Source organism: Mytilus trossulus, chromosome 2 (genome assembly GCF_036588685.1).
Source record: "Mytilus trossulus isolate FHL-02 chromosome 2, PNRI_Mtr1.1.1.hap1, whole genome shotgun sequence".
Lineage (NCBI taxonomy): Eukaryota > Metazoa > Mollusca > Bivalvia > Mytilida > Mytilidae > Mytilus > Mytilus trossulus.
The window spans coordinates 61,096,051-61,221,902 of record NC_086374.1 but is presented as its reverse complement, the minus strand read 5'-3'; the positions used below and the strand labels follow the sequence as shown (position 1 = coordinate 61,221,902).

Here is a 125,852-nt window from a genome sequence, read left to right as displayed (position 1 = left end):
GGGTTGTCTCATTGGCAATAATACCACATCCCCTCTGATACTTTATGTTTTGGGTACTGATTCTAGGTTGTGTTCATTGACAAATGTTATCTTTCTTGAATGTAAAATTTAGGGTCGTTTATCATAGAGTATGTATGCAAAACACGATTTAGTACAAATGTTTTTTGGAAGGTGGATTCACCACTTGAGATCAACATTTACACACAAATGTGATAGATAAAGGAAAAATGAAGGTTAAAAAAGTATTTTTTTCGAAATCAATAAAAAAAAAACTACAATCCCTTATTAGTATTTCATATCGTAGGTTTAAAATGTGTTCTTTTTCGTCATCTTTTCTATTTGTTATTGATGAGTTTTTAATCGAACTTCTTCATGCGCGTGTATGTACGCCAACATTTTCAGTCCATCCCAACACTATAGACAGTTTATTGAAAATTTAGAATATTACGCATCCATTAGTTTCTTTTGACTCAAAAATTTTACTGTTGGTAATGGACATACCCTCATGTGAAGTTCGATAAGTTGAAATGACTGAAACGATGAACCTTGATTAAGGCCAACATACTCTTAAATATAATTCTCGGATTAATATCTTGAAATTACACTATGGTTAGATATTTATGTAAAACAGGTTAGAAATGGTGATCATAATAGATATAAGAAGATATGATATGCGTGCCAAAATGAGACAACTCTCCAGACAAGTCACTTTTTTTAAAAGTAGGTCAGAGTACGGCCTTCAACACGAAGCCTTGACTCTCACCGAACAACAAGCTATAAAGGGCCCCAGCAATGACTAGTGTGCAACTATTTGAACAGGTAAACCAATGATCTTATAATCTATATAAAAAACGAGAAAGTTCAAACGAGAACTACTTAACAAACAAACGACAACAGCTGAACAACATGATCTTACCAAGGAGGTTATATTAGATATATATAACCTCCCTGATCTTACTTAGGACAGTTGCAAATAAATTTAGCATAGGTAAAAAAGGCCGAACTGTTAACTGTAATTTACTATTTTTTCTGATGAAAATGATTACTATACTTTTAAGGGTTGGAATGGTTAGGTTACAATCACGTGTATAATTTTACATACTGTATTGGAATTTCATAATATTTGATAGCTATAATAATCAGTAATTCTTGTGTTATTCGCCCTTGTATAATTTTAAGTTATGAAAAATATGGCTCCTGTTTATACCATCAATTAAAATTGTATATACAGTCATACAAAAGTTATTTCCTAATTATAAAACGGACATCAAATACATAGTATAAATAAAACCTACGTAGAACAACCCTCCCTTTCAACTTCCAATGGTTTAACACGACCATGCTATATATGAATACCCATAGTCATAACAATAATCGTATCATGTTTTATTTTATTTTGCAGTTCACAGTAAGGAACCATCCACATTTTGGTGTAAAAGTTGCGAAGAACGTTATAAAACATGGCCGCAAACTACGTCTACAATCCTATAATAATTATAGGAAAAGATTTAATTTACAACCGTTTCAATCATTTGAACAATTGACAGGTTTGTTTTTAAATATTATAGATGTTCTGGAAAAAGAAAACTTTTCATGTGTTTTTCATTTTCGTAAAATATATTTTCAAAAACTAAATGGTAAATATGTATAAAATTAAAAATGAGTGCAGTGGTGCGTTACTTTAAAATATGTAAGCAACAGTCGTAATCTAAAATGAATTCATATATTTGCTTCCAATAGATGTTAGGGTATCCAGGATTCTGAACAAAAACAACAACACAAAATGGAAAAATTAAATTGTTATCGTTGCAGTCAAATGTAATAAAAACCTTTTAGGTAATAAGGGGTAATCGACATTGGATCCACCGCTGAACACTACTGTCAAACAAAAGATATCGGCACTAGTATAGTATTGATTTACTTATTGTTCAGTCAAGACACCAACTATTTTTGGCAAAAGTAAATAATTAATTTAAAAGATCTTTGAATACATATTTGAAACTTAAAATATTTTTTTTATGAAAGAAGTACAGTCACTTGAAAACATTGTATGTTTTAGGCAATAAAAAGTTAGCCAAAGAGTTAGAGACCTTATATGGAGATATCGATGGAGTAGAGTTCTATGTCGGACTACTCAGTGAGAAACTTCGACCCAAAGCATTGTTTAGTGAGACCATGATGGAACTTGGGTCTCCTTTCTCTTTGAAGGGTCTTATGTCTAACCCATTGAGCAGTCCAAAGTATTGGAAATCTTCAACATTCGGTGGTGTTGTTGGGTTTGATTTAGTAAAGTCTGCAACTTTAAAGAAACTCTTTTGTCAAAATATAAAAGGCGATTGTCCGGAAGTGACGTTTAGAGTTCCAGGATTTGTAGAAAGCCAAGGAGAAACTGAGGATGAAAGATTTAGAAATTGTCCAGAACATGGAGAACTATGAGACCTTCTATTTTAAGTCAAATAAATGTATGGAATTTAATAATTTTTGTTTATTGGAAAATAACAATTACAACACGACTAAGGCAATAAAAAATAATGTTTATTACTGACCAGTAAACCGTTTGACTTCATTACGTCATATGGGGGGGGGGGGGATTTTTTTAAATGTACTTCTGATCCCCAATTTGATGAGAAAAAATATGGCCAGCAGAAAACATTTTTTTTTTTATTCTGAATCTAAATTTTCCCCATACCTTAAAGGTGTAAAATATGGAAAATATAATTTAATTGATGGCGTTAAAAAACTAAAAAACAAATCGAACTCGGACAAAAAAAACATACCCCCTCCTTTTGAAGTTAAATGATTCCTTTCAAAATATATCCTCTGACACATTTAAAATGTGATTATCATGTAAATGCCGACTTAAAACATAGACTCTCAACATAAATTGACTGATGAAATTGATATTACAAAAAGTCATGACAAAAATCAACAGTGTTCAAGTCATGTACACCAGAAGCAGTCGATTATTTGTGTATCATTTTCAAGTTTCGGGCGATACATAAAAAATAAAAAAAAAGTCTTATTTAGTCTAGAAGGAACAATAAGGTAAAGGGGGACACATAACTTACAAAAACGACATCTGCACATGAAGGTTAAATAACTACACTGAACAACGATCAGCAAAAGCCTAGTGTTTTGTTTATGTCTAAGAGTTTGAATTATGTATTGATTTCAATTTTCATTTTCAAACTAGAATTATATTAATGAAGATACAAGGGTAAGATTTTTTTTTTTTTTTTTTTTTCTTTTTTAACCTTGTAATCCTATAGTTAAAGGCGCATAATACAACAAATTAAAAACAAATCCATTAAAAAGATCTAGTTGTAACCATTGTTTTGTAAGATGATCCAATGTACACGTATTAACCTGTACATTCCTGTCAGTTTGTAGGTTAATTGCGACCAAATGATTGTCAAATCTGGTATATATTGATAATAGCTTGAAACTACATACATAACATATATAAGAAGATCAGTGACATGAGTGCCAATGAGACAACTCTCCATCCAACTAGTAAAAATTTGTATAAGTAAACCATTATAGGTCAAAGTATAAGTATAAGCATACAAACACAAAAAAAGTCATCTTGCGTTCAGTTGTACGATGAAGAGATGCGATAAGATTGATAATGAGACAGCTTATCAACAATAGATATAGGAAGATGTGGTATGAGTGCCAATGAGACAACTCTCTATCCAAGCAACAATTTATAAAAGCAAAACATTATAGATCAAGGTACGGCCTTCAAAACGGAGCCTTGGCTCACACCGAACAGCAAGCTATAAAGGGTCCCAAAAATAAAAGTGTAAAACCATTCAAACAGTAAAACCAACGGTCTAATCTATATAAAAACGAGAAACACGTATACGTATACATATGAACTACATAAACAGACGACAACTACTGTAAATCAGATTCCTGAATTAGAAAGGGTGCAAACCTTCTCCCTTTTCTGAATCAATAGTATAACATCACAACATAGAAAGACGTGTACTATAAAAAATCAATTGGAAGGCTTACCTCAATAAAAAAAACCCACAAATTATGATCTATATCAATGTAGAAATGATGTGGATTTAAGCAATGAGCAAACCCCATATGTCGTATAATCACCTATAAAAAGCCTTATCGCGAACAAAAGTGAAACAATTCAACATAAATGTGGTTTGATTGCCAATGAAATAACTCTTCACAAGAGACAAAATGACCCAGAAATAAACAACTAAAGGTCACCGTGCGGACTTCAACAATGAACAAAGCCCATACCACTATAGTCAGCTATAAAAGGGCCCAAAATCTATGAACGCTCAACCCTCCACTAAAACTGGTTGTGGTGTTCAATAAAAGTAATGTTTTTTTGTTTTTCATCTTTATTTTTGGCTTTGAAAAATTGTACCTGATAAACACACGGTACTACTTTTAACTTTTTTTAATATTGTACTTGTATTAAAAAATCGTAGAAATGGTATTCATTGAACCACTATCGTTGTTTGATATCATAACCATTTGGATCACGCTTCTATTGTGCTCTTTCCAATACAATGCTGAACTGAATTGAATTGAATGAACTAAAAATACTTGAATTAAAAAAATCCACGCTTTAAGACCTTAATGTTGAAATCCGATTATGATTTTAATTATATTATTTCAAATCTGACGTTTCTGTTTAATCTTTGGATTGATTGTTCATTTTAAGTATGTTGATGTAACAAAGTCACAGTTTAAATACGGTTTTGAAATGACTTGCAGCTATTTCAAATTTTAAAAATACGGTTCAAAAAGTATACTGTTGGAAACGGGACACGTGTTCCCGTTGACAGCTATTATTAGAGAATTACACCGTTTCCTACAAAAATAAGAACTATGTTCAGTCGTAAACCGTAACCAAAAAATATTTTTAATAACCGTTTTTGTTAATTGTATTTTCTTCTGATGAGTAATAGTTAAGCTTTTTTCAACACATATTTTATAGTTTGTTCTTTTGTTGTACAGATACACTAGTGTCCCAGGTTATGAGGCAGGTTTGACGCCAACAAATTAGTTTAATTTCACAACTTTCTACATGTGTCTGTACCAAGTCAGGAACTTCTATTTCAGTGGTTGTCGTGTGTTGCTGTGTGTCATATTTGTTTTTCGTTCATTACTTTTTACATAAATTAGGCCGTCAATTTTCTTGTTACAACTGCTTTACGTTTGTGATTTCGGAGCCTTTTGTAGCTGACTATGCGGTATTGGTGTTGTCCCTTGTTGACGGCCATGCGGTGACCTATAGTTGTTAATTTCTGTGTATTTTGGTCTCTTGTAGATAGTAACTGTTGTCTCATAGGCAATTATACCATATCTTCGCATTTTTACAAATAAGACCAGTCAGAGATCGGCAGACATAAATCTATCAAGTACAATCATTTCACTATACTTCATTAATTTGTCAGTTTAATATTTTTGTCTTATATAGATATATATATTTCTCTAATTCTATGGAAATTTATCCCTTAGCGAACCCATTGTATAAAAAAATTAATCAACGTGTGGTTGCTGGTGATCTCAAAAGATCATTGGATGATTTTAAAGGTCATGACCTTTTTAGCTAACTGGATGAATCAAAATTTGATAACAGGTGTTAATGAAATTGACAACTTCGTGCAATGTGAAAGGCACTCGAAGGGATTTGTCGGTTAGCAAAAAAAGAAAATGTCTTTTTAATCATTAGAGAAACAGATTCTTACATAGTTACTCGTGGACTATCGGATTTATCCAATCTCGATAGTTAAATTATAAATTTTAAAGTCCTCGCCGAGGCGGCTCGGACTTTAAAATTGATAATTTAACTATCTCGATTGGATAAATCCGATAATCCACTGGTGTCAATGTAGAATCTATATATATTTATATTAACATTTTGCATGTATATGTAATGCAACTGCAACGAAAGACAAAAGGGCTTGTCGTAGATATTGAGATAAGATTCTAAGAAATCTTAGAGGGTATTTTGCTACAATATATCTTATTCATAGAGGCTCAATTGGACGGATACGAATTTGGTAAGACCTTTGCTTATATCTTATTTTCAACAAAAGAAAATCAAAAGTTTCCAGAACTGCTTTTCAGTAAAATGTGTAAAAATACAAGTAACATTAATTCAAAACATGTTGTTTTGTTTTTATTTGTATTTATATCATAATCTGTTTATTTTCTTTTGATGTTTTGAATTAGTTAACTATCCCAAGATGATTAGTTTATTTAACAATGCTTTAATCGAACAAAGTAGCGTTTGAATTGATTAACTATACAGTACAAGTTGTATTTTGAAAGATCTCAAAGTATTAGCAGTAAAAAGATCCATTTCAATACCTGGTGAGTACTTGGCATTGTTTTTGTTCTTAAATTCGGGTAGTTTTAGCAAACAATTTACAATTTACAATTTAGAGAGACGTGGTGCATCGGACTACTAACACAAAAATTCATGGTTCGAACGCCATTCAGGGGAGAAATTTTCAGGGACTGAATTTTTGTCTCTCCCTTGACACCATTTGCGAATATGGTCTTGAGGAAACGTTGAGAGTCCATGGGAAAGGGATGATAAATTGTTGACCCGTGTAAGAGAGAGCCATATCTCTTGCACGTTAAAGACACCCTTGTAGATTTCGAAAAAGAACAGGCTAATGCCGCTACAAGGCAACACTCGCACCCGCAAAGCGGAAAAGGACTACATGTAATTTCAGTTGCAATAACTTGTTTCCAAATCCACTATAAATAGATATGGTTAAACTATTAAACTAAATAATTTACGGACCAACTTTAATTTCGTACGTAGACAGCAAAAGCAATCTACAACGAAATTATATTCTAGACCCATCGAAACAACATCTGATAAACCAATTTAATAATACTTTTAGATATTTTGATGACATTTTGGCTCACAATAATGACGACTTCAGTATGTATACTAAAGAAATTTATCCTGTTGAACTTACTTTAAAGCTAATACTAACAATGATCACTGCCCTTTACTCGATCTTGATATCTATATCACTAACGGAAAGCTTATACTAAAATTTATGATAAAAGAGATGATTTTTCATTTCCTATCGTTAATTATCCATTTTTAGATGGTGACGTTCCCTTGTCACCATCTTACGGTGTTTATATATCTCAACTTGTACGATTCGCTCGTGTATGTAACAATTCTTTAGATTTTAATGAGAGAAATTTATGTATTACTGAAAAATTATTACACCAGGATTTTCGATATCACAAACTAGTCTAAACATTTACTAAATTTCATCATCGGTATAAGGACATCATTCGTAAATACAGCTCAACATGCAGACTTCTTATACGTTTAGGTATTTCACATCCAATTTTTTATATTTTTTATGGAAATATTCTTTATAAAGCACAAAAATGTCAGTATTCACCGCAGAAACTAACAAAACCTTTAAATAGACTTATCAAGAAGGGATAAAGTTACAATACTGTTGTCTGGTCATTAAAGATTGCATATTTTGGCGTTAATATTGATTCACTTATAATTAACACTACTAAACACATTTATTCAAAAACCAGTTGTTGGCATGGCACGGTTTATGTTCTTCTCATATATGTTATGATGGTATGATACTAAACCCCTAACAGGAAGGATTGTGCCCGATATTCATATGATGAAATCATAATCTTTCAATCAGTTTAATTGAAGTCTGGAGCTGACATGTCAGTTAACTGCTAGTAGTCTGTTGTTATTTATGTATAATTGTCATTTTGTTTATTTTCTTTGGTTACATCTTCTGACATCAGACTCGGACTTCTCTTGAATTGAATTTTAAATGTACGTATTCTTATGCGTTTACTTTTCTACATTGGCTAGAGGTATAGGGGGAGGGTTGAGATGTCATAAACATGTTTAACCCGTCGCATTTTTGCGCCTATCCCAAGTCAGGAGCCTCTGGTCTTTGTTAGTCTTGTATTATTTTTATTTTAGTTTCTTGTGTATAATTTGGAAATTAGTATGGCGTTCATTATCACTGAACTAGTATATATTTGTTTAGGGGCCAGCTGAAGGATGCCTCCGGTGCGGAAATTTCTCGTTACAATGAAGACTTGTTGGTGGCCTTCTGCTGTTGTTTTTTTCTATGGTCGGGTTGCCAGTTGTCTCTTTGATACATTCCCCATTTCCATTCTCAATTCTTTTCTTTTAAGATTCATTTATTGAAAGTAAACTATCACATTTGATAAACGAAACAAGTGTATACGCATTTATTGAAATACATCTTTATTTTTGTTTATTTATGCATATTTTATTTCCGGATTTGCATGTTTCGGGGTTTCCAAAATGTAGAGAAATAACAAAAAGTATATTTTGTTTTTACAGGACAACGGTACATCAGTTCATCTTGAAAAATGAAGGAAATTTTTGGACTCATTGTTTTGTTTTTATTAGTGGATATCATTGCAGGTAAAACCTATATCTTTTAGTACATGAACGCACTATTTTATGTAAAGAACAGAACAATTGAACTATGTTTGATAACTATAACCCGTAAACATATTTGTTTTGCTTATCGTTTTAACTGAATTTGCCTTAAAAGCAAATTATTGATAATGATTGTCAGACAATACCAGCACCAATGGTATGATACAAAAGAGATGGAACATATCAAAAATTCAAAGACAAGCTGAAAACGCAATGGCCAAAAACGAAAAACACAACAAAAGACAAACAACCGTATACGATTCGCTAATAGAAGATCAAACACTAAGTAAAAAGAATCCCACAAAACTCCGAGGATGATTTTATGTGCTTCGGAAAGGTAAGCACACCCTGCTTCGCTGTTGACATAATGTGTGTATAACGCGTGTTTTGTCACCCTCGGGGCAAACATTGAAAAATGAACAAGAATGTGTTCCCAGGCAGTACACGAATGCCTCACTCGCACTATCATTTTCTATATTCAGTGGACCGTGAAGTTTGAAGTCGATTGGGCTTCAACTTCACACCAAAAACTACCTTGATCAAACATTTAACCTGAAATAAGACAGACGGACAGACGGACGGACGGACGGTCCAGAAAACATAATGCCCCTCTTCTATCGTAGGTTGGGCATAAAAATGTCGTCGGTGAGCGCAATGACCAAACAGACCCTTTTCATTACCTTATTAAGTTTACCTGAATACATGCTGCAGTACAAGATGTTCATGAGGAGTTATATGACCAAAATGGGCCCTAATTTCATCAAAGGTCAACGTTGCCTGATAGAGTTGTATCCTCAGTTTCCTCAATCCTCAATCCTCAATCTTATGGCCTTATGGCACAACTCTTCTCATTGGTGCATATTACAACCTATGTGTATCTTCCTCCGTGTATTTTCCTCCATGTACTTTAATTTTGTTATTGCTGTTACGATTGAGGTTGCGGATGTTCGGGTAAGTCGAAACGTCCTGTTTTTGAGATAAAGGCCGAAATGATTTCTAACTTCCGTTTATACTCTTCTGTGTTTTCGTGGTCTAGTCTTCCTAGCAGGGTGCATGTGTTGATCTTGCGTATTCCAATTTCCTTTGTAATTTGGTGGTACATTTCTTCTCTATAACTCTCGTAGTTGGGGCACTCTGTGAGGTAGTGCTGTTGTGTTTCCTTAATTCCACAGCTGCATAAGTCGGTGGTGTCTTGCCCTGTGCGTTGTTTATAATAATTAAGGGTTGTGTAGCCAGTTCTAAGTTGTATAAGGATGCTGAAGATTTCTTTGGAAGGAAAGTCAAAGATTGGGATGTTTTTGACGTTTGGTGTTATATCAAAGAGGTCTCTTCCTGTGTCGCTTAATTCCCATCGTCTTTGCCACTTCAGCATGACACTCTTGTGTGCACCTTGTTTTATGTCTTGAAGGGTAATAATATTGTTTTTTGGCAAGAGTTGTGTTGCTTCTTCTGCTGCTTGCTTTGCCAATAAGTCCGCTTCATCGTTCCCTTGAATATTTCAAAATTCACCAACGGACATTTAAGAAAATACAATACAAAGCCAACGGGGTCAATATTCTTTATTAGTAAAATTGTTAATTTGTAAATTGTATCTTTGTTATTTCAATATATAATTTAAGAATTTTAAAAGATATAAGTTAAAAATTGACAATTTACGAATACAGAACTTTGATCCCATTGGCTTTCCATAATAAACAAAACCATTTCAGTATATAATACTTCATTATTATTTCAGGAAATTTATGTTGTTCTTATCCATGTCAAAACAATGGAGTTTGTCTTACAAAAGGATTCAAAGATTATGAATGTGATTGTACAGGGACAGACTTTTATGGGAAAAATTGTGAAACGCGTAAGTTTGAATTGATCAAATACACAATTTCTGTAGAAGAAAAAAACCCTAAAGTAATGACTTACACGAAGAAGAAAAAAATCGCAAAGAATAAGATGTATTTCCGTTACCGGGCCAAGCAAAATTGGTTAAAGTCTACTTTTGCACGAAGGACATTCATTTTTGAAAATGGCTACCACGTGTGCAATAAGATATTCCATCGTTTAAAAGTATTTTTTCTTTATTAGACACAATTTGTTTGCCTGATCTTTGTGATATAATTCAAACTCACGGCATTTTTTTTATGAAATCGTCGTGTGTGCTTAAAGTTTAATCTTTGAAAAACCGAAACCGATCAGGAATATTCGGCCAATATCGAGTTGCTTATATTAAATGTACTAAACCACTTGCAAAATATCGACACAGAGGCAGCAATCAATGTAAGTTATTTAGTTTACGCAGAAAGTATTTTACAAAAAATGCAAGTTCTCACAAATAGTTAAAGCACTCTTCTGGGTGCGGGAGTTTCTCGCTACATTGAAGACCCATTTGTTGACTTTGGCTGTTGTCTGCCATTTCCATTTTCAATGATATCAATCTATTTCAGCTACTCTGTTAAAAAGGATAAAGTTATGGCTGAAACCAAAACCATCTACAATTCATAACCTGATGATAGATCATCAATGGTGCTGGGACATCGTCAATAATCTGCCATTTTTGAGGAATTTTTTGATGAAGACATTTGTATTGAGTAAGTAACGCTTTAAATTATTACTTACAGTTTTAGACTTATTTTTGACTCTTCACATTGAATAATCCGCGAAGCGGATTATGTTAAATGTGAAGAGTCAAAAAATAATTTTATGGTTCAATAAATTCAAAATAAATTATTGCCATTCATTATAAATAAATTTCTATCAAAAATAAGGCTCAAAGATATATATGATTAGACAATATACGTATAGTGTCTTGAAATATGAAATTTATTTGTATGAGGCTTAGAAACGGGAAAATGCGAGGTTCTACCGAGCATTTTCCCGTTTCGTGCCGAATACAAATAAATTTCATATTTCAAGACACTATACGTATATTGTCTTTATACTGAAATCGAAAAAAAAAATGAAAAATGAAAAAAACATGTAACAAAAATTGTTAAGAAAAGTGTTTGGAATTTCCCTCTTGGGGTACCATTTTGGGGTATTTCCCTATGAGCGTAGTCCAGGTGGTAAGACATTGGCGTATTAAGGAATTAGAAAGGGAAAATGAACTTAATTAATAGCATTTGATAAACATGATATATAAATAACCAATTTGAAGACATAAAAGTTTAAATTCAAAAAAGTTTGACCATTGTTACTTTACGTTGTCATGGTCGTGACGTGATGTTGTTGATGAAATACAATAAGGAGGCGGGGCTTATAGGTCAATTGGGGTCATTGACGTATAAAGCTAACGTTTATACGTATAGCTTTATATGTACAGTAAAATAGCTGATTGCAGTATAAATATGAATAACAACGTACACAGATGTTTGCGTATGAATACACAACGTTAGAGTGGGCGTGTCTTCATAAAAATTGATAACATTGAAAATAAAGCTAATTATTTTAACCAATCAGAAGACAGTAAATACACCAAATTTATTTATAGGGTCATAACCTTTCTCAGCTCCCTGAATTGAACAAAATTTCTAACAGGTGTTAATGAAATTGACATCTTCGTGGAAAGTGGAAGGCACACTTAATTAATTGATAATTTAATTATCTCGATTGGATAAATCCGATAATCCATTTGTATCAATGTAATAATCTATATTTATACTGCAACTAGTTGTTTCGATCTCCTAAATATAGCCTAACACAGATATATTTTGTGCAATGTCAATTTCATCATGGATCACTTTTCTTACAATCAAAAGTTCATTTATAAGGATTCTCTGGAATGATAATAAGTTTAAAATTGAATTTACAATGGTAAAAACAGCTATCAATGAATTAATTTAAGTTGCAATATAAAAACAATATTAGGTCAATGTCAGAAAAATATGTTTTTGTTTGTATTCGGCACAAGACTAGGGAAGAGCTCGGTTGAACCTCGCATTGGCGGGTGCTAACGGGAAGGGTGTCGGGGTGGGGTGGGGGTGTCTGGCCGGCCGCCCCCTTTAGTAGGAAAATTTGATTGATTATATAGGGAATCACTGATGCGGGACCCATTACAAATGATCCGCCACTGCCTCGTCCTTCTGCAGTCTCTCAGCCTCATACAAAAAAAAAATTATGACATTGACCTAATATTGTATATTTATTCTAACAGCCGGTGTGTTAAACAAAAAATAATGTCCCCCAACAATGTTCGAAGTATTTTTGAAATATTGACCTATTAACAATAAAAACAGGGAGAAAATACTAAAAGCGAAAAGATTCATGGCAAAAAAGAAAGAGACTAAAAACAAATATCAGCATTTCAAACATTACACAGATATTTTATACAAAATTGATAAATACAAAAAAAAAACGGGTTTGAACTCGAAAGGAATAAGCAGTTACTGGATAACTAGTGAAACCCCTTTGTGTTGCAATGGCAAGTACATATATGGTTGTGACTTACATTCGTTGATGAATTAAGAACGAGATTAAAGTTTGACATGTCATACCCGTGCTGGGTCATTTGTGACCATATTAAGTTCGCTGTTGTTTAAACCTAGTAGATGATCAAATAATTGTTTAATTATTTTGCACTTTGAATAACTTGCTATCAAATAAATTGAAAAACCGTTTTTTTTTACAAAAGATGTTATGTTTATTATCTGTGGAAAGCCTTTCTTAAAATAAGTACATTAAGTTTAGATTTTTAGTGGTCTCTTCCATGAATAGTGTTTAAGGAGAATATTGTAATAAAACAAGTGTGGACACAGATCAGTGTGGATAGTATGTTTGGATGTTTGACAGTGATTTATATGACAAAAGGAGTTCTATGTTTTCCCATAGGGTTCGATATTATTAACTGTGTTGCACAATGACAACCAACCTGAGCATTAGGAGTGTTGTTTATTTGATATTTAGTTCTTTTTTTAAATAGCAAAAATAGCAAATTTCAGCATGTTTATATATTTTTTCAGTTCGATCCAATCTAATCGACATTCCACCTCCATACGACAACGATCATTCTTATATAACACTAGGTGCACATTTCAATCACTCATTCTACACAAGAGTCCTTCCGCCGGTTCCCGAAGAATGTCCAACTCCAATGGGTGTAGCAGGAAAGAAAGAGTTACCAGATGTTAATGCTTTAGTTAAAAAGTTGTTTGTGCGGGAAAAGTTTAAACCAGATCCAATCGGAACCAGTGTTTTGTTCAGCTTTATGGCTCAACACTTTTCACATATGTTCCTGAAAACAGATTTTAAGCGCGGACCACAATATCAGTGGGGAGGACATGGAGTAAGTAGTATTATACATTATATATGTAAAAACGCACCTCCTTTATAAATTACAAATTTGGGTGATCTTTGAAAATTTTTAATCATGAAACCACGTTTCGGTTTTTTAATTTGTATTACGTTTAAGATCGGTTTTATTTTTTGTTTTTATGCCCCATTTAAAAAATGTTGGGCATTATGTTTTCTGGTCTGTGCCTCCTTCCGTCCGTCCATCCCGATTCAGGTTAAAGTTTTTGTTCAAGGTAGTGTTTGATGAAGTTAAGTTATATCAACTTGAAACTTATTACACCTGTTCCTTATAATATGATCATTCTGATTTTAACGCCAAATTAGAGTTTCGACCCCAATTTCACGGTCCACTGAACATAGAAAATGATAGTGCGATTGGGGCATCATGCCATGCATTATGAATACATTCCTGTTTTTTGTACATCCGAATAGATTGAAAAGACTTATTATACAACGAATGATATCAAATATCCGAAATAACTGTTACATATAATGACTCCGGGAATTCGGTGGCCAAATGTTCTAATTAGTTACTACTGTAATCTTTAGCCAGTCAACACTGGGGTTGTGAGTTCGAACCCGGCTCGTATGGGTGCACTCGACTACAATCTTAACTTACTAGGATTTCTCCGGGCACTCCGGCTTTCTCAACCAATAAAAACTGACTACCACGTACGCAATAGCCTAAAAGCGGTGCTTAAAAGGGGCGTTAAAACACCAAAAATCAAATATATCGCCACTTCTAAAAGTAGACAAACACAAAATACTTATTAATGTATATTTTTAAATCATAAGCATATCATATACGGACAATTTTCCTTTTATCGTTAATGATTTTCTTTATCATCATTCTATGCTATTGTGTACACTGACAAGGATGTATACATACTATACAAATCCACGATACTAATAATGACGACTGAGTGACTAGGTGAATTCGGTTTGCATTTTTAAAACATGTGTTTTATTGATATCCTTAACAGATAGACATGACAAATATATATGGAAAGGATAAACACGATGAAAATCTTCTGAGATCCTTTAAAGATGGAAAATTAAAACTACAGGTTAGTATTGATCCAGACATCACTTAGATCCCCTTTTTCTTTAAAAAAAAAAACCACAAATGTTAAACAATTTCAAAACTAAGACGCTAATAAAAACAAACACACAAACAAAACAAGCATTAAAGGGTTTTCGTGCATGCATGCATACAAGTGTTTCGGAATCGACAATCGTACAAACAGCACAGGACACATAGTGGTTTTCCTCCGCTTTTAAATGGCAGTACTGAAAATCTATGTTTTGAAATATCATGTTTTAAAGATACTTTATTATACAGCATCAACAATTTTGTTTCATGAATTGGAGTATTTGAATACGTTTCATTCAATATATTATGGTTGTCCACTATTTATTTCAATTCCCATTTTTGCTTGTCTTGATTAAATCTGACCAGAAGTTGACATACAATTCAGAAGTTGTTGTTTGTTTATGTGTTACATATTTTGTTTTCGTTCTATTCTGTACATAAATAAGGCCGTTAGTTTTTCTTGTTTGATTGTTTTACATTTGTCATTTTGGGGTCTTTTATAGCTGACTACGCGGAATGGGGCTTTGCTCATTGTTGAATTCCGTAAGGTGAACGTTACTTTATATATATATATATATATATATATATATATATTTAGCCTTAGTGACGACAGAAGTTGACATATATATTTAGCCTAAGTGGAAGCTAATTACACAAGGAGATCGTGTCTTCTTTAACTGTGTGAAGTAACTGTCTATACATTAAAATGCTTTTTTCTCTCAGTAGGGTGCATTCCATATCTGCAATTATAATATAAAACAAAATTATATATACAGCGAAATGTGTAATTATTTCTTGTTTTATAAAGTAAACTTTTGTAGACAATTAATAGTGAAGATTGGCCGGTTCTAACTAAAGATACTGATGTCGAAATGCATTACTTGAGACTTGTTCCCGCGGAAAAGAAATTCGCACTTGGTCATTCTTTCTTTGGTAATTTTCCCGGACTGTTCATGCTCTCTACGATCTGGATGAGAGAACACAACCGAGTCTGTGACGTCATGAAGAAAGTACACCCAGAATGGGACGATGAACGCATCTTTCAAACAGGGAAACTAATACTATTAGGCAAGTTATGTTTTGTTTTCGTTAAGGAATGACTGTAATATTTTTAATAGATACTAATTACACCATGAGGGATATCTTGGTCAATCCTGGACTTGTAATAAAACATGGAATGCCAACATTTGTTGACTCTCTATCCAAGCAAAGCGCTGGTGCGGTAAGTAATATATGATTTGAAAATGAATGATTAAACTTTTTTTTCGCGAGTGAAACTTCAAGGTAGAACTTCCGTAAATTTGTCAATCAAAAATGATTGACGCTTTTCCGTAAATTGGCCTACCAAGGACGCGCTTCTGTAAATTGGCCTACCAGGACGCGCTTCTTTAGATTAGCCAACCAATGACGCGCTTCCTTAAATTTATCAACCAATGACACATGGCTCTAATATGAATAATTTCAATGCTAAAATACTCAAGTCATATGTTTTATAATTTCTTTAAAAAAAACAAATTGATGTAGTAATACCCCCGCAAATAAGGAAGCTGCGCAACAACACAAAACATTAAAAAAAAAGATACAATTGTCAAGTAATTGTTAAATAAAGCTATTATTATTATTATTATTATTATTAAATTATGGTCTTTTATAATATAAAGGTGTCATGTTCAAATTCTTATAAGGATTCTGTTCCATTTTGTTGATTCAATGCTAAACATATGGTAATTTTATAGAAACTTCCACAGCACTTTTCCTTGTACCCTCATATTTGGCAATTTCATCACTGGATGCGCTTAACTTTAGTGACTCAGCACGAGATATTTTGGAATTTACAGGTTGCTTAGAACTTTTTGTAAAAAATAAACACTATCACATCATAGAAAAGCAAGTGAGTAATCTATGTTTCAAATTTTATAACAAGAATGATGTCGTCAGAATGCTAACAGATATTAATAGCCGATTGGCATTGCGATAGAAAACAAGTTGTACACTGCTTCTTGCGAATTTCGTTTTTTACTAGACAGTAGTATATGCATTTAAATTTTTCTAACTGCTATGAGTTTTACGGCTACCATTGTGAATTGATACATCTAGCTAGGCATCTTTCGTTACTGTACTTCTCGTTTAACCGTATTTGACACATTACGGGTTTTGATGAAAGTTCCTACTTCTCAAAGCTTTGATTAGTTCTCTATTCGCGTGCATTGTTGCTTGCTCGGTCCTTGACCTGTCTAGTTGTTTCAAACCTCTCTTTCATAAAGTGTCCTTTATATACTCATTTTAACATGATGATATCGTGTATCTATTGTTGAATAAGAAATTTCTAGTATGATTATCAGAAGCAATCTTGAAAGAAAACCGTTTATAACGATTCTGCTTAATGTTGAGCGCAGTATTTTCCATACATGTCCAAGACCAAACAAGATGTCGATACCGTCGATATCGACAATGTCGACACGATATCGATCGACAAACGAATATACCGTGACAAAACTCACTGTCGATATCGACAATTTCGGTACGATATCGACTCGATATCGACGAATGAAGATAGCATGAAAATACATACTGTCGATATCGACACAATAACAACACTATATCGAAAATTTCTGAATTAAAAATGTATGAATAAACAAGACGTCGATATCGACAACAGCGACACGATATTGATTCGATATCGACATAGAATTTTTTTTAAATTTTAAACCTCTCCCCGATGATATATGGATATACATTAAAGGAGAAAAAAATCATAATCTTAAAAGAAGTATTGACAACCCAGGACTACTTTAGAAGAAGGGACAACAGAGGACAAAAGACAAACCCGGTAACAAATAAGACATACAAAGACAAACAACAACATTTGACATTGAAACTAAAAACAAATGAAAAACGCAGACCCCGCAATACTTGGGCGACTATACCATACATTCTTATTGCGCCGGTTAACATCTATGTATGGATGAATGTAAAGTTAAGATATATTACATGATCTCTTAAATGCATTGCCAACAAGGACAAAAATCGTATGTAAGGTGGATTTAAAAAGAAAATTTACGGATGAACTTCAACCGGAGGAAAAAAAATATAAACACACTCAGTCCCCCTTTCGAATGATACAATCATTAATCAAATTACCCCCATGCGTTGTCAAATGAAGATCTTCATAGTGTTAAATATCTTATACGATGTAATTTTATTACTTAATAATCATCATAGAAATTTACATAAAACAACATCATAGACAAATGTCAATTGTGTCAAATTGTCAATTCATTTTAAAATATTTCAAATTTATTTTGCTCGTTTAGCGTTTTTTACGATTTTATCGTCATTATCACACATTGTTATATTCACAATAATCGACAACCAAGACAGATTTCAGGCCGTTGATCAAGCTATATGATGTTTGTCGATATCAATTCGATATCGTCGATATCGACAACCAAGACAGAGGTTTAAGGCCGTTGTTCCAGTTATGGAATGTTTGTCGATATCGATTCGAGGCAGAGGTTTTAGGCCGTTTGTTCAAGATATGGGATGTTTGCCAATATCGATTCGATATCGTCGATATCGACAACAAAGACAGAAGTTTCAGACTGTTGTTCAAGTTATGGGATGTTTGGCGATCGACAACAAAGACAGAGATTTAGGGATGTGGAATGCTTGTCGATATCGATTCGATATCAACATTCAAGACAGAGGATTCAGGACATGTGTACATAACAACATACATACGAAAAGTCGTGTATCGATATCGAATCAACATCGTGTCTTGGACATACCTCGTATTTTCATGTTGCATTTTTTCATTTGTTGTTTTACATCAAGTCTATTTCAGATTTACAAGTAAGGTTTCATCTGTTCACACTGTTTTGCAGTTTACAGTAAACAATCATGGAGCAATAACACTTCCCGTTGTACAGAAACTGATTCAAAATGGCCGCACATTACGTCTGCAGTCTTACAATAATTACAGGAAACGTTTTAACCTACAGCCATACAAATCGTTTAAAGCATTAACTGGTAGGTATATTTCGTCTTAAAAAAAAAATCACCTATGAAAAAGCAAGTTCAGAAGTTTCAAAATATCGTATTAGATCAAAATTTCCAGGTTTTAAAAAAACTACTAAATCAAAATTCCCTGCTAGGTTTCCATTAGATCAAAAATGCCAAATTGAATGTTTTAATTTTTAAATATTTTCCATTGGAGATTAGTGATTATATAGGGAAAACACAGCATGGACTTGAAAAGGTAAATATTTTCAAATATAATTGTCAAAATTAGCTTTTTTGCCGAGCTTATCCTACCGTGAATTTCTAAAAGCCATTCGCTCTGGTTCAAAACCTAACCTTGGATGCCCCACTTGCAGTCACCGAAACTGAAATAAAGATGCATTGGCATTGGACGTTTTGTCAAAGTTAAAACTTAAGGATGCGTGGTGGATACATGTTATTTTACCAGCAAATTTGCATGTATCATATATGTTATGTGGAATAAAACAGTTATTAAAGTAAATATCCATATAACTGTAAGTGGAACAATTAAAAAAAGAGAAGCTATTTGGCACAACTTTTTAGAATGATCCGTGTTAAACCTCTACAACTTCATATATAATTTGGCCCTCCAACTTTTTGAATCGAGGAGGAGGATGTCATCGATTGCCACTGATGATTCTTATGTTAAATAAAATTGAAAATGGAAATGGGGAATGTGCCAAAGAGACAACAACACGACCATAGAGCAGACAACAGCAGAAGATCACCAACAGGTCTTCAATGCAACGAGAAATTCCCGCACCCGGAGGCGTCCTTCAGCTGGCCCCTAAACAAATATATACTAGTTCAGTGATAATGAACGCCATACTAAACTCCAAATTGTACACAAGAAACTAAAAGTTAAAATAATACAAGACTAACAAAGGCCAGAGGCTCCTGACATGGCGCAGGCGCAAAAAAAGCGACGGGGTTAAACATGTTCTCTTCTCGCGTTTACAATAAAAAAAACTTGTATCTTTGATGAGATTCTACATCTATATTTGTAGGTAATAAGAAGTTAGCAAAGGTCTTAGAAGACCTATATGGAGAGATTGATACTGTCGAGTTTTATGTCGGTCTGATTGCTGAGAAACGACGACCGCGGGGAATGTTTAGTGAGGGTTTATTAGAAATTGGCGCTCCAATGTCAATCAAAGGAGTAATGTCCAACCCGATATGTAGTCCGAAATATTGGAAACCGTCCACATTTGGAGGGGATATTGGATTTGAAATAGTAAACACAGCAACATTAAAAAAACTTTTTTGTCTAAATATGAAAGGCGATTGCCCAGAAGTTTCTTTTAAAGTTCCTGGTTTTGTAGAGCAGAAACGGACGGATGATGATTGCACAGAACACGAGGAACTATAAAGCTGTGGTTTTTTTCTTTCTTTTTTCATATTTTAAAATTGATATATCTATCAAATTCATTATTCCCTTTCGAGTTTTAAAATGTCATTAAGCATTTTGTAGTTTGTGTTGCGTGGGATAATAATAAAAATCATTGTAACCTGAGTTGTTCATTAGGCCTAGTTGACGCAGTCAAAAGGAACAGTAAAATATTGTTGCTATTTCTTATTTTGTCGGTTGCTTGCAAGTCTTTAATAACGGTCAATTGACAGGTTCCGTTTGAATGAACATCTCAACACATGCAACATACATTTAAGACATAAAACAGAGCAATGATTATGTAACAAGTATGTGTTTGGACAAAACATGATACCATTCATTTGAAAAATTAAAGGCCAAATAAAAAAAATAAAAAAATATGCCGGCAGACATGAACCAACGACAACCATTGTCCCTTTTGATAGCTAAGGGAGAAAAGGAGAGGGCAATGCCAAAATAGCCTCTATAGACACAGACTAACAGTTTCTAAATACCTATCGATTAAAGTTATTATTTGTTTTCGAGATAATTGGCAAAATAATAATTCCCGTTTACTTTGTTGACCTTTTTTTTGCTCTTTAAAGATTTCTCGTATCTACTTTTAAATTAATTTGACAAAAATTAGAAGAAAAGTGCAAAATTCCACATGCAGAGGTTCTACTTAATAAATTTAACTCCTTTATAAAAAAAATCGTTGACAATTTAGACTATACATATTTAAAAAAAGATGTGGTATGATTGTCAATGATACAAATCTCCACAAGAGACCAAATGACATAGACATTAATAACTGTAGGTTACCGTACGGCCTTCAACAATGAACAAATCCCATACCGCATAGTCAGCTATAAAAGGCACCGAAATAATAAACTCAAACAATTCAATCGAGAAAACTAACGGTCTAATTTATGTAGAAACAATGAACGAAAACAAAATGTACATGCGCATGACATGCTTATTTGACGATCTTATTGTGATGCTTACTTTGTCTAAAACAGTTCCTATCTATTTTCGTTTCCACAAACAATACAAAAATATGTAAAAATCTTCTCACTTCAAAAAGAGCTTCTCTGCAGGGTCAATTGAAAAATGATGTCATGATGGCTTATTTGTACACCTCGTTTGGTACGGTTTCTCTCTATTAGTTTCTGCAAAAATGTGTAAAAATTAGCTTTTACGTGCAATAGGTCCTATAAGCTGTCAATTTTTCAAATTCTGTAATGATTAATTATTGTTCTAGTATTTTTTCATTATAAATTTTCTATCTTTGTATAATTGTTTCCAAGATAAGAACCAAAAAATGAGTCTATTACATGAAATTTCAGCAGCAATTACTCCAAACTGGGTTGTCCAATTTTACTGAAAATCTAATGGAAGTTGGAATTTGACCTGTTGATCCTTTTAACTCAGTCGGTTTTGCCTAATAACTGCCTTAATTTTTTTAAATCAGCAAAAGTAAAAACTTTACTCCTAAATTAACTGTTTTGCTACAGATTCAATGATTTATGGATACAACTTTTAATTTGACTTTCATCGTAAGGAACATTCTGATTCAGATTGCTGACATTTCCACAAGGAGAAATTGGGCCATGTGAGCTATTGTCGTCACTTGGTGTCCATTGTTGTTGTTTGTTAGTTTTGTCCGTTGATGTACAACTGGAAAAAAATATATATGTTATTGGATATACTTTTGCCAAAAATATTTTTTTTTTATTGATCACATCTAATATTTTGCATGTTTTAAACTTCTCTGTAACTGTTGTACTTGGATGGTTCATACCTGTCAACCTATGAAAATGAAAATTCATGAACTGCATTGAAGAAAAAATCTCGGGTCGTAACGCGTACGAACTTTTGTACAGCTCAATTTAAGTATTAAGGGGACATTAGGCTTTAATTTTATATTTTCATTGCATAAGCCATTGCCATTTTGATGTGTTTAATGTATTGTATCATTCATGACTAGCAACACCCCCTCTCCATGTTATATTCGGAGTATTAAATCTATCCTCAAGCTATAGTACATGATTTAGAACAAATATGGAAACATGATTATAAAACCTATTTACCTGATGGAAGAGAGCCAGTACAAAGAGGAATAACTCAATTTGTTTATCTTAACAATGGAAATGGGGAAAGAGACACAACCCGACAAAAGAGCAGAAAAAACTCAAAGGTATGTTCAAACTAAAATATGTGTTCAAAACTAAATCCTGATTTGTCATTATCCAGATAAAAAAATCTAAATTCGTGTTTCTCAGATTTGGAAACTTTTGAAATAAATTTCGTTTGTTTATGTGTTAATACATTTTTTTTTCGTTCATTTTTTTTACATAAATAAGACCGTTAGTTTTCTCGTTTGAATTGTTTTACATGGTCTTATCGGGGCCTTTTATAGCTGACTATGCGGTATGGGCTTTGCTCATTGTTGAAGGCCGTACGGTGACCTATAGTTTGTAACATTTTTGTCTTTTGTGGATAGTTATTTCATTGACAATCATACAACATCTTCTTTCTTATATTTATAAGAATTCTTATCTTTGTGAGCTATATAGAGGATACTCTTAAACAAAATGCAGCTCGTTTTCTATCAAGTTAATTGTACAGTGTTGACACCTGTAGCCTTTCACATCTGTAAAAAAATCAAGTTTCCTGAAATTGAATTTAGTTTCGTTCGTGTCTCCCCGTTTCTATTCTCAAACTACATGTGGTTACACACTCTAAATTGTGTTAAAGTTCTTCTGCTGTCTTCCAGGCGCGAGCGCACTAAAATTCCTCTTTCGTAAAAGAGACAGGACCGTGCAAATAAATAATTCAGTGTTTGTCGTTTGTTGCATTGCTGTATATCATATTTCATTTTCGTTTATTGTTTTGTACATAAAGCATGCTGTTACTTTTCTACGCGGCTTGAAATGTTTGGCATTTGTCATTTCCAGACCTATTAAAGCTTGCTTTTATGTATGTATTTTGCTCACTGTTGAAGGCCTTCCGATTATCAATAGTTGCTAACTTTCCTTTTATATGTCATTTGATCTCTTGTAGAGGTCACATTGTCAGTTATATCACATTTTTTTAAGCCTTATGTGCAATAGGTCAACATTTATCGAAGACCAGTAGCTATCATTTTTTATGCAGGTTGGCCCAGAGAAGCGATTCAGAAAAGTTTTTATAGAGTTGTTTACATTCCATATACCCAAGGTTGTATTTATATTTTACTTATCTACTTTAATTGGGTACATGCCATTATGCTTTATTATACTGATTGCATTATCAACTATAAAAATCTGTTTGATGGCGTCGTTGTTTGGTTTTAAATGCGTATTTGAACTTTTAATTCAGTTGTAGTGTATGTTTACACTTATTTTATACTGATGCCATCATGGATGCATGTTATGACCTCGTTAATAGATTACATTTGTTGTGGTTGCTTACCCAATTTTGCAATATCACGGAACATAAAACAATTGTCATACAAGTGGGCGTTATAACTAGCTAGATAACCAGATTTAACCAATAATTTGCATGTGCCAAGTCAGGAATATTGTCAGTTGTTTTCCTGTGTTTTTTTTTTGTTAGTTTTAATGTTTACGAACACAAAAAAGATCTTCGTTTTATAGATATGACTGCTGTACATAAAAAAAATGGAAGTTAAATGGGATAATCTTAACTTTTCATACGACTTAAAAACTTTAGCAGGACGCACGTGTTATAGGGCAATTTGTCGCTGTTGTACTGCATATCAAATAAGGGCCCTTGATTGGAATAATAAAAATAATAATCAGATCCAATGGCATTGCATCATAATAACACTATTTATATTCACAAACAAGACTGCCGCTCATTTGTTGTTACAAAAAGTTCGCGAAAACGATCAGCCCATGATTTTTTGCAACAACAAATGAGCGACAACAGATCTCTCACGATCCTAAATTTCAAATGTTTATAAATATTTTTATTTTTGCCATCTTTTTGTTTAAACTATACTGTATAGTGAACGATTTTTAAGAGAAAAGTAATTTAGGCTTTCAAAATATAAAAACAAAATCACGATTGTTCATGATAAATAAATATAGGAAGATGTGGTGTGAGTGCCAATGAGACAACGCTACATCCAAATAACAATTTAAAAAAAAGTATTTACCATTATAGGTCAATGTACGGCCTTCAACACGGAGCCTTGGCTCAGACCGAACAGAAAGCTATAAAGGGCCCCAAAATTACTAGTGTAAACCCATTCAAACTGGAAAACCAACGTTCTAATTAATAAAACAAGAGGCTCTCAAGAGCCTGAATCGAACTCCTTAATTTTTTTGGTTAAATCTCTCATCAATGATTATTTTGGCTTTTCAATTTATTTAAATGTTCTTTGAATCGTCCTATTTTCTTCAAAGGAAAAAAAATCATTTTCTCCTATGTTCTATTTTAGCCATAGGAGCTATGTTTCTTGACATACAAGGAAATAAAATAAAAAAATTATACTTACTCTGAAACTCATAAATTTAGCCTAAGTTTGGTTGAAATTGATACAGCAGTTTCAAAGGAGAAGATTTTTTAAAGTAAGTCAACATGATAAACAAATTGTGAAAAAAAGTCTTTAAAGGGCAATAACTCCTTAAGGGGTCAATTGACAATTTTGGTCAGACTTATTTGTAGATCTTACTTTGCTTAACATTTTTGCTATTAACAGTTTATCTGTATCTATAATAATATTCAAGATAATAACCAAAAACTGCAAAATTTCTTTAAAATCATTAATTCAGGGGCATTATACCTGAAAAAACAGTTACCAAATTCGGCTGAAAATTTCAGGACAGGTAGACCTTGACCTAATAAATACTTTAACTTCTTGTCTTATCTGCTCTAAATGCTGGAGTTTTTGAGATATAAGCCAAAAATTGCATTTTACCCTGTGTTCTATTTTTAGCCATGACGGCCATGGTTTTTTTTTTTAACGAAATAGAAAATAAAACGCAAACTTTATTTTATACACCCTACTGATCAAGCAGTTGAAGTTTGGTTGAATTTGGTTGAGTAGTTTTAGAGGAGAAGATTTTTTAAAGTTAGCAAATATGATGAACAAATTGTGAAAATTTGTCATTAAAGGACAATAACCCCTTAAGGGGTCAATTGACAATTTTGGTCATTTAACTTATTTGCAGATCTTACTTTGCTGATCATTTTTGCTGTTTACAGTTTATCTTTATCTATAGTAATATTCAAGATAATGACCAAAAACTGCAAAATTTCCTTAAAATCATCAATTAAGTGGCAGCAACCCAACAATGGGTTGTCTGATTCATCTGAAAATTTCAGGGCTGATAGATCTTGACCTAATGAACAGTTTTACCCCAGTCAGATTTGCTCTAAATGCTTTCGTTTTTGAGATATAAGCCAAAAACTGCATTTGACCCCTATGTTCTATTTTTAGCAATGGCGACCATGTTTGTTGATAGATCAAAACTTCGGATACAATTTATAAACTAGATACCCTAAGGAACATTCAGTTAAAGTTTGGAAGTATTTGGCCTAGTAGTTTCAGAGGAGAAGATTCTTGAAAAAGTTTACGACGACAGACGACGACAGACGACGGACGACGACGGACGCCAAGTGATGGCATAAGCTCACATGGCCCTTTGGGCCAGGTGAGCTAAAAAACGAAAAACGAGAAACACGTATATATTTCATAAACAAACGACAATTACTGTACATCAGATTCCTGACTTAGGACAGGTGCAAACAGTTGCAGCGGGATTAAAGTCATGAAACGTTTTAATGGATCCAAACCTTCTCCCTTTTTCTGAAACAATAGCATAACATCACAACATAGAAAAAGAAAGACCATGTTGTATATCGAATGTGACAGAAGGCACAATAAAAAAAACTATTGTATAAATGTTAATTTCTTGAAATTCTTTGACCGGGCGCATTGCATTTGCGTGGTAATTTTTACAAAATCCAATCTTTCATTTGCGCCATAATGTTATATTTCATTTGCGTAAAAAAAAAAAAAAAAAAAAAACTACCTTTGTTGTTTCTATCTCTCATAAATCTAAATCGGTAATCCTAAGAGATACATTTTTATACGTGAGATCTATACTATTGTATATTTGTCAAATATACGTAGTGTAACGTAATCAGAGATCAATATTTTAATTAGATTGGTATCCATAAGGTGATACGTAAATAAAATATTGAATTGAATGGTTTCATAGAATCTATTACATGTATTTTGTCACCATGTGTGTATTACTATACAAGTTCAGACATCCAGTAGAAGTAAACAATTAGTGCATAGAATGGTTACTATAAATTTAAACTAGCCTCCAGGGATAAACAACAACATTCTAACTAAAATTTAAAATACTACATTGTATATTCTAATCTGATTAGACTACCGTATTATTGTTTTAATTGGATTTTTAAATGAGCGGTAACACCGAAAGAATATATGTTTGTCTTGCGGTATAATAAGTTTAATATGTTTATTTATGTTTAAATGAAATACAAACGGATCAAACGGTCATTTCGGACACATCTTAAGGTCTTAAAGGTAAGCTCGCATCCAATCTTATGTTATTGCATGTTTTACACCGACGACCAGTGAACATCTTGGTCTGTGAACAGTCTAACCGAAACTCTCATTGAGACAACCAAGGCAAGTGTCAATTGGTACAAATTATGTCATATTGACTGGGTATGATGTTTACGGTTGCATGTTATTCTGTTGAATTTCCCTAGAATCCCTTGTCTCAGATGTTTTTTTCTGGAACAATTGGCCGTGTATTTCCTACTTTATGAAATTATATGCCACAGTCCACATGTGCTTGGGACCTATGTCTTGTTTTCTTCGAAGAATAGAGGGACATAATTTATTTAAACGATAGTTATTGTATTTTGTTTGGAAAAGTGCAAGAACACATGAAGTGAAGAATATTTACAAAATAAATTGTCACCAAAAAAGGAAAAAAGTCAAAAAAGGGGGAGGGGAGACGGGAAGCGTTTCTCTGCATTATCATTATTCCAAATAACTCAGTAGATGATTCAGTCTGGATGATTAGAGTTATTATAAGAACCGGCCTCATCATGAGCAAAGGACAATGCTAATGCATGTAGTCTCAGCTAACGAGACAATTAATCAGAAAGACTGGAATCATGATCGGTTTTATTTTTGGGCCATTCGTCAAATGATGTCAAATAAACTCTTGCCTCGAAGATCATAAACAGCTGTGGTAACGCAAAATACATTATAATTAGGGACGTATGCAAGATATTTATTATATATGTCTCATATAATCTATTGCCGGTTATTTACAGTTTTGCATTGCACCTCCACTATATGTTTTTGTAAGATGTATTTCTATTTGTATCCATCTGATAAGCCTTATTTTTATAGTTCGTTCTTATTATCGGTTGTTATGTTGACTTTGTACCGTTCCACCCCATGTCCGGGAGAAGGTTGGATCCCGCTAACATGTTTAACCCCGATCATTCTGTATGTATGTGCCTGTCCCAAGTCAGGAGCTTATAATTCCGTAGTTTTCGTTTGTTTCTGTGTTACAAATTTGTTTTCTTTTCATTTTTTGTTTGTACATGTAAATTAGGCTAAAAATTCTCGAGTCAAATTTTGGCCGCTAGTTTTCTCGTTTGAATTGTTTTACATTGGTCATTCCGGGGACCGTTTTGCTCATTGTTGAAGGATGTATGGTGACCTATAGTTATTAATTCTGTGTAACATCTTATTTTTTATTTTTGCAATTGTTGTTTTTTGTCTCTTTGAAATGGGATGTTGTCGTGAGGCAGAATATTTGTTTTTGACTGTTACATTAATATTAAAAAGGTTATAGAAAGATAAATATGAAACTAAGTCAGGGTACATTAATTATGATCAACGAGAGACAATACAATGCCTTTTTAATTGGTTGAATACATTCAATGAAATGTCTATTTAAAGAGGTATATATATGCACTTCCTTGATTTAATACAATAGAGACAACACAATATAGATCAATATTGTTATTTTAATTATATCAAGGATGTGTATTAACTTGAACATGGCTTGATCAAACTGCGGATTACAAACATTATATTTTTTTTTATAAAAGAAATGCACCATTACTTTGAACTTTTATTTGAAATGTGCTAAATTCAACAGGCACTTAGGAAAATGAACCACCTTTTCCTCAAACTTTTATTAAAGTTTAAGTTTAAAACATTTTCCCCCATAGTTAAACATTTTGCAATATTTTAACTTATGCTCATTATTGAAGACCGATAGCTGTTAATTTCTGTGCCATTAATTCGTCTCTTTTGGAGAGTTGTCTCATTGGCAATCATACTACCTATTTTTTTTTTTAAATTGATTCACTATAAATTTAAATGTTTTTATGCTCTTTTCACACACATTTTTTATAAGCGGGTCGATTTCTAAAGAGCATGGGTCTTTCAGTTTTGGAATTAATTAATAGCAGAATCACGTAAACAGAATGATGTCTTGCAGTATTCTTAAAATGTACTTTAAATAAATGTAAAATCTAATGTGACCGAAATTTTGAATATAATTGCTGAGATCCTGTTCAAGTACAAAGCATGGCATTGTGGGTGTTGATGTGAGTAATGAAATGTTACTATCCCAACATCACAGATATTGAACTTTGACAGGAAGTGTTTGGGATGTATATATATCACAATATATTTCCAGGTAAATTGTTTCTTTGAGTGATGTTCTGTTTTCAAGGTGAGACAAGTTATTCATTCATAAATTTAACAGTAGCAATACATTAAGGGTTATTATAGTGTATTCTTTTGACAATTATCTGAGAAGAAAGAGAATAAGCTGTTTTAAAAACAGGTAATAACATATTTGTTTTATCCTCTATACATGTTATACAAACTTTTAAAAACCATTGAATTGCATGTTGAACATAACAAGTAGAGCGCATAAGAATATTAAACTATCAATGCTAACATCAGATGACTGTATTGCAACAGTGACAGTTTTTAACAAATGATATAATATTGTTTTAATAAATCCGTGAGGTCTTTTACTCAGCATATATGCATACATTGCAATTAATAGAAAATTAAATAGACATTTTGAAAAGTACATGTAGTAGCTTAAGAGATTCAAGAGTAAATATTTTGTTTACCTGTTTAAATTATATTGTTTATGCAGACTGAGAGGCAGAGTGAGAGAAAATCAAAATTCTCTAAAAATTGAAGTAATATAATATTTATGTGTAGTATATCATATCAGGGGTGGTGGATCCAGCCATTTCTAAAAGGTTTCCAACCCAGGATAAATGGGGGGTTCCAACTTTATGCCCTGATTAAATGTAAATGATTGTTAAAATAAAGGGGGGTTCAACCTCCCCCTTTTCCTTGGATCTGCCAATGAACATATTTTTAGGATTTCAAGTTCTTCATGCAAATCAAAAGCCTTGAAAGGTACTAATTTAAAGGTCATGGCCATGAACGAAAACTTTTTAAAATAAATAGAAGAAAAAGTTTACCGTTGACTATTGACTGATTTGATAAATTCATACAACAAAGATTGTAATTTCAAAATTAAGAAAAACATAATATTATTTATTTATGTATTTAAATAGATAAGTGTTCACAAGTGTTCATATTGTTTAGTGATTTGTTTCTTAAGCATGTTTTTCAAGTAAGAACCTCTGTATTTTGTCATTGTACATATTATCTAACCAGATTATGGAAACAATGATAATTTCGTAACAAACCAGGAAATTTATAAAGTTTATGTAACGGTATCTTTATTCCTGGTTTCAACAATTGTGAAATGGGTCAAGGAGACCTGTAAACTAGACTGCTTGTGACTAACTATTAGCTTAAGTACAAGTAAACTTCCGAAATAAAAAAAAAATGAAATTCAAGTGAGACTGCTCAATCTATTATATGTAATTTCAAGTACATGTATTATACTTCCTATTTTTTGTTTTTTTGAATATTTTCAAATATGAGCAATCATTATTTTTTTTTGCCTCATGCATTCACCAAGTGCAAAAATCATGATAATGGATGATAAAAATAAAAGATATATTGACATTGTTGTTTGCTCATGTCTGGGATGTCTTACATTATTTTTCTTTTTTCAATTATGATATGTAAGGGGCCTTTATACAAAGCAGACTAAACAGTATGGCTTTTTCTCATTTTTGAAGGCCATTCAGTAACCTTTAATTGCTTATTACCATATTATTTTAAATCAGGTGGATATTATCTTATTAGCAATCATGTCCTCATTTTTTTAAATGATTGTTTTCAACTAATTTTCAGAAATTCTTTTTCAAAATTTCAGAATGACTGTTTAAAAATCCAAGCAGATCAATTATTTTTCAAAGAGTTATGCCCCTTGGAAACATTTATTATATATGGAACATTGCATTGTTAGTGCTCTCATGTGTACAATTCTTGCCAGATATCCATGACACTTTTATCATAGGTTTATATCAGCAATGTCTTAGATGAGTATGAAAATCAGTGCCACATCATTTTTTTTTAAAAGAGTAATGCCCTTTGAAAACATCAATTTTATGGAAAATTGCAACATAAGCACTCTAATGTTGAACAATTCTTGCCAGTTTTTTTGAAATTTATTTTTTTAGGTTTACATCATTACTTTGATTGATGAGTTTGAAAATCAGTGTTGATAATTTATTTTCAAAAGAGTTATGTCCCTTGGAAATATTCATTAAATGGAAAATTACCTGTTTAGCGCTCTCTTGTGTTATAACTTAATCATTCTTTAAAACGAAAATCTCATTGCATTTTATCTGCGGCTATCATTTCTGCAAGATTCCCTTGGATAGATAACATTTTGCAACTCTGTTCTTTTATTGAAAATAGTTTATTGGATTGGGCAACTGGCTAAGCATGTAAGTATGTAAGCCAAGCAAGTAGTTCATGATTTAGTTGCTGTGTATTGATTTAAGAGCAATTATGCTGAAGGTCATTCATTAAAAATTGAAGAAGAATATTAGTTAAGGCCTTTTTATAGTACTATAAAATTCTTGATTGTTTGTCAGTGATTGGGTTAAGTGAGAAATGATTGAATTGGTCTAAATAGATAAATTTGTTACGTGATAACATCCTTCACATAGAAGTAAAAAAAGATGTGGAAGTTTTGTCAATGAGAAAGCAACCCAACACAAACATCAAAAAGACATATCCAGAAGTAAAAATTTAGTCTTCAACAATAGACTGGTGTCTTAACATTGAGTCTAGCTCTAAATCATCCTGAGCTGGTAAAAGTTTTGAATAAATAAAATATAAAGAGTCAAAGATCATCTTCGCTAGCCAAGGGTTACGATCCACTCCCGCTCTGAAGAGAGCGGGAGTGGATCGTAACCCTTGGCTAGCGAAGATGTATGTCAGTATGAGAATCTCAAATGCCTCATTTACTGTATGAATATGTCTATTCATATTTTTTTTTAGAATGATCTTTTTATGTATAAATGTAATTATTATACAGGATAGATTTACACCCCTCACTGTCCCTAATACTGAGTCCTAATATATAGAGTAAAACAAAACAACATTGGTATTCAATTATTCAGTATTCCTGAGTATAAACTTGTTTGCATCATATGGATATCCTATAAGATCAGGAATATCAGATAAGAAGAAAAATCTGATAGTCATAATCAATATAAAAATACCAAAATATCGATTTTGAAAGTACAAAGCAAAAAGTAAATTTTGTTTCATTCATCACAGTGGGTATGAATGATCAAATATAGTGTAACGAATGTATTAATATTTGGGAGAAAAAATTCAGTCATAAAAACATGATGAAAAAAGGGGGGGCATGATGGAGAAAAACTGATACAATATACTTACAAGTTATTACTAAGAAAAAATGTATATATAGACGTACAGAGAAAATAAAACCAACTTTTTTATTTTGAATTATAATATTTTTTTTCAATTTTTTTTAACTACATTTTTGGGAATTCCTGTTTCTAAGGTTGGACACACTTTCTTAGTGTAAACTAGCATTATATCAAGTTTCAATAAGGTCAGGTATATCAGATAAGTTGAAAAAAATCTATTTAAAAAATAATATCAAAATAACAATGAATTAAAAGTACAATGCACATATCTGAGGCATATATAGATTAAATAGGTGATTTTGTTTCATTTTTGATTATTGGTCAAGTACAATCAAATATTGTGGGTTAACGGATGTAAGTGACACTGATATATAAAGAATTTGAAATATTTTTGGTAATTACTAGTATGAAGTGTTATTGAGCGTGGCATTACAACTCTGAACTATTAAAGTGGTAATACAAAAAGCATTTAAAATAATGATTACCTTATTGTCATTTATAAAATTAATAGGTTTGTTTCAAATTTACCTAGAAATGTATTGTTAAAAAAGAGTTCCTGTATTCAGTCACGTCTGCTGGAAGTTATCTGAAAATTGTTTGTATTGTTTCCTGATTGGTATGAGTAAATATTTGTAGGGGGAAAAAAACAGTTCTCAGAAATAAAATACTTGTCGGGAATAAAAAGTTTGAAAATCTTTCAGTTTTTTTTTTACACCACTGTTGTTGCCCATAGATACGTACAACATAAGTACAAGCACTTACAAAAAACCCCAGTATATTGACTTATTGTAAGGTTAAATATGGAAGTGATATAGCTATTTCCTTCTCCACTTGTAAAAACATTTTTACACAAGTGGATAACTTCTTGTGTGCCCCAAACCAAGTTAAACTTGTTATTTATTTTTCATAAATAAGACAACTGAATTGTTTAGTTGATAAAATAAGAATTTTATAGATTCAATACCATTTCTATATTTGGTTGCAAACTACTACTTCCAGGAATAAGTTTTATTAGAATGCTTATTAGTTTTTTTGTGAACTGACGGTGTCCTGAATCATATAGCAAATTACTTTCAAGGTAGGTGGGTTAGAAAAATCTACATAGAAGATCGCACTATACTCTGCAGATGTTCACCATTTAAAAGAAATACTGCAATTCTTTTATTTTCTGAATGTTTAATATTATCTATCACATGCATTTTAGTTAGCTTGTTACATTTTGTTCATTGCAGTTTACTTACTTTTACTCCACTTCTCCTCATGATGCTAAGATCTTGTACATGTCTTTTCAAAGCTGTATGAGCTTGTAATTTATTTAAATGACCAATTTTTAAGAAGTTTAATAGCCATTAGTCTTTGAATATATCATTAAAATTATACTTTTTTTGTCTTTTTTTTTCTTACTTTTTTTTTTTTTTTTTATCTTTTATGCCTCCTTGATAGGAGGCTGTCATTCATTTCATTCTTTCACAATTATTTTTTATTAACTCTTCAAAAGAATTTAAATTTTATAGACCAGTGAAAGAAAACTGATAGCAGTAACTCTTTTTTTACTATCAATGAAGATAACAAACATATTGGTATAAATAGAAATTGAAAATTGTTTTTATCTGTAAAGACAGCCTCCCTGAACAACTTGAAAATTACAGAAAAAAATAATCGTGAAAATTTGTCACTTTTTTCACAATTTAAATGTAAACATACATGGTACAAATTACCAATAAGACTTTATACTATCCTTAAAGACCAAAGGACAGAGATGTGAACTTGATCTTGGGGGGGAAAGAAGATGAGGTACAATTTACCAATAAGACTTTATACTATCCTTAAAGATCAAAGGACAGAGATGTGAACTTGACCTTGGGGGAAGAGACATAAAAAAATCAACTAAAAATTTATGTTCTTTGATAATGACCGGAACAACAAACACTTAACATCAGGTTGTCAATTGGTTGTTTTACGTAAGTGATGACATAAGTAATAACAGTAATCGGAAAAAATAAAAAAAATAAAAAAATACTAAGGAAGGATAGATTTTCAACTTTTGTGGTCACAACTAGCCACAAAAAAATATATATGGTGAAAATGATCCATTGGTGTCCAATATAAAAGTAAAGACATGTGGTATAACAAACCAGATTTTAGTGGTACATTTAAGAAGCATTTTACTTACTTTCTAAGATAATTTTACTGTTGTTTTATCAGATTTTATTTATTTTGCAGTACATATTCATATAAGTAATTTAAAGAATCTATATTAGAGAGAAAAGAAGTTTAGAAATAGTAAGGTAAGTCTAGAAGGAAGTTTGAAAAATAGAAACAAATTAATTTTTATGCACTAACATGTTTGCATGAAAATATTTTGTAAATTTGACTAATAAGCATAATTGATCAGGTTTTGATTCAGAAATATTAAAGAAAAGAAATGCAATTAATAAAAAATCTTCACTATCAAGAAAAGTAAAGTCGGTTAATATAAATGGATATATTTGAAGTACTTATATCAGTAAGTTAATCAAGGACAAAAATACTTTTATTGTTTCAAAAAAGCCTGCAAGCACATTTTTAAATGAGATGGAATATGTCATATTACACACCTAAGTTTGTACTATATGTATGAATATAGAAAGTAAGTAAATTTGCATTTCTGCTATTTTAAAGCACATAGAATTTAGCAGGAAGGTGAGTTCACTGGCAAGACACAAATATACTTTTTTATGTAAATGTTGACAATTATTGGAACATTATGAAAAAGTTTGTCTTACTAATGCAGATTTCAAATCTTTTTTTAGTATTATGTACAAACATTCAATTCGACTTCTTATTTTATAAATAACATACTAAACTGTTATTAAACTCCAAAAAAAAATACAATTTATAAATGTCTGCAAATAATAAGGCAAAGTACATAAAGTTCTGCTGGACTTCAGGATAGACATTCTAGAAGTAATGTATAATTAAAGTCTTATGTGAAGATCTCATACTAGAGTTCTCTATCCTACATATATAACATGTATAGTAATAACATTGCATTGTTGTCAGTTATGTTTTGTATTTTAATCCTTCATCTATTCTAGAATAATCTGAAAATTACTTTAGTCACGTTGTACCAAAGATTTGTACTATGGAAATCCTTGGTTGTACTCAGAAGATGGACCTCTTGTTGATATCGTTTTAATTTGTGTATTTTTACGGGAGGTAATTTAATACATTCCACAAATTACGTCTATTATATTTACCTTTACAGACACCTGAATTTCACCTGTATTTACCTATAGGAAGGAATATGGAGCGAACCTTGGGATTTTTTATCCTGTTTTTAGTATCTGTTTCATATGCAGGTATGTAATTATAGATTTTAAAACTTCTCAAGATCAATCACATGTTTTAATTTTCTTTTCTACTTTCATTTTATATAATCATGCACAAGTGTTTTTTTTAGTTAGAGGTCACTCTTTCCAACAAAAAGTACTGAACCTATCTCTTAACAGTATCATGTCATCTGGAAAATGTATGACACAAATTCAGATACATTTTTCTTTTGGTAGATTTTTTTGTTGGTATTGTATATAAAATAAAATAGACATCAGCTAAGAAAATGGTTTAAATCAAATCTACTATAAATATGGCATGCTATAAGCAGGTAAAGTTAACCATTTTTATGATTTAATCATATAGATCAACATATTTTTACAATGGTATAATTATAGATTGCATAAATATGCCAAATAGAGGAAACAATTTATTACATATCAATAGATGATCTATAATATTTTGATTACAGTATATTTTTCAAACTTACAATGCTGTGGTTTATGAATGATTGTTTGTTGGAATACAATATAGATTTTTTCTGGACATTTAGTGTGATTTTTTGTGGTCTTGATTTCAAATAGATGTTAAGTACTAATCATTGGTCCAGAAATTATCCAGGGACATCATTGGCCAATTGGTCTAACTAGTTTTACCACTATATCACTAGCCCGCCAACACTGAGATTGTGAGTTGGTACCCCTTATGTGGCAGCTTAATTGTCTTAGACTAGGATTGTGAGTTTTCTGTTGACAGTCAGTGGTTTGCTCTGGGCACTCTGGTTTTCCCAACCAAGAAAATGACTGTCGCAAAAAAGCACAACCTTTCTGAAAGGGTGTAAAATTGATCAATCAATCAATCCATCCAGAAATCTTTTTTGTCTCCAATCAAAGGCCACTGGTATACAATAAAGAACCTTATATGTAGGCTAGGCATAAAGTGATGTATATTTCTATTTATTTTAAGCTTTCTCTGAATTTGACGTCCTTTTTAGGACTTACTTGGGTCCATAAACCTAGTAAGTCCTAAAAGGGCTGTTGGACTTCAGAGCAATCTTGGACTAAGGTCTAAAGGCTGTCAGGACTATTTTAAGGCACCAAAAGTGATATCTTTCAAATGGAAAAGCATTTGAGTTCTTATTACAAATGCATACATGAGTTCCTCAAAGTACAATTTCAATTGCAAAACATTTGTTTTTCAATTTAAAAAAAGCCCTAAGGTGTATATTTTCTCAAGTTTTCAGAAAACTGAACATGATGATACAAGCAATATGTGTGCAGTTTGCAAGTTTTGTCATTTTAATGTAAATTTAAAGCACTATTGTAATTTTTTAGAAAGATGATTGATAGTTTAAAAAACAAGCTTTTTATACATAAATTTGTGAGGATCAAATTTACTTTATCATGTAAAATGCAAGCTTTTCAATTTAACTTTTTAGGTAACCTTTTGTTGGTATATCGGATTTCTTTTTTATAATTTAAAAAGATAAATATATGTCACTTATGTTATATGTACATAATTATTTATGATAATAAAATTTTCAAGATCTATCTCTTTAATGGTAATCAGTTTTTAACTATTCATTGAATGAAATGTGAATAGGTCAAATGGACTAAACTGTTCTTTATTGACATTACACACTCTTTCTTAAAGTGTATCTATATCAGAACTATGTGAATTGGTTTAATTCATTCTTATTAAAGATAAATCTTAGATTGTTGAGGGTTTTGTATTTCAAATATTTTTGTATTTAATGTTAATCGGTAGCAGTAGCGAAAGCGTAGGATCAAAGAAAATTGTTCCAATAGACAGTTTTGTTAACTATTTTAAAATATGCAAATCCCACACCTTCTATTATACATATGTAAAAGTAAGCTGTATGAAAAGAATGTGATGAAGGAATCTCTAGTGGTACTTTAAGCTGTGTATTGTTAGTGTAAATGACAAACAGTTGCATGAACGTCATCTATCAGAGACATTCTACACAGCAGACGGTTGCACTCAGAACTATTATTTATTATTACCCCATGCTATTGAAAGAATTGATATATGAGGATATTTTCTTAGTTAAGTGCTAGGTGCAGCACAGTAGGATATATATAGGTACATTTTCAGAGTTTTTTGGTCCTGAGAATTGCATATATATATAATGCCATTATTTTAAATCTTTATAATGTTTTACACTAGTACTACATCCTTCAATAGATAAATCAACACTGAGGTTGTGAGTTCGAACCCTGCTTGTGTGGGTGGGCTCCGCTCCAATCTTCATAGACTAGGATTGTCAGTTTTCCTATCAAAGGTTAGTGGTTTTCTCTGGGCACTCCAACTGCCTCCACCAAAAAAACCCGGCTGCCACGAAATAGCATGAGGATACGGAGCTTAAAGGTGGCATTGAAATACAAACAATCAAACAATCAATCAATAGATGAAGTTGATTCTATTAATGTCATACCCATTTTTCCATCTAATGAGGGCCTCCATGATGGAAGATCTTTTACTTTTGAACTTTTGTTACGCTCCCATGGAGAAGTATAGATATTTGATTAAGCATCTATATATATTTAGATTAGATTAAGATGTCCACTAAATATGCACTATTAAGATAGTAAGAGCAAAGACTGGTCAGCCAATCTAGCCTTGGAATAATTGTTGGTCTGTTAAATTTAACGCTGCGTTCATTTTCATTACTTATTGAAATAGTCTGGTACTGGATATTGCATTTAATTTGCCTTTTGACAATAAACAGCCAATCTATTCTTATGTAAATTTTGAATTTTGGGGCCATTTATAACTAACTTTATAATATGGGCTTTGCTCATTGTTAAAGGCCATACAGTGACCTATAGCTGTTAATTTCTGTGTCATTTGTTCTCCTGAGGAGAGTTGTTTCATAATTAGCAATCCTACGTACCACATCCCCTTTTTTACATCCATGCATTAAGAAGGCTGGCAATATCACTTAAGATATTTACATCAATTTTGTGCTATAGGTAATGAGTTGTTTGTAAATAATGATTTTAAAAAAACAAAAAAAAACTTGTAATATTCAATCTGATTAAAATTTGCAATTGTCTGTAGTAAAATTAAGATTTTTTTCAATATAGCTTGGACAATGACCTTCACAAATGATTCCAGGTTAACCCTCAAGATGTATACAAATATGTTTTCAATGTTAATTTCACACACTATCATTCTTCTGATTTGTAAAGATAAAAAAGACAATTGCCTGCCTGTCTGGGAATTTTCTTGATTTTTTTTGTAACTTAAAAAAACCTATAAGGAACAATTACATTGTTAACAGTTATCCCAGGGGGTATTTTGTTGAAGTTTAAACAAATTCTAGAAATTATGTCATATCTTAAGGAAAAAGCATGTTTAATTTAAAGATCTTTATTTAGTTTACTGGTGTTTTCTTGTGTAAAAGCTTTTATACCAAAATAATTTGATTAAAGCTATTTTATTGATATATTGAACATAAATAATTGAAGAAAATTTACTAAATTTATTGATGAATGATGCAATAGTGAGATAACTTTAATGTATCACCTTGTTAATATGTAAATTTTGAAGACTTGCATTATTTGACAATTTTATACAGTGATAATTTAGTTAATGGGAAAATTAAATGTAAATTTTGAATACTTGTATTTTTTGACAATTTATGCAGTGACAATTTAAAGTGAAAATTAAATGTATGTCATGCATGTTTGAATTGAATTCTTTTAAAGCCACAGAAACCTTTTTTTTTGTGAATTATATAATGCAATTCATCAACTTAATTCAAATTTCGGACCAAAATATTTTATATCAGGGGCCTTGAGAAATCATTCACGACTGAAAAATATGATAATTTCAAGAACACCAGACTTCTTTCTTTTTCTACCTCAGAAATAGATTACCTTAGCTGTATTTGGCAAACATTTTAGTCATTTTGGGTCGTCAATATTCTTTAACTTCATACTTTATTTTGCTTTTATTATCATTTTATGCCTCTATTAGGAACATGATTTATTTTTGGCTCCGTGCAACAGTTCGTCTCTCCATTTATTTGTCCGTCTGTTTGTTTTCGTCATTCAGTTGGTCCATTCCTCTGTCAGTCCCACTTCAAGTGGTAGTTTTTGATGAAGTTCAATCAACTTGAAACTTAATACACATGTTCCCTAGTATATAATCTTTTTAATTTAAATGCCAAATTATTGTTTTGACCATAATTTCACAATAAACTTAACACAGAAAATGATAGTGTGGGTGGAGCATCTGTGTGATATGGACACATTCTTGATTTCATTTGTGCGTCACTGATGATATTTTAGTAGATGAAGTTCACGTCAGGCATACAAATTTTTATCCTAGTATCTAATTAATGATCAGTTTTTTGAGAGGATGATGAAGCTCAATTTGGAGTGAAAGTAATTAAATGAAATAGTATACAGTAGTAAAAGTCATGTAGTGGAAAAATACTGAGGGGTGATCTGAGCAATGAAGTCCTCCATAGCCAGGATAACAACAGTGTTGTTCATAGTATAGACCTAATGTACTGACATGGTACTAACATGCATCCACCTGTCATAGATTATTTCATAAAACAAAACTTGTTATGTTGGTCAATCAATAAAAGGTCCTAGTTAGCCTAAGAAGTTTTTTTTTTTAAGAGTGTGATTTTTTTACATAACAAAAGAAAAAAACCAAAATCAAAACTTGAAACTAGTTTGAATACAACATCTTTACTCAATTATTTTAAAATGCAGATATGATTTTTTATTTAATTTTACTAATTTCTATAAGACTTAAGTTTCAGCTTGTATCAATGATTTTGGTTAAGTTTTCTGATCTCCTGTACAGCAAGTTTGTAACAAGACTATAGCTGCATTTATACATTAATAAGATGCTGCATCAGCTGTTTTTATTCACCTGTAATATTTCATGCCCATTCCCTGAGTTTAAAGATAATTTTAACAAAAAGTGAGATCCTTTAGAGTGGATAACTGTTTGACAAGTTTAAGAATACCTTATTAAGATTAATTGGTGAAAATGTTTCTTTTCATATTTAATAAAACAAGACAGATTTATCCAAGTGTACATAGTATATTGGTTACATCCATTACTAATGAGTGAGCACTTAAATTGTTCTACTTGGAAACACTTCATTGAACTTCATTAGACATTTAGTTAAATATTTTGATTATCTGATGAAGTATCTAAGATTTTAAAACGCTGTGGCAGGGACCATTTTATTTTTAGTCCCTAACTGCTTTATGACATGTCTGGCTTTGTGCAATTTTTGTCTTAATTATATAGGGTGGGAGTGAAATAAGATGAATATATAATGATATAGGTTTGGAGTTATTGAAATAAATACCTTTTAATAAACACTCCAGCTATAAGGGGTTCTGAAATAAGTTAAAGTATTAACAAAATCATGAATTATGACAGTTTGCAAATAGAAATTGAATCCCACTTCACTGATCCATCTGATCTTACATAGGGGAGACAACTCTTTTCAATACTTAATCATGAATTATGACAGTTTGAAAATAGAAACTGAAACCCACTTCACTGATCAGATGGATCTTACATATGGGAGATAACTCTTTACTTAATCATGAATTATGACAGTTTGCAAATTGAAACTGAAACCCACTTCACTGATCAGATGGATCTTACATATGAGAGATAACTCTTTACTTAATCATGAATTATGACAGTTTGCAAATTGAAACTGAAACCCACTTCACTGATCAGATGGATCTTACATATGGGAGATAACTCTTTACTTAATCATGAACTATGACAGTTTGCAAATAGAATTTGAATCCCACTTCACTGATCAGATGGATCTTATATATGTGAGATAACTTCACTTAATCATGAACTATGACAGTTTGCAAACAGAAATTGAATCCCACTTCACTGATCAGGTGGATCTTATATATGGGAGATAACTGTTCACTTAATCATGAACTATGACAGTTTGCAAACAGAAATTGAATCCCACTTCACTGATCAGGTGGATCTTATATATGGGAGATAACTGTTCACTTAATCATGAACTATGACAGTTTGCAAATAGAATTTGAATCCCACTTCACTGATCAGATGGATCTTATATATGTGAGATAACTCTTCACTTAATCATGAATTATGACAGTTTGCAAACAGAAATTGAATCCCACTTCACTGATCAGATGGATCTTATATATGGGAGATAACTCTTCACTTAATCATGAACTCTGAGCATGATTTATGACAGTTTTTAAATAGAAATTGAATTCCCCTTAACAGATCAGATGGAAACAATGGTGAAAAATGCACAAATCTTATAATTCCGAAGGTACAAATGTCAAACAATGCAAATGGTTTAATATTGACACCAGTAATTTATTGTCCGTGGCCTACTTTTTGGTTACTAAAGATATTGTAACTTTGAGGAAGTTGTTGAGTATAATCTTTGTAAGGAAAATATATCTGTTTGACAAGTGCCATCTGACCGTAACTTTATTTTTTGGCTTCCTGTTTAAATCAGTTTCTTTCATTCACAATGAGCAACAGGTTATCTATATGTTTTGTTAAATGTATTTGTAAAGTGTAAATGTCTGTCTGACTGGGTACATCTTATTTTGACCTTATTTTTATGGCTCAATGATGATTGTCATGTTTTTACTCTAAGATTAATTTTTTCAAATTATTACAGCCTGTATATATAAAAAAGAAGATGTGGTATGATTGCCAATGAGACAACTATCCACAAAAGACCAAAATGAAACAAACATTATGTCTGTCTGACAAGGTTCACCTTGCCTTTATCTTACATTCATGTTTCAATCATCAAAAGAGACACATGAATAATGTTCTGATATAAAAAATTACAACATACTACATATGTTCAGTCATAATTAAATAAGCAAGATTTTTTCTGCTTGAAATTTTAGTTAGAAGGTAACAATAAAACTGTCCAAACCCTTGCAAGAAAATAACTTGGTTCAACCCTCATATTAGAATTATTTGAGTATAAGACCTCTTGACACAATTATTTTTCTATAGAAATGTCTAGTTAGGTTCATTACTTATGTTTCCAGGTTGCAGTTTTGTAATTGAATGCCAGGTCCATAGGCTTACACCTAACAGCAGATCTTTTAAACAATTTTAGAATAAAATGTTATATAAAAAAATGATTAAACCTTGAAGTTAAAACTTCTTCTTTCCACATTCTGTTAGCTGTAGGCTGCACAACATCCAGTAGACATGATCTTCTTTCACTTTCCTTGTTTGATGGCAATATTTGTTTTACATCCAGATAAATGTTTCAATTCAGCATGTATTTCTCTATTCTTATAAAAGTGACATACCATATTTTTTTCTTTCAGATAATTTATGTTGTTCTTACCCCTGTCAAAATGGAGGAGTTTGTCTTACAAAAGGATTCAAAGATTATGAATGTGACTGTACAAGCACAGACTTCTATGGAAGAAATTGTGAAACTCGTAAGTATTGATTGACTTAATAAGAGGCCAGCTTAGGACCAACTATGGGTGCGGGAATATATCACTCATTGAAGACCCATTGGTGACCATACATCAGCTGTAGTCTGCTATTTGGTTGGGTTGTTGTCTTTTTGACATATTCTCCCTTTCTATTCTTAATTTTATTAATAGCCTATTTCTATGTATTGATTCAGTAAACTCTTGACACATCCTATATTTTGGGTGTGCTTTAAAGAAGAAAAAAGGGGGGATACACAGCCCTATTCTCTATGAATCTGTGTATTTCACTTTTAACTTCCAGGAGAGGACATTTTTTTTAAATATTCAAATAAGTCAACATGTTCTTGTGAAATAAGGAGATGTGCTATGATTTTCAATGAGCCACTTTGTACTAATAGAGAAAATAATGTGAAACTGTTAGCAATTATAGATTAACTGATTGCAGTACATAAACTATTAACTACTTTGGAAAATGTTTAAAATGCATTACTTGATATCGAATAGGGCTTGAGATTTACTTGCCAAATCTCATTTTTCCTGGCATTTTGCTTACCATAACATGGTAAATTATTTTTTAATGGTTATCTCAAAAACAATTTCTATTTCTATTATTATAATTCAAGGAATTTAGATAAATTTGTTAAATTAAAAGCTGGATTTTTCTTCCTCCTCTGCAAATATGTGTAAATAGGAATTTAACTGATTCATAATTCTCCATAGGATTGACTTGTTCATTATTTATCAGTGCTTTGTCAACATCTAATTCTAGTGGTAAACAAATCTGATAGAATTTAAAGACACCTTTATCAGAGATGGACAAAGTCAATATTTATGATTAGAGCAGTTAGACTGTTTCAGTTCTAATAGTACTTGACTTAAACAGCTATGGGCAGTTCAGTAAATAATTCATATTTATATACTTAAGTTATAAGTATTCCCCCTTTGTTAGCCTAGTACTTCATTATAAAATGACCATTTAAAGTAGCCATAAATATAAATGTACATAGGATTGGGAATATAGGGCGCATGGTACATCAAATGAATCTGGATCAACCTTTATTAATGGTATTTTATAAAACATAAACAGTTTTTTAGAATCAAATTAAAATGGCCCAATCAGCACAATAGATTAGACCTCTGGTTTTGCTATTTGAATGGTTTTACACACGTCATTGTCAGTGGCGGATCCAGAACTTTTCCTAAGGGGGGCCGTCTGACTGACCTAAGGGGGGCCCGCTCCAGTCATGCGTCAGTGATTCCCTATATAATCAACCAAATTTTTTAAACTTAAGGGGGGGCCCGGGCCCTCCAGGCCCCCCTGGATCCGCCTATGATTGTTGGGGCCCTTTTAGCTTGCTGTTTGGTGTGAGCCAAGGCTCCTTATTGAAGGCTGTACTTTGACCTATAATTGTTAACTTATTATAAATTCTGGGTTGGACGGAGAGCAATTGTCTAATTGAAACTCTTACCATGTCTTCTTATTTCTATATAATACAAAAAATAAAGATACATGAGCAAAATTACCCAATTTGCTCTATTTTCAACTGATGAGATAAACAAATTTGTTTCAAAAAACAAACTTATTTATAAAATTCACTGAAAGAGAATAAGTCAGTTAAACAAACATCTTACTATGCTGTATGGACTTTGCTCATTGTTGAAAGCTGTTCAGTGACCTAATGTTGTTTATTTCTGTCTAATTTGGTCTCTTGTGGAGAGTTGTCTTATTAGCAATCATACCACATCTTCTTATTTTTATATCTAGTAGTACATGTACTAAAATTACAACAGAATCCATAGACATGTCAACCCATGGGAGACTTCCAGTCTAAAGTAAAAATAGCCTGAAATCTGATAAAGTTAAACCTGCAAATATATGTTTAACATTTGAAAAACTTTAGGTAAAATCCAAAGGAGTAGGTCCGGTAAGGACTCATTTTGGCCTCAAATTTCAGTTTCATCTGACGAAAGATTTTGACCACTTTTTAAACACTTAAGTGTCTATTTCACTTGATTCAATTAATTTATATGAAAGATTTTAACTGATTTAGTCATTAAAAACGATCCGATTCAAGCTCAAATATGAAAAATCTCTCAAATATGCCAAAAAACGACACTTTTCAGATGGTTTTTGTCAATAACGAAAGTGGCCGCATCCGTGTTCATCCACAACCTTTATATATGTTATGTATTATCATGAAATACAACTTGCATTTCAATATTAAGGATGAACACGAATGCGACCACTTTCGTTTTACACGGAAACAGTCTAAAATTTAACTAAAATGATAGAATTTTGAAGATTTCCGTAATTAAGCATGACTTAATAGTACTACAACTGATATATGTGCATTGTATTGTCAAAAACTGCCCATATTTATGTAGCAGAACCATTTTACTGTCCAATTAATAACTAAAAGTTTACATTTTAACAATTTTGTAAAACTGTTATTTTTTGGGGCCAAAAAGGGGTCTTACCGGACCTACTCCTTTAACTCAAGTGGTTAAAATGTGAATGGATTTGATTGTTGAAAAATATAGGGCTACCTTTGTTTTATAATTAAGGCTTGAAAACAGCTAATCCTGTTGCACCCTGCAAGAACAATATAGTGGAAAAGTTGTTTCCTCATCCATTCAGTTTTATGAATCAAATTCCCCCCATTTTTGCTTCCTTATTTGTAAGTGTCAAGTGTCTGCTGCACAATAATTGAATTTTGATTGTGATTATTTTTATCAAATTTTAAATACAAAAATATATTGTTAAAAACTATAATTGAACAATAGAGTGCTGATAATTAGTACTTGACATTAAACAAACGCAAAACGGAAACTCTTATAAAAATAATAGGAAGTCCCATGTTGTTATTTTATCTATGAAAGTTGCATTGTTTGCAAATTTTTTTTACAATGATTTATTATAATCTTGTTTTACATGTAAGATTTTACAATACAACTTAAGCAATGTCTAACATGTTTTACAGAAGATATTAAGATAAATAGTTTTCTTGGTGAAATGTTTCTGAAATACTGCACATTTAAAAAGGTGATTTAAATACATAAATCAAAAGAAGCAATCCCTCATTTATGAATCCACATAAAATGTTGTAAAACATGTAATTTGTTAAAATATTGTATGTTTTATTTTAACATATATGGCCTTTTGAAACAGTGTGAAAGGAGTATACAGACACATCCTTTTGTCTAAACGTTATGTATTATGGTTATATTTATCATAATTGCCACACATTTTTGTCTACTGTACACATTTTTAGCTCATCTGGCCAGAAGGTATGGTATGGGTTTTTCTCATTGTAGACAGGCCTTAGGGCTGCCTACAATAGCTTTCATCAACTTCATTTGAACCTAGCTGGATAGGTGTTTCACTGACAATCATACCACACATCTCCTTAAATTGTATTGATAGTACTTAGCACTGATATAAATCAATGTTTTTGTCTTGCCTGAGATGAAAGTTGTAGAATATGATACATGGAAAAAAAGTAAAATCACAAAAATACTGAACTCTGGAGAAAATTCAAAATGGAATGTCCCAAATCAAATGGCAAAATCAAAAGCTCAAACACATTTTAGTAAATGGACTTACTGAAATTACTTATAAATCTTTACAATTCAGCAGGTAGAAGACCTAGACGCTTCATATTTAGTAAACAGATGCTTTACATCTGTTCCATGTCTACTGTCCTTGACCTAATTTTCATAGTTGAGTGACTACTGCATAGTATTGGTTTTGCTCATTTTTGAAGGTCATGTAGTAACCCATTGTTGTTACCATGGTAAAGATCCTTGTCTTTAAGCATCTTGTGGATGGTTGACTCATTGACAATCATATATATCACATCTCCTTACTCTATACATTAGTAGCAGTTCAGTGTAAATTCTGTTATACAAGATTTCTGTTGGTGGCCTTATGGCATAGTTTTAAGAACAGTTATCTATTCTCTTTTATTGTTTATTCAGTAGCAAACATTTACAATAAACTTATGTTAAAATCATATTGAATATGTATACTTCCTGTAATCCATTCAGATTTCAACTCACTTGAAATTAGTGACACGTAAACAAGGTTATCTACTATGATCTTTTAAGAATACTTGAATTTAGTGAATGAGATATCTTAATGAAGATACATTCTGACTAATATGGACTTAATTTAAGGAGACAATTGAAAAAAAGATAAACCAGATAGGTGTTGGATAAAAATAAATAAAAATATTTAATTGATAGACTTGTTTAGTGCTGCATCATCAATTCATCTTATAATTATTTGTCAGCCTTAATTGGACATCAAAAGTTCCTGTAAAAGTTTGATGTCATAATAGATAATATCTGAGGCCACAATGGAAAAGTGATTGTTGTATGGCGTCAAAAGTTCAAGCAGAGCAGATTCTCAGGTTGAGTGGAACAGATTTCCAAATAGGATAGGGTGTATTTACATTTGAGAATAACTTATTACATTAGTTATCTTTGTTCATCTTGAAAGTTTCTAAAAAGAAAAAAAAATATATTAAAATAAATTCAAAATAGGAAAAAAATGAAGAAATCCTTAGTATTGACATTACAATTGTTAAATACTCAGTTCACTACCAAAACATGACAAATTTTTGGAATAATTGTTCTGCTTTGCCTTCTTTAGAAGAGGGTCAACATGTTTCTGGTCTGTGTGTCTGTCTATCCTTCTGCATGTTGTTCCTGTTTTTTATTCATCAGTTATTTTATCCAATATCAGGTTTAAAAAAAATGGATAAAGTAGTATTATAACCATGAATGACTGTGGTCACATCAAATTGTACACATGGTAATTAAATGTGGTATGCCAAATTATATTTTTGACCCCTGGGTTACACAGTTCACTGAACATAGATAATGATATTCTCAGGTAACATAGTTTTCTATGAATTTATGGTAACCTCAACGGTCATCAACATGGAACTTAGTACAATGTAGTATAAATGTTGAACCTTTTAAATGTTATGACAAATTCAGATTTTGTCCCTGATTTAATAATTCACAAAAAAATAAACAAAGTATAGTTTGAGCAAGTAATGTAGCCATATGAACAAATAGTCTTGCTTAATTAAGTAGTCAGTTATAATAACAAATTACTGATGAAATACAAATGTATTTATAAAGCAGATTAAATATTCAAGACTCACCCTGTTTGGCCAAATAATTAATCTTTGTCTACCTACATCTGTAATTAGCATGAAATAAACGTTTATTGTTTAAGATTCATGTTGGTCAATTTATTATTTTTATTGTGTAGTGTTTTAATATGGAATGGCTATATAACCATTCATGAGTTATGCCCCTTTGTAAACATAAAATTGTAAAAATTTTGTTTCTGTTCTCTAACATTTGTTTGCCTCAACCAGACTTTTTGAAACTTTAATACACAATGCTGAAAATCACAAAATGGGCTTACCAGAATCCTGCATCTGTATATGGTAGTTGACTCATGCACATTTACAAGCATTTGTGGCCCATAGACACATTTATTTTGTTATTATCAATCTTACTGATTATATGTATTTAAAGCACAGGTATTTGGGGCATGGACCCCCCTTTTTTGGACCTCACTACAAAAGAAAATTGTTTGATGTTTTTTTTATTTATTTACAATTTTCTACAATGTATAAACATATATCAAGTCTCAACAATCCATTGCTAGTCGATTACAATAACTTTTTTACTATCCATACGAGCCCCAAGTGAAAAGACTTCTTTTTTCACTTGGGGCTCTTATGGATAGTATGTGATTTAAAGCATATAGATATCTGATATACATCTCAAAATGTTCAAAGAAAACATATGTGATAAGCACTGATAACTAAATAACAATTTAGTCATTTTTTATCACCAAGACTTAGATAAAGTTATATAACAGTCAATTGCAGCATCATTTATGATTTTGTGATTACCATAACCCTTAAATGAGACTACACAGAGTATAATTATGATTACCATGTACTTGTATATCCCATTAGGGGATTCTGGAATCACAGTCTCTCTTTTCTTCCTCTTATTTTTACATTTTTTTATTTCAGCAACTTTCTCAAAAAGAATTAAGTTATGGTTGAAGCCTTCACCGCTAACATTACATAACCTTATGATAGGGAATAATTGGTTGTGGAACATGGTCAATAATATACCTTTCCTGAGAGGCTTTATTATGAAGAAAGTTTATACCAGTAAGTTTATTATAAGGTTTAATATATTAATTGCATGGTTAGATAGAACTTGGGTTACTTTAAGGGTAAGATTAAATTTCATTACTACTACTTACAGTGAATTCATTATTTTTTGTGGGGTACAAATTTTCATTGATTTTGTTGATACAGATAAACCACAAATTTAAATGTTCATCAAATTTCAAATTTTTTATAAGGTTGTATGCAGACATTGGCAAAACCATAATTTCAATTATCCACGAAAATGCAAGTCTTTCTCGATCCATGAAAATTGAAACCCCCAAAATTATATGAATCCGCAGTATTTGTCAGACAAAAGGTACATTTCTTTAAGATATTTTTTTAAATTGTCAAGTACTATTCAGAAACAAGCAACTGTAGTTATTCTAGATGTGTTCAAAATTCATTTAATTTTGGCTTTTCAATATGCACCATGAAAAAATATTCCAAAATGTTTTGAAACATATCTGCATTTCAAAATATTTTGTAATTTAGATTAATTTTCTTTTCTTTAATTGATTTTGTCCAGTCTACCTGATTTAATTGACCATTTTAAGCCTTATTTGGTCCATCTATGTCCAAAAATCTTGAAGGTGCTCGTTGATTGTACCATCAAGACCTAAAATCCAAGGTCAATATGGACAATAAGAACATATGACCTACCTACAGAACTTTAAATAAAAAAAATGTACATTTTACATGTATAATTTTTCTTTGAAATTGGGGTCTGGTATTTTAAAAAAAAAATTAAATCTATTAGATTATCAATATTTCTCAGAAAGGCGATTTTATATTTTGTATTTTAAAGCGTTGTATCATGTTATTGTATTTTGTATGAATGGCCTGGCATTTGAATGGCAGCTTTAAAATATACAACACATGTTTTTAAAAAAAATATCTTTAAAGATAATAAAATGCTTACAGGTATGTGTGTACCTCAATATATTTATTATCTTTTGTAATCGAACAAATTTTGCATAAGATGAGAAATACAAATGTATAATGCTGAATTTACATTACAAGTATGCTTTAATTACATTGTGCATTATTTAGTTTTGAAATAAATTGTTAACATATACTAATAATTATTAAAAAATTCACTTCCACATGTCTTATTATTCCAATCCTAGATGAATAAATCTAAAATCGATACACAAATTTGCCAAATGTATGAATAAATGTCGGACAGATTTGTGACAACATACCGGTTATGAATTATACTTTTAACAGCTACAGTAGTACAACTGGTTGTGCCTTTTCGGCAAAAATGTGATTCGGCGGCGCACAGTAGTCCTATGCCAAAAATTGCTAAGATCATTCATTTAATATCTAAATTATTTATACTAGTGATGAAGTTAAAATATTTTGATTGCTACCAGAACTTTGTATTATAAATGTTGATAATGGTTAGAACTATCTTCAGTTGAGTTACTTGAATTGCTTTAACTGGATTGTAAACAAAGCCACAACACATCTTTATTGCTGCATTCTCTAAAATGTTAACTAAAATACAACACATCTTCATTTCTTGTAAGCAATGACATAACAATCAGACATGAATTTTATGGTAAGAATTTTGTAAAAATAGTCACAGTATATTTAGCTTTTCAAAGTTTCTCTGTATTTCACAAAAGTTGTCAAATCTTTCACAAAAAGACAGTTGACATAATGATTAAAAGCAAAACATGGTGATTATTTATACTTATAAACAAAAATATATTTGTAAAATATGAAGAAAATAAAATGAAATTTCATTAAATATTGATCATTGTTATACATTTTGTAATTATTTTTTTAGTGAGATCTGACATGATTGACAGTCCCCCCACCTATGAAAATGAACATCCATACATCACCCTTGATGCCAATTACAATGTTTCCTTTTACACAAGAACCTTGCCACCTGTCCCTGTGGAGTGCCCGACCCCCATGGGTGTGGCAGGAAAGAAAGTACTTCCAGATGTTGATGTTCTAGTCAATAAATTATTCATACGAGAGAAATTCAAGCCAGAACCAATAGGAACTAGTGCTTTGTTTAGCTTCTTTGCTCAACATTTTACACATCAGTTTTTTAAAACGGACATCAAGCGTGGACCACAGTACCAGTGGGGAGGTCATGGGGTAATTATAGTTAATATTTATTATAAGGCTGGTACAGAATCGAATATTACAAAGACAAAACTACATATTAAATAAATCATTTTTTTCCAAAATGAGATAAAAAAAGAAAATATTTTACACTGAAAGATACTGTTGATAAGTGTGTTAAAATGTGATCTTTATAATGTTGTCATGTTGTTGCTGTTATTGGACAGAGTTTAGTTCTAAATATTCAAAAATCGGGCCATGTTCTTTAAGTTTTGAAATTTTACTGTTTCAAGTGAAAATATATTGTAACATATTTGTTGCAGTGAATGAATCTATAATATTTAACTACTCTTTAATGAAAATTTACAATTGGTATCAAATATTCAAAGCTTAGCAAAAGATTAAACTTAATTAAAAGATTTGAAATTTTTTAAGATGTAACACACATTTCAAATTTGCTCTTTCGTTTAGCTCTTCATTGTCTATGAAAATTTATGTCCCTCCTAAGGGAAACTAGTGGTACGAATAGATCTCTAATAAAAGGTTCAAATATTGAATTTGTAAATAGACTATTAGAACTATTTATGTTTAATGACATAGGAATGACGGCAGGTTTTCGGTCAAATAATGTTGAAAATTTAGTGCTGTTGGCATATTTTCATCTATTAATTTCCAATAAGCATTAAAAAGTAATTAAAAAATATATTAGGAAATAAATTCATTTTTAGTTTCTTTAGTAACAGAAAAGCCCTCCAGAGGAAAAAAACATCTCATTTTAAATTACTATTATAAGGATATTATTTATGTGTTAAAATGTACTGTAAGAAGAGGTTGGTACCTTGTTGTTCTTTAAGGTTTACAAGAAACATATGTTCAGATTCAATATAACATTGTATTTAATAGGTTGATATGACACATGTATATGGAAAAAACAAGCATGATGAAAATCTACTTAGATCTTTTAAAGATGGCAAATTAAAAGCTCAAGTAAGTTATATATATATCATTGTTAACACGTAATAGAATGATTTTTATAATAAATGCAGTTCTGTTTTGTTTTTGGAATTTATCATGTGTTAGTTAATAAGTTTACTCATTCTATAGTTCAGTTGAAATGACAATGTCAGTGGATTAAAAAAATATTACAGTTATCTCCCATTGATTGGTTGAATTATAATGAAAAGGAAAACTTGTATAAAATAATAAATCTGAAATGAGATAAGATTCAAAAAAAATTATCAGCCTTATTCAACTTTTGTTTGTGGTTATATAAGTATCGAAATTTTAGAAATTAACACTTTACTTAAGCCAAAATAACTTTAAAAACCCCACAAAATGAAATAATAAATGATAACAATACTTCAGAATCCTGAATTCACAAAAATAAAAAATAAAAACATATTTTGTTTAGTGGTTTTCAGTTATATTCTGTCTCATTTACATGCATTCTATTTATTAGATAAAACGGGTGAATATTATAACTTAAAAAAAATATATACAAAACATATTTAAAGTTTAAATAAAAATCTTATGTTTAGACTGTAAATGGTGAAGAATGGCCACCATTAAGCAAAGATGCCCAGGTAGAAATGCAGTACATTATGCCCGTATCAGAGGATAGCAAGTATGCCCTTGGTCACTCATTTTTTGGAAACCTCCCTGGACTATTTATGTATGCCTCCATTTGGATGAGGGAACATAATCGTGTTTGTGATGTTATGAAAAAGGAACATCCAGAATGGGATGATGAAAGACTCTATCAAACAGGAAAATTAATATTATTAGGTTAGTTTATAACTATAGAACCACTTATTCCGGCTTGGTCATGTTAAACATATATATATATATAGAAGTACATATTTCAAACAAGATAATTCATGCTATGTATAGCTGTTACTTTCAAAATATGAAAAATATTTTGGTATGAAATGAAAGCTTGGATGCTGTCGAACTCTTGTTAAATGTGTGTTTTGTATTATAAAAAAAATTCAATGAAATTAGAAAAAGAAAGGCACATTTTGCTTTCTAGTCAAAGACTTACTAACAATCACTACTCAACAAGAGTGAAATTGGAAAAAGCATTACCAAGTGTATTAAGTGGGTCTCATTGGGGTCTAAGTGTGATGCGGGATTGCTGATTTTTTGTAAGCGTGACACGTGAAAGTCAAATAATTGTGTCATGAAAACGGGAAATTAGGTCTAGCGGGACACGGGAAATGACAAAAATATGAGAATTGCTTACGTACATAGTGTAAGTGGGATACAGGAATCTGACAAAACAGTAAGTGGGATCAGGGATCAGAACCTCCCAATGAGACCCCCTATTAAAACATCAAAATTTGTCACAAAAAAAAAAGCATGCCAATTTAGAAAAAAAATGACTGAAAAAGGTAAAAAAAGTAAACCACAAAATAAAACTATATGGTTAGTGCTTACAATTCTTGTTACTGAAGTTATTTAATGCTGAAACTGTTGCTGATACAAATTTTACAATATTTGTTTTCAGGGGAGACAATCAAGATTGTGATTGAAGATTATGTACAGCATTTGAGTAACTACAACTTTAAACTTCTGTTTGATCCTTCATTGTTATTTGGTGAACCATTTCAGTACCAGAACCGTATCGCTTTGGAATTTAATCACTTATATCATTGGCATCCATTAATGCCTGATGATTTTACTATTGGAGGAGTAAATTATACTATGAAGGATTTTTTGGTGAATCCAAAGCTTGTTATAAAACATGGAATGGCCACTTTTGTAGATTCGTTATCAAAACAGAATGCTGGGGCAGTAAGTAAATTCAGATTTTTTTTATTTCTTATATTGTGGATTCATTGATTTTTATGGGTTCAAATTTTTTTTGTTTGAGAGAAAAATGCATGTTCGGGGATATTTAATTTCATGCTTTAGGCAAAGTCTGCATAATTCCATAACAAAATTTGGAATTCGTTGAATATATAAATTTGTGGTTCCCCTGTACCCACAGATCCATGAAAAATTGGTATCCCACAAGTAATAGTGAATCCACAGTAAAGTGTCAGCATTCAGTGTTGCTGTTTGCAGATAAGATATTTGGAGCTTAACATGTTCAAATACAACTTCTTGTAGTTATGGCTCAATCCATGTGTTTTCACTATTACAGCTCTGGATTTTTTTGTGTTATTTAAATTTGCTGTTACAAAGTATTAGAAATTATTATAAATTAAGGAATGTATCTCCCTCATGCAAAGCTCTGATTCCTTTCACGAATTGGACTTATACTTTTTGGACCTTTTGGATTATAGCTCTTCATCTTTTATATAAGCTTTGGATTTCAAATATTTTGGCCACAAACATCACTGAAGAGACATATTTTGTCGAAATGCCCATCTGGTGCAACAAAATTGGTACCGTTGATTTTATTAGATGAATTTGCAATAAAAAACTGTTTTTTCTGTAGACTCAAGCTACTTTAGTTTAGAATCTATTTTTCTTGTGATAGTTATTCTGAAAGATAGGTGAAAGAAACTGAAAGAAATATTCAAACTCAAGGAGGAAATAAACTGACAAATTTATGGCCAAAAAAAAAATAAAATGATGAAAGATAAAAACAATGCACAAAACTAATATATATACATAAAATTTATTAGCCACTGGACATTGAGCAAGCAACAACTGATCATTATTGTGATTTTCACATCCTGACCATGTAGTGTCGTTTGACACCTTGAATAGTAATAGGTTCTGCTAGAGATTAGTTTTCTTTGGCAAGCTTGAGAAAATGTGTTTAAAAATATAAAAGAAAGAAACATGGCCACCAATTGCTAGTCTAATATAACTTTGTGTGACAATATGATGAAAAATAATTTTAATTTGTTTTATTTTCAAACTTATATTCTTTATGATTTTTCTGAAACTTCTGAAAAAACTAAATTGTGTACTAAGTGGAGGTATATGTAATTTCCAGATCAGATTTATACTGCAACACTCCAGAGAGACAAACAGACTAATTATCACTGATACAAAATATTGGTTTTAATTTATGCATTTAAAAAATATTTCTTCGAGATGTTGCTTTTAATATTGCTCATCTTCTTTTCATTTCAGTTCACAGTCAGGAATCATGGGAAATACACAGTTAATGTTGTGAAGGAATTAATCAAACATGGCCGTACATTACGTCTGCAGCCATTAAATAATTATAGAAAACGTTTTAATTTAAAACCTTTTAAATCATTTGAAGAATTAACAGGTCAGTTGATAAATTTACTATTTCTTGTGCCAATAATTACTATAAACCCTTAACTTTCAAACACTTGAAAACATTTTTTTTTCTCCCAAATATATAAGTTAAATGTTAACGAACAAGGCTATGGTCAACATAGTGACTATACAGCTTTCATTAGTATCAGCACCATATATATCATGTATAGGTTAAGGAATATTTATGCCATGTCAATCATAAAGATCATATAACAAGTCATTATGCAGTTTGAGCTCATAAAGTTATTAAGCTATAAATGTTTGTCTTGATTTAAAATTTGATCTTTTCTTGAACATCTGTAATCATTGGCATGAATACCTACTAAACTTAAATTCACATGAGAATTTCAATAATGCAAAAAAAAGTAACCACATAATCATTGCACACTAACTGCAAACTTGCATAAATCTTATTTTGCAGTTCAGTTCAGTTCAGTTTCTTGTATATTCCTCAATTAAATGTGGAGCACTACCCAAAGGGTATAGTTTGAGCAACTATTTACACCTTAAAACATAGGGAAACAATTAATTATATTATATACAGATGACTGAATTTGGTTATAATGATCACTAAATAATAGATATCATAATTAATTCATAGGATTGTCATCATAAAGTTTTAAAAAAATATATAATAATTTATATGTGCTAGGGTGTAGGAAAATGTTAAAAAACAACAACTGCATATACATGTATTTACAAGAATTAAAATGGTCAAAAGTTTAAAATTACTTATAATCATAGCTGAGAGTGCTATACATATATCAGGAATATATATATATATATAAATACTTGACATATTTCTTAAACATTTTTCTTCAGATGATAAATGTATGATATCTTATTTTAGGTAATAAATGGTTAGCAAAAGAATTAGAAAACTTTTATGGAGATATCGAGGCTGTAGAGTTTTATGTTGGTTTAATAACTGAAAAACGCCGTCCAAAAGCTGTGTTTGGTGAAGCAATAGTTGAAATGGGTGGACCATATTCAGTTAAGGGACTAATGGCTAACCCCATCTGTAGTCCTAAATATTGGAAACCTTCCACTTTTGGAGGGAGTGTAGGATTTGAAATAGTTAATACAGCAACTATAGAGAAACTTTTTTGTCAAAATATAAAAGAAGACTGTCCTGTGGTATCATTTAAAGTTCCTGGTTTTGTAGAGGAACCAGAAAAACCAGAGGACCAACACAGAGAATTATAATGCTCAATTCTTTGTTAATTTATAATTGTTTCGACTGGAAGTAGATGAATGAGTTAATGTGTTTTGTTTTGAGATTTATTACTGAATTCCAAATAACATAAACAATAACATATCAGAATTTTGTTGCTCAGATGTTTGTGTATATTATGAAATCATTCATTTTATTATCTAGGGATCTTTCTTTTTTCTAAAAATTATAAAAGTTGCTAGTCTTTTACTTCAGGTTCATGTTACATACTTGGCCTTGACTTTCAAAACAAATGTATACCTGTATATATATATCTGTATTTTAAAGAAATTTCTAAATTTACTAACAAACTATAACCATTTATGAATATCTATACCTATACAATTTATGCAAATTAATAGAATATTACAATTACTTTTGTATTTAGAAAAATAAAAAGCAAACCACAAACTCTATTTGTAACAAGGGCCTCTGTGGTTGAGTGGTCTAAGTAGTTACTACTGTAATCACTAGCCAGTCAACACTGAGGTTGTGAGTTCAAACCCAGTTGGTACGGGTGCACAGGACTCCAATCTTAATTGACTAGGATTGTCAGTTTTCTTATCAAAGGTGGGTGGGTTTCTTGGAGTTCTCCGGCTCCCTCCGCCAATAAAAACTGGCCTCCATGAAATAACCTAAATGTGGTGCTTAAAAATCAAATCTATTTGAAACAAGGCCTCTTTCTATTTGCACTTATATGATTTGAATCATTTATTTTGCCAAGGGTTGGTTATTTTTAGGTTTAAAATTTAAGACTGTCAAAAACATCAATTCATAAATATTGGAGAAAATAAAAAATAAAAAATAAGCGAGAAATATATATATTTTTTAAAATATATACAGCTCATTTGAGATTTTTGTATACTTTTTCTTAAGGGTCAGGGTAGATAACTTTGACCCTTTTTATTTTTCAATCCATGATGATCCTTTTGGTATTTTGAGGGAAAACATAAAAAGTTTCAAATTGCATAATAATTTGTTGAATAAGGTCATGATCCCTGTTTAGGGAAAATGATGTCTGCCATTCTGTCATTTTGAAATCCATCAGTTTTCCACACTTTTTTTTAGTACCAGTAGAAAATCAGCTTAATTTCGCCCCATATGTGTTGTGTTTTTTTGTGTTTGTATTTGTTTGTGTTATTAGTGTATTTTTTTATGCATCAGTGTAAAATTTTAAGCCAAGAATAGACCTAACCTGCCTCTTGAACTTGATTACCTACTTTTCACTGCATTGAGGGCCTGTTTGATTTGGCAGCAGACTGGGGCATTTTTGTCATCATGGCAAATATGTTTTTTCTATGAACATTAATTTTGTTTACTATCAAAAAAAATTCCTCATATATTTTATTTGAATACATTTTATAACAAACCACATGTTCATAATATAAATCTTATTCAAACACATTTGATTTTTAACCCAATTACTGTTAATTCATAAATTATTGTGTGCATTTATTATTGGGATTTAATAAAAAATTAAATTTTGAAGATTAATAATGATTGTGATTTAATGCAAATCTATGTACAGCTAATTGTGTGTTGGATATAGAAATGCAAGTTCTTGTTTTCTCCATACTCAACAAGTCACATCATTTTCATTAGTAAAAGCCTTGCAATAATTTTTGATTTGATAGTATTAGATGTAAACTTATAGTTTTTTCTACATTGATTCCTCAGTATACTTAAGGTGGTACCTAACACTACAGGGAGATAACTCTGTAAAATCAGCTAAACGTTTTAATTACATTGTGTTGTTAAGGAAACATTAAGCTTCTCAATGATCAAAATAAGTGTTTGTCAAACTGTGATACATGTTTAACCAGTGTAATTTTTCTGATAAAACTGTTGGTTAAAATTTTTTGAAATTTTTATATTTTTGTCAAAGGGTCAAAGTAAATACTTTGTCAAAATATTAAGAAAATTAAACGAGTCAAATTAATTTTAGTAAAAGTGTTGGGTACCACCTTAAATGTTATTTAATGTACTATCTTGCCTGCCTCAAAATACCCTGCATTAAAATCATTTTTTGTAGCATCACACTGTCTTTGCTCACTGATAAAGAAGGGCATTTTATAATTTATCTAATATTGTCATATGTACATTGAAGGCAAATAAATGATCGTATATTGATATGAAGTGTCTGTTTATAAATGATTAAAAAAAAAAGTAGAAAAAAAATAAAACTTTAATGATAAAATTCTGTTTCTCTTTTAAAAAAGAATTGCGAGGTTCAAAATCTCAAAGCTTCCAAAACTTTGGGGTAAATAATAATTGTGAAAAATAGTATTTGATCAATTTTCAATCAGCTTGACTCAAATGTGTATTAACATGTATGAACATGTACTGAGTATGTTGTTTAATGTAAACTTTTTATTTTCACTGTGTTCAGGCAGAATTGTATTTTGATGGATACATGTTTTTAATTTATTTATCAGAATATGAGCATCTGTTTTAGGTTGTTTTTCACCTTATAAATACATTCCTCAAAACATTATTATGATGTTCATATTTTCATTTCTGTATGTTCAGGGTAATTGAAGACGATAATAAATGAAATTTTACATGTAATAATTTTTTTTTTAATTTAGAAAAGATTTTTACTGGTATATTCATATAAATGCATTGAAATTGTGACTTAAAATGGCCCAATTAACTAACTGACAACTATTTTGACTTTGAGCATAAATCTGTAGGCACTTTTCATTTTTGTTTGAATACTTTTACTAACAAGCTGGCTTGATTTTTTACTAGGGTATTAGATCTGATATTTGAATTTCTTGACAATATTGTTTGATAATTGCTAAAGCTGGCATCTGTAGATAACAGGTATATAGCCTAAAAAAAACATAAAGCTCATCGTTTGCTTGTAATAAATCATTTAATTGTTGATGAAATTTTGAATCACTGCGAGTCAAACCAAGTCAAAGCATCTCTGCAAAACTTGTTTTTGTTTATAATGGCTCCCCCCCCCCCCCCCCCCCCCCCCGAAATGTATCCTTATACAACTTCTTGGCAGATGACATTATTTTTACTGCTGAAAGTTATATAAATAGCTTGTTAATCTGTGGTATGAATATTTCTTTTATAATAAGTACACTGTACCAGAAAGATCTACTATTTCTTGAAAATCATTTTTTAATTCAATATTAGATATCAACACAGACATTTTGAAGATTAAATGTGTATCAAAAAGATCTGTTTGTTGAAAACCATTTTTTGTTTTAAGATTCATTATCAAAATAGAAGTTTCATGAAAAATTGATTGTATGGGAGTGAAAAGTAAAAAATAACCCAAGTTGTGTGTTTCCTAGATTCTGAATTCCTGTGAATCTCCTCTTTAAAGGAACTTAGGGAGCTACCATTTGATTTTTATAGGGGGGCTAGGATGAACAATTTTGTCCTGCATTTTTTTTTAGCTGTAATCACTGTCCTGCCTTTTTTATTTTTCACTCTGTTCTGTCCTGCCTATTTTTTTTTTAGTTTATCCTGACTTTTTTTTTACCTAAATTGTTGTCCTGACTTAGTGTCTCATCCTGACTTTTTTTTTACTCAAAACTCCTGTCCTGCCTATTTTTTCAAATTTCATCCCCCCCCCATAAAAATCAAATGGTAGCTCCCTTAATGTGTATTGACCTACATACGCCCTTCATAGACAGGTTCTATAGTATGTATATCCAGCATAATGGTATAAAACATGTGACCTCAATTTCTGCTGATCTTATGATTTGTGATTTAATGATAAATGTAGTTTATGAACAAGTATAAATTTGTCTTTTTATGAATATAATGGTGTGTTATTAATATATGCATTTATAGTTATATTTTTTGAATTTTTACAACATGAATTGTTCAATATGTATTTGATTATACCTACGCACAAAATTAAAACTTTAAGACATGTATACATATTGTTTAGTTTTTTATTAATCTTGATGCATTTTATAATGACAAGTTACAGATCAAGTTCTGAGTTTTGTGCAGAGTTACGGTCCTTTGATTTAGACAATTCACTAAAATTTTCTACATTTTTTTTTTTCATCCTTGAAGATATTGATTTGCTAATTGGTGTATGGTTTCATCATGACATGTTACAGTTCAAGATAGAATTTGTTCCAGTCTGATGATTTTGTGTAGAGTTATGGTCCTTGGACCAAGGACGTATAAAGAACATATATATCCTTGCTTGGACTTAAAAAATTCACTCAAATAATCAGTTTTCAACTCCTTTTTTCGTCATGCTTAAAGAATTTGACTTGATATTTGTTGTATAGTTCACACCATGAAAAGTTATAGATCAAGTTAGTTTTTTGTTCCAATATATATAATTTTTAACTGGTAGGGGACTATGTATTGCCATGCAATTCACAGAATGCTTTTTTATAATGGTATATGGTAAAATAAAAGAAGAACGTGTCCATTGGGCACAGATGCATCACTTCTAAAAATAAGGCAAATTCAGCAATATTTCCATTTTAAAGGATCATAACTCAAGAATGTTGAGACCGACACTATCCAAACTCAAACTTGATCTGTTAGGTGGTTATATTTATTGATTTTGAAGTTTCATATCACTTGGTTGAGGCTAAGTGAATGTTTAAAAGGAATCTGTGAATTCTGCAAATTCTCCATTTAGAAAGATTCATAACTTGAGAAAGGTGAAAGTAATGTCACTCAGATTCGAACTTGATTGTAATAATCATAGTGTAGAAGTTTCATAACATTTGACTGAGACAAACTAAGAGAAGAGTATGGCAAATTTAGCAAGTTTTAGAGTAAGCATACTTTAAAATTGAGAATGGAAATGGGGAATGTGTCAAAGAGACTGGAAAAATCCTATGGTGAAACACAGTTATAGCCTGACCAACCTCCTTTTTCGTCATGTAGTGAAAAGGTTTAAACCTTGAGATGAAGTGTATTTCTTTTCAACTATAAATATTTTGGATCATCTTATGTTGTAAGAAGCATATTTCCATTGATGTGATCATTGAATTGCCTCATTTTGTATGCTCTGGTGTTTATGTTGTGTTTTTGGTTATGTCATCACAAATTAAATGACATGTCAATAATGCTTTGATTCTTGGTACAAAAAAGAAATGTTTTATGAATTTTCATATAAAATGGAAATCAAGAGTAGCCTCCCTTACACCACTGACTGAACTTTTATTACTCAATATTAACTAAGAAAGAAATGGGTTGTCTCCCTTTCAAAACAGTTTGAGTGTTGATTCTTTTAATTTGTGAGCTTATTTTTTTTATTAGATAGAAGTGAAACTAAAACTTAAGGTTACCAAGTAAAGTTTTGCCATATTACATATTATAACTGTCATATAAACTAGTTTTGTGTCAATACTTTGACTGACATTAAAAAAAGAGTTAATAAGAAATGCTACTGAATGGCTGAGGATAAAATATTCATATTAATTATTGTACTTTAATAGAATAAGACATGATATTTTCAAAACTTGAAAGGCCTTTATTGCCAAGTGGTTTAAGTAGTTCATTTACAATAATCACTGAAGTCCTGATTTTGAATTGTTGAACCCCTTTTGGGGCAATGTGCGTAAGACTTTGATCTAACTTTACTAGGACTGGCAGTTTTCCTACAGAAGGTCAGCAGTTCTCTCCAAATACTTCAATCTCATTCACCAAAAAAAAGCTATCTACCAAGAAATAGTCAACAATGCAAGAAAGCAGCAGTAAATATCAACAATCAAAACACATATCTAACAATATATTACTTTGAAATTGCGCTTAACACATAATAATTTCTTGACTTCCTACATGTTACTTTCCTGATGTACAATGTATGTCTTAAGATGGAGATAAAATGCATTATTCCGCTAGATTGACATTTAATTACATAACTTTCATTACAATGTTGTATATCACATCACCATGAAATGAATCATTCAAGGCATAAAGAGATATTTATATTGCACTTTTTTGTTCAAAACACAACAAATAAAATTAAACTGCAAGAAAGTTTTATGTTCAAGTCCTGATCTGGAATTTTCCAGCTTTGGTAATATATTTCACTCCTTTGAATGGTTTGTATTTCTGAAAAATAAAAAAAAATGTTAACATCAAAAGCTGGTTAAATCCTTTGAACTTTTGTAGTGAATATATTTTCTAGAAGCCACTGGGTCTTAAGCAAGCAATCAATAAATCAATCAGTATTTTGTGATATTTATGGTAAGCAGGTATACTTAATGCAAAACTTTTGTGTCATGTAGAACAATCTGGGCAAGTTTGATGGAATTCAGGACTGTAAAGTAATTTTATTTCAATCTAACACCAAGATGTTTTTGCAAAGTAGAGTCTCAACAGTCCTTGTGGTTTCAAAGGTTTTTTTTTGTATGTCTTCATGTCTTTGGGTTGCTGTTCAAATGATACATAACCAGACATCCCTTTTTCTTAATATTACTTAAGAGGTTATATGAGAAGGAGAGTGAACACTCTGCTTGAAACAAAATTAGCATCCCCAGGATAGCAGTTCGATCAGAGAAAAATGATAAAAATATAAAGAAACCGACATGTTTATCACCCACTTGACATGGCCCTCTGATGTACCAGGCTGTTACCGCGAGCAGTTCGGACTATTAGATAAACCGCACATGTCACATGATTGTTATCAGTGACTAGGTCATAAAAGTTCAGGTGTATTTTTTTGTAACAATGCAGTGTCTAGGTGTTTATGATATAGAAAAAGATCGAAGTGCAATTTCAAAATCAATCGTCTTTCTACTGTGAAAAAAGATGAAGAAATGACAAAGTTATGAGGGTTTAAAGGAAAGATAGTGTGCGATTTTAATTCAACACTTCATTGCTTTAAACAAAGATTTTTGCTTCACCTTTCAATTTCTGTTGAGGAGAATTGGCAGGTAATAATCATAGAAAATATACGAATATGCAAAGTACTTGAGTTACAGTGACCTGTAACAACCAGAAGGAATATTTGCAATTGAAATATAGAGAAATTTATCGGGAACAACATAAAAGTGCTTTCTCTTGATATTAAAGATGTATACGTATGAAACGAGAGAGTGGTGAAAAAAAATGTTTATCCAATTCTTGAACCAATGCATATATATATATATCATGAACTGAGTCCACTGTGCATGATTTTCTCATTTTTACTGTTACAGAGTCGATCTCAACTAATTAACACCTGTTTACAGACAAGTCGGTAACATTTTATGTGTAATTATTGTCTTTTATCCACTCTCCTTCTCATGTAACCTCCTTGATATTACAAAACAACTATTAATGACATGTATGTGAAGGAAAACTCATCTTCTGACAAAATGAGCTAAAATAAATTCAGAGTAAATATCTAAGGTTAGACTGAAAGTGTACATACCTCACCATACATATCTAATCTGTTGACCTTGACCCCAGAAATAGCCATCTGACTTATTGTAAAATGTAACTGAAATAAAAACACATTAACATAGTAAAGACTTGTTTTTGAAATATTTTAAGTAATTCTACATTACAAAACTTTGGACATCCTCCTATACATTTTATGCAATCATATATACCTATATTGAAAAGTCAGTTCATAAAGATCCAAATACTGTAAAAGCAGAAATTTTGGTGGAGGATTTAATTTCGTTTATTTTGTGGAATGAAAATATCCACGAAATTAAAAAACCAACGAAAATTTAACCTACATATAATATCACTTCCATATAATGAAAACCATGAAACAAAATTCCCATGAAATCTTGTATAAAGACAAAACCACGAAATTTTTACCCTATGAAAATTACTGTTTCTACATGTACAGTACATGCAAATATGAGTCAAGTAGGGATTTTGCTTACTGAAGCATGGCATCCAAAAGTTAAGGCTATCTTTTTAACATGACATATTCCTTATCATAAGCAAACTTTTTCTGGTCATAAAAGTGGCATCTGAAGTAATTATTCCAAAAAAAAACCCTTCTGATTCATTCCCTTTTTGAAATGGAGGGTAATTAGTTGTCAGACAGATGACATTTTACTTGTTCACCTGATAGATCTGATAGATAAACTATTTTGCGCCAGACATCAACCAATCTTTATGAAATTGTTTCTCTTATTTTATTAATTTGCATCTGAATAGTTTAGCTAAAAGGATTTTTAAAATGATACGACAATAAAATTAAAAAGGTTTTCGAGTTAACATCAACAGATAACATTGTTAACAGAAGTACAAGTGTGAGGATGCACACAGGTGTGAAATTGAATTATATCTATCTGAAATCTTTTAAATTGATAAAAGTATCATTTATACCTATATCTTATATTTACTCAAATAATTAAAGTGGGATTGAACTACTAATAAATTAGGAAATAAGGTTTGTACATTACAAATCTCTATAAAATCGGAATTTCTTTCATCAGTTTTTGTTAAGGGGACCACTGCCCTTTACTATTTTAATGACAATATATATGTTATAAGTTCAGATCTATATTCATTTGACACACTTACATTTAATGTAGGATTACTCTCTGGAATGGTCGATCCTGTCTGTAAACTTATCTAAAATGCAAAACAAATTAACACATGTAAAGCAAATTACTATTAGCACTGAAGAATATTTTTTTGTTGACATTTGATGCAAAGTCTTTCTTTTCAAACTGGGTGACATTTTAACTATTTAAAAGCTTGAAAAGCCCGTTCAAAATGAGTAACTTTAATAATTCAAATTTTCATTGTGGTATTTATACCCTTTTTTATGTTTTTTTTTTTTTTTTTTTATATAGAATGCGGTCTACTACAGGTTCATTTAACCAAAAAATTGAAGTACAAGGTAGTAGTATTTATTTTGCATATCAATAACTGATTGTTATAAATAGAATGTTTATCAAATTTGAAAGAGATAGCAAGAATTTGGTATTCGCACAAATATGGTGCAAACAAATAGGTGAAATGTTCATACATACTAAACTACTGTTCTAATGAGGGTTAAAATTCACCTGAAAAAAAAGCACTCATTGTAAAATTTCAGACAAACCAAGTGATATTTCTTATAAAGTCACATCAATATACATACATTTCCTTTGATATTTGGTAGCTTGGTAGTATCAATTCTTCCTACATCCCAAGTCATAATCTTTGACACCGGGTCAAAAGTATATTTTCCTTGTGATGGTGTTAAAGTCACATTTAATACTGCTTTAGGAAATGGCACTTCCATTGTAACATTTTCAATCTGAAAAATAAAAATTCTTGAAAAATTACTTCTAGCATTATAAAATTTCATTATAATAGATGTTTTCTGTTTTGTTTATATATAATCAGTACATTTTATACACTGATATTCATGAGCAAAAGGACATGTGAAATGGACCTACACAAACTTTAACATGGGTAGCCATTAATTTTGTCAATATTTTACATCTGGCTTAGGCTTGGTATAAAGTTATAATGCCTATAGCTACCCATGTTAAAATGAGCATAAAGCATGGCATGAGAGAATTTTTTGTTAATTCTAATACTGCTGATGAGTTAGAGCTGGACATATTATATAGACACCTGTGTATTCACTATTGTTAAAGACTGACTGTTGCCCACTAAATATATTTGTATTTATTTGTGTTTTTTTTTCGGTTGCTAAATCAGTAACACATACTCAAAATCTCTTTTTATCCATGAACATAATAACATAGCCAATGATTTTTCTATGGCATGAAACCTGAGTTTCTGACAGGTATAAAAGGATTTTTCACAGTATTAATGTGAATATTAATGTGAATTCTGTATTGTTTAAGAAGTACTAATTTTTTGTGGATTTGGTGGGTACAGGTGAACCGGGAATTAAAATGTTAAGCTAACTAGTACGAATTACTATATTTGACACCTTCCCCATTGCCTTTCTCAATTTTATGTATGCAGACTTTTGTAAAACCACAAAATCAATATCCATGAATTATCATTTTTTTCCATAATCCATGACAAAGTAAATGAATCAACAGTATCAAACTTACAGTTTTGCCCATGTTTTGTTTTGGTCCTATTGTAACTTCAAATCTGCCTCCACTACCCTCTCTATACATTATGTTCTGCTTGACATATACTGGAATGGCAACCATACTAAAAACAAAAATTATTTTGCAATAGTGAACTCACATTTTATTTAAACTTGTAAGTCAAACACAAAAAAGCTTCCATAGCACCAAACAGTTTCTATTTCGATAAAGTTAAGGTGGTACCTAAAACTACAGGGAGATAACTCTGTAAAATCGGCTATACGTTTTAATTACTTTGCATTGTTAAGGGAATATTAATCTTCTCTAAGATCAAAATAAATGTTTGTCAAACTGCTATATAACCAGTGTAATTTTTCTGATAAATTGGTTGGTTCAAATTTTTTTGAATTTTTATATTTTTGTCAAAGTGTCAAAGTAAATACTTCACCAAAATTTTATGAAAATTAAACGAGCCAAATTAATTTTATTGAAGGTGTTGGGTACCACCTTAACATACTAAAACATGCTGGTCTGCGATTTTGTTGATCTCATGAGATCATTAGTTAATTGTTGTGTCAATGACATGTATGGATGAATAAAATACAGTGCCTTAGCTAGCCCAAAATAGACAGAAGCAGCACCATTATTTTCTTTCTGTAGATCACTTTGCCCTTTAAAAGTCTTAATTCTATGACTTCTGGTCTTATCTAGTTGAAAATAAATATTTTACAATGCAAAATAAACAACATTTTATCTTCAGGGATAAACCTTTTTAAAACCAAAAATATTATAAAGAAAACCAAATTAATCTATTCAAATTTGTCATCTTTAAATTATTTAATATGATATAGTTATTTTTCTTTGTCAGATAAAATAACCATATGAATATGCCTTAGTCTTAAAACTGTCCTCCTCTGCCTTAAAATCCTTGCTGGAAAAGTTGAATAACTGTGTATGATAGAATGTACTATAAAAGTGTTGTTGAAAACATGTAAATATAATAACCTTTTTTTCTTTTCTACAGCATCTCACAGTAAACAAAAACAGTACCAGATATTGGCCATGGACAAACTGGTTTTTTTTTAATTCTTATTTAAATGTTTGGTCAAACTGTTTCTTTTTCTATTTTTATTTGTTTCTTTTTCTATTTATATTTGAATTTTGGACAAACTGTTTCTTTTTAATTCTTATTTCAATACCAACATCATAAAATTGTACTCCTCAGACACTAGTCTAACCATACCTTGTGCAAACAGGAAATTGGTCTAAACAGACTCATTTTATGAGAACTTAAATCTAATAGAAGTTTGTCTGAAGTCTTTGTATTAGAACATATACCCAGTTCACCTTTAAAGAATCTAAGACTATGGGTAATCTCACACTTTCATAAAAGTTTGATAAAACAGTTTTGATAAAACTTCCACTTGCAAAGAATGTTGATTCTTATCTATGTTATTTAAATTCATCTAAATTTTATGAAAAGTTTTTTCATTATATCTCAGAAGAACTCTGTTAAAAATATTGTAAAATCTCATAAACCAATGGGTATAAGAAGGCAATATTGATTCTAGTGTTACCCCATTCAAACAAAAAGGCATGTTAACTTCAATGAAAAAGGCCACCAAGAGCATGCAAAGGATTAACAAAAGAGCACATATATTATGCTTAAATTAAAGAAAGGGCAATGATTGGTTATACATATATTGCATTGGTAAAGTATGGACTGACAGTTGTTAATTAAATCAGAGCTCAAGATAGCAATCAATAAAAGTGTAATGCTTGTGATGAATGATTCATCACAACTATTTTCAATGACCTACTCTAAATTCAGCTTGAACTGACCCATTTAAAAAACAAGTATCTAATACTATAAGAGGGTGGGAATTGGAAAACCTCACTTGACAATTAACAGTTATGAATTACTTTTTAGAATAAGTGTTAAACTTACTTGTTAGCACCAATATGATATGATATTAATCTAAAGTTCCCATCAGGGGGTACAAATGATAGTACTTTATCACTCTGAAAATAAAAATACAATGTCATAAGTTCAACTGTTAAATATCAGAATTGACATCTGATCTTGTTAATAAGAAAGTCAGATATATAACAAGACCAATATTGAGTCTTGACCTACGTTGTAGCATGTAATTGATTGAGGTAACAGGTACAAACATGCATATTGGATTATCACAGATCATTCCCAGACCAAATATTATTATCATATATTTTAATAGGAGCTAAGAAAAGTTTGACCAAATTTTCATTGTAAAATGAGTGTTGTATTATTGGCTATATAGCAGATGTAAAAATTGCTTAATCACTGCATTATACTCAACATTATCAAGTTGCAGACCGAATAATCATTTCCTTTCATGGGAGCCAAGAAAACTTTGGCAATAGTTTTCTTTTGGATGGTCGGAGTGAAGAATTTGCTAGACCTATACTTTGGCTTTCGATGGCAAAGGTTATAATAAAAGGATAACTTATGACTGTCCATGAGAAAATCATCAACCAGAGACCAAATAACATAGAAGTTCATGTCTTTCATAAATTCTACACTGTTTCATGTGCTCTAGCATTTATTCATCCTTGGCTTTCAAAATTTTGGGTTCAAGTGTCCTGATAAAGGTACATTAAGCAAAGCTCTTCAAATGAACCAAACTAATTAAATGTTATTTCTTATTTGAAGCAATCTTTTTTTTACCTCCAGATTTTTTTACTTTTCATAAACTCGAAGGAAAATATGAAAATCAGTTTATATGTGAGATAACTTGCAAATGTTATTTGAGAACAGGAAATCAATATAATTTTTTGGTAATCATTGTTTCATTCTGCACTATACATTTTTTATTGAATTAAATACACCTTTTGGAAACATACCTCCCATCTTTTGTACCGTACACATGGATGAAAACTGACATCATCTAATAATCGTGGGTTGATGAATGAGAGGGTCAAATCTGGCATACCACTCAGTTTGATCATGCAGTCAATCTGAAAAAATATAAAATCAAATTGCTACACTTAAGACTAACTTTCCCTACTACATTAAATGCTTTGTTATATTATCAACAGTAGACTAGATAAAAGGCTATATTTTTTAATACTTTTTCTTTTCCACAAAATCTGAAAAAATAAATGTTTTCTGCAACTATGAACAGGAATTACAAATACATCCAACATTTTGTGCTTAACAAATGTTTTGTTTGCAATTTATAATTATTTTCAACAAATCAAAAACATTTTTTTTGAGGGGAAGCAATAATCTAAGAGCTGAATAGCTCTGAGGGGAAAGACCGCCCTTGTTTCTATTTAATTATGTTTTTTGGAAAAAAGGGGGGGGTGTATCTTTTGATAGTCTTCATATAAAGAATGAAAAAAAGAACAGCTAGAACATGTAGAAAGGTTGACAATATTGAAATCTATTGTTGTTTAATGTAATTTCATTTCCTTAGTTTAGGCTGAGACTACTATAACTGTTATAGTATATAGATATTATATGTTATAGTTATAGTCTCAGGTTTAGGAATCAATTTGGACTAATGGAAGAGATCTGCATCTTCTAAATCTAAACATTTGATTAAAGTTGATAGTTAATTATCTAAAATTCAACTGAATTCTGTCATTTCACAACAACTACAATATTTTTCAAAATCTTATTTGTGTACCACTGAACTGCAGGCTAAGGGCCATTTTCCATTTTTTGTGACAGTACTCTTAGATTTTAAAGTTTTTTCTTAAGAAATAAAATTGAGAATGGAAATGGGGAATGTATCAAAGAGACAGCAACCTGACCATAGAAAAAAAACCAGCGGAAGGTCACCAACAGATCTGCAATGTAACGAGAAATTTCCGTACCTGAAGGTGTCCTTCAGCTGGCCCCTACACAAATATATACTAGTTCAGTTATAATGAACGCCATCCAAATTGCACACAAGAAACTAAAATTAAAATAATACAAGACTAACAAAGACCAGAGGCTCCTGACTTGGGACAGGCGCAAAAATGTGGCAGGGTTAAACATGTTCATGAGATCTCAACCCTCCCCCTATACCTCTAGCCAATGTAGAAAAGTAAACGCATAACAATACGTACATTTTAAATTCAATTCAAGAGAAGTCCAAGTCGGATGTCAAAAGATATAACCAAAGAAAATAAACAAAATGACAATTATACATAAATAACAACAGACTACTAGCAATTAACTGACATGCCAGCTCCAGACTTCAATTAAACTGATGGAAAAATTATGATTTCATCATATGAATATCAGGCACAATCCTTCACATTAGGGGTTTAGTATCATACCATCATAACAATATGAGAAGAACATAACCTGTGTCATGCCAACAACTGTTTTTTTAATAAATGTGTTTAGTTTCGATGCAAAGACCCTATAAGTGAATCAATATTAACGCCAAAATATGCAATCTTTAATGACCTGACAACAGTATCGTAACTATATCCCTTCTTAATAAGTCTATTTAAAGGTTTTGTTAGTTTCTGCGGTCAATACTGACATTTTTGTGCTTTATTAAGAATATTTCCATAAAAAATTGGATGTGAAATACCTAAAAAAGTATGGACTGAAAAATCTATTCAGTTATAACTTTCCATCGATAAAGTTCCCAGTTACAACTCTCATCACATGGAAAAAGGTACTAATAAAAAACAATATGATTTATGTAAACTGTGTGAAGCTTGTTTCCAAATCCTAAATTTGAAATATTTGTAAATTTTATGAATAAATAGGTTTAATTTACAAAATGCAACATTTTTAATTTAATTTAATTTTTTCTTTACCATTAAAATGATTATGTTGGTACACAAAAATCTAGTTTTAATGGAAGACTACTAATCCAATGAAATGTCACATTTTAAGTGTTTAGATACATCAACTTTTATTTGAGTGGATAACTACTCATCAATTGAGGTGCTCCTGAATTGGCAGAAGATTCTCAAAACAGAAATTTTACAGAAAAAAAGTGAATAAAATAGTTTCTCTCCCCTATCTCATGTTGCCCACGATCTTTGTGTTGAAAGTTGTTGACCTACAGGCCAAGTTCGGATGGAACTCGAGTTCTGACTCTAGTTCCATATGAACTGTAAATAATTTTGAAGAGTAAGGACTCTAGATTACCGGAAGTACAAGGCCCTGACTCTGAATATGTTTACATTCAAATTTGATTGGATCGCATCATAACATCCGGGATATCGAGTCGATCTCTAGTAACCCTGCCACAACCCAGGGCTCATTGAGTTCTAATGGCAGGAAAACTATATCCAATCATAACAGGTGTTATATATGACCATGTCAATCCTATCTACTCTAGACATCCATCCGAACTTGGCCACAAATAAAAGTATTGCATGTTGATGTTTGAATCGTCTACAGCAAACATTATTATGTTTAAATATAATAAATACCAATTTGTAATTGGTGCATGATCTCTAAGAATGATTTAAATAACCAGGGAAGGATATCCCTGCTTAGTGTGGCATTCCAAGAATGACATCACTATAAAATACAAGGTAGGTTGGATATATTTAGAATATCTCGTCATACTGATTTTTCCGGACTGTAAAAGAAATGTTAATAGTGTAAAGGAGAGCCCAACATACGAAAATTTCGTGAGAAACAGAAGGAAAATATGTAAAAAAGTGTTTAAAGTCAAACTATTCATTTCTGGGGCTCCTTCTCTTCAATCTAAGTAAGATTTGTTGGGGTCTTTTCCACATTATCAAAACAAAATGAATGATGTGAGGGAATGTCACTCTGGTCAACCCCATTGGGGATTGACGGCTTGAAGCCGTCTTTCCCCAAAAAGTTTCATCAATTAATTAAAGGGTTGTACAGTCCAAAGGCAACCAAATAATTCTGCCATAAGTTTTTAGAGAAAATGACTTAAACTTTATCATTAAGAACTCTTCAATCAATAGCTTGTATATCTGGATCAGGTTATACTTACATAGCCTTGTATTTCAGCAATGACTGTTGATCCTGATTTGTCTAAAATACAATCTATCTCTTCAATCACATCAAAGTAAGCCTCATTATTTGCGTATTTAACACCTGTTCTTCTCCATGGAACATTAGATAATTGACCTGTTGGTAGTGTTCCACTGACCCTGTCAAAAGTAAATCATATCTTTCACAAAAGGCTCTGATAAATATTCATACTAGCAATTTTTAAATAATTTATTTCTTTTTCCTTTAAACCGTAAGCTTAAAAACAAATGTCACTCTTTGTCCCTTTTTAATTTACAGTCAACACTTTTCAGCATACTTTTTTTATCCTGTTAATTTTAATCTACCTTAAACCTAAACCTTAAATGATTAGTGACTGCTTCTAACTTTTAAGTGAAAACTTCTACATGTATATATTTTGATGGTATATGTTACAATTTTTGCCTGAAGGACCAAAAACCTTTCTTTGGAAACATTTACTTGGTTGGTTCATGCACTTCATATTTCCAAGTCCAAAATATGTATTAAAAGTATGCATTTTTGTAAACTAATTGAATTTTATGCTATCTTTTGTTCTCGGTGAATATGTTTTGAAAAGACCTTACTCTTATAATTTACACAATCTTATAAATCATTCTTATGCAAAATTTACACAATTTTGTTATACTTGAGACATCTTATGAAATAAATATGCTCTTACATTTGTAGCACATCTTAAAAATAAAGGATAACTTGAAGTTTCTTTGAAAATATTATACATTCATTTCCAGTGCCTGAGGGATATATGAAGATTTGTTCATCCAAGAATATACATATTTCACGAGGGCTCTGCTATCAAAATCAACATGCAGTGAAATAAAATTTCTTATCACACATCATATTTTCCTAATTTCACAAATACTGCATGATCTTTATAGACAAAACCCTGATCTTACACCTGTGATTATTGACCAGTGGAATTCCATAAATCATGTTGTCTTACCCAGTATTTTTACCAGTAACTGTATCAGCTATTGTACGTAACAAATTTGGAGGTTTAATCAGTTCTTTGAGTATATTTGATTCTACAGCCAGAGGGAAACCATTATCTAACATCTCATCTAGTAACTGGAAAAATAGATTATATAGAAGCTATCAATCATTGTCAACACATAGATTATATAGAAGCTATCAATCATTGTCAACACATAGATTATATAGAAGCTATCAATCATTGTCAACACATAGATTATATAGAAGCTATCAATCATTGTCAACACATAGATTATATAGAAGCTATCAATCATTGTCAACACATAGATTATATAGAGGCTATCAATCATTGTCAACACATAGATTATATAGAGGCTATCAATCATTGTCAACACATAGATTATATAGAGGCTATCAATCATTGTCAACACATAGATTATATAGAAGCTATCAATCATTGTCAACACATAGATTATATAGAGGCTATCAATCATTGTCAACACATAGATTATATAGAAGCTATCAGTCATTGTCAACACCATCAGAAATAAGAATGTGTCCAAAGTACACGGACGCACCACTCGCATAACATTTTCCATGTTCAATGGATTGTGAAATTGTGTAAATAAGCTAATTTGGCATTAAAATATTAAGATCATGTCAAAGCAACATGTGTACTAAGTTTTGAGTTAATTGGACTTCAGCTTCATCAAAAACTACCTTGACCAAAAACTTTCACCTGAAGCGGGACAGACAGAGGAACGAAGGAATGGATGGAAGGACGGACAGACAGATGAACGGCCACAGACCAGAAAAACATAATGCCCCTCTACTATCGTAGGTGGGGCATAAAAACATTAGATCATTTATTTATTGGGTCCTAGTATTCATGGAAGGGTAAAGGTAAACCAAAAAATTAAGTGTCCAACAAAATGAAAATTTACATGGGCATGTATGTAGAATTTGTTCAAACCACAAAATCAAGTTTCCAAATGAATACAATTTTTCCTCAATCAGTTAATTTATTAGTACCAAAGAAATAATCAACAGCATGAGAACGTAAAAAATCTATATTATATTGTTTTAACAGCCATACAAATCATTTAATTGCTAATACTGTCAAGCATGAATAGACATAGCAAATTCAAAAAGAAAACAGATCTCTTACCTCATAAACTATAACATAATGCTCTTTCAATGTAGATTCTGAACAATCATTAAAATAGTCTTCTAAAGTATCACAAATCCTGTGTAAAAACTCAACAACAAATGTTGGTGGCACTAGAAAATAAGAGAAAATATATATGCAGCTATCTGTTTTTACAGAAAAATGAACCTTATATTTTTATTATCTTGAAGATTTGACATAGGTTAAGATGTCTATAAACTTTAACCTTTTATCCGTTAAAGACTTAACCATGTTAACAATGAATATAAATACTTTTTTAAATTTTGCTCTTGATACACTGTCCTTTAGTCATAAATAACATTCTGTTCAAATTTCAGGCAGGAAGGTCTGACAAAGTTTTTGATGATTATGTGTGAAATACTTTAACCACAGACTGAACCTGAATGTTGATGATACTTTTATCTGAATCTTGTTTTCGTGACATAAATGCAGCAAGCTGGACAATTAAAAACTGTAAAATTACCTTCTGTGGTTACCACAGCAACAAAGTACAACTGGTTCCTGTAGATGTTTATCAAATAATGGTGAGGTGTAGGAATAACTGGTGGAACATCGTCTGCTGATACAGCCTGTAACCAAAAAGGATAGACATGCAAGCAAACAAACACCTGTCATCAATGTACGAGTAAAATCATTTCAATCACAGTCATCTTTGTTTCACTTGACTACATGTACCTCAACAGTATATACATGATTTCTGTCTTCCATGAGCTAAGCAAAACTTGGGAGTTTTGTTGTTCTATTATTTTAATAAATTCCTTGTCATTTGCATGTTAAGTCTAGAAACCAGATAAATTATGCTCATTACAATCATATCAGAAAATCATTTTTTATTTGTTTGAGAAAAAAGGAAAACAACAGTTTGCAGATATTTTTTCCTTCATGCATGTGAAGTACATTTGTAGCTATACTTTTTCTAAAAATTTCTTACCTTGCTTTGGACTTCAAAAAAGTAATCACATATAGATTTATGTATTACACTTTTCCAATGTTTTTCCATAAATACATCACTGAAAATAAATAAAAACAAAAATATCACTCAAAGTTGGCATCATATCTGTTTCTATCAAAACTTTCTTCAAAAGTCTAATAAAATATATAACATGTATAAAATGGTAAAATATTCATTATATACATCGCACATAAGTGTTTGAAGTCATACACCAGTCCAGCATTGGTCATTTCCGTCCATTATCTTCTTTTTTCCTAAATGTTCTGTCACTGTTTTGTTAAAATATAATGTATGTTATTATTTCTGTATATGTGATATAGAATTTTTTTATTAATAAAGATACATGTAAGTATGAACAAGAACATATACATTTGTTGGTGCATATTGGATCTACTGTTCCCAGGTACATGTATGAATCAGAATAATGAAAATGCTACAGTCAGCATTTTAATTTGCAATCATACCATTAGTTTGAGATTACTCTGACGTCCAACGGCTGTTTTTCCAGACAAGATGGGGCCAAAGGGACGTCAAAACATGTCCCATATCAAAAAACGGATATTTGCCCAGCAAAAATAGATGTGCTGCTTCTTCGCATCTGGTGCTGACTAACAGTCTTGGAATTATATAAATTGGGTATGAATTTGTTCATTTTTTCATTGGATGTCAGAGTAATCTTGGACTATCATACCATTTATATATCGTCTTATTTTTGTAAGCTTGTGCTCAGCTATGGACTGTTAAGCACTCTTAATAATCATTATTTAGTAATCTTGGACTATCATACCATTTATATATCGTCTTATTTTTGTAAGCTTGTGCTCAGCTATGGACTGTTAAGCACTCTTAATAACCATTATTTTGTTTTGCAAACGTGAACAATTGCAACTTTAAAAGGTATAGTACAAAGTGTACTTAGTATCACACTGACTTTAAAAATGTATCAATATTTAATATTATTGGACATGGCCTTGTTGGCACTCTGTCTCTGGTGAACTCTGGTGAACTTTGTTCTGTTTTCTGTTGATGAATACGATAAAAAAAAATGGTTTTAGTAGTGCTATCTGAGAAAAAAATACCCGCTGTTGTTGATGATAAAAAGGCTGTGTATCATTTTGTTTGTCAGGTGATAAAAAAAGGGGTTGACAGCAAAACAGGAAGTTGATTCTTTAAAAACAGGAACAAATGTCGAATCGACAGTGATTAATTTCCGTGATTAAATATACCACACTCACAGAACTGAAACAAAAAAAATAATTCTATTTTTCAATACATTTAGGCCTTTTCATCATTTAATATATTTATGAATTATGGTGTGAGTGGATAAGCTAGTTAAAAAAATTGCAATAAGATCGGTTTTCGTATGCATAATTTGATTACACCAAATGATATGAATGACTAAGAACCATAACTCTTCATCGGTTAAAAGATCAACAAACATCAAGAAGGTTCGGTTAAAGGACTAGGCCCTGTGTAAATGGCCGAGGCGTCAGCCCAAGCAGCCAGTCCTTCGGTTGTGCTAACAACCGAAACTCAAGAGGTAAATGAAACTATGACTTTCTTTTAATCTGAGGAGACGTTATAAATATATTCATCTAAGAAAACAGTTTGAGACGTTTTGGCCACATCGTCATTAGCTGATTAGTCGCTACCAGTTCGTCCATAGGTCGTTTCGGCACCACTTCCAATTCGACCACAGTCCATGCATTCGTCCATGGACTATAATATGAGTATTGAAGGCTATACATTGACATGTAAAAATTATTGTTTACTTTTTTATTTTTTTTCTAATTCAATTCAATTGTGACGTGTGGATTGAAAGGGTATCAGGTAGTTCTGGCCACAAACTGATCTGGCCTCAAGTCAATATGTTACATAGTTGATATGTCCCAGGTCTATTCATCAAACATCACTCTGGTCCTGAGTCAATTCGACCCAATAATGAACATATGAGAATATACATGAGAATCTAATATACATGAGAATATAAAAAAGAAGATGTGGTATGAATGCCAATGAGACAGCTATCCACAAAAGACCAAAATGACACAAACATTAACAACTATAGGTAACCGTACGGCCTTCAACAATGAGCAAAGCCCATACCGCATAGTCAGCTTTAAAAGGCCCCGATAAGACAATGTAAAACTATTCAAATGAGAAAACTAACAGCCTTATATATGTAAAAAAATTTGTAAGGGTTCCGCGGAACACAGTGTCTCGCCTATTTTTGCTGTAAATCGCAGGCTCAACAACAATGAGGAAAAAAATCAATAAAAATATTCCTCTTGTTACTATTTAATGATTGTAAGAAAATCTAAGTCCATTTAAAATTAAATTACAGAAAAAACAGAGTAATCTTTTTATAAACTTTACTTATGGATACAATCTTATGATCATAAATAAGCTTCTGTCGAAGTTTGGTACAAACCCAGGATAGTTTAAGAAAGTTATTAAAATTTTAAAAACTTTAACCACAGAGTGAATGTAATGGTTCCCCGCAGAAAAACTAAGTCCATTTAAAGGTAAAATACGGAAAAAATGGATTTATTTATTTACAAAATTTACTTCTGGATACTATCTTATGATCATAAACAAGCTTCTGTCCAAGTTTGATACAAACCCAGGATAGTTTAAGAAAGTAATTAAAATTCTAAAAACTTTAACCACAGAGTGAATGTAATGTTTCCCCGCAGAAAAAAACTAAGTCCATTTATAAGTAAAATACGGAAAAATAGAATTTTATTTTTACAAAATTTACTTCTGGATATTATCTTATGATCATAAACAAGCTTCTGTCGAAGTTTGGTACAAACCCAGGATAGTTTAAGAAAGTTATTAAAATTCTAAAAACCTTAACCACAGAGTGAATGTTTTGTTTCCCCGCAGAAAAACACTAAGTCCATTTATAGTAAAATACGGAAAAAATGGAATTTTATTTTTACAAAATTTACTTCTGGATACTATCTTATGATCATAAACAAGCTTCTGTCAAAGTTTGGTAGAAATCCAGTATAGTTTAAGAAAGTTATTAAAATTTCAAAAACTTTAACCACAGAGTGAATATTTGTTGACGCCGACGACGATGCCGACGACGACGGAATGTAGGATCGTTTAGTCTCGCTTTTTCGACTAAAGTTGACGGCTCGACAAAAATGAACAAAAAACAAATATGCAACACATAAACAAACGACAACCACTGAATTACAGGCTCCTGACTTGGGACAGGCACATACATAAATAATGTGGCGAGGTTCAACATGCTAGCGGGATCCCAAATCTTCCCCTAACCTGGGACAGTGGTATAACATTACAACATAAGAAAGAACTAAAAAAAATTAGTTGAAAAAGGCTTAACTCATCAGATAGACAAAATATACAATTGGAAGTGGCCGGGGCAAGATTTTTTTTTTATCATTGCTGGGTTGATGTTTAGATGAGTTGTATTTATATATATATATGTGTGTGTGTGGTTTTGAGAATATAGAACAGTAACAGATCAAGCTTTAGTTCTTATCTTTTTGTCTGGAGGAAATGTATCTGTCAAATTTGAAGATCCTCAAAATTTCTTTTGGTTATACATCTTGAAATATTTGTCACTTGACATATTTCCAACAACAATCAATCATCTGAAATTCTTTGTTGATTTACATTAATAATTTGGTATTTTTTTTTCTCACCTAAATAATAACTAAGGAGAAGAATAGTGTCAATCTCACATACTTATAAACATTTGTAGTTTGCCATGACAATAAAGATATATCAAATATAATTTCATTTTCATTGATTACAGAATCAGCCCAGTCCAAGACTACACCTGAAGCTAAGAAAGCCTAAAAATGATAAGAAAGTCAAGTGGAGTACAGAAACTGTAGATAATGAACATCTGAATAAGAAAAAGTCCAAATGTAAGTCAATTAATAGTAGAGCATTTAGCAATGTTTAGTTGGGAAAATTGTCTCTGTAACATTAATTGTTATTTTTAAAATGTAAATAAAGGCAACAGTACTTATCACTGTTCAATATAAAGACATAAATCAATTAAGCAAAAACTAATCTAGATTTCAAGCTTAAACAGAGGGAAAAACATAAACTTTTAGAAGAAAATAACGAAACAACAGAAACACTGAACTGTAAGTCATATCACATAATTGTAAATGAGTCTGATCTGTATCAGTGTCTCATATATATGAAAGAGAAGCTTTTAGTTGAGTTAGGTTTTTGTCTGTGAAATGTAAGTCAAATGTAAGAAGAACTTTTAGTTGATTATAAACAATAAAGAGATGTGGTATGATAGCCATTGAGAAAACTATCCTAGTGAATGTTAGCATATATAGCTATATATATAGGCAACTGTAGAGTTTTCAACTACTATATCATTGTATATCATGTATATTGTTGGCTATTAAAGGCCCCAGATGAAAAATATGAAACAATTTAATTGAGAAAACAAATCCTAATTTATCCTGTTTATAACAAAGAATTTACAAAAAACAAATATGACAGACATTAACCATAAGAGCTTTTAGTTGAGTTAAATGATTTTGTATCAGTGTCTGTAAAATTGCAAGTCCAGTGGAAGGACAGCTTTTAGTTGAGTTAGTTTGATATTATATATGTATTTTGAATTAAATTTTGTTTTATGTATTTAGCTGCATTTTTTTGTTGGTATATTAACCTGATTATTGCTGGCAAGACACATCATGTATGTGTTTTGTTCAATTAATTAGACCATGTAGACTGTTCATCTTTTATATATTATCTCATCCAAACTTTTATTTTTATTCAGGTTGTTGTGTCTATGAGAAACCAAAAATGTTTGGTGAGTCATCAGATGAAGATGATGAGGATTTTACATGTAATTGTCGTGGACATAAAGACAAATGCTTCAAACATGACCATGATCATGATCATGGATCAGGTAAACATATTACTAGTCAGGATAAATAAAATTTAGAAATAAATTCTGTTCCAAGCCAGTCATTCATTTATTATGATGTTACTCCCACATGGCACAGAGCTCAAGGTCCACTGTGAGGTATTAATTTTAGTATTGTGTTTGTTGCACTGTTTAGTTAGTTTAAGAGGTATTTGATTAAAAGCAGCCATGTAGTTTAAAAATACTTTTCCATTTTCTCATTAAAGGATTATGATATGAGATTTAAACTCAATATAACAACCATATTAAAACAATATGATTAGAATAAGATGTGGTATGAGTGCCAATGAGACAACTTTTCCTCATAGTTGCAATGTAAAAAGTAAACAGGTATAGGTCAAACTAGGGCTGTAAAAATGGAGCCTTGGTTCACACCAAACAGTAAGTTATAAAGGGCCCCAAAATGACTAGTGTAAAACAATTTCATTAGGAAAAAACAATGGTCTAATCTATATAAATAACGAAAAACACTTATAAACCATATCAACAAATGACAACTACTGAACATCAAGTTCATGATTTAGAACATGTACAAACAAATGCAGCGTATTTAAAAGTTTTAACAGGTGCCTCCTCTTACAATATCCTGAAACAGTAGTGTAACATTAAAACATAAAAAGACTCTCCATTAAATGTTAATTAAAATGGCTCAACTTGATCAAAAGAAATATTAACAAAACAAGTAAACATACACTGAACGAATAAATTTGATCTATGACACAATGTAAATACAATATGAAAAACAATGACAAAAGGACAACTGAGACAAAATAGCATTTAATAAGATAATATACACAGGTAACTACAAATAAATAATTTTGCTTTTGTTTTCTATTATATTATTATTTGTTATTTATAAAAATGTATGTGTAAATAACAGAAATACATTTTCTTTTCAGGACCAAATGAACAACCTGGACCAAGCAGTTAATGGCACTCCAAACTGTTGCTTGTTTTTATTGTTAAGTCAGATTTTAAATGTACAGCTTGTTGGGATATATTAATATATTGCATTATATGCAATTTCTAAACAAAATTTCTGATTTTGTATCTTATGTTTCTAGTTAATTGTTTTTCATAAAATAGTTGTTATAACACATTGTGATAGAAATTCGATATTTGACTATGATCCATCAGATTTATTGTTTGCTCTGTGTAAGATCCGAAAACACCCTGTAAGGGGATATGGTCAGTAAGCTTTTAGAATCCCATGAAATATTTTGACACAAAAGTTTCAATATTTTGCTTTTTTTCATTTTTTTTTCTAATAGTTTATTGTAATTTGATAAACATTTGATCAATTTAACTCTCAATTTTGTTTTTAATTCAACACTTTGGCTTACATGAAAAAAAATTGATATCAAAATGCTGGCATGTCACTCAAATTTATCTTTGATTAAAAATATTGCATGAAAGGTCATCTAAATGTGTCTTTTGGGATGTTTTCAAATCTCAATTGCACTTCATCATATTTTACAGAGCACATTATAAGATCTGATATGATTTAGATTTTTTGTTACATCCGTAAGAAAATATTTTTTTAATTAGAAACTGTTATTGTTATTTGCTTATCTGACAAATATTGACTGATTGTGTTAGGCCAAAATAAAATAGTTATTTTTCCAGTAACCAAACTGACCCCAACTAGTATTGTTTTATTGCCAATCAAAATTAAACACTTCAGTCCAGTTATAATCTTCCCAAATAGTTTTGTCTACTAAAAATTTTGAAAGTCCCTATCTGGTTCAAATCAAAGACATTAAATTGGCATCTTGCTGATGGAGAAGCAGCAAGGAACAAAGATGGGTTGGTTTTTGAGTTAGAGGTATGTGTTGAGGTAAGGTGACATGTTTCCATTGGACTATTAACTTTTGACCATGCATGATCTCATTCTTAAAATACATAGACCCATTTATTTCAACCACCACAGGCTTATTCTATGAAGTTAAGTTTATTTGTAAGACAAAAACACAACTAAGCAAATCTTTTACTGATGTTTAGTAGTTTATACACATTGATGCCTTTGGTGTTAGATTTTCATATTTACACAAATACAAAGATTTAGTTGAAGTGCAATCAGAATTTGGTCTCATCTAGACAAATTCTTTGAGATGAGACTAATGCATGCTGTCTAGACATGGCAGCGTGAACTTTTTATTGTAATGTCAACAATTGTTAAAATTAAAGGAATCACTGAAGATACTAGGACAATGACATTCAGTAGGCAGTTGAATTACTGTAACATAGGCACATATCATCATTTGACACAACACCAGCTTCAACCCACCATTTTTTTTCTTAAGATGTCCTGTACCAAGTCAGGGAAATGGCCATTGTTATATTATAGTTCGTTTTTGTGTGTTACATTTTAGTGTTGTTTTTCTGTTGTATCATAGTTCTCTTACATTTGAAGTGTTTCCCTCAGTTTTAGATTTTAACCCAGACTTTTTTTTTCTTAATCAATTGATGAAGTTGATTACAGGGGAAGTTTAATTTGAACAACTATTTATATGCCAATTGTATTCAAAGGCCATTTATATCATATCACCATAGGCACCTCTTGGGGAATATTTAGCCCTGCCCCCTAAATCAGGCAAAAAATCATGAATGATGTTAGGACATTGAAAGCTTAACCTGTATATAAGCGTTTTCTATATAAATGTCTACATTTGTATTCACCTATTAAACACACACAGGAGAGACACAGAACTGTTTCAAAAGTTAATTAATTATATATTGTCCTTCTGACTTCTTGGTCAGCTTAAGCAGCATTAATTTTCTTATCATTGGGCGTAACACATCCAACAAAATAAAATAAATCTTTTCTGAAGCAAAAAGGCTAACTGATACTTTTTGTCATAATTATACGAAGGATGTTGACTTTTAGAAAAAAAAATCATATATTCTAGAAGATCAACAGAAGTAATCAATATGATAAAAAGTAGAACGTAACTTAATAACATTTAATTTAAGAATTTCCACGAAGCTATGTAAATGTCATTTAAGTGCCAAACTTAATTCTAGTCAAACATTTTAACTGATATTTTGTAGTGTGTATTTTTATTGTAATATAACACTACCGTCTCAAGTTAGAGTGAAGGCTGGCGCCTGTTTAAATATTTGAACCTGCTGCATTTTTACGCACCTGTCTTTAGTCAGGAGCCTGTTTTCAGTAGTTTTGTTTGTTTGTGTGGTGTACAGGTGTTACTCGTTTCTTAATTTTTGATTGAGTCAAAAAGCGAGACATATTATATTCCCAGGTTCCGATGTCAACAATGTATTGGATTGGGAAAAGGCTCAGTTCATGATGAACCAATCACTAGTGAATGGTGTTTGGTATGCAGTTTATAAACATTGGCACATCTAATTTTATAGAGAATATTTGGTCCTTTCCCCTCAGTCATGATCTATTGAATTGGAAAAACTTTTACTAAGTTCAAATGTATTAGTTTGTAATTTGGTCAGTTAAAGATGAATCACTTATGCAAAATTCAATGATATTAAGTATTGACATTTGCAAGTTTCATTTCCATAGAGATGATTTAACACCACTCCCTCATTATGGTTAATCAACTTCGGAATTTTTACATAGTTTTAGAAGTTAATGTTTGGGTTTTAGTTTGTTTACAGTGAACGTCTTTAATTCGGTTCGCAATTGTTATATTGCATTGGCACATCTCATTTCCATGGAAATGGACCCTCAGTCATGGTTCATTAACAGTGAATATTTGCATAACTAACATATTAAAGTATTCAAATTCCAATTTAAATATTTGCATTATCGAAATAACAAATAGGCTAGACATATCTCTGTGTGAACAGTTTATGTAGACTAGACAGTTGGTTTTCCTGTCTGATATGTTTCACACTAGTCATTTTGGGGTCCTTATAACTTGCTGTTCGATGTGACCAAAGGCTCCATATTGAAGGCCGTACATGGACATATATATATATAAAGGCAGCAGTAGTATTTCGCTGTTCAAAAGCCATAAATCGATTTAGAGAAAACAAATCCGGGTTACAAACTAAAACCGAGAGAAACACACCAATCATAAGAAGAAAACAAGGAAACACAGAAACAAGTGCAACAAAAAACAAACGACAAGACAACCTGAATTGGTACAGAACATTTGAGAAAAAAATAGTTGGATTGAACCTGGTATAATGGCTAGCCAAACCTCTGCGCTTTATGGCAATGTTAAATATCCCGATAAACATTGCAAGACGGGAATAGAGTACAAATAAGCGCAAGAACACCCTTAATTGTTAAACTTGTATACATTGTGATATGGATGGAGAGTTGTCGCATTAGCACTCATACCACATCTTTATATTTATATTAAAAAATGAAGCAACTTGAATTCGTTTTGGTAGCTTATCGTTCATAAAGTAAGAAGGATACTTGTGAATACTCAGAACTAAATAACATAATCATTAGAAATTTCACATATAATTCTATCAGGAAGACTTCAGCCGCAAAGGAAACTTGAAACTTATGTACAAGGTTCCCAATTAAATAAAACGTAGTTCATCAACCGGGTCAACCCTGGTGTTACATCTGTTTAATGTTGTAGACGTATTGTATACTAGTACGTGTTTTTAATGTCTGTGATAACTCTGAACATTATGTCAATGTCCTACTATAATATCAGAAAAATACTAACTGTCATCAAATATTTGTGTCACACAGTTAAACCAGATCAAAACTCTTGCTCAACAAAATCTGAAATATCAAATCAATGTCTGTCGATACCTCTGCTGATGAACTGTAGTCCCGGAGGGCCCTAGTCGCGACACGATATATATATTGTATTATTGAGATTTGTTGTTACAAAATTTGGAAATTATTGTGAAATAAAGGGTATATCTCCTTCGTTCAATGCTTCGATCCCTTCACCTGCTTTGACCTCTTTTTAGAATTTTTGTTTTATCTTGAATTTTTGAATTTTTGAAGTCGGTTCTTCCTCAAGCATCGCTGAATAAACACTAATAATTATCGAAATGCACATAAAATCTACAATGTTATTACTTCCACTTGGTCTATATCTCAGCTGATGGACCGTTCATCCTGAAGGGCACGCACAACCAGCACATAAAATCAGTACTTTCAGTATAAAGAAGTTGACCCGCCCGTCTCTCTGTTTGTAGGTCCTGTTGTCGTCACAAATCTGATGGATCCACACAGCATAACGTCAAGAAACTTCGTAGATTATTAGAACATATTTTGCAGATGTAAATTGTGAATATCAATAGGAAAGTATGATTCATATTTTTTTGAATTAGAAATTTTGCATATACAGTGTATATACTTCTGCAACATATTGTCATTGCAATTCCCCTTAAAACACAACAGAATTCCATGAAATTTTGTAGACTATGAGGACATGTTTATCAATTGACTTTTGCACGAATATTTGATCTTAGTATCTTAGTAATCTGGTTAGATTTTGTCTGCCTATCGACAATGTGGGGACATGGGGTATGTGAGCGCGCTTGAAATTTATAACACGTGTTTATTATCATGTTGACTGTTTAAAGGGGAATTAGCTGTACAATTTATGTTTACCGACTTGATCCAAATTGTAAACTAGTTTAAAAAATGTTGGTTATCGTCGTTTAACATGTTCATGGATGTTCTTGTGGGTCGTTTCATTTTCTCAATACTGACATTGTTTTCATTTTGATGATGCATATGCTCTCCTCAATCTACGCGAACGATCAAACTAAAGGTTGAATGAATACGGATTCAAATAAATTGCATTATTTACATGCAATCCAATGATATAAGTTAGAAATGATTTTTTTCCAGTTGTTTTGATGAGATGGAATAAAAGTGACTGCAAATATCAAAATATTTTTATCTTTTGTATTCCGATTATATCAATGTTTTAAAAATTAATTATATTTTGTTTTTTTTTACTTATTCGTAGCTAGTGAAAACAAATTATCAGTGTATCTTATAGATATATTTTGAATAACTGAACCAACTTGGATAAGTGGTTGCATGGACATTTACTTAGCCACAGGATTTGTTGGATAGCGTAGATACATGAAGAAAAGTACTTTGAAAGTAATAATACAAAACTCTAAACTACTCTTAGATTAAAAAAAACTCAAAAAAAGATAAACAACATTCTACAAAAGATCGGACATAAAACTTAAAAATAAGGTTAAACAACCTCTTTCTTAAAATAATAAGAAGCGATAGGTTAGGAGGAGGGAATGAATACGTGCGCATTGGAAGGGTTAGCAGTGTCTACTCTAATCGTTGCAACCGTCGTGTTGCTCATGTCGAATAATTAACAATCTACGATTAGTGGCATACGATGATTGTCATAAAAGGGGGAAAGAGGACTCGCATCTGAAGTATCTATCTGCAAGCCATATATGTCATAGTGATCCTGTAAATCATGAATTCGTCCCTTAAATCAATGAGAGATGACTTAAACGATACCAGTAAGAACTATGGATCAATATTGGCCTTTTAAAAGGTAGTCTCCTTCAAAGAGTATGAAAGTATATACTCTAGGTAACTGATTCTGTAGCATAGCAATATAAAACTGGAAAGTTCACAATAAAACAAAATAAAACAACTGTTTTTGTTTTAAAGTAAATTTTCAATCAACGTCATTGTCAATTGTAGATTAAGTTGAGAAATCAAGCAGTCTGAAATGTATCCACCATATCCTTTACATCTTGTTCGATGTTTTTGTTTCCAGTGTAAACCAATAATATATATTTATCCTGGTTATATGACTTCAAGCTAGCTCTAGACAGCAGTAGTACCAACCTAGTGGCAATAAAAAAAGAATTTTATCATCATTTAAAGGATGCCAATATCAAATACTAAACACTGGGCAAATGGTATTGCCAGGACTCGTAGCTAAAAACCAGCAGTGGTAGCGTTAAAGTGGTTATAAAAAAAAAAACCTTGTAAAAAAACAAAACCTAACACATATATTTGGCGTAATCATAGTCAAGAATGAAACACCTACGGCATGGGGTTGACATCCTGTGAATCTTACAGTCTCCCGCCTATGGTGTCAGTCATTTGGTTTTCAATAGATCTCGCAACTGGCCATGGAATGTCATTCATCTTTAATTTACCTATATACCAGGTAATTTTACATACGTTTATAGCACCTAGTTTGTGTCAATTAATTAATTTTAAATATGGAATGACCAATGACGTATTCCTTGACCTGGTTTAAATCCGATGAAAATAAGCTATTCATAGATAGATATTTAGTTAGACAGTAGCAAACACATTTTTACTACAAGAATAAAAAAAATGGTGGATTTATTTTACAGTTGTCGAGATACGAGTTGTTGAAATTTTGAGCTTTTAAAGAAGATATAGGGAAACTAATAAACATAGCGGTTTATTTATTATATATGTCCGTCTCTTCGTCACAAATCAGGTTAAAGCTTTGATTTAATGTAGTTAAGTTTTGCAATTGGTTTGGGCCTTTGTGTGCTGAGATCCACTTTCAATTTAGTACACTTATTCTAAGTGCAGATCCTGCTTTAAGTATTAGGGTTTTGACCTTAATTTAAATGTAAAGTAGCTGTCACCTATTTGACCCAAATTCCATATTTTTACCAATCTTGGTTTCACCCTTGTTTTTCTTTTCACCGTCGACTTTTTTGGTTTTTAATGAATGAACAAGATGACAACCACTTGCTGGACGCATCAACCTCTACTACAGATCTATTGAAGGGTATATTCATTCGGAATGAGTTAAATTATTGACTTGCAAGAAAATGATACAGTTATTACTTGATTTTTTTGTGTAATTATGTGGCTAATGCCCTTAAATATATAATTGTGTCAAATCATTATTTGACCTACATTTTACAGCTAACTGAAGATTGAAATGTGATATTGGCAAGCGGACACATTTTTTCATATACTTTCCCGGAAGAATGAATAGACCATTTTCTTTTTTATGTACGTCTAGTTGCAAATGTTTCAGAGCGAGAACAAATAATCAATGTATCTTTTTGGTGGGGTTCGTGTTGTTTATTCTTTAGTTTTCTATGTTGTGTCATGTGTACTATTGTTTTTCTGTTTTTCTTTTTCATTTTTAGCCATGGCGTTGTCAGTTTGTTTTAGATTTATGAGTTTGACTGTCCCTTTGGTATCTTTCGTCCTAGTTTTTGGTGGGGTTCGTGTTGTTTATTCTTTAGTTTTCTATGTTGTGTCATGTGTACTATTGTTTTTCTGTTTGTCTTTTTCATTTTTAGCCATGGCGTTGTCAGTTTGTTTTAGATTCATGAGTTTGACTGTCCCTTTGGTATCTTTCGTCCTAGTTTTTGGTGGGGTTCGTGTTGTTTATTCTTTAGTTTTCTATGTTGTGTCATGTGTACTATTGTTTTTCTGTTTGTCTTTTTTATTTTTAGCCATGGCGTTGTCAGTTTGTTTTAGATTTATGAGTTTGACTGTCCCTTTGGTATCTTTCGTCCTAGTTTTTGGTGGGGTTCGTGTTGTTTATTCTTTAGTTTTCTATGTTGTGTCATGTGTACTATTGTTTTTCTGTTTGTCTTTTTCATATTTAGCCATGGCGTTGTCAGTTTGTTTTAGATTTATGAGTTTGACTGTCCCTTTGGTATCTTTCGTCCCTCTTTTATAACAGATGATTTTTAAAATGTGAGCCAACTTGGACACCCTATATAAATGAAATGCTTCAAAATTGCTATTTAAAAAAATGGAAAGTTCACTATATGAAAAGATGAAATCATCTCTTTTTTCATTATGTAAGTTTCCAATCAACAATCATTGTAGAATTACTATTTTGTTTAGATTTGCAACAATTTGAAATGTATCGATCGTATCCTTGACATATTCTTAAATAGATAAGCGATATAACCTCCTATTTATAAGTCATGGTTATTTAACTCAAAGCTTGCTCCAAGCAGCTGTCGTACCAACCTATTGATAAGAATGTCATTTAAGTGAGAGGGTTAGCGCTATAGAACCAGGTTTTATCCACCATTTTCTACATTTGAAAATGCCTGTACCAAGTCAGGAATATGACAGTTCTTGTCCATTCGTTTTTGATGCGTTTTGTTATTTGATTTTGCCATGTGATTATGGACTTTCCTAATTGATTTTCCTCTAAGTTCAGTATTTTTTTTATTTTACTTTTTGGTAATAGAAAAAAGAATGATATCACCATTTAAAGCATGCCAGTACTGAATACTGAACCCTTTATAAAGACAACAGTAGTATACTGCTGTTCGAAAGTCATAAATCGATTGAGAGAAATCAAAAATGGGTTACAAACTAAAATTCAGGTAAACATATCAACTATAAGATACTAATACTATACTAATTTTGGAAAGCAAAGTACCCTGACACATCTTGCGAAACCACACTCAGCAAATCAGTCAGGGAATAGGTGAGGTTCGGTACTTGGTAAAAATGTCCTTGAATAGTTTAGACAGACACATCGTATGGATCAGACAGGTGGTAATGCCAGGACTCATAGCTAAAACATATAAATTGTGTTTAATCATAATCACGGCATGGGGTTGCTTTCATTTGAGTCTAACAGTCTACCGCCTTTGATTTCAGCCAGTTGGTACTTAATAAATCTCACACCAAGTCCCCGTCTTTCAATTATGTTTTGCAAAATACCACGCAATTCTATATACGTGTCCAGCCCTTTAAGTGTGTGTCACTTGTTTTATATCGACTGTGATATGACCTTTGCTATCGACAATGACATTTTACTTACATTGGTTTAAATCAGATGTTAATCAGTTTAATATTAGATTTTAATCAGTTTTCAATAACTTTTCAATAAAGTACGTTAATAATTATTTGCTAACAAACCCCATCCAGACAAAGAATATGTATGGAGCATCATAAAAACCAGACATATATAAAAGAAGATGTGGCATGATTACCAATGAGACAATGCTGCATACGAGACCAAATGGAACAGAAATTAACGACTATATATGTTTATATTATAGAAAAAAAAGATCTGTAGTTAAAACCTCATCTTTAAGTTTTAAAGGGATATGCGCTATGAGATATCAAACAAAATAAAATATGATTGTTTTTTTCAATCATTAATAAAAGTGAAATAGTGAAATATTAATTCACTTTTATCAGCCGTTTGTTTTAGCTTTGTCAACATAATATACTACATATCGCGAAAGAATTATTTACTTGCAATTGAGCAATTCTATAATTCCGCATTGAATTCGAATTCATTTCTAACATTGTATTGACACTTCTGCTGTGGATGAAAACTCCTCTCCATATCAGTGCTTCGGCATAATTTAAAGAAGGCTACTAAATCAATACATACTGACATATAGTCCCGAATGTTCTTATGTCTGTGTACATCATTTTTACATATACACAAATGAACAGTTAAAAGGTAAAAACACAAAAATACCGAACTCCGAGGAAAATTCAAAAAGGAAAATAAAAAAACAAAAGGCAAAATCAAAAGTCCAAACACATCAAACGAATGGCAACTGTCATATTCCTGACTTGGTACAGGCATTTTCTAATGTAGAAAATGGTGGATTGAACCTGGTTTTATAGCTAGCTAAACCTCTCACTTATATGACAGTCGCATCAAATTCCATTAAATTGTCAACGATGCATGAACAAAACAAACATACTCAAAGAGTAAAAATGTCAAAAATAGGGGTACAACAGTCAATATTGTGTTATCATCTTAATATCTCTACATAAACAACAAATGTAACAAAGAAGCACAAAAAGGCATACATTAATTTAACATTCTCATTTTGCTTTTCTTATACGACTGAATTTATCTATGTAAAGTCTACCCATAATGATAGAAGGTTTCATTACTGGTTTAAAAATGCGCGTTTGAAATTCGCACAGGTAGACATAAAAATAATTTTGTCGTATGACGGCATACATAAATGAAGACTTACGTAAAGTTGATATAACAAAAACAGACTTAACAGTAAAAGTAATAATAATAAATAAAATAATGGTGTGGTTCAAAGTATGACGGGATACATAAGAACAGTTTCACATCAAATACGGCTGAATTTATCTATGTAAAGTCTACCCATAAATGATAGAAGGTTTTCATTACTGGTGTAAAATAGCGCGTTTGAAATTCGCACAGGTAGACATAAAAATAATTTTGTCGTATGTCGGCATACATAAATACAGACTCACGTAAAGTAGATATACCAAAAAACCAGACTTAACAGTAAAAGTAATAATAATAAATAAAATAATGGTGTGGTTCAAAGTATGACGGGATACATAAGTACAGTTTCACGTCAAATGTATATCATGAAAAACAGACTAAACAGAAAAAGTAGTGTTATTGAATAAAATAGTTTTGTCATTCATAGTATTCAAGATCCTTAAGTAAAAGTAATATCAATCAATGAAATAATTTTGCCGTTCAAAGTATGTGGTTTTACGTAACCACTGAGTCACTTCAAATGATTATCTAAAAAAGACATAAAAGAATTCTATAATACGTAATTAAGATGATAACAAACGTCAGTACGCAAAATCTATCCTTCAAGACCATCTTGTATTATTTGTGAAGTTGATACGGAATATTTATCAACAAGTTCTTGGTATCTTCCGATGAACTTTTTTAGAAAAAGGACGAGACGTTCTTTGACATACCCCTGGTTCATCAACTTTCTGCTCAGACACTGGTGACGTTTTACAAAGTCTGAATAGGAGCTGCAAGCTCTTGAATACCTAATAAGTTGGGAAATGTATATTCCATATGCAGGTGAAGTTGGTATATTACTACTAAGGTGGGGGAAATTGATAATTTCAAAATTAAAATCGTCTCGTTTGTCATAGATTCTGGTACTGAGATGACTGTGTATGTCAAATTCGAGGTATAAGTCTAAAAATGAGGCGGAGGAAGCCGTGTCTGTGGTCTCTTTAATTTCTAGTTCTGGTGGGTATATTAATGGAATCCAATCAGAAAAGTTCGGATTGTTAATGGAAAGAACATCATCAATATATCTGAAAGTGAAATTAAATAACCTGGCTTCTTTGACCTTCTTGTTTTTGACAAGTGTCTGAAGGAACTCCGATTCATATGAAAATAAGAAGAGGTCAGCAAGGAGAGGCGCACAGTTCGTTCCCATAGGAATGCCGACAATTTGTTGAAAAAGTCTACCTCCAAATTCAACAAATATGTTGTCAATAAGAAACTCCAGCATACTGATCACTTGTTCCTCTGTGTAGTATGTTTTACCCTTTTGTTCCTTATTAACAAAATATGCCTTATGGTATCCCAAAGTGATAAATTTATAGCGTATGCTACCATTTTTATGATGAAAAGCATTGTGGATTATTTCTTTTAGACGGTTTTTCAATTTCACATGGGGAATGGTTGTATACAAGGTTGAAAAATCAAAAGTTTTAATAGAACTAATTTCAGAAAAAGACCGAGATTTAAAATTATCAAGAAGTTCTTTAGAGTTTTTCAGAATCCACATATGGTTAATACCACTACGAGAGTAAACAGTTTCACAGTATATCTGAAGACCCTCTTTAACTGCGGACAGAATTTTAGTCAGTCTAATGGACAATTCTTTAGTAGAACAATCAGATGAGCCGGCAATGTACCGTTGTTTGTACGGAATTTTGTGAAGTTTAGGTATCCAATACAAACAAGGTAAGTCCTCCGATTTGTCGTTCAATGCAATGTTCATAGAAGCCATGAAGGACTTATGATTCGCCAAAATCTCATCCTTGTCAAATGATATGTTTATGTATGTGGGATTACCTGAGTGTTCATTTATTCCTAATTCTTTTATAAGACACTCGTAGTAATATGATTTACATACAAAGACAATATTATTTGAAGCTTTGTCCGCAGGAACAACAACATACTTATCTTGAAGAGATGATAGACATTTCACAGCCTCTTTGTCACTGAAAATGGACTTAGGTCGATCATTCACACAGTTTTTCAACTTATGAATGCGACGTTTTATCAGAGACCTGATTGTTTTGACCCATTCTGACAAAGTGTCCAGTTGAACTTCTTCTCGCTTAGCCCATGCTCTGGCGTAGTTCTCAATGGAATCCATAATTATTTTGAAGTTATGGTTCCAATTGATGTGTTGGGGTTCTCTAAACTTAGGACCACGAGAAATCACCTTTCGGAGATTTTCATGTTGAATTATGTTTAGATCCCCAGTAATAACATGGCCAGAGGGGCTGTAATTGTAAGGCGAGTTGGAACAATCACATGTCAGAGGTTTTTTTAGGTATTGTTCTAAATCAAGGTCATGTAATGCTTGTTTATAGTTAAATATTTTGGGTGCAATGGTTTTGGTGTAACTGTAGGATACAATAGGAACAGACTGATTTTGAAAATAAATAGGAATTTTAGATGTTACCTCCTTGTTATGTAGAACGTTGCTGATGTTGATTGCATCAATTCCTCTATTGTTAAAGTGAACAGGAAGGAATTTCCTCTTTTCCTCATGTAAAGGTTCCGATCTTACTGGTTTAAAGAGACGGAAAAGAGCTACATCACAAATTATACTGACAAGTCTGTATATTGGAGAAAATGTATTAGTACCTCCTTTGTCAAGTGCATAATCTCTCAAACATTTTAGAAAATTAACCGGCAGTGAAAAAAGAATAGTTCTAATGTAATGTAACCCTAACGGGTGATGCAGATGAGAAAGAAGGTCATCAAAGCTTCCAGAGGCCGATCTAGATTTGGAAGACTTTTTTACATTAGGTCGATGGTAACGTTTTTGTCCATGACTACGTTGGTTTCGTAAGGTAGTATTAAATAAACTCATTACATTAACATCACTGCAGGCTGGACTTGACAAATTTCCTACTCCTTTGACATTATCATTGCACCCATATGGCATTGCAGTACCTAGTTCCCTTATCCAGAAATTTTCTCTATCTTTTCGGAAAGGAGTACTAAGTACTGGACTATTTTATTATTTATACCTTCTGAATTGTTATTAAGAACATTTTATTTTAAAGACTGGTAGTCATTATTTTTTTCCAATTCACTAGCTAGTTTTTTGTTTGTCTAAGTGATAATATTGATACAATATTAGTATGATTGGCTATTGCCGTTGTCATTGAACAATTTGACACAACAAGTGGGGCAATATTTCATTTTGGGATTGAATATAGACCCTTCCTCTTTAGTCCAATCATTACCATGATAAATTATTAAATCAGGAACTAAAACAACGCTCATTTAGTGAAAATGTTTGAAGGGGAATACATTTCATACGTGAAAAAATTTTCGTGAATTGACAGAAACTGTCGAAGGAAATTTAATTGCAGAAAATTCAAAGAGTCATAAACATATACATTGGGAGCATTCAGAGAAGTATTCTTTTTTATATGTTGTTTCTTTAAAAAAACTTACATCATAACTACAATCCCCTTCCCTTTCATGAATGTGACCTACCGAATTAGACTATTTACCGGATTTGTAATCACATAAGCAACACGACGGGTGCCACATGTGGAGCAGGATCTGCTTACCCTTCCGGAGCACCTGAGATCACCCCTAGTTTTTGGTGGGGTTCGTGTTGTTTATTCTTTAGTTTTCTATGTTGTGTCGTGTGTACTATTGTTTTTCTGTTTTTCTTTTTCATTTTTAGCCTTGGCGTTGTCAGTTTGTTTTAGATTTATGAGTTTGACTGTCCCTTTGGTATATTCGCCCCTTTTTTGAGACGATATGGTTACTTAAGCTTGTAAACGGACCAACAACAAAAAAAGGGTGACCATTAGACTGGTTAACTTTTAAGGATGGTTATCATCCTGTATGCACGAAATTTTGACTGTAGCACTGGCAATTATAAAATTTAACTCATGCCAAGTATTACCCCTTCACAAAATCCGGATATTTCGAAAATAAATATATCATTAAAAAATTCTGGTATTGTTCTAATAGTTATCAAAGGAACCAGGATTATAATTTAGTACGCCAGACGCACGTTTCGTCTCATAAGACTCATCAGTGACGCTCAGATCAAAATAGTTATATAGCCAAAAAAAGTACAAACTTGAACAGCATTGAGGACCTAAAATTCCAAACAGATGTGCCAAACACGGCTAAGGTTATCTATTCCTGGGATAAAAAAAATCCTTAGTTTTTCCATAAAATTCATTTTTTTTGTAACAGGAAATTTATAAAAATGACCATATAATTGATATTCATTTCAACACTGAAGTGCTGACTACTGGGCTGGTGATACCCTCGGGGATGAAACGTCCACCAGCAGTGATATCGACCTAAAATCACGAGGGTTTTAAGTAAAATACCAGTAATGAAATTTGGTTATTTTTTTTCAACAAAAAACTCATCAGTGACGCTCGATTAAAAAAAGGAAAATAATGTCAAATATAGTACGAAGTTGAAGAGCATTGAGGAACCAAAACTTCTGCAAGTTTTTTCCAAATACAGCAAAGGTAGAAAAATCTAAGTACTGAAATGTCTACAAACAAATACATTTCGTGTAAGATTGAGAGGTTGTTTTCCAGAGCTTATGTTTATCATCAATTATAACTATGCTCATGTTTCAGCAAAGTTTTTATTTAGATTAAAATTGTGTTTCAGGTTTATATATGTACATTGTTGTTCAAGTCCCTACTTTGTAGAAGAACAGTTAAGTATAATGTCTTAAAATTATTTGTTTAGTACTCTGATTTGTTTCTTTTCTTAACCAGTTATCTCCGTTTCAACACTGTGTTTTAATTGGTAAAGACTATTCGTCAAAACTATAGTGTATTCATAAGAACATTGGAAAATAAAAAATAAATATTCCTCAATGTTTTATTTATATATTTTTTGTATGAAAACCCAAAATCCGCTTTCCAATACTTTCTTCTTTTGAAATTGAGCGTAATAAAAGTCAGTACGACACAAACGAAGACCTGGGAGGCTCATAGTCTTTAGGTCATTAGTGTCAACAGTTTCATATAAACAAATTGGTAATCAGTAATGTCATCAATGACGTACCCAATATACATGTATAAATGAGATTTCAATTGAGATTCAAATTACTATTGCAATCAATATCTGACAAGAAGTACATTGATTACTTTTAAATTTTTTGGTAAAATCTTCCAAAATGGGAAGCGGATTCAGTTCAGACCATGAAAATGAGCGGATTGGAGCAATTTTCGACGCTATACGACACGAAAAGTTTTCGCTGGCTGCAGATCTCATATCAAAAGGTACAGGGGTAAACTGCATTAACTTTTTTGGTAGCACGCCTCTTATAGAAACATGTAAGCATCGCAGGAATTCAATTAGGAAAAGGAGTGTAGTGGAATGTGCAAGAGAGTCTTTTGTTAGATTTCTTATCGAAAATACTTGTGACAGCAGCAAATATGATATATATGGATGGACAGCTCTTATGTATGCAGAAAAGAATGGCCATAGTAACATTGCTTATATTTTGGAGAAAACAGAGGATAATATGAATTCGAGAGTTTTAATTAAAAGAGCTGTGAGTTAGAAAACGTATAACAAACAGAAAAAACATCTTGTTGTTGAATAAGAACTAAGACTTACGATGTGAAAGTTTTGTTTGCCAATTCATTTATAATAGTTTCCGTTCCAAATTTGCTGTATTCATCTCAAAATAGAGCTGGTAGGTTTTGCAAAGCTGCTACTATTCATTGTAAAGCATGTCTCGTAAAACGTTGTCATAGTTATAAAAAATGTAAAGTTTATTTTATTACATAGATATTGAAAAATATATAAATTTGTAGAAAAGAAACAGTTGTTAATAAAACTAAATATATGAGCTTGATCATTTGTTTTCATGTTTGCATGCTATTACCCTAGTAATTTTTAGGGCCCTTTATAGCCTTCTGTTTGATGTGAGCCAAGGCTCCGCGTTGATAATCATACTTTAACCTATAATGTTTGTTCATTTACAAAGTTTGTCTTGGATGGAGAGTTGTCTTATTGGCGCTCATACCACATTTTCTTATATCTATTAACAAAAAAAAAAAAACTTTGTTGTCCTGTAATAAGAAAATATGAATTATAATAAAGATTTCTTTACTGCCTTAGCAATGTCATGTTTATTATTTTCATAGATTTTATCTTGACTAGCATCTAGACAGTCAATGTTACGACAAAGGATATGATTTTCGTTTCCTAATTGTGATCCTTTAAATTCTTAGAAGTTACATTCATGCATATTTACGCCTGCTTTTGGAATATAGTTATCCTTATTCATACGATATTTAAGAGCTTGCATTTCGAAATGATTAAAATAGGGACGAAAGATACCAGAGGGACAGTCAATCTCATAAATTAGAAATAAACTAACAACGCCATGGATAAAAAAGAAGAACACAAACAAATAGGTGGTTTCTGATTAAAAAGAAACTTTTAAAGCAAAATATACAGTGGTGGAATTCAAATCATCCCTTCAAACGTTATAAAGATACCAACACAAGCTGGTTGATATTTATGAAATTTTGTTTCAAAGAAGACGAGAATGTGACAATAGTCGAAACCACAATATTTCTCTTTTCCTATTATGTAAATTACCAAATTAGTCTTATCACCTGGTCTGTTCTTGTATGAGCAACACACCGGATGTCACATGTGCATCAGGATCTGCTTAACATTCCGCAACATATGGCATCATCCAGCTTTTTGTTTGGATTCGCGTTGTCACGGCATTGTCAGCTCCTTTTCGACTCATGATTTATGAACATTTATGTAGTAACATTCGCCGCCTTTATTCTTATCAGTACAAAAAGGTTATTGATATGTAAGTGTGATAGTCCTACACCATCAACCATCTAAGATTCCTTTGCTGGTGAACTGATAGTCTCCGGGTGTATCACCAACCCAGTAGCCAGTACTTTGATAAAGTCATACAAATACGAATTTTGTGTTTTAGAAATTTCAGCTACAAAGTTTTCGAAATTATTTAAAATTGAGGATAAAACCTCCTCCTACTTTTTTTTTGTCTTTTTTGTTAATAATATAGTTGTCAACGGTTAATCGATTAACCGTCATAAGGACCGAATATCAAATACCAAAAACGCTAACCGGTTAACTAGACTTTTTTTTATTTTAACAGATTTGATATAAATGTGTATTGAAATCTTTACAATTTTGATGTATTTAGAAATAATCGTCGTAGCAATTAATTTGACTGATCGTACAGTATACTGATTGTTATCATTAATCCAAAAGACATAAAATTGATTTCTTTCATTTTTTTTTATATAAATAAGGCCGTTAGCTTTCTCGTTTGAATTTGTTTACATTGTCATATCGGGGCCTTTTAAAGCTGATTATGCGGAATGGGCTTTGTTCATTGTTACAGGCCGTACGGTGACTTATAGTTGTTAATATCTGTGTCATTTTGGTCTCTTTTGGACTGTTGTCTCATTTTCAATCATACCACAACTTCAATTTTATATAAGATCTTAAACAAAATGTCTATCAGTTCGGGCAAGATCTTAATTAATAACATAATAAGTGTCCTTGTTTCTGTAAACAGTAACTTAAATTTAACGATTAAATTCATAATTGTATATCCCTGAAATCCTTACAAATTAAATATCTCTCGAACGTAAATGAGTGGCAATGAGTGACGGTACCCTCAAACGTACGAAAGATGTTTACTAAAACCAGAGTTTAAGACTACAATGCAACGAACTCGAAAGTCTAGTGACGTAAGTTCTTGACTTTTTCAAGACAAGCAAACGTAATATTAAACTAAATACAAAATCATCAAAGTGCATGTATAGAAGATATATGTTCAAGTCAAGATTTGTGATTACTCTAAATAAACTTAGTCTATATTTTTCTATATTGTATCTTATGTACTATTAATTGTCTTTTTGTATTTTTCTTTTTAAGCTATGGCGTTGTCAGTTTATTATTTTTGTTATACCTTTTTTCTATCGAAGCAAAACTGCTTGCAACGATAACTAGAACATTGGACTATAAATTTGGATTCATTGATAAAAATTGTTATAACAGAATCGTTTTTACCGGGTCAATACAACTGCGTATTGTATATTAGTACAGTGGTTATCATTAACTCAATAGTAAATGTTTCGGTATGACATTATTAGAACATGTATACTATTTTTAAAGTTCCAATTATAAAGATCACCAAGAAACTTAGGTTCACACTACAACAGAATAAGTTGACCTTAGAATGTTTTTGCTGCTCTTATGAGATGCACAATGGTCATATAGTTCTTCCTATGCTCATTTACTAATATTTGGCAAAACATTTCGAAAATTTGGGGCTCTCAACTCCAACAGCATGCTTTACATGTCTTTTCAAATATTTTTGATTCGAGCATCACTGATGAATCTTATGTAGACAAAACATGCTTCTGGGGGTACAAAATCATTTATAAGCCTTGTATCTTAAATAGGTTTTCACATCATTGGCTTTCAATTGGTTTGAGTTTAAGCATTCTAATGAAGGTCAATCTATGAAAAAAAACTGTAAACGCACAAAATATACTAGTAATAAATATTCATTTAATATTCAGTAAACTGTTTTATAATTTAGATGTCCAAGTACATGTAAGTTAAATGACAGTTTATGAAAAAAGAATTGTCGTTTCAAATGAAAATCTCAGCGTATGGAATCTTCCCTCATGGGGCAGTTGGTTGTAGTTTAATAGGCACATATTGTATTAAATGGTAATACTAGAAAATCCAAATGTTGTGGATCTCGTTCATATAGATGAATGAATTTCAAGATTATATATACGTCACAAAAATACGTCACTGCTTTGTACTGTGTTGTTAAAAGGAAGATGTCCATTGTCATCCACCGCTTTAAATGTTGATATGCATTAATTCATTTTTATTAATGCGTTTCTCTGTGGTGAATGTCCTTGTGATTGTTTATACTGTTCCTATCACGTACTGATGTCATTTCATCGACATTCTTAGCATTGCCATATAAGGGAGATGTTTGGTTAGCTATACAACCAGGTTCAACCCACTACGTTTTCTTAAAATGTCCTTTATCAAGTCGAGAGTATTGCAGTTGTTATCATATAGTATGTGCTATGCATATAAAAAAGAAGATGTGGTGTGGTTTCCAATGAGACAACTATCCATGTTGGCTTTTGTTTTTGTTGCACTTCAGTGTTCCTTGTGTTCCATTGTTTTCCTCTTATAGCTGATGTGTTTCCCATGGAGTTTGTTTGTAGCCATGATTTGTTTGTGTTTCAATCGAATTATTACTTTTGAAAACCGATAAACTGCTGTTGTCTTTATTTATGAAATACGTTGAAAAAAAGAGTTATCAAAGGTAGCAGGATTATAATTTAATACGCAAGATGCCCGTTTCGTTTACATTGGTGATTTCATATTCAAAGTAATAGGACCCTATCGCGGTCACGGCAACTGGAACATATCCGTGGTCATCAGTGACGTAGATATTCCATTTTAGTCAATGAACTCAGTAAAATATAGTATACTCCAAATAAAATTTACAGAAGCCGCTTGTCTTTGTTAGTCTTGTATGTCTCTTTTCATTCTATTTATTTAATATGTTTTAGACTTGAGTATGACGTCCGATTTGACTGAATTGGTACACATTTTCGGGGGCAAGATGAAATCCGCCTTTGGGTGCGATATTTTATCGTTGTGCTGAAGACCCGTTGGTAACCTTCGGCTGTTTCTGCGCTTGGTCGGGTTGTTGTATCTTTGTCATATTCCCCATTTCCATGATCAGTCTATGGAAGAAGCGATTCGATAAAAACTTTTCTTATATCAACGAGCGATATTGGTTCATATCAACGAGTTGCATTGTGGGAAATTTCAGACGAATGTTAGCATTTGTACGAAGAAAGGCAGATTTCTCGGTATAAAGTAATGACTCTTTTCTTAAAACAGGTTGACATTTAACACGACATACGTCTGCTGTATAATTTCCATGAATTATTTTATGTAATAACAAGCAAGGTGCATTTAAAGGAGAAAATTTAATTGTTGAATAAATGCATCATAAATGCACGATTTATCATTTGTAGATGTACACATTCAATAGATATCACGTAGCAAATTCAGTGGAATGCAGTTGAGAGGAATTCAATTATTTGCTAAGCCAAAATCACCTATAAGTCAAAGATACTGCAATAATTTATTATATCAATGCGATTTTTGTCTCATATCATAGCGATGTTTTTTAAAAATCAAAAAATTATGAATGCAATACTTTCCTAATAAAACTGCTACAGCTTTCTAATATAAAATGAATACGATGACACGTCACAATGTATGTCAAGAAAACTGCAAACTTAATTCACAAACTTAGTTCATGACCGGCTTAATGTTTGAGGATCAAAATCATTTAAATTTCGTATCTGTAACAAAATTAATGCTGACATGAACTTATCATTTCGAAAATGTTGCTTGACCCTATTGATAGTTGAAAGTGTTAACAACCGTTAATCATACATGTTACTAAACATGTATGCCATAATAATTTTGAACTTTTGAAATATCTTAGTAATACCGTATGTGTTTACCTCAACTGTTGTATCTGTAATTATAGTGTATGTTTCTTTGTAAACTTGTATTTAGTTTTTAGAGAATCAAGTATCTATTTTTCTAACAACCTGTTCAGTCTACTGTTTTCAATCACATGGTTTAACCGACTAATTCTATTCGAAGTGATGATGCAATGGCGGAATTTAAATGCGGTTGTAAATAGTCTACTGACCTATGAGATTCTAGTTAAGGTCCAGTGGTGGATCCACAGGGGGGGGGGGGGGGGGGTTCCGGGGGATTGGAAACTCCCTTTTTTGGCCGATCAATGCATTTGAATGGGAACATATGGTTGGACCCCCCCTTTATCATGGGTTAAGAAACCCTTTTGAAAACGGCTGGATCCACCCTTGAGGTCACACTGCTATAGCCTATCCACATGGGTAATATCGAAATTGACAAAAAATATCATTACTTAAAGGGAATAAAATCATTAGAACAATCCAATCCAATACAGCTCCAAATAACAATGAATATTCAAATGGTAAAATAAATATTCCAAACAAATTAAAATGTACAAATGCTGATGTCAAAAATCTTGTTAAACAGAAAATGTGTTAACATAGAAAAAAATATTGACAAGGAAAACAGTTCTTTTTTGATATCAAAGACTGTTCCCGTTGGTAAATCGATATCTCTATGAACATAATCAACTCGCCGCATGCTCTTTTACATCGCGATGACAGTGAGGACATTCCGATGTATTGTTGCCACAGAGATTAGACCTTCGTTTTTGACTGGTAACCGATCGTATAAATACGCGAACATTTCTTAGTGCAAAATAACAATCAGTATCTTTTCTATATTTATCAATTTAGATCGTTCAGTGCTGTTTATTTGTTCATTTTATTGACGTAATCGTTCTCGTACCATTATAACTGTCAATACCGTTAAATCTTTACAATTGTGCTAGTTCATATTAATAAGTACTAATACTGATATAAGAAAAACACCGCTATGATATTTTAAAAGTATCCCATTGATATTAGAATTAATAGCATTTGTATATTTATATATACAAGAAAACACAGCACTTAAAATTTTACACGGACATAAACGTTTGCTTCTAACTAACTTCTGGATGTATATTTAGACTCAATTGTTGTTGATATTTGATTAATAAGTTTTAAAGTTAGTAATTATGACTTTTTCGTTGCCGAAAACAACATTTTCCGCATGGAATGTCTGCATATTTACAATTAATATTAGACAATATCGCTATGTGATATAAGAAAAGGTTATACCGATACGCTTATTCCATAGACTGATTATAGGTTGGGAGATGGTTTTTATTTAATTGTTGAATTGCGTTTTGGAATAAACGTTCAATCAGTTGGGTACCAGAGGAACAGATAATACTGATATTGTCAGCTTTATTAGTATTAGCGTAACCTTGTCTCAAATCAGAACAATAAATAACAAATATAGACAAGAAAGTTTTTTTCAAGTGTTTATCACGGTTTACATTTTAAAGGATGATTTCATCTACCATAACATTCTTTTATTAGGACATTTTTGTTTTTGTTTAGGTTATATATGTTGTTAGAATTATTTTTATAGGTGATTTATTTCCAAGTTTTTTTTTAAACATTCGGTTAAGTCAAACGTTTATTCTGTTGTTTTAATCACTTTGGTTAGTTTTGTCCTTCTAAACACGATGCATTTCTGAAACATTTTCATGAAAAAAAACGGGTAATGAACATGGCGATTTCGTATTCATAAGGACATTGGCAACTAGATGGTTCTAAAAAAAGCTTAGCAAGAACAAATAATGTAACACTTTTAGTTAAATGACTAAATTCAAAATTAGTATTGTATTCCTATCACATAGAGTTGCCTTTTAACCGATATATTTTAATATTGTCATATTAACGGGGGGTTTGTCTAGCCAAATTTTTTCTTCTTAAAATGTCCTGTAGCAAGTCAGAAATATGTCAGTTGTTATCAAATTGTCCGTTTGATTTTTGTTGCACTTCAGGGTTTCTGTTGTTCCGTTGTTTTCCTCTGATATTTGAGATGTTTTACTCGGTTTGAGATGGTAACCCGGATTTGTTATCTCTCAATCGAATTATGACTTTAGAACAGCGGAATACTACCTTTGCCTTTTTCTATTAAATAAGTTGAAAAATGTCATTCGATGATGTCACATTCACAGTAAATAGGATAATATAGTGGTTTCGACAGTTAGAATATATTCGTGGTCTTCTGTGAAATGGATTTTCAATATCAGTCAATCAACTCAGTAAAATATGTTATGCTCCAAATAGAAAAGTCAGGAACCCCTGACATTTGTTAGTATTTGTATTTGTTTTTTATTTCCTTTTTATAATATGTTTTTGAGTTAAGTATGACGTTCATTGTTTACTGAAAAAATAGTACACACTTGTATTAAAGGGGCCAACCGAAGTCCGCCTTTGGGTGCGATATTTTTTCGCTGTTTTGAAAAGCCATTGGTGGCCTTCGGCTGTTATCTGCTCTTTGATCGGGTTATGGCATCTTTGCCATATTCTCCATTTTCATTCTCAATATTATGATAAAAACAGTACTGTCCCGTTTCCCGTTACAAAAAAAAACCAGTAATGATTTAATGCAGAAAACAATATCTACTGAATATAACAAAAAACGTCCATGAACAAATTTAACTGTAAATTCCAGCAATACCGACAAGATTTTACAAGATGGTAGAAATGTACCATAAAAGTGTAATATAATTATTGGTAGTGTAGTTTAAGAGATGGTTTTTCATAATTGTTAAATTGCGTTTTGGAATAAACTATCAATCAGCGGTTTCTGAAGTTTACATAATTAAACAAAAATGATCTAAAGATAATTTGAATGAATGATGAATTTATTGGTGAATAGAAGGTTCTTGAAAAACGTGTTAGTTTTCAATCTTTGTAATGTAGCGATTAAATTTCATCAGAAATTCTAGGGGGAAAATTATGGAACGTAACAGTTGTCTTATGTGAAACTCTGATATTTCTCTGTGTTGTTTTATTATTACTTAATGATATTTTGTCTTAATTAAATATGGTTTTGACATTACGTAATGATGTTTTAATATAACTCAATATGGAATAGTCATTACTTAATGATATTTCGATATTACATGATCACATAACACATCAGCTATAAGAGGAAAACAATGGAACACCAGGAAACCTGAAGTGCAACAAAAACAAAAGTCAATATGCATAGAACATACTATATGATAACAACTGCAATTCTCTCTACTTTATAAAGGACATTTTAAGAAAACGTGGTGGGTTGAACCTGGTTGTATAGCTAACCAAACGTCCCCCTTATATGGCAATGCTAAGAATGTCGCTAAAATGACATCACTACGTGATAGGAAACAGTATAAACAAACACAAGGACATTCAGCACAGAGAAATGCATTAATAAAAATTAATTGGTGCATATCAACATTTGGAGCAGTGGATAACAATGTAAATCTTACTTTTAACTGCACAGTACACAACAGTGACGTATTTTTGTGACGTATATATAATCTTGAAATGAACAATCCACAACGTTTTTATTTTCTATCATTACCATTTAATACAATATGTGCCTGTTAAACTACAGCCAACTGCCCCATGAGGGAAGATTCCATACGCTGAGATTTTCATTTGAAACGACAATTCTTTTTTCATAAACTTTCATTTAACTTACATGTACTTGGACATCTAAATTATAAAACAGTTTACTGAATATTAAATGAATATTTATTACTAGTATATTTGGTGCGTTTACAGTTTTTTTCCTCGATTGACCTTCATTATGAATGCTTAAACTCAAAACAATTGAAAGCCAATGATGTACAAACCTATTTAAGATACAAGGCTTATGATTTTGTACCCCAGAAGCATGTTTTGTCTACATAAGATTCATCAGTGATGCTCGAATCAAAAATATTTGAAAAGACATGTAAAGCATGCTGTTGGAGTTGAAAGCCTAAATTTTTCGAAATGTTTGGCCAAAAATTAGTGAATGAGCATAGGAAGAACTATATGACCATTGTGCATCTAATAAGAGCAGCAAAAACATTCTAAGGTCAACTTATTCTGTCGTAGTGTGAACCTTAGTTTCTTGATAATTTCAAATCCTTATGATCTTTATACTTGGAACTTTAAAAATAGTATACCTGTTATAATAATGTCTAACCGAAACATTTACTATTGAGTTAATGATAACCACTGTACTAATATACAATACGCAGTTGTATTGACCCGGTAAAAACGATTCTGTTATAACAATTTTTATCAATGAATCCAAATTTATAGTCCAATGTTCTATTTATCGTTGCAAGCAGTTTTGCTTTGATAGAAAAAAGGTATAACAAAAATAATAAACTGACAACGCCATAGCGTAAAAAGAAAAATACAAACAGACAAATAATAGTAAAATATAGACTAAGTTAATTTAGAGTAATCACAAATCATGACGTGAACATATATCTTCCATACATGCACTTTGATGATTTTGCATTTAATTTTAATATGACGTTTGCTCATCTTGAAAAAGTAAAAAAACTAACGTCACTAGACTTTCGAGTTCGTTGCATTGTAGTCTTAAACTCTGGTTTTAGTAAACATCTTTCGTAAGTTTGAGGGTACCGTCACTCATTGCCACTCATTTACGTTCGACCGATTAACCGGTTAACCGACAGTTTAAGTTAATGTAAGAAGACCCTATCTATAGAACCCGTAAAATGTACGTTTTGGTAAAACGATGAATTGAAGTTTGTTCTTCTTGTTTTTATCGAAATAAAATTATGTTTGAAACCGATGATTATTTCATTTTCTCTTGGTGTCCCAGAAAAAATTGCTGAGATTTTTAATTTGTAAGGATTCAGGCATATAAAATAATGAATTTAATCGTTAAATTCAAGTTACTGTTTTCAAAAACATGGATACTAATTATGTTTTTAATTAAGATCTTGCCCCAACTGATAGACATTTTGTTTAAGATCTTATATAAAAATGAAGATATGGTATGATTGCCAATGAGACAACTGTACACAAGAGACAAAAATGACACAGACATTAACAGCTATAAGTCATCGTACGGCCTGTAACAATGATCAAAGTCCATTTCGCATAATCAGCTTTAAAAGGCCCCGATATGACAATGTAAAACAATTCAAACGAAAAAACTAACGGCCTTATTTATAAAAAAAAATGAAAGAAATAAATTTTATGTCTGATGGATTAATAATAGCAATCAGTATACTGTAAAATTGATCTGTCAAATTAATTGCTACGACGATAATTTTTAAATACATCAAAATTATAAAGATTTCAATACACATTTATGTCAAATCTGTTAAAATTGAAAAAAGTCTAGTTTACCAGTTCACGTTTTTGGTATTTGATATTCGGTCCTTATGACGGTTAATCGATTAACCGTTGACAACACTACTATTAACAAAAAAAGTTTAAAAAAGAAGGAGGAGGTTTAATCCTCAATTTAGAATAATTTCAAAAACTTTGTAGCTGAAAATTTCCAAAACACAAAATTTGTATTTGTATGACTTTATCAAAGTACTGGCTACTGGGTTGGTGATACACTCGTAGACTATCAGTCCACTAGCAGAGGAATCTAAACTGATTGATGATGTAGGAATAACACACTAACATATCAATAACCGTTTTGTACTGATTAGAATAAAGGCGGATGATACTACAGAAATGTTCATAAATCATAAGTCGAAAACGAGCTGACAATGACGAATCCAAACAAAAATATGAATGATCCCTAAATGTGTTGCTGAAGGTTAAGCAGATCCTGATGCACATGTAACATCCGTTGTGTTGCTCATGCAAGAACAGACCAGGTGATAAGACTAATTTGGTATTTTACATAATAGGAAAAGAGAAAGATTGTGGTTGCGACTAATGTCACATTTTCATCTTCTGTGAAACAAAATTTCATAAATATCAACCAGCTTGTGTTGGTATCTTTATAACGTTTGAATGGATGATTTGAATTCTACCACTGTATCTTTTGCTTTAAAAAGCTTCGTTTTAATCAGAAACCACCTATATGTTTGTGTTTTTTTCTTTTTCAGCCATGGCGTTGTTAGTTTATTTCCGATTGATGAGTTTGACTGTCCCTCTGGTATCTTTCGTCCCTTTTTTAATCATTTCGAAATGCAAGCTCTTGACTATCGTATGAATAAGGATAACTATATTCCATAAGCAGGCGTTAATATGCATGGATAACTTCTAAGAACTTAAAGGATCACAATTAGGAAGCTAAAATCATATCCTTTGTCGTAACCTTGACTTTCTAGATGCTAGTCAAGATAAGGCATCATGTCAAGATAAAATCTATGAAAATAATAAACATGACATTGCTAAAACAGTAAAGAAATCTTTATTATAATTCATATTTTCTTATTACAGGACAACAATGGTTTTTTTTGTTAAGAGATATAAGAAAATGTGGTATGAGTGCCAATAAGACAACTCTCCATCCAAGACAAACTTTGTAAATGAACAACATTATATGTTAAAGTACGATTATAAACGCGGAGCCTTGGCTCACAGCAAACAGGAGGCTATAAAGGGCCCTAAAAATGACTAGGGTAATAGCATTCAAACATGAAAACAAATGATCAAGCTCATATATTTAGTTTTATTAACAAATGTTTCTTTTATACAAATTTATATATTTTTCAATATCTATGTAATAAAATAAACTTTACATTTTTTATAACGATGACAACGTTTTACGAGACATGCTTTACAATGAATAGTAGCAGCTTTGAAAAACCTACCAGCTCTATTTTGAGATGAAAACTTTTTGGAACGGAAAATATTGTAAATGAATTGGCAAACAAAACTTTCACATCGTAAGTCTTAGTTCTTATTCAACAACAAGATGTTTTTCTGTTTGTTATACGTTTTCTTTCTCACAGCTCTTTTAATTAAAACTCTCAAATTCGTATTATCCTCTGTTTTCTCTAAAATATAAGCAATGTTACTATGGCCATTCTTTTCTGCATACATAAGAGCTGTCCATCCATATATATCATATTTGCTGCTGTCACAAGTATTTTCGATAAGAAATCTAACAAAAGACTCTCTTGCACATTCCACTACACTCCTTTTTCTAATTGAATTCCTGCGATGCTTACATGTTTCTATAAGAGGCGTGCTTCCAACAAAGTTAATACAGTTTACCCCTGTACCTTTTGATATGAGATCTGCAGCCAGCGAAAACTTTTCGTGTCGTATAGCGTCGAAAACTGCTCCAATCCTCTCATTTTCATTATCTGAACTGAATCCGCTTCCCATTTTCGAAGATTTTATCAAAAAATATAAAAGTAATCAATGCACTTCTTGTCAGATGTTGATTGCAATAGTAATTTGAATTTCAATGAAATCCAATTTATACAAGTCTAATGTTAACGTCATTGGTGGCACTACTGATTACCACTTTGTTTACATGAAACTGTTGACACTAATTCAACGACTGTACAGGTTGAATGGAAGTTTACTCTGTTTAGCAAATAAAACAAAAATGACATTTCAATGACCAAGTGTGAGGTTTATTTACTACCAAGTAGATAAAATCCATGGTTGTAAATTATAAGACCTAAAGACTATAAGGCACCGTGTTCGTTTTGTGTGGTACTGACCTTTATTAAGCTCAATTTTAAAAGAAAATCTTGGAACACAGATTTTTGTATTTTGATTAAACAAAATACTAATAATTAACATACTATATAGTAAAAAATCATTTCTGTAGATCACCGAAAGGGGAAGTGGTCTAGAACACAGTATTATTTTATTTAGGGGGTTCACTATACACGCAAATTTGTATTAGTCTTCACTTCAAGGTTAATCGAGCAAATTTTATTTAATAAGGCTTTTTACAGTTTTTTTTACTTTACTACGGGCTTATAAGGATCTTAAATCTGATGTTATTGCTGTGTCCACAATAGACACAGCAATATTATTCTACGTATTTCACCTGTATCGGTTTGGACAATTCCATGGACTATTCCATACACACACCATAATGCTTAAGGGGTTTTCATATGTCATGTCAAGATGATATAGGCTATTTACCGTTGTTTGCCACAAAAAAAATCTGGTAAAGTCACTTTTCTGAAAAACCAATATAAATATAGTTAATATATTTATATATTTAATCTAACTGTGTTCATTGACCCGAATTTTTTAATGACAACACACACCTAAAATTCGTTTTGGTCTATTCCATGACATTTGCGCGGGAAATATTCATCAGAGACTTTAATAATTTTAATGGACGTTCATTTGGAAAATTTTACTATCTATTTTATGTGAACAATTGTCATATGTTTTTGTTTTTCATACATTTAAAGGATCAACGTTATTTAAATTCCGTATATCTTCATTTGACATCAGGTTTGTACGCATTTAGTCTCTTCTCTAGTCTATAATCAAAACTGAAGGCCGCGAAGGGACACATGTCATGATGACACGTGCTGCACAATCCCACACATTTCACATTATGTAATAAAATTCTACTGTTTGCGATAAAAATATTCACTGTTTAGGGGTGTTGAAATAAGTTCTTACATAGTTGATGCGTATCCGATCCGTGATTTGTATATATTTCAATGGTGCTCTCGGTAAGGCCAAAAAAATATATGTTTGATTATGGGTACCTGACCGAACCTATTTTGAGCACCCACCCTAAGCCATTTTATTGCCGTCGTAAGAAATAATCCAATCATTATAAATAGTGGAACTCTCGCCCCATGGACAACTCGGACCACACAATTCAAAGTCATGGCACAAAAAATAAAATGGGCAAAATAATAAAAAGAAAATACCGACCTACCTACCTACCCTACATATTTTGATGATGTAACCTTAAACAGACATGTTAGTTTTCTCGTTTGAATTGTTTTACATTGTCTTATCAGGGCCTTTTATAGCTGACTGCGGTATGGGCTTTGCTCATTGTAACATGTACAACAATCAAACATCAACCCACACTAAACTGAATGTAATTGTAACATGTACAACAATCAAACATCAACCCACACTAAACTGAATGTAATTGAAAGACATCTAAAGGTTGATATCAGAGGTGGATTTAGGGGGGGGCCTGCTTTTTGAGAAAAAAATTGGTTGCTTATATAGGGAATCACTGAATTGTGACTGGAGCGAGCCCCCTCTTAGGTCAGTCAGTGGGCTCCCACTTTAGAAAATGTCTAGATTCGCCACTGGATATACAGTATCGAACAGAAGATAAAAAAGGAAACAATATGGTGAATTTTAGAGATTAATATTATTTCATGTACATGCATTTGAAATATTTAAGATATATTGCTTCCCTTTTTTTTGTTCTAGGTTCCACGGTGACCTAGCTTCCATTTTCGAAAACTGTGATTTAAATGCTAGTCTATTAGAGGGATATTTCCTTTTCATTGGTTGTAGATATGGAATCTTATTTTACCATGAAGTCAGATTTGAAAATGACTTTGGGAATGAAGATATCGTAAAGACTGAATGTCAGTTTTAGTCTTATATATCTATATCTATATCTATATAAATACTAAAATTACGAGGTCCAATTTGTCAGCCGTCATCGCGTAAAAACGACGAATCAAAGAATTTGACTTTATATATAACTAATATAGTACAAAGGTGTAGATTAAAAATTACACCACTCCAGGCCCTTTTGTTTTCCATGTAATTAACATTGCCAATAATTAAGAAGTTCGAGATCGAGTCCGATACCGATACCAAAAATTAAAAGTATATTCACCTGTTACCGATTACCTTATTTGTACGCTCCGCGTCTGACAGGTGCACCACCAAACGGTGTATTCAGGATTAATATGCTATATACACGGGTCGTATCCACAGGGTTGAAACTACTAAATTGTCAAATTTTAATCAGTTTAGACTTTCTAAGATACATTGTAACAATACAAATACTAAAATCTGGACTAAAAATAAGGCGTATAGGTACAGTTTTCAATTTGTTAGCCATCATGATGTAAAACAGCGAATCAAAGAATTCAGTTTAATTACAACTAATACATGTATGTATATGACAATGCTGTTGTTTAAAAAAAATACTCCATTCCAGGAACTTTTGTTTTTCAAATAATTGATATTACCAATAATTGATAAGTTCCAGTTCGACGGTTTCAATCAGAAAGATTTGAAATCAGAGAAAACTGTGTAGCGTTTAATCGGCATAACTTTTATCAGATAAAAATACTAATACTAAAATAAGGCTTGCACATAGTTATATACGTTAACTCAGTCATGGACCTGCGATACCACGTGTCTGTTCTAGTGTACTTTATAATTTTAGTCTTGCATGTACATAATTATGTGTACATATATCACTGATTCAGTGGCAATGGTAAATAGACACTGACAAGTCTTAGATAATATTTTATAGTTTTGAATGTTTTGTCCGTTGACTAAAATTAGGTGGAGGTTTGTGTGTTCTTATTTCCAACAGAGGTAAACTCAACACATATCAATATGTGCATGAAGCAAATTGATAGTTGCTAGATACGGAATGATTGTACCACAAGAAAGTTTAAACCTGTGTGTATATACTTAAAATATGATAAAAAAAAATCATGTCTTTTTCAGGACTTCTGAATCCAACCATGTAGTATGGAATGTTTTTGAGATGTGGTTTTGGTCGATGGATGTTAATGAAGGACCTGTAGTACAAAGTATATCACTGAATTTAGCTCTTTGTCTAAGTGTATTATTGAATACTTTGCTTTGAGCTCAGTTCATTGTTATGCAAATCATTCTTTGTGAAATAAAGATTTGACAGAAAACTCTCATGTACAATGATTTGTCAAAGTAGTATCACCTCTATTTACAATGTAAGTATTAGGGAGATAAAAGCATTCTATATTGATTTGAACCAAATATATTATAAAAAAAAAGAAAAAATTTACCCGAGAATGCTACTACCACTACTAGCAATATGATGCTAGGTTGTTTTAATACATCTGTACTAGCTGCCTACTGATGACTCGGTTCCGAGTGTAAATGGTCCTTCAACTATGCAGGGAAAAATTATAAGGCATATCTAAGCTTATCAATTTCTAAAACAATATTTCATTGTACATGTTTGAAATTTTTAAACAACCACAGAAATTTTTGCAGTTGAAATACATGTATGTATCCTGTCGTCGTCTTCCCAAGAAGGATGGTTTCCAGATAATAACTTCAGTATAAGTAAAAAGGAAGCCTTAAAATTATAACATACTGTGGATTCATTTATTTTCGTGGGTACCAATTTTCGTGGATTAAAGAAAGTTTGCATTTTCGTGGATATTTAATTTCGTGGTTTTGCCGAAGTCTGCATACAAGCCTATAGAAAATTTGTCAATCATTGAACATTTAATTTCGTGGTAAGACTCTAGCCACAAAAGCCACGAAAATTGGTATCCAAAGAATAATAATGCATCCACAGTAATATTTATAATCATAAAAGGAAGCCTGGGATTGTTTTGGGGGGTTATATATATAGTCCCTAAGGTTTAGGAATAAGGGTTCCAAAGGTGACCAAAACAAGCATTAATCTAGTGTCCGTACAAAAAGTTGTGTATAAGTATTTCAATTGTTCTGAAATTGTACCATAATATTGAATACCATAAGTAGAAGGTTGAGGTCTATTTTGTGGGTTATGGGTCAAACAGTCTAGGAATTAAGGGCCAAAAACAAACATTTTTGTAGATTCCAGACAATAAATTTGAGATATTTCTTTGTCCAGAATGGTTGTTGAATTACCTAAAACCAATGCTTTATGAAATCTTCTTTAAAAATTGGAGTTTAGATTTCTCTGTCCATAATAGTAGTTGAATCAACTTAATAAAATAATGCTATACATGTATATACACTATACAATGCAAAATTCACTTTACTACCAACTGATAAATTTAAGCAGTCTTTAATAGCCATTCAGTGATTACAAGCACTTTGATTATCATTCTAGGGTTATGCCCTTTCACAAATGGTTTGTCTCAACTAAATTTAGTGAAATGTGTATATAATGCTTATTACCTCTAAACTCAGTTTAAGTTCAATTTTTGGCAGCTTCACTTTATGTACCTTTTTAACGTTATATGCTAGCGGGGGCATCATCACCATGACTGTATGACATTTATATTGTAATACTTAATGTTTTATTAAAATGAGTAGTTGAATAATTATTGTTGCAAACTCCATTAGAAATTTGGTTTGAGATCATTTTTATACCACCACAAAAATTGAAAACTTTTTGGTTGTACATTTGTATCACGTTGGCGTCATCGTCTTCATCCAAAGACATTTGGTTTTCAGTACTCTAACTTAAGTAAAAGTCAATAGAAATATATGAAATTTAGACACAAGGTTTATGACCATGAAATGAAGGCTGGGATTGATTTTGGGTATTTTGGTCTCGACAGTTTAGGAAAAAGGGCCCAAATTTAGCATCGTTCTTGGTTTTTGCTCTATAACTCAAGTATTAGTAAACAGAAATCTATGATATTTTAACATAAGGTCTATGGCCACACAAGGAGGGTTGGAATAGATTTTGGTAGTTTAAGTCCCAACAGGGTAGGATTTAGGAACCAAAAACAGGTCCCAAATAAGCATTTTTCTTGGGTTTTTTAACAATACCTTTAGCATAAGTTAATAGAAATCTATAAAGGTTTATGACCACAAAAGGAAGGTTTGGATTATTTTTGGGAGTTTTGGTCCCAAAGAATAAGGGGCCAAAATTAAACTTTGTTTGCTTTCATCAAAAAAATGAATTATTGTGCTTCTTTGATATGCCAAATCTAACCGTGTTAAGATTCTTAATTTTTGGTTCTGTACCAAAATAGGTAAATGTCCAATTTAAAATTTTTAAGTTGAAGTTCTTTATAGACCACATTCAATCTGTGTCAGAAACCTATGTTGTGTCAACTATTCAACCACAATCTAAATTCAGAGCTGTATCTAGCTTGAATGTTGTGTCCAAACTAGCCCCAACCGTTCAGGTTTCCACCTCTGCAGTCGTATAAAGCAGCACCCTGCGGAGTATCTGTTCCATTCATTTGTTTTTTCTTAATTTGTGTGAATTAACATTGTTACCGTAAATGCTAATTACTACACTTGCATACCACAACAAATACTGTATTGGTACATGTATCACTTATATTTGTATCCATATAACAAAACAAAAAATGAAAAGGAATAATTTTGCAATACCTTTTGAGTACTAAATAGCTTTTTAGGTATTTAGACATATTTTAAGACTTATTAAGTAGATGTTGATGATATTTGCTTGACATGCTTCAAATTCGATCAGATTACTTTTGGAGCAGTTATGAGTCTTTGAAGCATGCTCACAAAGGTTCTTTTGGTGAAATCATTTTTATTTTGGTCAAAATTTGTCTTTGCTTCGACCAGCTTTGGAGGAGATATAAAGAATTGATATAAATCAGCACAGAGGTTTACTTCCGATCTTATTTAGCCCCAATAATCATGTCAGACTTAAGCCATTGTCATTACTTAAAACCAATAAATGTATTCTAATCTGAGGAAGAAATTCGACATTTAAATATTTTTTTTACTAATGATACTGACGATCCACCACAAAGTAATGTAAATAGAACCATACCAATAGTAAGCAAATTCATATAAAAAAAAGATGAGGTATGATTGCCAATGAGACAATTCTCCACAAGAGACCAAATCGACACAGAAATTAACAATTCCCAGCTACAAAATGTATCCAAAACCAAAGATGTAGAACATGTTCTATCATAATCATTTGGTAACTTATGTAATTACTGTCTCCCCATGTCTGTATTGAACATAAAAACAATATCAAATAAATAACACTCCTAATGCTCAGATCGGTTGTCACCGTGCAACACAGGTATTAACACCATATAGGAAAAAGATAGAACTTTATTATCATAAGACACTGTCAAACATCCAAACTCACTATCCACACTCATCTGTGTCCACACTTGTAAATAAATAAAAAAAAAAAAAAAAAAAAGTAAATTTAAAAAAAAGTAATGACGATCATTCTTTAAAATAAATGCTCTTGATAACGATTTTACAGATGTTATACCGTTAATTTGTGTATATGTACATAGACATGAACAATTGAGACTATATGTCAGTGTGTATAGATACACTTACTGTTTTTGAATTAAACTATTGCCGAACAACTGATACCGACGAGGAGTTTTCATCCACAGCAGAAATGTCATTACAATGTTAGTAATGAATTCTGATTCAATGCTGTCGATATACCAAATTGCGAATGATTAATTCATCTGCGATGGTGTTTTTTTTAATCTTATTTTGACAAAATTGAAACAAACTGGCTGATAAAAGCGATTTTTTTTCCATTTTTTCACTTTCATTAATGATGAAAAAAAAAATTCATATCTTATTTTTCAATTTGTTGAATGTTCCTGTAAAACTTATAGATGTGGTTTTCAAACATAGATTTTAATTTTCTAAAATATAAAAAAAAGATCTGTTTTTTATGATGTTCCCTACATATTCTTTGTATGCTATCCATGTATGTTATCGACTTTAACAGTAACCACCAATATTTTGTTTTCTGCCGGAGGGATATTTTATCATATGTCTAACTAAAAAGATATTAACGGTACGTTATTGCAATCTAATTTAAAAATGGTTAAAATCTTATATTCAACTGACTAAAATCGGATTTAAACAGGAGCCTGTATAATTCAGTTGTTGTCGTTTGCTTATGTGTTACATATTTGTTTGTCAATCATTTTTTTTACATAAATAAGGCCGTTAGTTTTCTCGTATGAATTGTTTTACATTTACTTATCGGGGCCTTTTATAACTGAATATGCGGATTGTTGAAGACCGTACGGTGACCTATAGCTGTAAATGTCTGTGACATTTTTGTCTCTTGTGGACAGTTGTCTCATTGGCAATCATACCACGTCTTTCTTTTTTATATGTAAGTAAATGTCATTCTTGATGTTAAAGGCCATATCACAGTCGGTATTAAACTATTGACATAAACTTAAGAGCTGTAAACGTATATAAAATTGCGTTGTGTGTGGAAAAAAGAAATGAATGACAGACCCCCCTGATGTGAGATTTATTAACTACCAACTGACTGAAATCAAAGACGTAGACTGTTATACTCAAATGAGATCAACCCCATACGGTGATTTATTCCTGACTATGATTACTCACAATTTAATATGTTTTTGTTATTTTTGTGGTAAATTTTTTTCGTGATCACTTTGCCGCTGCCACTACTGATGTTCTAGATTATCATCTGCCCATTGTACAGTGTTCGGTACTGTCATGCTTTAAATAAAGATATCATTATTTTTTTGTATTACCAATAGGTTGTTTGTACGACTGCTGCTTGGAGTAAGCGTTTAGCCAAATTACCATAATTTGTAGACATGATGTTCTACTTTTTTGGATTTCTAACTATTTTGATTTGAGCGTCACTTGTGAGACTTATGTAGACAAAACGCGGGTCTGGTGTATTAGATTATAAGCCTGGTACCTTAGATAACTACAATCATATCTCAACAAAATATTAACTCAATAATAATTATTGATTGAAAACTAGATAAATGAAAATTGAGATGATTTCATCTTTTTATATTGTGAACTTTCCAGTTTTATATAGCAATGTTGAGCATAACATTTATTTGGGGTTACCAGACCAAGTTGGATCACATTTTAAAAATCATCTATTAGATGCATTGATTATTTGTTCTTGTTCTGAAATAATTGTTACTAGACGTGCATGAAAATATAACGATCAATTCATTCTTACGGATGAAAAAAAAGTATGTCCGCTTGCAATATCAAATTACTATCTTCAGTTAACTGTAAAATGTTGCTTAAATACGGATTTGACATTTATATTTAGGGGCGGTACACCATTAGCTACAGAAGTTAAAATATTTTCAAACATTTATAAAACATACTACAGAAATAGTATTTCGCTATTTGAGGTAAATAAAGGCAACAGTAGTGTATCGCTGTTCGAAATTCATAACTTGATTGATAGAAAACAAATCCGGGTTACAAACTTAATCTGAAAACAACGAAACAACAGAAATACTAAAATGCAACAAAAAAAACAAACGACAATGCAATACAAACAGAAACGAACCATTAGAAAACAATTGCCATTTTCCTGACTTGGTAAAGTAAGTTTGTGTAAATTTCGTCGAAACAAGTTAAAAAAAAAGTCATAAAAGTGTTCTTTGCTTGCAAGTCAATCATTTAACTAATTCCGTATTAACGCACCATTTAATCATACTTTGGTGTAGGTTGATGAACATGTGTACATCATGTGGTTGTCATCATGTTCATTTATTAAAAACAAAAGAAAGTCGACATTGAAAAGTGAATCAAGAGAGGCACCAGGAATATTAATTTTGCAGAGTGATCCAGCACACAAAAACATCTAAAATAATGATGTCCATATTTGTTAACCTACAGCATTTGTGTAAAATCGGTGAACACGAATTTGACTGTTGTTACATTTTTTGACATTTATACATTTTAAGTCTGATGGTTTTGTTCACATATCGTTGCCAATATAATGGAATGTTATGCAACTGTCAAACAAATGAGAGGATACGCGAACTATATATACATGTTTAATCCACCATTTTCTACATAACAAAATGCATGTACCAAGTTAGGAATATGACAGTTCTTATCCGTTCGTTTCGTCCCTCTTTTTTAAACAGTTCCTTCACTTAAAAGAGGGACGAAAGATACCAGAGGGATAGTCAAACTCATAAATCTAAAACAAACTGACAACGCCATGTCTAAAAATGAAAAAGACAAACAGAAAAACAATAGTACACATGACACAACATAGAAAACTAAAGAATAAACAACACGAACCCCACCAAAAACTAGGGGTGATCTCAGGTGCTCCGGAAGGGTTAGCAGATCCTGCTCCACATGTGGCACCCGTCGTGTTGCTTATGTGATTACAAATCCGGTAAATAGTCTAATTTGGTAGGTCACATTCATTAAAGGGAAGGGGATTGTAGTAACGACGTAAGGAACATATCCGATATCATTTGTGAAACGGTTATTCCATAACGCTCAACCAACTCGTGATGACGTCCGTAAAATTTACGAAGGGATGATTTCAACTTCATCATTTGGAACTCTTGGTTTAATAGCTTTCTTGTGAGCAGTAAACCTCTATCAAGAAAACCATGATTGGAAATGCAAGCACGGGAATATCGTATCAATTGGGAGATATATAACACGTATGCAGGTGCTGCTGGAATGTTGCTACTTAGAAATGGAAAGTTCACAATTGGAAAGCTGAAATCATCTCTTTTGTCGTTAAGTTTTGTTTTCAAAATACGTGCACTGAATCCCAAATTGATCTGAGCACACATTAGCCCAAACCAATTGCAAAACTTTAACTTACCTTAGGCGGTTGGACACACGCACATGCAGTTGGACGCTTGTACAGGCCGGAAAACATCACGCTCCTTCACTCTCGTAGAGCAGAGAGTCGAAAGATACCAAACGGATATTCAAACTCATTATTCAAAAATAAACTAACAACGCAATGGCTGAAAAAGACAGACAAACAACAGTCAAAAAACACAATATAGACAACTTAAGACTGCATGATCAAATGTGCAGTTTGACAATACAATAAATGTTATTTTAGTGATGCTAGAGGATAAATTATTTGAGATTCAAAAAATATACAAATGTTGATGAGCTGATTAAAGCAAAATGGACAAAAATTATAGCCAAACCGGGCAAGGAATCAGAGCATTAGATTAGACTGGTTCTCTGTCCTTTATCTGTTTGGCTTTGTGATACCCGTATGTTGCAAGGGAGAGGACCAGCCTAAGCATTAGAAGAGGGAAACTCCTATTTTGTCATTGACCTCGATGACTAACAGTTCGTCAGCAAAGGTCTTGACTTATATTGATTTGATATTTCAGATTTTGTTGAGCAAGACTTTTGATCTTGTTCGGGCTATGTTCCACAAATATTTAATAAAAGTAAGTTTTGATTTCTGACATGATAGTAGGATATTGTTCAGTGTTATCCCAGCCGTGCAAGACCATCATGAGTAGGCGGTGTTGTTAAAAAACACCCTCGTCGTCGGTGTTAGCACAGACATATTACAAATACGTAATACCTCAATGGTATTAGATAATTGCAATATATTACATAAACACACCTGTCGATCTACTTGACATGTAACTTTTATTTAATGACAAAATGTGTATTAAAGTTTTAAAAAGAAGAGTTTCCTTTGCGGTTTCAGTCTCTCTAAACGATTATTTTTAATTGTTTAATATTAGTCAAATGTTCTCCTTTCTATAAACTATAGATACTATTAATTGGTTTTAAACATGGACTCTGCGATACGTTTAGTAATATTTGTTGCAGCATTCTGAGAGAATTATAATGCATAAACCCCTACAGTTTACAAATTAATTATATTGATACAAAACTTTATCCATAACTGGTCATTACAAGTTTAATCAATATCTTCAAGCCTGACGAAAAGAAGGTGTGGAAATCTAATTCCGATGCAAAACAGAATTTGTAGTTGATTTTCACTTTGTCGTGGTTAAAATATAGGGGAAATATCAAATCAATATCTTAAAAGCAAATCAAAAAGAGCAAAAAACTAAATGCTTGCATGAATTTGTCAATGTCTATAAATTATCAGGCCGGAACAAAATTCAAACTTGATCTGTAACTGGTCATGATTAAACTATATGTCACATATCAAATCATTACATTTAAACACGAAGAACAAAAGTGCGGAAAACTGCATGATGTTATTTGCATGAATTTTCAGATCAGATCGGAACAAAATTCAAAATTGTTACTGGTCATGATGAAACTTGTTCCAAATATTAATCAAGGGAAAACGGGCGTAAGATGCAAGAGAGAGAACACAATTGAGTTCACATTGTAGTTCAAATCTTATGTTGTACCTTTGATAACTATTTACAATATCAAAATGAAGAAAACGCGACAAGTTATACACGTCAATGTCGACATCAATACGATTATCGATATTTTCTATGGAACGCCACAGCTGTCTTATATGGAACTCTGATATAACTTTATATTGTTTTATTATTACTTCATGATATTTTTTCTTTGCTTAATATGTTTTTTTTTCATTACTTAATGCTATTTCGATATTACACGATATGGTTTCGTATTGACTTGATATAGTTTAGTCATTACTCAATATGGTTTTGTCATTACTCGATGTGGTTTTACCATTATCTAATATGGTTGTGTCATTAGTAAATGTGGTTTTAACATTACTTGATGTGTATGGGACTTAACGTAATGTAGTTGTTTCATTAAATGATGCGGTTTTGTTATTTCGTAAAGATGATTTGTTTATTTTTTATATGGTTTTACACTACTTGATGTGTTCGCTTCATTGTTTGATGTGGTCTTGTCATTCTTTGAGATGGTCCTGTCATTCTTTGATGTGGTTATCCTATTACTTGATGAGGTAAAACCACTTGACCAGTTCGGAAAAACCTGTTCTATTTTGAGATAGATTTCCTTGAATGCGTGTGGCCATCTATCTAATTAGTGTTCAAATTAAAGTTTGGGTTACTGCTTGAGTTAAACAATGAGTTAGTTTTCGAATTCAAGTCATGCTTAGAATCAAAGTTCTAGTTAGCATTCAGTTTCGAGTTGAACTTCAAGTATGAGTCCCCGAAAAGAGGCTCCGGGATATGCGTACTTAACAAACAATGTTGCAGTAAACAAAACGCAACAGGAGTTGAAATAAAGTTAGATGTGGTGTGATTGCCAATGAGACATCTATCCACCAGAGCTTAAATGCATTGGAAGTAAGAGATAGGCAGCTACAAATGGCCACCATGCACTTTGTAAAAAAAAAAAAATCTAACGAAAAATCTAACTGTCTAGTTAACAAACAAACAAATATGACACATATGTATACAGCGACAACAATTGAACTTCATGCTCCTGACTTGGGACAGGTATATAAAGAAAGTACACGTGGCGGAGTTTAACATGTAAGTGAGTGAACATCGGACTGTAACAGTAGTGTAACAGCACAACACGAGGGAAAAAATGTAAACTAGACAAAGTGATGCCCCCGCACTTAACCGTTTATACCTCAAATAGGACAAAGTTCAAAGTTTCTCCCAAAAGAGGAAAGATAATAAAAAGAAAAAACCCTTACTACATGCAAACCTTCAATACATGTACAAACAGGTAGCAGAGTGATAAACTCCTAGCATTCTAACTGTAGGAAAAGAGGGACGAAAGATACCAAAGGGACAGAGTTATCTAGAAACGCCCTATTTATGCAAGTAAATTTCCCAAAAATGACAAAGTTGAACTTTCTCCCAAAACAGCACATATTAATGAAAAATTAAACTCTGACCACATGCAGCACACCTTCAATATATGTACAAACAGACAGTTAAGATAAAACTTCCTAGGATTCAAACTGTTGGAGGAGTTATGCGGAATAATTATATACCAATGATGGGACGGAAAACGAACGGACGGACAGAGGTTAAACACTATGCCATCAACTTTCAGTTGAGGGTAAAGTTAAAGTGGCTTTAAAATCAGTTTCAGATGACTCAATAGATCGGTATGACTGGGTAATTTAAATCCATCGGGGTGATCTCGGGTTCCCCAGAAAGGTAAGGAGATTCTGCTCAACGTACGTATGGCACCCGTCGTGTTATTCGCGAAATTACAAACCGAGTGATTTGGTTTTATTTGGAAGTTCACATTCGAGTAAAAAATGAAGGTATTATAGTTAACGACAACTGGAACATGTTCGTCGTCACATGTAAAACAGATATTCCAAAAAGTTAATTTTTCAATTACTGCGAGAGAGTTCATTTAAAAGTTAAAAGATTGATATTTTTATATATGTTGAAAATATCATTCACGCTAAAACAAAATCGGAGAATTCTTATTTAATAGTATTGATGCTTTGTCGCTCAGTCCAAGCCCCCTCCCCCGATTTTCCTGTGACTTAAGTGTGAGTTGATTTGAAGTGTCACATTTGTTAAAAAAAAAAGTATTAGTCTTTTGATTTGTGTCGAGCCTGCGACGTCAATGTAGCGGTAGTGAGACACAATAACGTCGTCGAAAGTAGCGTCATTTTGGACCTTTTATATTTTATAGCGTACTATGGGTATAAGTTTTGCCCATTATTAAAAACCATACAATTTTGTTTTAGTTAAATGAAACAGAATTAAACTGTTTTGACATGATAAATTTATAAGCTCCATGAATTGTTTTAAAACTTGTATAGGAGTTACCTCAATATCAAGAAAAAGCATCTACAGAAAAACACTTCGTTTTTTTCAAGTATTTCAACTCGAAATCTTAATTAATCTAAATGAGACTTAAATTCGAATCTAACTCAAACTTTACCGTCAAGATGTGACTCAAATTCAAAAGCGTGTTAGTTTTCAAGCTTTATAATGTAGCGGTTGAATTTCATCATAAAATTCTGGGGTAAAACTATGGAACGTAACAGCTGTTTTATGTGAAACTCTGATATTACTTTGTGTTGTTTTATTATCACTAAATGATATTTTGTCTTTACTTAATATGGTTTTGACATTACGTAATGATGTTTGAATATAACGCAATATAGAATGGTCATTACTTAATGATCTTTTGATATTACATGATATGGTTTCGTATTGACTTGATATAGTTTTGTCATTACTTATTATGGTTTTGTCACTACTCGATGTGGTTTCATCATTATTCAATATGGTTTTGTCAATAGTCAATGTGGTTTTAACATTATTTGATGTGTACGTGACTTAACGTAATGTAGTTGTTTCATTACACGATGTGGTTTTGTTATTTCGTAAAGATGATTTGTCTATTCTTTATATGGATTTAATATTACGTAATGATGTTTTAAAATTTGACGATTTTACACTACTTGATTTGTTTGTTTAATTATTTGATGTGGTCCTGTCATTATTTGATGTGGTTTACCCATTACTTGATGAGGTAAAACCCCGTGACCAATTCGGAAAAACCTGTTCTACTTTTAGATAGATTTCCATGTTGTATGTGCCTTGAATGCGTGTGGCAATCCATCTAATTAGTGTTCAAATTAAAGTTCGGGTTACTGTTTGAGTTAAACTTTGAGTTAGTTTTCGAATTCAATCCATGCTTAGAATTAAAGTTTTATTTAGCATTCAGTTTCGAATTGGACTTCGAGTTTGAGACACATTTGATGGCGGAGTTCTAGTTACAACTTTGAATTTGAGTCACATCTTGACGGTAAAGTTTGAGTTAGATTCGAATTTAAGTCTCATTTAGATTAATTAAGATTTCGAGTTGAAATACTTGAAAAAAACGAAGTGTTTTTCTGTAGATGCTTTTTCTTGATATTGAGGTAACTCCTATACAAGTTTTAAAACAATTCATGGAGCTTATAAATTTATCATGTCAAAACAGTTTAATTCTGTTTCATTTAACTAAAACAAAATTGTATGGTTTTTAATAATGGGCAAAACTTATACCCATAGTACGCTATAAAATATAAAAGGTCCAAAATGACGCTACTTTCGACGACGTTATTGTGTCTCACTACCGCTACATTGACGTCGCAGGCTCGACACAAATCAAAAGACTAATACTTTTTTTTTTAACAAATGTGACACTTCAAATCAACTCACACTTAAGTCACAGGAAAATCGGGGGAGGGGGCTTGGACTGAGCGACAAAGCATCAATACTATTAAATAAGAATTCTCCGATTTTGTTTTAGCGTGAATGATATTTTCAACATATATAAAAATATCAATCTTTTAACTTTTAAATGAACTCTCTCGCAGTAATTGAAAAATTAACTTTTTGGAATATCTGTTTTACATGTGACGACGAACATGTTCCAGTTGTCGTTAACTATAATACCTTCATTTTTTACTCGAATGTGAACTTCCAAATAAAACCAAATCACTCGGTTTGTAATTTCGCGAATAACACGACGGGTGCCATACGTACGTTGAGCAGAATCTCCTTACCTTTCTGGGGAACCCGAGATCACCCCGATGGATTTAAATTACCCAGTCATACCGATCTATTGAGTCATCTGAAACTGATTTTAAAGCCACTTTAACTTTACCCTCAACTGAAAGTTGATGGCATAGTGTTTAACCTCTGTCCGTCCGTTCGTTTTCCGTCCCATCATTGGTATATAATTATTCCGCATAACTCCTCCAACAGTTTGAATCCTAGGAAGTTTTATCTTAACTGTCTGTTTGTACATATATTGAAGGTGTGCTGCATGTGGTCAGAGTTTAATTTTTCATTAATATGTGCTGTTTTGGGAGAAAGTTCAACTTTGTCATTTTTGGGAAATTTACTTGCATAAATAGGGCGTTTCTAGATAACTCTGTCCCTTTGGTATCTTTCGTCCCTCTTTTCCTACAGTTAGAATGCTAGGAGTTTATCACTCTGCTACCTGTTTGTACATGTATTGAAGGTTTGCATGTAGTAAGGGTTTTTTCTTTTTATTATTTTTCCTCTTTTGGGAGAAACTTTGAACTTTGTCCTATTTGAGGTATAAACGGTTAAGTGCGGGGGCATCACTTTGTCTAGTTTACATTT

The 125,852-nt window shown here is 31.7% G+C and overlaps 4 protein-coding genes and 1 pseudogene across 6 annotated transcripts in view; 4 read left to right on the top strand and 1 right to left on the bottom strand.

Moving 5' to 3' along the window:
* The window catches only part of LOC134705296 (prostaglandin G/H synthase 2-like), a 9,135-nt gene extending 6,656 nt beyond the window's left edge, over window positions 1-2,479 (top strand). Inside the window, exons 8-9 of the mRNA XM_063564043.1 lie at window positions 1,403-1,547; window positions 2,060-2,479. Of these exons, the coding sequence (XP_063420113.1) occupies window positions 1,403-1,547; window positions 2,060-2,436 (522 nt within the window). The 3' untranslated portion in view covers window positions 2,437-2,479. The remainder of the gene's footprint in view (window positions 1-1,402; window positions 1,548-2,059) is intronic.
* A 3,756-nt stretch (window positions 2,480-6,235) lies between these two features.
* LOC134707706 (prostaglandin G/H synthase 2-like) lies at window positions 6,236-20,392 on the top strand (annotated as a pseudogene).
* Window positions 20,393-26,693: 6,301 nt separating this feature from the next.
* Window positions 26,694-56,742, top strand: LOC134707705 (prostaglandin G/H synthase 2-like). Of its 3 annotated transcripts, none has more exons than XM_063567701.1 (11): window positions 26,694-26,821; window positions 34,348-34,412; window positions 35,372-35,465; window positions 42,804-42,920; window positions 48,986-49,129; window positions 50,928-51,250; window positions 52,121-52,204; window positions 52,756-53,002; window positions 53,724-54,010; window positions 55,307-55,451; window positions 56,313-56,742. In XM_063567701.1, the coding sequence occupies exons 3-11, from the start codon at window positions 35,411-35,413 to the stop codon at window positions 56,666-56,668; spliced, it is 1,758 nt and encodes a 585-aa protein (XP_063423771.1). In that variant the 5' UTR covers window positions 26,694-26,821; window positions 34,348-34,412; window positions 35,372-35,410; the 3' UTR covers window positions 56,669-56,742. The 3 variants fall into 3 exon arrangements, with proteins under 3 accessions (XP_063423771.1, XP_063423773.1, XP_063423772.1); XM_063567703.1 differs by lacking the exon at window positions 26,694-26,821 and adding an exon at window positions 28,890-28,970; XM_063567702.1 differs by lacking the exon at window positions 26,694-26,821 and adding an exon at window positions 28,994-29,120.
* A 5,649-nt stretch (window positions 56,743-62,391) lies between these two features.
* LOC134707702 (AP-3 complex subunit mu-2-like) lies at window positions 62,392-76,886 on the bottom strand. The gene is made up of 13 exons (XM_063567699.1): window positions 76,795-76,886; window positions 75,695-75,773; window positions 75,227-75,332; window positions 74,743-74,855; window positions 73,585-73,709; window positions 72,604-72,763; window positions 69,515-69,628; window positions 68,580-68,653; window positions 66,650-66,755; window positions 65,716-65,874; window positions 65,151-65,201; window positions 64,036-64,104; window positions 62,392-62,732 (listed from the first exon to the last, which is right to left on the bottom strand). The coding sequence occupies exons 1-13, from the start codon at window positions 76,827-76,829 to the stop codon at window positions 62,667-62,669; spliced, it is 1,257 nt and encodes a 418-aa protein (XP_063423769.1). The 5' UTR covers window positions 76,830-76,886; the 3' UTR covers window positions 62,392-62,666.
* Window positions 76,887-77,005: 119 nt separating this feature from the next.
* LOC134707703 (E3 ubiquitin-protein ligase PPP1R11-like) lies at window positions 77,006-82,298 on the top strand. The gene is made up of 4 exons (XM_063567700.1): window positions 77,006-77,255; window positions 79,509-79,623; window positions 80,505-80,636; window positions 81,554-82,298. Exons 1-4 carry the CDS (start codon window positions 77,193-77,195, stop codon window positions 81,583-81,585), a joined length of 342 nt encoding a protein of 113 aa, XP_063423770.1. The 5' UTR covers window positions 77,006-77,192; the 3' UTR covers window positions 81,586-82,298.
* Window positions 82,299-125,852: the final 43,554 nt, after the last annotated feature.

Excerpts from the sequence above, each read along its gene's own strand:
- LOC134707705 (XM_063567701.1), top strand. The coding sequence starts at position 35,411 with ATGGAGCGAACCTTGGGATTTTTTATCCTGTTTTTAGTATCTGTTTCA. Across the intron at positions 49,130-50,927 it reads TATGAAGAAAGTTTATACCA|TGAGATCTGACATGATTGAC; the intron begins GTAAGTTTATTA and ends TTATTTTTTTAG. Across the intron at positions 51,251-52,120 it reads ACCAGTGGGGAGGTCATGGG|GTTGATATGACACATGTATA; the intron begins GTAATTATAGTT and ends TGTATTTAATAG.
- LOC134707702 (XM_063567699.1), bottom strand. The coding sequence starts at position 76,829 with ATGATACACAGCCTTTTTATCATCAACAACAGCGG. Across the intron at positions 75,774-76,794 it reads TTTATCATCAACAACAGCGG|TGATGTATTTATGGAAAAAC; the intron begins GTATTTTTTTCT and ends ATTTATTTTCAG. Across the intron at positions 72,764-73,584 it reads GTTACTGGTAAAAATACTGG|GGTCAGTGGAACACTACCAA; the intron begins GTAAGACAACAT and ends TACTTTTGACAG.
- LOC134707703 (XM_063567700.1), top strand. The coding sequence starts at position 77,193 with ATGGCCGAGGCGTCAGCCCAAGCAGCCAGTCCTTCGGTTGTGCTAACA. Across the intron at positions 79,624-80,504 it reads GAATAAGAAAAAGTCCAAAT|GTTGTTGTGTCTATGAGAAA; the intron begins GTAAGTCAATTA and ends ATTTTTATTCAG. Across the intron at positions 80,637-81,553 it reads TGATCATGATCATGGATCAG|GACCAAATGAACAACCTGGA; the intron begins GTAAACATATTA and ends TTTTCTTTTCAG.